This window comes from Pistacia vera, unplaced genomic scaffold, assembly GCF_008641045.1.
Source record: "Pistacia vera cultivar Batoury unplaced genomic scaffold, PisVer_v2 Contig106, whole genome shotgun sequence".
NCBI classification, from domain to species: domain Eukaryota; kingdom Viridiplantae; phylum Streptophyta; class Magnoliopsida; order Sapindales; family Anacardiaceae; genus Pistacia; species Pistacia vera.
This window is the reverse complement of record NW_022195093.1, coordinates 1,621,854-1,745,068: the sequence shown is the minus strand read 5'-3', so window position 1 is coordinate 1,745,068 and position 123,215 is coordinate 1,621,854. Positions and strand designations below refer to the sequence as shown.

Below are 123,215 nucleotides of genomic sequence, written 5' to 3'. Positions count from 1 at the left end.
AAATACATGAATGATTGGCTATAGTGCAAGTGGGAGATTGTTAGAGTAGATGCCCTAGAGCCAATCAATTATTGTAGAATTGACTCTTTGTAATAATGATCATTAATCAATATAAGGCATTTTATTCTATATCACGTAAATCATTATTATTGCAATATGTATTGATATATGTCCTTAGAATGTAGAACTGTGATGAGGGTATCAAGTGTTTCAAATCTTAATAGTGAGAACTCTATGAGCACATATGATGGCCATTCTAGAAACGTCCGTAGCCACAGTATTATTATGAAGTAAGGGCACAGATAATACGGTAAGGCTATCGTAGTGTTGAACTACCCTGTCGAAAGGTATTGACTGATCTCACTTGTCAAGGTTGTTTGGTGACAACCTGGTGCAACACATGGGTGCTTGCTGTAGGTGTAACGCCCCACTTGAGGTATGTGGCTAATTTATGTTGCATTGCTTGAATCTTTATTGTTTTGCTCTTAACTGAGTTGGTATATTGTTCATATTGTTTGGTTGGTCCTTGGTTGAATGGATATGGTGAGTTAGTTGAGTGATTGCCCTTGAATTTGTAAAGACTTGGCGAATTTCTATTTTTCAGACTTTGCCAGGGCGAAGAAGAAGCTTCGCCGTGGCAATGAAGCCTTGCAACCTACGATGTAGGTTTTGGAATTTTTCGTCTTTCTTCGCCGTGGCGAAGGGCATAACAAAAGGTTTATTAAGTTTCTAGAGAATTCTTCCTTTGGAGCACAATGACCATTCTACCCCTAATTAGCAGGAAAAGTGGGGAGTGAAATGCAAGGAAATTACATGAAGAATAGTTTAAATGGGGGTGCATTTGCAAAGAATTCAAAGTGCAAAAGTGGAATTCCTAAGAAAGATTAAGGGTAAAATGGGAATGAATGAATATATTTTGAGCTAAAAAGGGTTGAAGCTTAGTAAACCCTTCATTCATTCTTCTTCCACTGCCATTCTCTCCCACCATTTCCTCTCAAATTCTTCCTTCAATCTTTCAAGGAGTTTTGAGAGTTTTTAGTTGGATCTTGGTAGAGAATTAATCTAAGGCATCCTAAGGTAAGGATTCTTGCTTTAGATGAGAGTTTTATTATGTTTTGGTTAAAGTCTTATGTTGTGGTTGTTATTTAAAGTTGTAGAGAGAAATCAAGCTACCAAAGGAAAGGAGAAGTATTAGAGAAGCTATTTCCTCACAAGGTAAGTAAATCCCAATCCGAGTTGAGATTTGAGAAATCCATTGTGTAGAGATTTATTTATGCATAATATATGTGATGTTAGTGAGAACTTGGGTTGAGATAAGTAGTTATTATGTGGTTGTTAAATACACTTCACTTGAGAAGTGTGATGTGTGACGAGAATGTAGTTTATGATGAAATTGGAGGAGATTGAGGAATCTTTTTAGAAGTGTTATTCCTTGGCAGGATTTATAGCTATGTGAGGGTGTATTCTCCCATTTGGGATGGTTAGAGAAAGGAATAGAGCTATTGTTATAGTAAAGTCTTTATATGCACTTGAGTTGTTTGATGAAATGCCTAAGAGAGGTTTAAGTATGAGTAGCAAGCCTAAATTCTTGCAATATTGCATGTTGGCATCTCATAAGTGTATTAGGGAAAATGAACCATCCATATGCATTAATTGTTCATTAAGGAATGACTTAAGAAATAGTAGAAAACTTTGTGAATGAACTACTCAAAGAGTAGAGAGAATGAGAAGTGCTAGTGCAAGAGGAGAGTGAATGAGAAGAGCACTAAAAACGGGTAGGTGCTTTGTGATCTCCACCCGATAGGTATGAGAAACGGGTTGATGCTTTGTGATCTCCACCCGATAGGTATCAGAACGGGTTGGTGCTTTGTGATCTCCACCCGATAAGTATGAGAATGAGTTGGTGCTTTGTAATCTCCACCCGAAAGATGTGAAAAGCGGGTTGGTGCTTTGTGATCTCCACCCGAAAGTCACGAAGTCATGAAGAGTGGGATGGTCTGTGTGAACTCCACCTAGCCGTGCCTCCGGTAAGATGAGGCCGTGACATACAACAGTAGTTAAGTAAAGGGAGCTGTGTGAAAGATGAATACTATAAGGAAAGAATTAGAGAGAGAGTTACGGGGACAGTCGAGTAGAGGATTTACTTACTAAGCATTATTTCGTGCTCACCCCATTGTTTTTCTTTGTGGTTGCAGGATCTAGGTGAGAATGCAGTTGGATAGGCGTCGGCAAGCGAAGAGTAATAGCTACACTGTCCACTGTTTTAATACCCTTTTTGTAACTGATACTCTGTTTTGTATACATAATGTTTATATGTAATAAAAGAAAACTTTGGGCCCATTTACTTTTGCTACTCTACTTGATATATTTCTACAAGTATCCTTGTGTAAAACAGTCATTACAGTAGGCGAATACACTGCAGCAAGTTCACTAGACACACCCACCAAAGGATTCCATATGGATGGTAACCCCAGTGTCTATGGAACAAATCCTCTAACGAATGGTGGTGCGTGTGATCCTTAGACTTGAGATCACCAGAGCACCTTGTGCACCGATTGGTGCATTTTGAAACTAGCCTAACATAGTTCTTTCAGAGCTGTCAATACGGTAGTGATTGGCTGCATCAAGGAGTGTATCAAGACTATGGTGGATTGACAAAGGATTCATCACTCCCAGGTACAGGAGAAGTTATCTCATGGCACAATTCAGTATATGGCAATGACACTAAAACTGTGGCCACAGTAGGATTGAGTTGTTGCTCTATCTGGATTAAAATACAGGTCATTGGTCCAGAAACTGAATGCATAATATCGAGAGTAACTGAAGGTTGACACTATTTATATGCCTTCGTCTCATCGAGATAACGGATGATGAAAGGATCGAATTGTACGATAACCATATCGTTGACAGGTAGCTACTTTGCTGAATCCGAATCCATCGGGTAGCCATGATGCCTTGCTAGGGGCCAATCTTGGTCTGTGTATTAGTGAGACGATTAATTGGTGTTAATCGCGATACTATACACTACCGATATGATGAGGAGCCTATGAGTCACACACAAAGAAGATAATTTAAGACTCAGGAAGAAAGAAGGGCGTTTTTGTCTTTTTAGGTGAAAGGGTATTTTGATAATTTCACAGTGTAATTAAATTTGCTGAGGTCATAGCCTTTATTTAATTTATTAGAAAAATTAAATAAATGAAATTACATTTAAATATGTGTTCGCATATATTTAATTAAATCATCATTATTGTTAAATGTTAATATATAGATTAATATATATTAATTGATTTTAATTGAAATAATGATGAAATAAAAATAAATATCTAATTGGGAGTGTTTGGCAACATGGGGTATTTGTGTTGGAGCCCAAGCCTATTCCATATGGGAATAGGGCATTAAAATAACACTATAAAAGAAAATGTTTCTTTGTAAAATGCAAGAGATCATTCATTAGTTCATTTTTCTTTGAAAAGGCACAAACGCAGCAGCCACAAATACTCTCCCACGCCAATTTTGGTTTAGCCTAAAATCAAATCTATTTGATTTTCTTCTTTAATCTTAAGGCTAAGGAGGATCTAGCAAATCCCTCCTTGGTTCTTTGTGATTGTCTTCCTGTGGACTACGTGGGTTTGATCCTACACTTGGGTCGATAGCAAAAATGTTCATTGACAAAGTTGGAGAAACCTCCAAATGTGCGTATGTTTCTAAACCTTGAACTGATTTTTCTGCAGATTTGATTATTTTGTATAAACTGTGATTTTTGTACCCGGATCTTGGTTCTAAGGAATGATCAATGTAGTTTATGTTTTTGTTTTTCCGCTGCGTAGTTGGGTTGTTCACTAACAGAGCAGACATGACTTTTGCAAGATTCTTTTATGATGCTTGCATCCCAATTAATGCTGTAAATTCAATTTATCTTCAGCCTTTGGTGGATGCTATAGCTACAATTGGGCTTGGGTAAAAGCATCCAAATTATCATGGTTTGCGTGTCAATTTGTTAGGAGATGCTAAGAAGGAATTGTAGCTTCTTGTTGATAGTTACAGAAAGATTTGGGAAAATTTTGGATGTACCTTAATGGAAGTAAGTGGAAAGCAAATGCACAGCGCTTCTATTCACATGTCGGAACACATAAGTAATAACACAAGCGAAGACCAGAACAAAAGAAGGGACAGACGCTTTACGCATACGCCCGAGGCTGCTACGCTGTTTCTGTCCCGCGTCTTGGAGCTCTTGTCTTTGTGTGTCCTTGTATCATAGATTGCCTGTGTGCGTAGGTGCTCCTCCTTGCCGTAGTAAGCCTGGTAGTTGTAGCCTTAATTATTGTTTGCGTAGTCTCTCTTGTTGGAGAGCTAGTTTCTCTGGGTTCTTGATGGTTGGACTGATAATTCACATAGGCCATTGATCAATTTTATGGTGTATTGTCCTATGGGAGTTTGTTTTGTGAAATCAGTTGATGCTTCAGATGTTGTGAAGGATGCTGGGACATTGTTGAAGATGTTTAAGGAGGTAGCTTTATGGATTGGACCAAATAGTATTGTCCATTTTGTCTCAGACAATGGATCCAATTATAAAGCTGCTGGAAGAATGTTGTCTGAGAAATATCCGAGTATTACTTGGTCACCCAGTGCAACACATAGCATGAATTTGGTGTTAAAAGACATAGCTGAGATGGATCACATAGTTTATCTTGTGAGACGTGCTTCTAAGGTGACAAAGTTTGTATATAATCATACATTCTTGATAGCTAGGTAGAGAAAAAGACAAGTAATATACCTTTAGTTCACGTTCTTGTCAAGTTATAACATAATATGCATTTTTTATAATTGACTAACATCTATTATTTATCAATTGAACAGGGTTGGAAAGAAATTGTCCGTCCGGGCGCAACCCGTTTTGCTACAACTTTCATTGCAATGATAAGCCTTCATGAGCACAAACATGACTTGTAAGCCATGGTGACAGATAAGTCATTTGTNAGCTAATATCATAAGTATATAATATCATTTAACCTTTTTCATTCATTTGATAAGGAAATTGTCATACTAGGTTTATTAAAACATATTTACTTCAACATATACCAAAACCATTTGATGTTATTTTACAACAAAAATTCAAAACATAGCAAAAGCATTCCTTCATGCGCATGTCATTCCCCAGTAGCCTGTCCCAGTTTCAAGCTTCAATCCTTACCTGTAGAACATTTTAAAAAATTTGGTGGGGTGAGCACTAATCGCTCAGTAAGGGAATATGTTCATTTATAAACTATTAAAGTTTATTATATAAGCATATTACTCAGGACTTTACCTACCTACAAGACATGACCTTCATTTATTGACATTATCAAGTTCATAAAACATGTCATACACTTTGAATTTTCCTCATAAACATAAGTCATAACATAACTATACATAATATAACATAGAACATATATAACTTATGCAATATTCATCAACATGGCCTGCCTATTTCTTTGGCCTTTGTACTTGATGTTTTCGTTAGTCTTTATTATCCGATCAGATTCATTTAAACTATTATTTTGTTTTTAGTCGTCACCTCGAATGACTCATGATTTCCACAAAGATTCAATTCCTCTAATCTTGGTTTATACCTCAAAAGACTCATGTAATTCATTCTTTAACATTTCATAAATTTTTCCATAAGTCAACTAAATAAGCTATATGCATTACCATTATAAATGCAAACATATGGGATAACATCTCCTATGCTCAATCATACTATTCATTCATTTAACATGTACTCTTGGCCAGTTGCACAATTCATCAATCAATTTAGCAAAACTCCATGACATGAATATTTTCCTATTAAATTCATTAACTTAATTCATTCGATTTCTCATAAAACACAAGGAATTTCAACAGTAAGCTTATTCAGTGGTTTATTAGAAATTATAAAAAAAAAAAATGAGAATTTTTATTAAGGAGGTGGATACCATACAGTTCGTCACTTTTCAAGAAATTTTTTCCTTATCTTCCAATTCGAATTGATTTTTGGCTAAAACACAAAAGTTTTAGGCCTATTTCTCAACATTTTGATACTTCAAGAATCAGCTTAATCAGACTTTTATAACTTCAGCTATGACTGATGCAGTGAAGCCTGTATAGTATAAGTCTTAAAAAGCCAAATTCGAATTATATTCATTTTTAACCATGTCACATTCATTTGCACATTCATAGTATTTTCCATATCATTCTAAGTAGAAAAGGCCATAAAAACCTCCCTTTTTACAACACCAAAAAGTGCCAAAACATTGTCCAACTACAAATCTCTTAATTGGCATAATCATCCTCCATATGCACACATACAATAATCAACACACCCATTTAAACAATCTATAACCAAAGCATAGCATCACACTCAAATTAACATAAATAGATGTGAGTTTCATCAACCCTAGGTGTTATCAATTGTAGTCATGAGGGAGATTTTTTTTTTTCCTTACCTTAGTATTCAAAGCACAAAGACACTCCTCCTTAGCTCCAAAGGTTCACCCTTTCTACCTTACACACATAGCCACTTATGAATTTCTCTTTTAACTAAAAATCACAAGAAACTAGGGTTTTAAAACTCACCTTAAACCCTAAAATTGAAGTTCTTTAAGTGTGAATGATGATCTCCTTTGAAATTCAACTTAAAATCCTATGAAAATTTTGAGAGAGAAAGTTTGAATTAAAGCCTTTAATGGAGGAAAATAAGACTTGAAGAAGAGAGTTTGGTGTTCTAAGAGTGTTGGCCGACTTAACCAAGAAAAGATCTTATAAACATTCCATTTTTTTAATTCCCAAATGGGATTGGCCATCAAAAGTTAGATATATGGGTCATTTGGTATAAATTTTGCATATAAGGGCATTTTGGTCATTTCTACTACAACATAATTATTACACTCTTTTAATGCCATTTAACTTCTCTTTTCTACTTGGTGACCAAGTAATTCCATAAGATAATTAACTAATTTACCCATAATACACTTTTATGGATACTTGATTCCTATAAATTATTGTGAAAAGACCATTATACCCCTTGAGAATTGTTTATGCCGTTTAACCTGTACTAACCTCCTTCATGACCCTTTAACCGTATTTCTTATCGGTATCATCAATTCCTAACACTTTACAACATTCACATCTCATAATGCATGCAAAATGACCGTTTTACCCTTTTATTGATAAAAATCCTTTTAAGGGTAGAATTACATACCTTATAGCATCGGAACGCTGACGTGGGAGGTTTACACTCACTTTATCAAGGTGGTGAAACCTTCAATAAAATGGTCATATGTATGATTGATTTTACTATCACTATGGATAGCTACTGATCAGTGCTAGAAAATAGTTAGTGTTAAATTATTATGTCATTATATTATTAGCATTATTTGAAAACTCAGCCCGGTTGATTAAATCGATTCAACTGGGACCCGGGGTCTTCATTGGGCCGAGTTAGCAATTTTCTTTTTCACCAAAAACCTTAGAAATTGGGACGGTGATATGGGTTTTGGTCAGGAGATTGAGGAGAGTGTTTTCGTGGTGATAGGGAGTGTTGTAGTCACCGGAAATATGCCTTATTTGCTCTGGTTTGTCGATGCTGGCAATGGTATTTGGGGTGTTTTTGCAAGATTTCAAAGATGTAGGGACTTACATGATTTTTATGGGTGTTTTTGCTATATTTCAAACTTTTGGACACTAGTTTCACCTACTGATCAAACCGGTTTAAACAGTCATCCGAGACCTAGCCACTTTGTCAGGTTATTAAAACACTGATTATTAGACGATCTCATTACATTAGGAGAGTGAGACAATAAGGGTGCATTTGGTTCGGGGTAAAATAAGATAAATCCTGTAATCTTTGTTTCATTTTCAAGATTCCCTCGTTTGGTTGTCAAGTAATATAATATTATAGTAATATTTTATTGCAAATAGTGGTTACTATTGGTAATATTGGGGGTAATCATATTACCTTCCCAAGGGGTGTTAATGTTAGATTATCGGGGTAATCATAATTTTTACCCTATTTTGCCTTAATATTTTATCATTCCAGACACATTTGCCCTCATATGTCTACCAAATAACAATTAGCCCAAACCCCCTACATTTGAGAACTTAGCTAAAACATCCCCGCCACAAAAAAGTTTAAAAGTTAACAAAATACCCTCAATCATCCAAGACCACCATCGGCCACTAGCCACCATCGCTGGCCACAGGCAAAAATCGTCATATCGACACAAGACCGACAGGATCTTGCTAGTCGTGTGCTGATAAGGACATTTCCGACCATGGATTTGTGATCCATGGCTGGAAACGACCAAATCTGGCCGTTTTACAGCTAAAGATGTGGCCGTGAAATACCATAGATCTGGCCTTTTCACAGCTAGATCTATGGCCATTTCACGGCCACATCTTTGGCCGTGAAATGGCCATATTAATGGCCAGAGCTAGCCATGAAACGACCATATTCACGGCCAGATCTGGCCAGATTAGGCCTGATCGGCATACGACCAGCCAGATCCGGCTGGTCGTGTGCCATTACAGCGGCTTCCGGTGGTGGTGGCTGTCAGCGGTGGTTTGAGGTGAGGGTGACTTTGCTACAAATTAAAGTTATATATGGTTGGGGTGTTTTGGTAAAATTTCAAATATAGGGGGTTAAAAGAAATAATTTAAAAAATAATAGAAAAAAATAATAATAAAAATAATATTATATTATTATTTTAAAATGAGGGCAATTTAGTAATCTATATAACATACCCACTCATTTATCCTTCCAACCAAACATATTGTTATAACATACCCATCGATTTATTCCAACCGACCAAATACATTTTTCTAAAGATTTCCTAGTAATCTATCTTTCCAGTAATACAACATTCCTCAATAATATAATATTCTCTGAACCAAACGCTACCTCAGAGTATAAGACTATTCCATATAATTATTTTTTTAGATATTTGCAACTATACTTCAAAATATTCCTTTCTTTGGATTAGTAAAGAAAGCTAATTTAATTTCACGATCCAAGATTATTGGAAAACCACTTTCACATGATTCAATATAGCCGAAAGCTATCTCCAAAACACAATTCTTTTCAAGAAAAAAAATAAAGAATCAAAATTTTTTTTTTCGTTGCATGATACAACCATTCTAGGAGAATTTACCAATCAATTAAGTTAATTATCTGCGTTTTTTTTTTTCTTACTAGTAACTTTATTTAGATATAGTCCTATTTATAATTAATTCACTCTTGAGCGTGGGCAGGTTCTAGATCATTATTTACGTCTAAAATAGTATTATCTTTTCACAGCAAGTAAAATCAAAACTAAATAATTAATAGTAATTGGCAAATTTCTGATTTTTTTTAGTGACACTTTCATCCGGATAGACATAGATGAATCCAAGAAGGGGCAAGTAACCATATTCAAAAACTGTATTTTTTATTAATTTTCTTTAGTACTTTTCTTACTTTCAATTATAAATTTTTTATTATTTTATTTTGAATTTACCCCCTATAATATTAAATCCGGCTTTGTTTACCAAAAGAGATTGTTTTATCTAAAAAGTAAACCATGATAGTTATAATCAATAATTTCACTTTTAATTAATGTATAGCCCCATTTTCAGGCTTGCAATGTTCATTTTCTTTTTCTTTCTTTCTTTCCATTTCCTTGCCTTTGCTGAAATGTTGATCCATGCAAACAGCCCCATTTTCAGGCTTGCAATGTTCATACTACAGGGCAAACAAAGAATTTGCCCTTTATTTGTACAAGAAGTTTATATAGATCCCATAACATAAAGACATCACAAAACCCACCTACCCAACAAAGAATAGTGTCATTCTAAAGAAACCTTAACCAATTTTCTCAATATAATTAATTTATTAGCTAGAAACAATGAATTGAACTATAAAAGCACAACAGACATTCAAGAATTATATGCAGTCACAAAAACAAACTTAGGGATTATAGCAAACAGACCACAATCTGCTATGGCTGATCATACACTTATAAGTTCCGACGATTTTCAGCCCTTGGCCGATTGGAGCGAAGACACAGAAAATCATTACTTAATTGTTCATCTTCCTGGTATGTTTTTTTTCTGTTATTTTTAATTACTATTTTTTTTTACCCCTTAATACAAGATTAATTCATGCATATATATTCTAGCTAGTTGAATTTCATGCTACTGTTGAATTTCAAAACAATAGATAGGCCTGATATGTACAAGGACTCTTCGGTTTGCTTTTTGATTTAGTTTTACAAAAATAAATATAAAAATTCAATTTTAATGTCTTATAAAAATGACCATAAGTGTATAATTATTGTAATTAATGCAATAATTATCTGTCTTACATTTTTAATGATTTAAAAAAATATACATTTATAGGAATTAAAAAGTAGAACCATTAAAAATTAAAAAAAAAAAAAAAATTGGTAGCTGTCTCTAAAAATGATAATATAACTCCAAATAGTTATCTCATTCTCTTTACAAACATTTGGAAAATGATTTCTTTTTTATTTTCTCAAAACACTTAAACGAACACATTTTTCTTGTTTTCTGAGTTCTAAAAACAAAAACAAAGAAATCTCTTCTTCCCTAACAATTAAGAGAGTTTGATATGCAGAATTCAAGAAGGAGCAAATAAGTATTACGTGCGTGCGTTCAACTCGAATAATTCGACTCCAGGGACAGCGGCAACTCGCCAATTACAGATGGAGCCGATTCAATCAATCTTACACAATTCCACAAAACTGTATCCTCGATAAAATCCAAGCAAAATGGCAAAATGAAATTATATCGATCACAATGCCAAAGGAGATCGTCACCCCACCGCCAGTTTCAGCGTCTAAAGATGAAGCAAAAACTCCGCAACAAGCTCAAAAGACTAAACAAGAACAATCTCCTCCAAAAGGCGCGAGCTCAAGCTATAATACTGATGGTAAAAGGCAAGCTGACGAGCTTCTGAAAGCACAAAAACCTGAGAAAAAAGAGACCGGGGATCAAAAGGGTCAAGATAAAACTTCACCACAATTACCACAAGTTGGTTCGACGTCGAAGAAAAGTGATGACCGTGAGATGTTGAAGGCGGATCGAAGTGTTGAGCAAACAAGTAAAGATTTTACCAAGGGTACTGCGGCTGGTTCAGAGAAGGGGTTGAAAGGAAAGAAACATAAATCTGGTGATAAAAATTTGAAGGAAAGGAAGGCGGTGAAGGAAATGGCCATGGAGAATAATAAAGAAGAGAGGCAAGCGATGGTGAACATGGGCGTGGCGATTCTTGTGCTTGTGGCGTTTGGTGCTTATGTCTCGTATACCATTGCATCAAAAGCAAAAGAGAACTAGCTAGCTCTGGCTCGTTCTTGAAAAATCAAGTGCTTATCATAATTAAGTTGTAATTATATATCATTATCAACATTTTAAATGATAATAAAATAAAGTTCTCTCCATTTATAAATTACTATATAGTAAAATTGGGGGAGTTGGAAATGCTATGGGTTATTTCTTGGGAAATTTTCAGTCATTTTTACTTCATGTTAATATACAGATAAGACCCTTTGAGATGATATTGCCTTAATTTATATCTAAATTCATTAAAAATATTATCTAATATTGCCTAAGATTTTATAAAATTTATTAAAGACTAAAGCTTAGGTATGCCACAATAAACAATCCCATGAGGGGCGTATAAAACAAACTCGATCAGGAATAAAATCTACTCCTTATTAAATATATAAGATGTTAATGTTAAAAGTGTAGGGCACATTTGTTAATGAAATCTTTCTAGACAAGATTTTTTCCTTTTTTTAAAAAATCTAGCAAAAAAATTTATTCAGTTTGACAAAATTAACTACCTTGACCCATTGAAAAAGTAAAAAAAAAAATTTATATGGACTCTTACAAGTAATTGAGAGTTTCAAAAGTTACAAGATTTTAATTAGAAATCAATGCTTTTTGATATGCATTTAGAGAATAAACTTTATGGGCGTCTCTAAATTAACAGTTCCATTTAAAGGGATATTTAAACGTTCAAGTTAAAGAAAAGTATAACCAAAACGAAGAACTTTATGCCCTATTTTCCTTCCAATATTCGACTTTGTTCACATGATATGTTCACTAATCTATTTAATAGAGATTTAATTGTAGGATAAAAGTTCAATTAACCTCTAAATAAGGGTATTATAGCGTCTAAATCATTAAATTTACCTTTGATTCTTAATTTTAATTCTTGACTTCAAAATTTGTTTCAAATTTTTTTTATCTTTCATTTGAGTTCCATTAGTTCGCTGAGATTTAAAGTCAAAAAGTAATATTTTCAACTCGGTAACATCATATATAATTTATTAATTTTCTCGTAGAAGTGCGTCATTCTCCGTAAAGATAAGATAATTTATTATAGAGTAAACGACTTTGTCTGAGCTAAATAATCACTTAATGACACGTTTTTACTCGTAGACTTTTAAAATACTATTTTATTATTCCAAACACAATTCCATAGAAAATTTTGTTGTGAAGAAGGGTAAAATGATCAAAAATCTGTTATAGAAAAGGGCAAGATCGTCAACTAATGTGCCGATTTCCCACACCCACCACGTGGCCGCCATTTCGAGTTGAACTCAGCGCCATTTAGGCCTCCCACCACCACCACAACATTCCCCACCATCCTAGCAACAAAACCCCACCCTTTTTCCCCCGCCAGCAACCGCCATTCGCCAGACACAACAACCGCGTCACACAATTGTCCTTCACCAGATTGTAGCAAAATCCAGCAGCGACAACCCCTCCCACCTCCACCCTTTGACTCACTGGCTTCTCCCTTTCAAAAGCCCCATACTCCCCCACCCCAATTGAACTTTGATCATCGATGCCTCCTCCCTAGGTTTTTTTGCGATTTTCTTCAATTCCGGCAGCAACAACCCCTCCCACCTCCACCCCCTAACTCACCGACTTCTCCCCTTCAAAAGCCACATGCTCCCTCACCCCAATTGAACTCATATCGCCGCCGTCTTTTTTTTTTTTTTTTTTTTTTGCGATTTTCTTCAAATTTGGCGCAAATTTGACAGAATTACTGTATTTAATATAAATTATTGACGGAATATAATATTTGAGTAATAAAGTGGTATTTTAAAAGTTCATGATGAGAAAGTGTCATTAAGTAATTATTTAGGTGGGAAAAAAGTCATTTAATCATTTATTGAATCTAAATCTAATTGGGGTTGTTTGTCCCAAAATAATAATTTCATGCCTTTTTAAACTTTCTTTTTCTTTTTTAATAAAAAAGATTATTTAAGGGGTGTTTGTCTGAGCTTATGAAAATTAGCTTATAAGCAATATGTGTTTATAAGCTAATTTTAGCTTATAAGCATTTGAAATTTTAAGCAATTACGTATTTAGTTAAAATACTTATAAGTGACTGATAAGTAGTTGACGTGTTTGGTAAAATATGGCTTATAAGTACATTTTATTATAAAATGACTAAAAAGGGTATTACATTAAATAAGGGTGTACTATGGAATTTTAAATTAAATAAGGATAATGTGGTAATATACTTGGTCAAACTAACTTATAAGCAGAGTGCTTATAAGCCAAAAAAAAAAAGTACCTCCCCCCAACTTATTTTTTTTGGCTTATAAGCTCAAAAAAATTATAAACAAACAGGTCAGCTTAATTTTAGAGCTTATAAACTAGTTTGATCAGCTTATAAGGTTAGACAAACATCCCCTTAAAATGCGTAATTATCAAGATTCTTGGAAAACTACTTCACGTGCTTCCATCTAAAGCAAAGCTCTCCAGAATTTTCGAAAAAATAAAGTACACTATGTTTATGCATGATACATGTATGAATACGTTTCCCAGTACCCTTCTGTTTCCAAAAAGTCGTACTTCTGCTTTTTAATATTGAATTATTTAAAGAATTAAGATCTTGTTCCTCCAATTTCGTGAAAAAAAAAATAAAAATTGTTTGTAAATCAATACAGGAGCTATAGCTCAACTGGCATACAGCGATATTGTATCAGCTGCGGCTAACATTTAACCATTTATTATCATTGATGATAAATACTAAATAAAAAATTCAATTAAACTTTCTCACATAAAAAAGAAATGTGCAAAATTAGTATTTTAAGTTCAACGCTAATAAATGAACACAACTCAAAGAATGAGTAAAAGACATGGAAAGAAGTTCCTCTGGAAGAGGTAATACATGAAAGAGGATTACATGAATTTCATAAAACCAAACAAAGCAACAAAGAATAGTTTTATTTGCAAGCTTCAATTAGCCATAATACAAGGCAATGAGAAATCAGAAAAGAATAGTCTCAACAATACGACAACCGAATACAAAATTAAAACTTGTCACGTATATATATATATATATATATATATATAAAAAGCAAAACCGATCAACTCATTAATTGATATCAATTGTTTTCATAATTCAAAGTATTATCATATTTTGGTCATTGGAAATTAGTAGAAATGGCAATGAGACCTCGCGGTAGAACTGGGAACCAACCATTTCGACAACCCTTTCGTCAAACTTACGACACTATCAGGCCTAGATCAGAATGGAAATTTGAGAATGATGCTACTTTTCTTCTTGTTCATCTTCCTGGTATGTCTCCTCACTTCTCTTGAAATTAATTTACTTTTGATTCAGGTTTTGTCTTATATTTTTCACTAGTTTTCCATGCATCAAATGTTTGACGACAGAAACAGTGTCATATATTCTGAAGACATTTATACCAACGCAATAGACGTAAGAAAATAGAGCTATACCGACATCCATATATGTTTTTCATAATCATTAAAGAATAAACTTAAAAAAAAAAAAATAACTTATTTTATTTTAAAATTTTTACACACTTAATCTCTGAAAAAATCTTTTCACCTTTTCATTTAAAGAAGAAAGTGTTGTCTTCAAAAATAAGTCTCCTCCATTATTCATGCTTTTCACCTATATATTCCACTCTACTCTTTGATTTGATCTCTTCCTATTGGTTTCTCACGTTGGCGACCTTGCCTTTTTATTCCTTAGACAAACAAATTCTATCACCTTTAACTTTATATAAGTTGAGTGATCCATTGATTCTCTTGTTGTGCTCTGCAATCAATTATAATATATCAACTTAATTAGATTTAATTGATTAAACTTATAAAATTCTTAGGTTAAATGATTTTTCAACATGGTACGTGAGGGTGTATTTAATTTGAAATCTGAAAATAATTTTCAAAATTTAAAATTAGACTTAAAATTTTGAGTTGTATGTTAATGTTATTTATATTTAACAATTAATGTTTGTGATATAATATTAAAAAACAATCTTCATATTAAAAACTCTAAAAACAACTTTTAATTGTTTTCTAATTTTATACCAGCTTTTAAGGTTGTATACTAAAAACTGTTTTCGAAATCATTTTCATAAGAATTTTTTTTATATATCCCTTATTTTCGGAAACAAAAAGCTGCATTAAATCAATTTTGTATGAGTCGTGAAAAATTCGATCCAGAAATGTCAGATTTTCAGAAGTAAATTGTATCACAATGCGTCTCATATGGAAAAGTTTATATATAATGAATTGTAATGGTGCAGGTTTTGTGAGGGAGCAAATAAGAGTGATGCTCACATACATTGACGATGCATCACTTGGTATAAAAATTCAAGGGCAACGTCCACTTCCAAATGGAAGATGGAGCAAATTCGCAGAAGTTTTCAGAATTCCTGAAACCTGTGACGCCAGTAAAATCAACAGCCAGTTCGAGCGTGGAGTTCTCACTGTTGTTATGCCTAAATTAATCGCCCCAAAACCGAGTGATCAACAAATCGCAGAGCCAAAAACAACCCAAGAAAGAACAAGTCCTAGCCCTCAAAAGTCTACTTCGGAAAGAACTCCAAGCCCGAAAACAACCGAAGAGAGAACTCCAAGCCCGAAAACAACCAAAGAGAGAACTCCAAGCCCGACAACAACCGAAGAGAGAACTCCCACTCCCAGCCCTCAAACGTCTTCTCCTGAGAGTAGTTCTGGAAGTGATCAAAGTCCGCAGCGACAGAGTCCTCAGAGAGGTGACAAAAAATTAGCTGAAACCGCAACCACTCAGAAACCAACAAGTGATCAAAAAACTCATGAGGGTGAAGATAAAAGTACTTCTCCAGGAGCTGCTGTTAAGGAAAAACGTGGAGAAGAGGAACCATTAGTTGAAGAAAAGTCTCAAAAGGGAGGTGATAAAAGCATTTCTTCAAAAGGTGCTGCATTGGTTGATGACAAGAAGGAAAAGAAGGGAGCTGATGATCAAACAGAAAAGTCGACGCCGGAGAAAAATAATGTTGATGAGATTAAGGGTGTGGTGCAAGGAAAAGAATCGGCTGCAGTGTCTGAACAGAAAAAGAAAGGTCAAGATGACGATGATGATAAGAAAAGTGGAAAGAAAGGTGAGAATGGAATTGAGGAGATGAATAAACGTGAAGAAGAGGTGAAGAGTGGTAAAGGAGGAGTTAGGGAAATTGAAGAGAGGAGATTGCTGGTGAATATGGGAACTGCAGTGCTGGTGCTTATGGGAGTTGGGGCTCTAATTTCCTACAAGATTGCTTCATATGGAAAACCATGAAAATTAATTTCTTAAATTGTTAATTATATATGTTTATCATTGATTCATTTCTATTCTGTAAAAAGCAATACAGTAAATGTAATCCGAAGCTGATCCAATAAATAATTTGCTTATTTCTTTTTATGATTAATTTCTCAAATTTATCAACAAAATACGAGTATTCCTTAGTCAGCAAATCCTAATATAATTAAATTAAAAAGACGTTTTGATTAGAGAATTACCATAACAAAGTATGGCTTGGCATGTATCAAATAATTTTGTACCAAAATTGTAGAGTCGAACGTACAGACATAATTAACAAGAATAATATAGAATTAATTATGTTTAAGACTAGCTTAAAAGTAAAAAGTAAAATTGTAAGTAATAAATCATTAAGGGGGTATTTGGTTAGGGGTAATCTCTTATTACTGAAATAATGTCATCTTATATTACTATATTACCATGTTTGGTTGTCAAGTAATTAATATAAGATTCCGGTAATTTTCTAACATCAATAATCATTACTATTAGTAATATAGATGGTAATCTGATTAACTTAATTTTCTTAGTTATTTTAAGATTATTTGGCAATCTTAATTTTATTACAATTACCCCTTATTAATAAAAAATTTGGACAATAATGCTCTTATTTTTAAATTAATTTATATGAACTTGTCATTACAACTTGACCTCTAATTAATTAAGTTTTTTGACAGTAATGCCCCTGTATTTAAAACAAATTGCAGGCCACCCAAGGCCACCACCGCTGGTCGACGTGGCCGTCGTGTGCCAATCTAACTGTTTTCAGATTTGGCCAATGGTGGTGTGCCAATCTAGCCATTTCTGGATCTAGCTAGCAATGGTGGCCGACGGCCGGTAGTGGCTTGGGGTGGGTGGGGGTGATTTTGTTAGAAAATTAACTTTTATGTGGCTAGGGTGTTTTAGCAAAATCTCAAATGCAAGGAGTGTTTTAAAAAATCTCAAACTTTTATGTGGCCATATTTGTGTTTATTTTTGTAGATTTAACCCTATTCATTTGCTTTTTCCATATATATATATATATACACACACTATTGTAACACAATTTTTTAAACTTAAAATAAAACAAAAATCACCTACCCTCCATCTGAATCCAATCCAATAGTTTAGAGAAACTTGAATAAAAAGACATTATACGTTATCAACACTATTATTTCTCCTATAAAAGAAATTCAACTTAGATCTTTTACTTTCACTACTACTCAAGCTAACTTATTTACATTCTCACGGACTTTGTGTTCCTAAAATTAATATTAAATTAGAGTAAAGGATATTTACCCACCCAAGATTTGGCGAATCTACAGTTTCTGTTAGGAGAGCAACCAAAAACTCAGAGAGCTTAACAATGGAGGAAAGTTAAATGTTTCATTTCAGTGTGTATTTTCCTTCTGTACAAGGGAGAAGAACGAGAATATATACAGGGACTCTGTAACAAACTTGTAACAAAATAACAAACCCAACCTATCATATTGTGCCAGCTAGTAGACATGTGCTAAAATGAATGAAAGAATAACAAAAAAGATATGCAACAACAAAAAGGTAAAAACTAATTACAAAAAATGGCCTGTATATGTTAACATCCCCCCACAAGATGGAGAATAGAAATTGACTATTCTCATCTTGGACAAGTGCTTGAAGAAGGTAGGATGGAAGAGCTTTGGTGAATGTATCAGCCAACTGTGCTTGAGAGGAAACATGAGCTGTTGTGAGACTTCCTTCCTGAATTTTGTCGCGGATCAAGTGACAATCAAGCTCTATGTGCTTGGTTCGCTCATGAAAAATCGGATTAGTAGCTGTGTGAAGGGCTACATGTTGTCACAGTAGAGAATGGCGGCCTGCAGATGAGAAATGTCAAGATCATGGAGAAGGTATCGAAGCCAAGTAAGTTCTGAACAAGTAGTGGCCATAGACTGATACTCGCCTTCAGCAGATGATCTAAAAACAACCGTTTGCTTCTTAAACTTCCAAGAAATAAGCGATTGACCCAAGAAAACACAATATCCTATTGTAGATTGGCAGGAATCCGGGTAAGAGGCCCAATCCAAATCATAAAAAGCAGTAAGTTGAAGCTGAGATGAGGATGGCACCAAAAGACCTTGAGCAGGTGCATTTTTAATATACCGCAAGATACGGTAGGCTGTTGCTAGGTGGGAGGAAAAAAGTTGATCCATAAATTGGCTTAATAATTGGACAGCAAAGCAAATATCTGGGCGGGTGATTGTGAGGTACAATAACCTACCAATTAACCTTCGAAAGATACTTGGATCAAAAAGTGCAGTCCCTTCAGATTTGCTGATTTTGAAGTGTTGATCCATAGGAAGTCTAAGGGGTTTGCATCCACATACCCGAATCTGCCAAAATGTCTAAGGCATATTTCCTTTGACATATATGAATACCTTTGGAAGATCTAGCAATTACCAAGCCCAAGAAATAATAGAGACAGCCAAGATCTTTTATTTTGAATTTACTATTCAAAAAATTTTGTAGAGAAGCAATGGAGTCATTGGAATTGCTAGCAACCAGAAAATCATCAACATAAATGAGCAAAGCAATAAAATTGTCCCCTTCATGCTTGGAATAAGCTATAATCAGACTTTTATTGGATGAAGCCAAAAGCAATAAGAGAAGAGGTGAGTTTGAAGTTCCATTGTCTTGAAGCTTGCTTTAGGCCATAAAGGCTTTTAAGCAATTTGCAAACTTGAGTTGGTTTACCTTTGGTGTAACCCGGGGGTTTCTCCATGTAAATTTCTTCATTAATAAATGCATTATTTACATCAAATTGATGTAAATACCATCCTTTGATGGCATTAACACTAAGAAGGCATCGAACGGTGACAAGTTTAGCAACGGGTGAGAAAGTTTTAGTATAATCTATGCCTTCTTGTTGGATGTAGCCTTTAGCTACAAGTCTCGCCTTAAGTCTTTCAACATAACCATCAGACTTAAATTTAATGTGATAGACATACTTACAATTGATTGCTTCTTTTCCTGTAGGCAAACCAGTGATGGTCCAAGTATGGTTGTTTTCCAAAGTTTCAATTTCAGCATCCATAGCTTTGCATCACTCAGGATCTTTAATTGCTTGTTTATATGAGGTGGGCTCGGTTTGAATGGAAATGGATGATGAAAATGCTTGAAATGAGGAATTAAAATGCTTGTAAGATAAGCAGTCAAAGAGAGAAAAATATTTACCATTTAATTGAGAAGTTGCAGTGGAAGAGGATTGGGGAGGTGAGGCAAGCCTGACTTGTTTGCAATGGAAGTCCTTTAGATATTGAGGAGCAATCCTGTTCCGAGTAGACTTGCGAAGTGTAGGGGCAGTAGGAAGAGGAATGATGGAATTAGATGGTAGATAATTGGGAGAAGGGGAGGATGTATTAGGGCAATCAACGAAAACAGCAGGAGGGTTAAGGGATGAAGAAGAATGAGATATGGGATTTAGAAAAGTAGAAGGAGGTGCAAACGAAAGAGAGAAAATAGGGAGAGATGGGGCTGTGGAAGGAGGAGAGAGAGGAGTTTGAAAAGGAAAAAAAAAAATTTTATGAAAAATAGCATCCCTTGAAATGAAAATGGTATTAGTTTTGATAAACAAAAGCTTGTAGCCTTTAGTTCCAAAAGGGTAGCCAAGAAATGCATATGCACGACCTCTAGGGTCAAATTTTGTTCTATTATGAGCAAGTGTGATGGCAAAGCAAAGGGAACCAAATATTCTCATGTGAGCATACTCGGGTTTTTTATTAAAAAGGAGTTCATAAGGTGTTTTGTTGTGGAGAAGTGGTGATGGAAGCCTTATTGATGATATATGTGGCTGTAAGGATGGATTCATTCCAGTAAGTTAAGGGAAGACCCGCTTGAAAAAGAAGGGCATGGGTGTTGATGCTTCCTCTTAACAATGTCATTTTGTTGAGGGGTTGCAACGCAACTTTTGTGATGGATAATACCTTTTTGATTAAAAAAGTCATGCATGTTAAATTCAGCACCATTATCACTTCTTAGAATTTTAATTTTCATTTGGAATTGTGTCTCAACAAGATTGTAAAAGGCTGTAATACATTGTCTAGTTTCGGATTTGGCAGCAAGCAAGTAAATCTAGGTAGTTCTAGAAAAGTCATCAACAATGGTCAAGAAGTACTTTGAGCCATCATGTGCAATTGTGGAGCAAGGACCCCATAGGTCACAATGAATGAGCTCAAAGATTCTTGATGAAGAATGTGAACTGTTAGGAAAAGATAAACAATGAAACTTTGCTAATGGGCAAATTTTGGAAGACTTTTCATTAATAGAGGAAACTCCCTTATGTACAAGAGGATCTGAAATTAACTGTAACCTAGGAAATCATAAATGGCCTAGGCGACAATGCCATAGGTTAGTATTTGAGATAGAGTTTGTAAGGGAAGAAAAACAAGAAAACTTGGTATGGTTGTTGTATGAGTGTGTCAAGAGAAAAGTAGACAAAGCTGAGGGAAGAACTTCCTTGCAAATGAAATAGTACAAGCCATGCTTGAGCTCACCCTTCCCAATCGTTATCCATGAATGCAGGTCCTGAATAAAACAGTGAGTGGAAAAGAAGAGCAAACAACAATTAAGAGTAAAGGTTAGTTTGTTTGCTAAAATAAGGTTGAAAGAAAATGATGGCACACAGAGGACATCATGCAAAATGATGGAATTAGTTAAGTGAATTGTTCCAATGTGTGTGACAAGGGCGGAATGACCATTAGGTAGTTTCACAAAATAAGAAACAGTAGATGTAACAGTAGTAAAAAATGTGGTGCTGCAAACCATATGGTCTATAGCGCCTGTGTCAAGAATCCAAGCAACAGATGATGTATGTGGTGAATAGTGTGTGTGAGTAGATAAAGAGGTGGAAGTACCAGACATTTGGGAAGATGATACTGGATGAAGAGAGGTTTGAGGGGGGTTGTTAGAGTGGACAGCGAAAGTCGCAATGGGTAAATCCTGAGGTCTGAGCAAGGCCATCAGTTGCTGATATTGTTGCTTGGTGAAACCAAACGTGGCATCATTGTTGTCTTCAGAGTCATTGGTAAATGAAAAGGATGTCTGATTTGCAAGAAAACTAGATTGCTGCGGCTGCTGCTTGGTATGATATTTGTGACCATGTGGATATACATTGAGTTTGTAGCATTTCTCAATGGTATGGCCAGTCATGTTGCAATGTGAGCAAAGAGGAGGCTTAGCATTGCCAGCTTTGAAACAGGTACCAAAAGTGTGACCAGTTATTTTACAGTGGATGCAATAGGGACGTTCCTTTTTGGGAGGGTGGTTTGATTTAGGTGAGGATTTGAAAGGGGTGTAGGGTTGTTGGATTGCCATGGCCATAGTTTCGGGGGATGGAGTGGAGGAGGCCATTTGATAGTGTCTTTCTTGTTGTTAGATGAGGGAAAATACTTTGGAGACAGGTGGGATGAGATCTAAAATCATAATCTAGTCTCTAATGGAGGAGTAAGAGTCATTGAGACCCATCAAAAATTGTAGCACACAGTCTCTTTGATATTGATCTAGTAAGGTTTTCATAGTACCACAATTGCAAGAAGGTATGGGATCATACACAGAAAGTTCATCCCAGATGGCTTTTAACTTGCCATAGTAAATGCTTACCGGATCGTGTTCTTGAAGCAAAGCAGCCAATGCCTTCTTGAGTTGGTAAATACGGGGACCATTTTGATGTGAAAATCGTTCCTGAAAATCTGACCAGATTTCTCAAGCATCATCAACAAAGAGAACGTTGGATTGGAGAGAATAGCTGATAGAGTTTTGGAGCCAAGAAACGACCATGTCGTTACAGTGCTCCCAAAGCTCAAGCAATGGATCATTGGATTTAGATGGTTTGGTGATGGATCCAGTGATAAAACCCAGTTTATTTTTCACGCGGAGTGCACGACGCATTGAGCGAGACTAGGTGGCGTAGTTGTCGGTGGTGAGGAGATTGGCAACAAAGGTAAGGGCTAGACTGTCACCATGATCAAGCCAATAAGGGTTTGCCGGATCAAGGAGATTAAGGTATGGAGATGGGGTTTTTTATTCTAAGTTAGAGTGAGAATCGGAAGAATCAGAATCAGAGGTTGCCATTGAAGATGCTCTCGAAGGCTCTGATACCATGTTAGGAGAGCAACCAAAAACTCAGAGAGCTTAACAATGGAGGAAAGTTAAATATTTCATTTTAGTGTGTATTTTCCTTCTGTACAAGGGAGAAGAACGAGAATATATATAGAGACTCTTTAACAAACTTGTAACAAAATAACAAACCCAACCTATCATATTGTGCCAGCTGGTAGACATGTGCTAAAATGAACGAAAGAATAACAAAAAAGATATGCAACAACAAAAAGGTAAAAACTGATTACAAAACTTGGCATGTATATGTTAACAATTTCTACCTATGGTTTCATAAATTGCAAATTCCCACTCAATTTTTAACTCTGTTAAAATAAATTTTGCTTTGATCAAGTTTGACTATTTAAATACCCTTTTTACCCCTTATTATAATAATAAGTAAATTAATAAATTACTTTCTAAACCCTTAAATTAATAGAATTAGCAAAAAAATCATCTTTCTTTCAAATTTATTTCAATAACACTCTTTTCTTCCTTTTCTCAGAGACGACTAAATCTCGACAACCAGATATGGCTGTCGGGATCTTCTTCGCTTCTCTCTCTCTCTCTCTCTCTCTCTCTCTCCCCCTTATCCTCTTCTCCACAGTGGCCAAATCTCAACAGCTAGATCTGGTCGCCGCCACCTCTTTCTCTGCTTCTTTCTCTCTTCTCTTTTCTATTTTTCTTTCTCCTTTCCTCTTCTTTGTGGCAACCGATGTGTTTGCTCGTGGTGTGGTGTTGGTGTTGGTGTTGGTGGAGTTGGAGTTGGGGTTGGAGTTGGAGGTGGAGAACAAGGGTTGGGTTGTGAGAAAATTTTGAGATGTGGAGGGTTATTACGAAACTTTACTAATTTGGGGGAGTGAGACAGATTAGGATTTACTGTTGTTTGGATAAAAAGACCTAAATACCCTTCTAAGTGTTAAATTTAAAATTGGGTGGGAGTTTGCAATTTATGAAATCTACGGGTGAAAACTTGTCTGTTCACCAAACCTTGGGTGGGCAAATTTTTACTCATTAAATTATTTAACTTGTCCGTAACATTAATTCTAGGTCCATCCTTGCCTTCGACCATATAATTTAACAGTAAAAATTAAAAAGAGCAAGAAAGATATAAAAGGTATGATTTTAAATATCTGGAGTTTTGTTAATATTAGCTTAAAGGGAGTTGAAGATAATAAGCCTATATTCCTCCACTTCATCACAAGACAATTTTGATAATAAATAATTTGTCATCTTTATGAACCTAACTTTCTCCCCATGAAAGATATCCCTTCTTTCAACATCAAGTTTCCTTCCAATTGGAGAATGTGACTTCATGATCATCCTCTCCATTCTTCAAGAATCAAACCTAACTACAGTAATTAAAACATAAAAAATCTATCGTCTATTAATTTGAAAGGACTCAAATAATGGGGTCTAGTCTTATCCCAACTTTAAAAAAATATCCGTGTCTACATCGCTTTTGTTGGAATAGATATTTGCTTCATGTCATCCAAATTCCAAAAGCCCCACTCTTCTTTTTTTCTTCTTTTAATGGTAGGTAGGTGGGCACTTTCATCAAAGGTGTCGATCCCAACATTTTTCAACAACACTTTATGATTTTATAATTAACATTTTTACTGTTTTATAACTTCATAAGACGATAGATATATATATATATATATTAATAAAGTTCTTTTACATTCATTAATGTTCTAAATATACCTACCATTAAATTTTAATTACGACTTTAATCCGAAAAATCGTAAAGAAAACGTTGATCCCAGTTGGGACTTTCTTGTCCTATTAATTTTAAAAATCGTAAATTTTTTTATTATGATTTTAACGTAAGAAGCAAGAAAGATACATGTAAAAGAATATAAAATATTTAAGTAATGTAAATTACACATGCATGCGAGATATATATCTATAATTTAAAGAGTAAACGATTTTTTTCCACACCTTAATGACATTTTTTTCACCAAAAAAGTTTTAAATTATCACTTTCTTACTCAAAGTTTAAATTCTGTTAATACTCAAAATATACTTCATTTTCTTAGTCGCCGTTCGACGAGATACCAAAAGCCAGGATAAAAAGTGTTTTGTATAGTAGAGATTAGTGGATCGAATAGTGGTGATCAATTAAATATTTGCTATTAAAATTAGTTAGAAATCTACTAAAAATAGAAAACGCTAATTTTGACAGTAACTGACAATCGATGAAAAATCAAGTGTTGAAGTGAGACTGGGAGAGATTTTGTAGAGAGGAAATTGAAGATTCAAATGGTGGTGATAGATAAAATTTTTGTGGTCGAAATCAACTTTGGATAATAATGAAATAAAAACTTTATGTGAAAAAATGGTATTTTGAAACGAAAGTATTGTTAAGGCAAACCTTAGGTAGGAAAAAGTCTTTTACTCTAATTTAAATTATATTGAATTATTGAAGTCAAATTTTCTACCAACCAATAATTAAATCTCTCAAAAGCTGGACATGTACATGCGTGATACTATGACAGCACATATTCTATGTAAGACAACCCAACTTTTCAAGTAATCTTCCTCGTCTATTTTTTCAACTTTCTACAAAAATCATATTAAAAAGAAAAAAGAATTCATGAGAAACTTTTGTTACTTCACGTTCATATTTGAGGACCTAAGGCTAGTGTTCTACAAGCTAGAAGGGAGAGAAGTGGGAATCCAACTATTTTTAAAAAGCTTACTTTCTATTATGCAAGTGTTTAAGAGACAAGATTGAAATCCTAATTTTGTGAGAATATATCACAGATTTGGTCGCTCGATTAAATCTTTAATGAGTTTATCTAAACACTCGAATTTCCAACTTTAGGAGAGTAAATTATAGGTATAAAAAATCTTAATGGGTACATCTAAACACACAAACCTCAACTTCATAGAAATAAACTATAGGTCTTATTATTTGATTAATCTGTAACGGGTACATTAAACACACGAACCTCAATTTCATAAGAACATTTTTTTTTTTTTATGACCGAGGGTATTTGAACCAGTTTACGCACACTTCAACTAATCTCTCAGAACTCTAAAATTATCTATTAGATAAGAGTTTTAATGGCTATCCCTATTAACATTCAAAGAGAGATTCGAACTCAGGACTTCTTAAATAATATACTCAATAGTCCATATAGAACCACTCGATCGTCCGAGATAGTTAATTTCATAAGAACCTCAACCTTATGGAAGTAAACTATTGATTTGATCACATGATTAATACTTAATGGGTACATTTAGGCAAACAAACTTCAATTTGGTGGGAGGAGACTGTCGGTCTAACTATCATCGATCGACTAATTTTTTTTTGGATGCATCTAAGGAAATACTATCATCAATTCATCGTCTAATTTTTAATAGTCATTTGGTAAAAAAAATAATAATAATAATAAAAGAAGAGAAAACCTCTAATTGTAGAAATTACAGTCACCAAATAACGGAGTCAAAAAAAGGGGCGGTTGACAGGCAAGTCCAGAGATGATGAACAATCAATCAACATGGTCTCCACTACATCCTAAAACTCTCTCCAAATGCACGCAGCCACTCACTGTAACAAACACTTCTAAAATCATTCCACCATTTACCCATCACCACGTTCTCTTTCAAAACGCAGGGAAAAAGAAACCGCCCAGTCCTCCAGTACACCTTTTTTAACCCACCACTCTCTACTTCTCCCTCCTCATTTCACTCTCATTTTCACCTCAAATACCCACTTTATCATCTCCCTTTTGGTGCCTCATTCACCATGCTTTTGTCTCGGCTTCCGTTATGCTTCTTATTGCTTTTGTTCTTAATAACCTCCGTGAGTTCGGAGTATGTGACGTACAAGGACGCGAAGCAGCCGGTGGCTGCTCGGGTTAAAGACTTGATGAGTAGAATGACACTGGAAGAGAAGATTGGTCAGATGGTTCAGATTGATCGGACTGCTGCCACTGCCGAGATAATGAAGGATTACTCCATTGGTGAGTAACCTTCATTGATAGCTTGAGCTTTTTGGAAGGAAGTTTATTTTTTTAAGGCATTTTTGTTGAGTTTTGATGGTTTATGGAAATGAGCAATCTTTGCTTTGTGTAGGGAGTGTGCTGAGTGGTGGAGGGAGTACGCCGCTTCCTCAGGCGAGTGCTGAAGATTGGGTCAATATGGTTAACGATTTTCAAAAAGGGTCTTTGGCTAGTCGTTTGGGGATCCCAATGATCTATGGCATTGATGCCGTTCATGGCCACAACAATGTTTATAATGCTACTATTTTTCCTCATAATGTTGGCCTTGGAGCTACCAGGCAAGTATCTTTATCTGTAAATTGAGCAAATTTTTAATGGGTATGTTGAGGTGATGTGATGTTTGTTCTGTAAATTGTCTGGGTTGAACATGATGATGATGGGATTAAGTTCAAAATTGATGATTGATGAAGAAAATCTGACTGAAGCTCCCTGAAATGCAGGATCCTGATTTGGTGAAGAGGATTGGGGCTGCAACTGCTGCCGAGAGTAGAGCTACAGGGATTCCTTATGTTTTGCGCCTTGCATTGCGGTAAGAGATATGCCGTAGATCAGTTATTAAATCAGATGATTTCACACCGCATTATAAGTTGGATGTATGGACTGTGTAATTGAGTCACTTCTTTTTCATAGGTTTGTAGAGATCCAAGATGGGGTCGGTGTTATGAAAGCTACAGTGAGGATCACAAAGTTGTGCAATCAATGACAGAGATTATACTTGGATTACAAGGAGATATTCCTTCTGATTCTCGAAAAGGAGTTCCATATGTGGGTGGAAAGTAAGAACTCCATCAAAGTCAAACAAATACTTATAGGATAATATTTGCTGTTGGTTTTTTTTTTTTTATATTTTATACATATTATTGGCATATCTCATTCTTGCTTTGGCGTTATTATTTTGATGGATTAATTTTATATCAATAACTTGCCAAGTCGAGCTTTTACATTTCTTATTCTGCTGTGTTTTCCAAATAACATAAGCTTTAAAATGGTTTACATCCCAAGACTCTGATATGGTGAAATTTATGCTTCTGTCATCTCTCTCACCATCTAGGTGCATTTTTATTTGCTTCGTTGGTTATCATGGATAGTATAATATCTCATCACTCTTAAAGTTTTCATCTAAAAAGAAAGTTTTCAGCAGCTAATGTCTATACTTAATGGTGTTTTTCACTTGTTAGCTTGTGTTTCTCATTGTATCCTTTGGTTAATTGAAATTTTTTTATAGGGACAAGGTTGCAGCCTGCCTAAGCACTTTGTGGGTGATGGTGGGCAACCAAGGGCATCAATGAGAACAACACTGAGATTGACTTGCATGAATTGCTGAGCATCCACATGCCTGCTTATTCTGATTCGATTATTAAAGGTGTTTCAACAATCATGGTTCCTATTCCAGCTGGAATGGATAAAAATGCTGCAAACCGTGAGTTAGTTACAGGTTTCCTGAAGACACCCTCAAGTTTAAAGTAAGTTCACCTTGCTTTTATCATCCTCACCGTGATCGCACACCAGATGTGGCTGCATTGTTTAAATGTAGATTTGCAATCATGAATTTTCTTATTGCCTCCATGCTTTGACCATATCCCTAAATTTGATTCAAAATTTTCACCTACTCTCACATTCGTATTCCTTGCTGCGTATACTCAAACCATTGTATTGATATCTCCTACATTGTCCCCAAATGGTGTAGCCTTTAGTTGATATACACAGTCGTTTTTACCTGCTGCATATTCCTTTATTTCATTCTAGTCCTACTTGACATAAAGTATCTAAAGTTTTCATGAAAAAATTAAATATGATATTAATCATTTGCTTGGACTTTTCTTTTCTGAAGTGCTTTTAAGGACCTTATACTGGCCTGTTTGGAGTCTTTTTCTGCAACTGTAGTATTTATGTAAAAACAAGTAAAATATTTCATGCTAACTGCATTTGATGTATTGAATTAATTTTCAGGGTTTTGTTATCTCAGATTGGGAGGGGATTGATAGAATCACCTCACCACCACATGCAAACTACACTTACTCTGTCCTAGCAGGTGTTCAAGCTGGGATTGACATGGTTAGTGGCTCACTTCATGGACTAATCTCATCCGGCACTGAATTAATGATAACTGTTCTGTACAGTCATCAACGTACAGATGCAAACCCGATGACAAGTAAATGAATTTAAAATTCTCTCTTGTTTTACAGGTCATGCTCCCCTTCAACCATACTGAGTTCATTGATGATCTTACTAGCCTTGTCAAGAGCAATGTAATCTCAATGGATCGTATTGATGATGCTGTAGGGAGGATTTTGCTAGTCAAGTTCACCATGGGTCTCTTTGATAACCCTTTGGCTGATCTCAGCCTTGTGAATGAGCTTGGAAGCCAGGTTATTTAGTCTAATTTTAAGCAAGATTCCTAAATTTCAAACTGGTTTTTCAATTGCAAGTTGATGAAAATAGATGTGTGAAATTGCATTTATTCTCTATCTAGAGTCCCATTACATATTAATTTTAAAATGTTTTTGTTACATAACCAGGCACATCGTGACTTAGCAAGGGAAGCTGTGAGGAAATCACTTGTGTTGCTGAAGAATGGGAAAAATGAAAGCAATCCAGTACTACCACTTCCCAAGAAAGCTCCAAAGATCCTAGTCGCTGGTAGTCATGCTGATAATTTGGGTTATCAATGTGGTGGGTGGACAATTAACTGGCAAGGATTTAGCGGGAACAACCTGACAAGGGGTATGTCTTCCTTTGCACTGTATGAGATATTTAGTAAAATATCTCACTCTTATGATTCATGTTTGGAACTTCTGTCTTTTGTTCTTTGACTAGAAACATGATGAGAGATTTATTTACTTATCCCATTAAGGGTTCTGTTGGCAGAATATTGTTGATGTTAAGCCGAGCTAAACTACATGTTTTACTAGTGAACTGCATATTTTTATATTATTTTTTCTGCATCTTGATTACTAATTTTAAATGGCTGAAAAGAGGTGTAGTTTATAGCTTATCCCATTAGTTGGTCTTTGCTATCTAATCCAGGCAGGCACCTGAAAATTCAGGCCATTACAATAGAAGGTTTGTGTTAGCATGTGTATTCCAGACGCAGATGACTTATCCTATTACGGCTTTTGCTTGAGTATTGTCTTGGTTTATTATGTCTTCCCTGATGTGTTTTATACTGTCTTCTTTGCTAAAGACTCGAGTATCCTTTGTACATATTTCCATGATCATAACCAGTTGCAGGATATAACTGTAACAATGATTTTGATGAAGTTCTTTTCCATTTCTAGGGACCACCATCCTTAGTGCCATAAGGTCTGCTGTAGACCCAAGCACAGAAGTTGTCTACCGTGAGACTCCGGATGCCGAGTTTGTTAAGTCCAACAAATTTGATTATGCCATTGTTGCTGTTGGTGAGGCCCCTTATGCCGAGACTGCAGGGGACAGCATGACCCTCACAATGTTGGAATCTGGCCCAAATGCCATTAAAAATGTCTGTGAAGCTGTTAAGTGTGTGGTTATCATAATTTCTGGGAGACCTATAGTAATCGAACCATATGTTTCCTCCATTGATGCCTTAGTTGCAGCATGGTTACCGGGCACTGAAGGCCAAGGTGTGACTGATGTCCTCTATGGGGACTTTGGATTTAGTGGAAAGCTTCCAAGAACTTGGTTTAAAACCGTTGATCAACTTCCTATGAATGTTGGGGATCCACACTATGACCCACTGTACCCTTTTGATTTTGGACTTAAAACTGAATCAGTTCCAACCCTTGTTGCCAGGTAAATCTTCATTCATTGGTAGGCTTTTACATTCATGTACACATAGGTATCTACCTGCTTATATTTATACAGACAATGGCCATACTTTGGTTTCTATAACATTAAACTTGTTAGATTCACGAATTTTCAAAAGATTGAGTGCATGTAAATTGTGATTCTTAATGAATTGGATGCATAAATGTTAAAATACATTTCAAAAGTTGGGATCCATATATATATTTTCAACACAAAAATAAATCTATTTGTGATGTATTTTTGGTAAGTGTATAAGACCATACTTGGTTCACTCCTATCATCAATCAAACCATCCATGAGCATTCAAGTTTCACATCTACAACTTAAATAATTTTTAATGTGTTTCTCTTCAACTTGAGCACTCTGATAATAAAGTTAAGTGTTGCACTTAATACCATAATGTTCAAATAGACTGTCGTTGGAATTAAATATAATAGTTTGGTTGGATGAAGAAAGTGGTATATAGACTATCTTCAAGAAGTAATTCTGTACTTGTAAGCCATGAATGAATTTATTCATTTCTCTTTCTGTAAACTCATTATTCCAAGAGTTTGAATATCCTTTAGCTGGCACAATGATATGTTCTTTCAATACAGCATTTGGTATCGTAAGAAGAATGATTTAAATTAAAAATCATCAAACTTTTAGTGAACCGAGAAACAGCCTTACTAATATTTGCCTTTTTATTGTATTAATCTATAGCAAGTTGGTTACTTGTACAGATAATTCATTAAGTGTTTGATGTTGTCGTCTATAGGTCAACCTCGGCTGGTGTTGATAGAAGACCATACATAGTTCTCATCATGGTTTTGCTGATGATCGGTTCTTATTTCACAGGTATAATTTCTTCCTGAATAACCCCATGGATCAACATTTGCATCCTTCTTATAGTTTGATTGATATTAATGTTTGACTAACTTTGATAGGTTGAACTCAACTTATTGAAGTTCTGAGCAGCAGGCTACAAAAGAAGTAACTTTAGGGGCTCTCTTAGAGACTAGATATCTATTCACTTCTAGTAGCTTAGGAATATTAGCAAGCATTCTTGAGTGCTCAGCACAATTTTCATATTTGGTTTTGCTGTGACACTAATTTTTAGTCGTTGGTAGGTTTAGATGCAATCATTGTTGAGCTTAGTACTCTTGAGAACTGCAAGAAAATTAATTTAGTCAAATCTTTTTATTGTCTTTCAAATGCCATATGTATGCATTAATTAAGTCTCTCTCAGTCCGCATTCAATGGTGCAAAAGAGTTTCATTTTGATTTCTAGCAGGCGTTGGAGTCTTTTAATCCATTACCAAATTACTATTTTCATAAAAACCAATTTTGGAAAGACGATATTTACCATTTCACTAGTTGTTCACTGCAAACATTATGTTCAATTCAGCATGATCATCTGGCCTCTTGATTATTGAACTTATTTTCATAACAGATCAGTTTATTTGATACCGTCTCGATAGAATGGACATATCATATCATTTACACATTTATCTGTAATTGCTTGAAAAATTGGTAGTTGAATGCATATATGATAATATCTTGTCATTTGAATATATACAAATGACTTGATATATTTAACCTATGTACAATTTCATAGTTGTTTTTTTTGTCAAGTTACCCTAGAGCAAAGTCCAGAATTTAATCTCCCTTATAGGGGAGGTCTCTGTTTATTTTTAAAACTAGGTATGTCCACAGAATGTGTCAAAATTCAAGGGAGGTAAATGATAATTACACCAATTATTATAGTCAGTCGAAAAGACTTAAAGACAACTTACAATAAGATAAGAGCAGATTCATTATTTGGTACGGTTCGCGGTACCATCAATTATTCGATTTCTTGTTTTTTTTTAAATAAAAATAAATAAGGTGACTGAGAGAGAGAATAAATACATTGTCGGGTGCGTTTGGTTTATCATTTTAAATAGGATTTTGGGGATAATATTGGATTGTTGGATAAGGGAGTATTACGAGATAAACTTTAAAAATTTATGAAAAAGCTGTTAGGTTTACTAATTTAATTAAATACCCTAATACATAAAATGACAAAAACACCCCTACCACCTGCAATACCAGATTTTGGCCACCACCGTTGGAATCTGGTCGAAAAATTTCGTTACGACACAGATCCAACCAGATCCACCACAGATCTGGTCGGAAAAGGTTAGATCTATGAACTGTTGTGGCTGCGACGGTCGGAAAAGGCTTAAACGACGGCAGATCTTTGGCCATTACCGGCTATTTCCGGTGGCTGTGTGACTATTGTGATAGATTTCGGTTACCACCGGCAGTGGTTGCCGAAATCTGGCAGGCATTGGTGGGTGGGAGTGTTTTTGTTAGTTTTTAGACTTTTTTTCTGAGGAGTATTTAATGAAATTAATAAACTTATAGGGTCTCAACGTAATTAAAAAAATAGACTAATATTTTGGAAACAACGTGCCAAACAATATTTGAAAAATAAGGTTGGGAATATAGATAAAAACAATAAGTCATACGCACCCGTCAATATTACTCATCTTTTTTAATGCATAATGTCACATTTGTAACATAAAATATCTTACCACCAATATTAAATGTTACTTTGTCAACACATATAAGAATTAATTAGTGACAAATCAACAAAATCATAAATATCAAGGGGTTTAATGCTATTATATATACTTCAAGGGTTTTTAGTACAGGTATATATCTTAGGGGGTTTATAGTTATTAACCTCATATGTAAGCTATATATCAATAGAAACTTTTCTTATGTATATAGCATGAAAATTTTTAGCCTATAGATTAAAGATCAATGATTATTATCTGGGCCATGGTGGTAGATTGCTATAGGATAGTGCTAAGGATTAGTCAAGATGTGCATTGTAAACTGATTCAGACACTTCAATTACTAGAAATAAATAAATAAATAAGATCAATGATTCATAGCTATTTTTTATTTTACATTTTTGTGAATCTAATTGGCTACTAACTTATACATATTAACACTTTAAGACTTTTGTTCCAGATATTGAGTATATATACTAATTACAAGGGTAATATTTCAATTTTTTATGGTATACTTATGAAGTTACTTATCAAGAAAAAAGAAAGAAAAAAAAATTAAATAAGAAAAAAATTTTTGAGTTTTGATATTCTTTAACATATATTTAATGGTGACATTTTGGCAGCAAAGAAGAGATTCTTAGGCATGTTTAATTTTTTATAGGGACAAGGTTGCAGCCTGCGCTAGCACTTGTGGGGGATGGTGGGACAACCAAGGGCATCAATGAGAACAACACTGAGATTGACTTGCATGAATTGCTGAGCATCCACATGCCTGCTTATTCTGATGATTATTAAAGGTGTCAACAATCATGGTTCCTATTCCAGCTGGATGGGATAAAAATGCATGCAAACGTGAGTTAGTTACGGTTCCTGAAGAACACCCTCAAGTTTAAAGTAAGTTCACCTTGCTTTTATCATCCTCACCGTGATCGCACAACCAAGATGTGGCTGCATTGTTTAAATGTAGATTTGGCAACATGAATTTTCTTATTGCCTCCATGCTTTGACCATTCCCTAAATTTGATTCAAAATTTTACCTACTCTCACATGTATCTTGCTGCGTATACTCAAACCATTGTAGTTGATTTCTCCTACATTGTCCCCAAATGGTGTAGCCTTTAGTTGATATACACAGTCGTTTTTACCGCTGCATATTCCTATTTCATTCTAGTCCTACTGACATAAAGTCTCTAAAGTTTTCATGAAAAATTAAATATGATATTACTCATTTGCTTGGAATTTTCTTTTCGAAGTGCTTTTAAGGACCTTATACTGGCTGTTTGGAGTCTTTTTCTGCAACTGTAGTATTTATGTAAACACAAGTAAAATTTCATGAACTGCATTTGATGTATTGAATTAATTTTCAGGGTTTGTTATTCAGATTGGGAGGGGGTGATAGAATCACCTCACCACCACATGCAAACTACACTTACTCTGTCCTAGCGTGTTCAAGCTGGGATTGACATGGTTAGTGGCTCACTTCATGGACTACTCTCATCCGGCACTGAATTAATGATAACTGTTCTGTACAGTCATCAATGTACAGATGCAAACCTGATGACAAGTAAATGAATTTAAAATTCTTCGTTTTACAGGTCATGTCCCCTGAACCATACTGAGTTCATTGATGATCTTACTAGCCTTGTCAAGAGCAATGTAATCTCAATGGATCGTATTGATGATGCTGTAGGGAGGATTTTGCTAGTCAAGTTCACCATGGGTCTCTTTGATAACCCTTTGGCTGATCTAGCCTTGTGAATGAGCTTGGAAGCCAGGTTATTTAGCTAATTTAAGCAAGATTCCTAAATTTCAAACTGGTTTTTCAATTGCAAGTTGATGAAAATAGATGTGTGAAATTGCATTTATTCTCTATCTGAGTCCCATACTATTAATTTTAAAATGTTTTGTACATAACCAGGCACATCGGACTTAGCAAGGGAAGCTGTGAGGAAACACTTGTGTTGCTGAAGAATGGGAAAAATGAAAGCAATCCAGTACTACCACTTCCAAGAAAGCTCCAAAGATCCTAGTCGCTGGTAGTCATGCTGATAATTTGGGTTCAATGTGGTGGGTGGACAATTAACTGGCAAGGATTTAGCGGGAACAACTGACAAGGGGTATGCTTCCTTGCACTGTATGAGATATTTAGTAAAAATATCTCACTTATGATTCATGTTTGGAACTTCTGTCTTTTGTTCTTTGACTAGAAACATGATGAGAGATTTTTTACTTATCCCATTAAGGGTTCTGTTGGCAGAATATTGTTGATGTTAAGCCGAGCTAAACTACATGTTTACTAGTGAACTGCATATTTTTATATATTTTTTCTGCATCTTGATTACTAATTTTAAATGGCTGAAAAGAGTGTAGTTTATGCTTCCATTAGTTGGTCTTTGCTATCTAATCCAGGCAGGCACCTGAAAATCAGGCCATCAATAGAAGGTGGTTGTAGATGTGTATTCACGACGCAGATGACTTATCCTATTACGGCTTTTGCTTGGTATTGCTTGGTTTTTAGTCTACCTGATGTGTTTTGTATGAATTCTTTGCTAAAGACTCGAGTATCCTTTGTACGTTTTCCATGATCATAAACAGTTGCAGGATATAACTGTAACAATGATTTTGATGAAGTTCTTTTCCATTTCTAGGGACCACATCCTAGTGCCATAAGGTCGCTGTAGACCAAGCACAGAAGTTGTCTACCGTGAGACTCCGGATGCCGAGTTTGTTAAGTCCAACAAATTTGATTATGCCATTGTTGCTGTTGGTGAGGCCCCTTATGCGAGACTGCAGGGGACAGCATGACCCCACAATGTTGGAATCTGGCCCAAATGTCATTAAAAATGTCTGTGGAGCTGTTAAGTGTGTGGGTTATCATAATTTCTGGGAGACCTATAGTAATCGAACCATATGTTTCTCCATTGATGCCTTAGTTGCAGCATGGTTACCGGGCACTGAAGGCCAAGGGTGTGACTGAGTCCTCTATGGGACTTTGGATTTAGTGGAAAGCTTCCAAGAACTTGGTTTAAAACCGTTGATCAACTTCCTATGAATGTTGGGGATCACACATATGACCCGCTGTACCTTTGATTTGTTGACTTAAAACTGAATCTTCCAACCCTTGTTGCCAGGGAAATCTTCACATTGGTAGGCTTTACATTCATGTACACATAGGTATCTACCTGCTATATTTATACAGACAATGGGCATACTTTGGTTTCTATAACATTAAACTTGTTAGATTCACGATTTTCAAAAGATTGAGTGCATGTAAATGTGATGATTAATGAATTGGATGCATAAATGTTAAAATACATTTCAAAAGTTGGGATCCATATATATTTTCAACACAAAATAATATATTTGTGAGTATTTTGGTAAGTGTATAAGACCATACTTGGTTCATGCTATCATCAATCAAACCATCCATGAGCATCAAGTTTCACATCTACAACTTAAATAATTTTTAATGTGTTCTCTCAACTTGAGCACTCTGATAATAAAGTTAAGTGTTGCACTTAATACCATATGTCAAATAGACTGTGTTGGAATTAAATCTAATGGCTTGGTTGAATGAAGAAAGTGGTATATAGAATATCTCAAGAAGTAATTCTGTACTTGTAAGCCATGAATGAATTTATTCTTCTCTTTCTGTAAAGTCATTATTCCAAGAGTTTGAATATCCTTTAGCTGGCACAATGATATGTTCTTTAATACAGCATTTGGTATCGTAAGAAGAATGATTTAAATTAAAATCATCAAACTTTTAGTGAACGGAGAAACAGCCTCACTAATATTTGCCTTTTTATTGTATTAATCGTATCGCCATAGTTGTCACTTTATCATCTCCCTTTTGGTGCCTCATTCACCATGCTTTTGTCTCGGCTTCCGTTATGCTTCTTATTGCTTTTGTTCTTAATAACCTCCGTGAGTTCGGAGTATGTGACGTACAAGGACGCGAAGCAGCCGGTGGCTGCTCGGGTTAAAGACTTGATGAGTAGAATGACACTGGAAGAGAAGATTGGTCAGATGGTTCAGATTGATCGGACTGCTGCCACTGCCGAGATAATGAAGGATTACTCCATTGGTGAGTAACCTTCATTGATAGCTTGAGCTTTTTGGAAGGAAGTTTATTTTTTTAAGGCATTTTTGTTGAGTTTTGATGGTTTATGGAAATGAGCAATCTTTGTTTTGTGTAGGGAGTGTGTTGAGTGGTGGAGGGAGTACGCCGCTTCCTCAGGCGAGTGCTGAAGATTGGGTCAATATGGTTAACGATTTTCAAAAAGGGTCTTTGGCTAGTCGTTTGGGGATCCCAATGATCTATGGCATTGATGCCGTTCATGGCCACAACAATGTTTATAATGCTACTATTTTTCCTCATAATGTTGGCCTTGGAGCTACCAGGCAAGTATCTTTATCTGTAAATTGAGCAAATTTTTAATGGGTATGTTGAGGTGATGTGATGTTTGTTCTGTAAATGTGTCTGGGTTGAACATGATGATGATGGGATTATAGTTCTAAATTGATGATTGATGAAGAAAATCTGACTGGAAGCTCCCTTGAAATGCAGGGATCCTGATTTGGTGAAGAGGATTGGGGCTGCAACTGCTGCCGAGAGTAGAGCTACAGGGATTCCTTATGTTTTTGCGCCTTGCATTGCGGTAAAAGATATGCCATAGATCAGTTGATTAAAATCAGATGATTTCATCACTGCATTATTAAGTTGGATGTATGGACTGTGTAATTGATGTCACTTCTTTTTCATAGGTTTGTAGAGATCCAAGATGGGGTCGGTGTTATGAAAGCTACAGTGAGGATCACAAAGTTGTGCAATCAATGACAGAGATTATACTTGGATTACAAGGAGATATTCCTTCTGATTCTCGAAAAGGAGTTCCATATGTGGGTGGAAAGTAAGAACTCCATCAAAGTCAAACAAATACTTTATAGGATAATATTTGCTGTTGGTTTTTTTTTTTTTTAATATTTTATACATATTATTGGCATATCTCATTCTTGCTTTGGCGTTATTATTTTGATGGATTAAATTTATATCAATAAGCTTGCCAAGTCGAGCTTTTACATTTCTTATTCTGCTGTGGTTTTCCAAATAACATAAGCTTTAAAATGGTTTACATCCCAAGACTCTGATATGGTGAAATTTATTGCTTCTGTCATCTCTCTCAGCCATCTAACGGTGCATTTTTTATTTGCTTCGTTGGTTATCATGGATAGTATAATATCTCATCACTCTTAAAGTTTTCATCTAAAAAAGAAAGTTTTCAGCAGCTGAAATGTCTATACTATATGGTGTTTTTCACTTGTTAGCTTGTGTTCTTCATTGTATCCTTTGGTTAATGAAATTTTTTTATAGGGACAAGGTTGCAGCCTGCCTAAGCACTTTGTGGGTGATGGTGGGCAACCAAGGGCATCAATGAGAACAACACTGAGATTGACTTGCATGAATTGCTGAGCATCCACATGCCTGCTTATTCTGATTCGATTATTAAAGGTGTTTCAACAATCATGGTCCTATTCCAGCTGGAATGGATAAAAATGCTCAAACCGTGAGTTAGTTACAGGTTTCCTGAAGAACACCCTCAAGTTTAAAGTAAGTTCACCTTGCTTTTATCATCCTCACCGTGATCGCACACCAGATGTGGCTGCATTGTTTAAATGTAGATTTGCAATCATGAATTTTCTTATTGCCTCCATGCTTTGACCATATCCCTAAATTTGATTCAAAATTTTCACCTACTCTCACATTCGTATTCCTTGCTGCGTATACTCAAACCATTGTATTTTGATATCTCCTACATTGTCCCCAATGTGTTACCTTTAGTTTATATACACAGTCGTTTTTACCTGCTTATCCTTATTTCATTCTAGTCCTACTTGACATAGTTCTAAAGTTTCATGAAAAAATTAAATATGATATTACTCATTTGCTTGGACTTTTCTTTTCTGAAGTGCTTTTAAGGACCTTATACTGGCCTGTTTGAGTCTTTTTCTGCAACTGTAGTTTTATGTAAACACAAGTAAAATATTTCATGCTACTGCATTTGATGTATTGAATTAATTTTCAGGGTTTTGTATCTCAGATTGGGAGGGGATTGATGAATCACCTCACCACCACATGCAAACTACACTTACTCTGTCCTAGCAGGTGTTCAGCTGGGATTGACATGGTTAGTGGCTCACTTCAGGGACTAATCTCATCCGGCACTGAATTAATGATAACTGTTCTGTACAGTCATCAATGTACAGATGCAACTGATGACAAGTAAATGAATTTAAAATTCTCTCTGTTTTTACAGGTCATGCTCCCCTTGAACCATACTGAGTTCATTGATGATCTTACTAGCCTTGTCAAGAGCAATGTAATCTCAATGGATCGTATTGATGATGCTGTAGGGAGGATTTTGCTAGTCAAGTTCACCATGGGTCTCTTTGATAACCCTTTGGCTGATCTCAGCCTTGTGAATGAGCTTGGAAGCCAGTTATTTAGTCTAATTTTAACAAGATTCCTAATTTCAAACTGGTTTTTCAATTGCAAGTTATGAAAATAGATGTGTGAAATTGCATTTATTCTCTATCTAGAGTCCCATTACATATTAATTTTAAAATGTTTTTGTTACATAACCAGGCACATCGTGACTTAGCAAGGGAAGCTGTGAGGAAATCACTTGTGTTGCTGAAGAATGGGAAAAATGAAAGCAATCCAGTACTACCACTTCCCAGAAAAGCTCCAAGATCCTAGTCGCTGGTAGTCATGCTGATAATTGGGTTATCAATGTGGTGGTGGCAATTAACTGGCAAGGATTTAGCGGGAACCTGACAAGGGGTATGTCTTCCTTTGCACTGTATGAGATATTAGTAAAATATCACTCTTATGATTCATGTTTGGCTTCTGTCTTTTGTTTTTTGACTAGAAACATGATAGAGGATTTATTTACTTATCCCATTAAGGTTCTGTTGCAGAATTTGTTGATGTTAAGCCGAGCTAAACTACATGTTTTACTAGTGACTGCATATTTTTATATTATTTTTTCTGCATCTGATTACTAATTTTAAATGGCTGAAAAGAGGTGTAGTTTATAGCTTATCCCATTAGTTGGTCTTTGCTATCTAATCCAGGCAGGCACCTGAAATTCAGGCCATTACAATAGAAGGTTTGTGTTACATGTGTTCCAGACGCAGATGACTTATCCTATTACGGCTTTTGCTTGAGTATTGTCTTGGTTTATTATGTCTTACCTGTGTGTTTTGTAGTGAATTCTTTGCTAAGACCGAGTATCCTTTGTACGTATTTCCATGATCATAACCAGTTGCAGGATATAACTGTAACAATGATTTTGATGAAGTTCTTTTCCATTTCTAGGGACCACCATCCTTAGTGCCATAAGGTCTGCTGTAGACCCAAGCACAGAAGTTGTCTACCGTGGGACTCCGGATGCCGAGTTTGTTAAGTCCAACAAATTTGATTATGCCATTGTTGCTGTTGGTGAGGCCCCTTATGCCGAGACTGCAGGGGACAGCATGACCCTCACAATGTTGAATCTGGCCCAAATCATTAAAAATGTCTGTGGAGCTGTTAAGTGTGTGGTTATCATAATTTCTGGGAGACCTATAGTAATCGAACCATATGTCCTCCATTGATGCCTTAGTTGCAGCATGGTTACCGGCACTGAAGGCCAAGGTGTGACTGATGTCCTCTATGGACTTTGGATTTAGTGGAAGCTTCCAAGAACTTGGTTTAAAACCGTTGATCAACTTCCTATGAATGTTGGGGATCCACACTATGACCCGCTGTACCCTTTTGATTTGGACTTAAAACTGAATCAGTTCCAACCTTGTTGCCAGGTAAATCTTCATTCATTGGTAGCTTTACATTCATGTACACATAGGTATACCTGCTTATATTTATCAGAAAATGGGCATACTTGGTTTCTATAACATTAAACTTGTTGATTCACGAATTCAAAAGATTGAGTGCTGTAAATTGTGATTCTTAATGAATTGGATGCATAAATTGTAAAATACATTTCAAAAGTTGGGATCCTATATATATTTTCAACACAAAATAAATCTATTTGTGTGTTTTTGGTAAGTGTATAAGACCATACTTGGTTCACTGCTATCATCAATCAAACCATCCATGAGCATTCAAGTTTCACATCTACAACTTTAATTTTTAATGTGTGTTCTCTTCAACTTGAGCACTCTGATAATAAGTTAAGTGTTGCACTTAATACCATAATGTTCAAATAGACGTCGTTGGAATTAAATCTAATGGCTTGGTTGAATGAAGAAGGGGTATATAGACTATCTTCAAGAGTAATTCTGTCTTGTAAGCCATGAAGTAATTTATTCATTTCTCTTTCTGTAAAGTCATTATTCCAAGAGTTTGAATACCTTTAGCTGGCACAATGATATGTTCTTTCAATACAGCATTTGGTATCGTAAGAAGATGATTTAAATTAAAAATCATCAAACTTTTAGTGAACGGAGAAACAGCCTCACTAATATTTGCCTTTTTATTGTATTAATCTATAGCATTGGTTACTGTACGATACTTCATTAAGTGTTTGATGTTTCATCTATAGGTCAACCTCGGCTGTGTTTATAGAAGACCATACATAGTTCTCATCATGGTTTTGCTGATGATCGGTTCTTATTTCACAGGTATAATTTCTTCCTAATAACCCCATGGATCAACATTTGCATCCTTCTTATATTTTATTGATATTAATGTTTGACTAACTTTGATAGGTTGAACTCAACTTATTGAAGTTCTGAGCAGCAGCTACAAAAGAAGTAACTTAGGGCTCTCTTAGAGACTAGATATCTATTCACTTCTAGTAGCTTAGAATATTAGCAAGCATTCTTGAGTGCTCAGCACAATTTTCATATTTGGTTTTGCTGGACACTAATTTTTAGTCGTTGTAGGTTTAGATGCAATCATTGTTGAGCTTAGTACTCTGAGAACTGCAAGAAATTAATTTAGTCAAATCTTTTTATTGTCTTTCAAATGCCATATGTATGCATTAATTAAGTCTCTCTCAGTCCGCATTCAATGGTGCAAAAGAGTTTCATTTTGATTTCTAGCAGGCGTTGGAGTCTTTTAATCCATTACCAAATTACTATTTTCATAAAAACCAATTTGGAAAGACGATATTTACCATTTCACTAGTTGTTCACTGCAAACATTATGTTCAATTCAGCATGATCATCTGGCCTCTTGATATTGAACTTATTTTCATAACAGATCAGTTTATTTGATACCGTCTCGATAGAATGGACATATCATATCATTTACACATTTATCTGTAATTGCTTGAAAAATTGGTAGTTGAAGCATTATGATAATATCTTGTCATTTGAATATATACAAATGACTTGATATATTTAACCTATGTACAATTTCTAGTTGTTTTTTTTGTCAAGTTACCCTAGAGCAAAGCTAAATTTACCTCCTTATAGGAGGTCTCTTGTTATTTTTAAAACTAGGTATGTCACAGAATGGGTCAAAATTCAAGGGAGGTAAATGATAATTACACCAATTATTATATCAGTCGAAAAGACTTAAAGACAACTTACAATAAGATAAGAGCAGATTCATTATTTGGTACGGTTCGCGGTACCATCAATTTCGATTTCTTGTTTTTTTTAAATAAATAAATAAGGTGACTGAGAGAGAGAATAAATACATTGTCGGGTGCGTTTGGTTTATCATTTTAAATAGATTTTGGGGATAATATTGGATTGTTGGATAGGGGAGTATTACAGATAAACTTTAAAAATTTATGAAAAGCTGTTAGGTTTACTAATTTAATTAAATACCCTAATACATAAATGACAAAAACACCCCTACCACCTGCAATACCAGATTTTGGCCACCACCGTGGAATCTGGTCGAAAAATTTCGTTCGACACAGATCCAACCAGATCCACCACAGATCTGGTCGGAAAAGGTTAGATCTATAACTGTTGTGGCTGCGACGGTCGAAAAGGCTTAAACGACGGCAGATCTTTGGCCATTACCGGCTATTTCCGTGGCTGTGTGACTATTGTGATAGATTTCGTTACCACCGGCAGTGGTTGCCGAAATCTGGCAGGCATTGGTGGGTGGGGTGTTTTTGTTAGTTTTTAGACTTTTTTTCTGAGGAGTATTTAATGAAATTAATAAACTTATAGGGTCTCAACGAATTAAAAAAATAGACTAATATTGGAACAACGTGCCAAACAATATTGAAAAATAGGTTGGGAATATAGATAAAAACATAAGTCATACGCACCCGTCAATATTACTCATCTTTTTTAATGCATAATGTCACGTTTGTAACATAATATCTTACCACCATATTAAATGTTACTTTGTCAACACATTAAGAATTAATTAGTGACAAGTCAACAAAATCAAACTATCAAGGGTTTAATCTTTATATATACTTCAAGGTTTTTAGTACAGGTATAATCTTAGGGGGTTTATAGTTATTAACCTCATAGTAAGCTATATATCAATAGAAACTTTTCTTATGTATATAGCATGAAAATTTTTAGCCTATAGATTAAAGATCAATGATTATTATCTGGGCCATGGTGGTAGATTGCTATAGTAGTGCAAGGATTAGTCAAGATGTGCATTGTAAACTGATTCAGACACTTCAATTACTAGAAATATATAAATAAGATCAATGATTAATAGCATTTTTTATTTTACATTTTTGTGAATCTAATTGGCTACTACTTATACATATTAACACTTTAAGACTTTTGTTCAGATATTGAGTATATATACTAATACAAGGGTAATATTTCAATTTTTTATGGTATAGTTTATGAAGTTACTTATCAAGAAAAAGAAAGAAAAAATTAAATAAGAAAAAAAAATTGAGTTTTGATATTCTTTAACATATATTTAAGGTGACATTTTGGCAGCAAAGAAGAGATTCTTAGGCATGTTTTTCTGTTCAAGAGATTCCTTAATGTAGTGGTTCGATAGTGACTCTTGGGTATATTATTCAGAGATCCTGAGTTCAAGTCCTCCTTGGGTACTATAAGGGTTTCATTAGAACTTATCCGATCGATAGTTTCAGAGTTTCGAAGAATTATATAATGCACTAAGCTAGTTTGGACACTCCCGATCATCAAAAAAAAAAAAAAAAAGATTTCCTTGTGTTTTCGGTCCTGGATATGATGGTTAGATTTAAACACATTTTCTTCCCAAGTTCATTCTAATCCTCTTAGAATGGTGTTGCGTAAGATTATTATTTTTCTTTTCTTTTGTACAAATCAAAGATACAAATTATTAGGAGTAAGTCATTGTTTTAGAGACTTGGTCTATCTACGATCAAACAATTACAAGATTTGTATGTTTGTATAAATTCACATGATATCTCGTGATTGATTGATTGTATGTGTAACATATAATTTCAACAAGATTTGTATCCATTTTATTTATTTATGAATAAAATCTGCATAACCTTGAGACATTATATGCTACATCCAAAACTAGGCAAGTTCAAACTTCAAACATTTAACATCTCATATTAGTTAAAAAAACTTTTCATCCATGTCTTTTCCTGTATGGGAGTTACCTTCTTATTTTTCAAATCTTAAGATCCAATTATACCCAAGGGTGGCTAAAATTCCCTCAAAATATAACTAAAAAAAATAATGAAAAATAAAAAGGGAAGGTAACAATTCAAATCCTAATTACTAATTGGGCTTATCGAGTGCCCCCTCACCCCGAATGCGTTGACGTTAACCCGGTAAAAAGTATGAATCACATCTAACAATGCATAGACTATTGTAGATAAAGTTAAGGGTAAAATGAACATCTGAAATATAAATTATCTTTTCCTTACAAAAATAACAAAACTCCTTATTCCTCCTTTTTAAATATTTACAAACCCAATTACTAATTGGGCTTACGAAGCGCCTCCTAACCCCCGAATGCGTCAGTGTTAACCCCGTACAAAGTATGAATCAAATCTAGTTAAAGTCGATAGTAAAATAGACATTTGGAAAGTATGAACCAAATCTAGTTAAAGTCGATAGTAAAATAGACATTTGGAATACAAACCGATGGTAAAATAGACATTAAACTATCTTTTACTTACAAAAGTAACAAAACTCCTTATTCCTCCATTTTAATATTAAGAATGCTTTTTTTATAATTTTTTTTTCCTTCAAAATTAAACCAAAACGTTTGGTTTTTATTTTAGATTAATATTTGAATTAATTATTTTTAAAAAATAGTTGAAGACTTGAATCAATATAATAACCAACATTTTTAATTGGAAATTTAATTATACATTATAATATTTTAAGGATATTTTTATAAAAAAAAAACTGCTTTGAGATGATTAATTTCAAAATCACTCAAATTTCTGGATATTTTTTCTTGTTTATTTTAAATGGGTTTTGGGTCTCATTCTAGGAATCTCAACTTATTTAACTGGAAACTCTCCCAAACTTTCAGCACAAACATTTCACAAACACTCATTTCTTCTCCATCTTCGTTCATTCCCATTCTTTTCCCAACAATACTCGGCTTTTCATCAAACCCGGTACGAACAAAACTTTTCCTTACATTTAAACTTTCTTTTAATTTGCATACTGCACCCTTAACTTTTACGTGAAATATTATTTTTTTTGTTCTTGATTGTCATTTTGTTTAATTCATGAACTTGAAAGGTTCTTATTAATTGAGTGAAATTGTGCAATGCATAATAGAGAGGATAAGGATGTGAATTTATTTGACTCAACTGTAATGGGTGTGCAGAGTTTATTGGTTTAGACAATTATGGATCGTCTCAATGGTTCTGCACGTCTCATGATAGTTTCGGACCTTGACTTAACAATGGTAATTAACATTTTTGTTGATGGACTCATTACTTATTGTAATCCTTCAGTGAATTTGATTGGCGTTGTGGGTTTTATTTTTGTTTTAGGTGGATCATGATGATCAAGAGAACATTTCGCTTCTTAGGTTTAACGCGTTGTGGGAATCTTGTTACCGTCATGATTCTCTGCTTGTTTTCTCGACTGGAAGGTCACCTACAATTTATAAACAGTTGAGGAAAGAGAAACCTTTGTTGACTCCTGATATAACTATTATGTCTGTGGGAACTGAGATTGCGTATGGCGAATCGATGGTACGAGATGATGGCTGGGAGCAGTATCTGAATTACAAGTGGGACAGGGGCATAGTCTTGGAGGAAACATCCAAGTTTCATGAACTTGTCCCTCAGGTTGGTTTCTACCCGAATTGACAACTTAAGTTGATATATAACAGAATTCAAATCAGAATGGCCCTTACTTGCCAAGGTTCAATCAGATTCCAATAAGAAGCAGAAATTATATATAACTCGATCAGTGCAAAAAGGAGATTGGGACGCTAGACCACTTGGTTGGCTTGACTTGATATTACATAAGTAACTAATATACTTATATAAATAAAGGTCTTGCTATAATAGAATGCAGTGTCAGAGTGGGGTATTTTAACTATAGGAACACTTACACTTTTAGAATTAATTAGTGGCTTCGCAGTTTCAGTATCGAGAAATTTTATGAGTATTAAGAGGTGAAAGAATATGACTTTATATTCAACAAAGCTGGTGAAATGTATAAGTGCATATTGCATTTTAAGAGTTTGGACTTTCATGGGTTATTGCAGTCAGAAACGGAGCAACGACCTCACAAAGTCAGCTTCTTTATCGAAAAGTCTAAGGCCTCTGCAGTAATGAAAGCTCTGTCAGAACACCTGGAAAAACACGGGGTAAGATTGCATCCTTGACATTCCTATTCTTGCAATATCATGGGCAATTTTAAGTCAAAATGTTATTTGCATACTGAAGCATCTGCAGCAATTTCACATCATATTTTCTGCTTTTATACCATAGCCGCCTTATATTCTTCAACTGAATAAATACCTTGTCTGTGTTAATTTGTCTTTGGCCAGTTAGATGTGAAAATTATTTTTAGTAGTGGGACGGCTTTGGAAGTATTACCAAAAGGTGCTGGCAAGGGACAGGCTCTTGCATATTTGCTGAAGAAATTTAGAATCGATGGAAAAATGCCTGTTAATACTCTTGTCTGTGGTGACTCTGGGAATGATGCAGAACTATTTGGCATTCCTGAAGTATATGGTGTGATGGTTTGTATCTTATAAGCTTCTCTCTGTTCATATAATTCTTATTTTGTATCATCATCATTAGTTTGCTGCTACTGATGCCTTGAATATGCAGGTCAGCAATGCACAAGAAGAATTGTTGCAGTGGTATGAAGAAAATGCAAAGAACAATCCCAATATAATTCATGCAACTGAGAGATGTGCTGCTGGAATTATACAAGCCATTGGATATTTTGGTCTTGGCCCAAATGTATCTCCAAGAGATATAAGAGATTTCCAAACATGCAAAGTGGACATATTCAGTCCGGGTCATCAAGTTGTGAAGTTTTATTTGTTTTATGAGAGATGGCGACGTGCAGAAGTTGAGAAATCCGAGTTCTATATGCAAAACTTAAGATTGGTCTTTGTAAGTTCTTTTCCTAATTTTTCTTTTAAAAGCCTTATTTTATTTTGATATTTATATTAAATTGCATTTTATTGGGTATTGTAATGCAGGAAGCATTTTGATTTCCAGAGAGCCATTTTTTATTTTTTGGTCATAGGAAGAATTTGGCTACTCTTTTTTTTAATAAGAGAATTTTGACTACTGTTACATCTAGGTTTGGAAATTAGTAAACTAGGAGAATGACATACGTGACTTGAATTAAGTTGTGGGAATCAATGGGCTGTGTTGATTCACTTGAGTCGACAAAATAGGGTGGGCATATGATGAAACAGCATCCTTGTAATTGACCCTAACCAACTAGGTTAATTTGGATCGGATTTTTTTGTTGTTTTTCTTGCACACACCTGATCAGTTAGTTGGTAAGGGAAACTGTGAGCAATTTAACGGGGCCATGATCATGAAAGAAGAGAGTTCCGTTGAGCATAAATGTGTTCTGAAGTTAAGATCAGATGAAAATATATATAGAGAAATATGTGATTCTCCAAATGAGATAAAGATTTTACAACTTCGATTCCTGACCAGTTCATACTGGATCTTTTTGCAATGCATATTTAATTTTTTGTGGACCTCGAAACTGATCACTTTATAGCATCATATGATTTGAAGTTTGGGAGGCCTCAGTTACCTTGCAAATTTTCAGATAGTGCATCTTTTGCCAACCTTGGAGTAGTTAGTTTCAGTTTGGCCAAGCACCAGCATTTGATTGCTTAGTGTGATTTTTTATATTTTTTTCCCTCAGGATTCAATTGGCATTTTTGTCCATCCCTCTGGAATTGAACGATCATTACATCAATCCATAGATTTGATAGCAGGATTGTATGGAGATAAGCAAGGAAAGCAATATCGAGTATGGGTGGATCGAGTTTCCTCTGCACAGATTGGTTCAGATGTATGGCTTGTGAAGTTTGATAAGTGGGAGTTATCTGGTGAGATTTGCATGGTCTTATATTTTGGCTTTTTAGAGCATATGCTTTTGCAATCTCTGTACTTTATTCATCTTCTATTGTAGTCCACTCTTTACAAGTAAATGAGGAATGGGGCTTTGTGTGGTCTATGTTGCTTATTCTACAATGCTTGTAAATTGAGACCTCTTAATCACGACATCAGCCTAGTTGCTTATTCTAAATAGGGAATTTACTAATTTTCTGATCATTTTGCATCATTTTGATTCACTGGTAGTGCAAAATAAGTGTAGTTAAGAACTGGAGCTTTGTTCTGGAGTAGGCATGCATTTGTTGATCCAAATTGCTTTGTCAATCACTTACATCTATGAAAGTTAAGGAAAAGCAATAAACTTGATAGCTATTCTATAATTCAGTAATGTAATGCCTAATTTATAAGTAACACACTTTCAGTTATCAATAACATAATGATAGAAACAGATAGCTTCCATTTCATACTGGAAAATAATTAGTAATTTGTAGGATCAAAGAGCCTTCATAAGCCATGGTGTGACATTTTTTTCTTAATTGCTGTTCTGTCATAAGTAGTCCTTTAGGCTATCTGCAGGTGCATTTGAGCCCTGTTATAAAGTTGCTGCTAATTGGGAAGTTTCTTCTAGATTTATAACCATTCAAAGAATATATTTTTAACCAATTGATTTGTTAGTTTGCAAGGAGCCTTGGTCTTATTTTAAGTACTGTGATTCTTGAAGTTTCCTCAACAACATTTCCTTTTAGGTCAAAATTGAGTACATATGAACTTCTATTTATGAGTGCAGCAACAAGAAAAGTCAAATTTAGTTTCCCAGATTCATCTTATAATTACCTTTATATTTCATATTTGCATTTATAGCGTGATAGTTAGTCTGTTGACTTTCTGATTATTGAACAGCCACACAAACTAGTATTGTTGAATATTAGGAGAAATCGCCTTTCATGCCCCTTTATAGAATGTTATTATTGGGTTTTGTCGTGATTATTATAGAAGTAATGCTATACATATTGAATAGTATCGCTAATTTTTCATCTTAAGTGATGTCATCTTACAGGATACTACCATATCATTTACCACATCAACCTATAATATATACTTTTGTGCTATTTTAGAAAGATACATCACTTCGGATGAAAATTCTGGTGTATGCTTGGAATGCATAGCATTATGTTATCATATATTTCAGTTTAAACTATTTTGAATCTTTTTTTTGGCTTTTTAACATTAAAGTTGTATAAATTCTTGCAGGAGTGGAGCGGCAATGCTGTCTAACCACTGTTTTACTGAATTCAAAGGTATTTCTGAAAATTAGTTCCTTCTATTCCTTTGGATGTCATTTCCGCATGATGATGTTTCCAGAAATACATAATTTATTTATTATATTTGAGTGTCCTATCATGGATTTGGCAGGCCATGGTACCGGATGGATTCACATGGATGCATATTCATCAGACTTGGCTGGAGGGTTCAGGACCAGAAGATCAAACTACATGGATTCTATAGTTTACCAACTAGGTAAGTACATAATTTTCCAGACATGACATACAGTATTGTAAAAAGCATATACCAGTTCTCAATTTCTCTCCTTCCTTTCTTTACTCCCCTTAGCCAGGCAAGATTCTCATGTCAGTCCTCCTCATCCCCAGTCCACATCCTTGTTACCTTAGAAACAAATGATTTAAGCCTTCGGCAAGCATTATCGCCATCTATTGAGCCAATAATCTTTGCTACTGGAATTTTAAGACCAAAAATTGCAAAAGCTACAGTATGAAACAAGGTAATGTAATGTAAAGGTCTAATAAATTTAGTCATTTCTTAATAACTCTTTCAGTCTACCCTAATTAACAACAATATTCTGCAGTTCTTGTATTGATGTCTAGTTTATAAACCATGAAGTAATCATGGTGTTGCTCTTAACTTCGCTGTTCCTTGAGTTTATAAGAGACAAGTTATGTAAGTGATTGTACTTGAAATAAATAGATGAAAGCTGGATTATCTGTTTGAAAAATAACTGTTGTAATTGTATGTATTAGTTTAAACGAACGAATTGCATTCAATAATGCTTTGATTTTTCCTCTATTAGTTTTCTATCGTATCTCTTATTTGAAGTTTTTGATGAAGGAAGCAAACTCAAATCTAGTAAAAAATTAAAAACAAATATACGTAATACAAGTGTAAAATCAAATTATACATCATTTATATAACCTATACAAACAAATCTTGTTTATTTCCTAACTTAATTTCCCTCATTGTCTAAAAAACATATGGAAAGACAACTTTTACATCTTGTGGGAAATTCTCAAATTTAGAAAGGTACCATTTCCTAGTAGCATAACTCCTTCCCATCAAGTAAAAACTTACACCTAAAGCACAACATAATGCATACAAATTTTGAGAAATTAGAAAAATCCCCCAAAATGTTAATATCTCAAACAGATAATGTGGGCACACTATTCTATCAAACAAACCTCCCTTAGGAATCTTGTATTGTTTTTCACCATCTTCTCTCATTTTTGAAAGCAGGTAGTGGTGATAGAAGTTACCACTTATTCCCAATAAGAACACAACCATCCCAACATACTTCAAATCGATTCTTGGCTCTGGTAATCCTTCTGATAGGTGTTGAAAATATATCATCATTGCAGTGGCCGCGAAATACAATGCACCGATAAGAATTGCAGAATCAAGAATCACTCCACCACTGTATTTGTGAATGAAAAGCACCTAGTAGAACAATGTTTGTCGATTCCATAATGTTATCAGAAAACACATAACATATAACATCAAATGTAAACATATAATGTCGAAAGTTTATATATAACATGAAAATTATTAGTTGCATCTTGAATTTTGTTTAGGCATATGGATATTGTCATAATATCAGCCAATTTCATTCTTTTAACTAATCGAGGAAAAATTTGCATTGATAAAACCTGGTGGGCGAATTTTCCATCTCCAAGGAAGACCACTCTGATCTCCTATCAAAAAAATTCTCAATTCTCCTTTTGGGGCTTCGACTCTCACAAAAGTAGGAGAGGGTTTTTTAACTGCTAATGACTCGATCTCCAAAATCAGTTAATTATGGATTGTTTTCTCTGTCAAAGCATCTGACTTCTAAATTCTCATAGGCCCCCGGAATTCCTTCCAAAGCTTGTTGAATAAAATCTTAACATTTACATCATTCTAAACTTCGGATTTCAACTCCTTGCGAAAAGATAAGTATAAATCACAATATATACATATAGGAATATTGAAGAAATGAATGTCTGTAAAATTATTAAATATGAAGATTACCTCGAAGTCTCTTTTGAAGAAATGGAAGGTAAGAGCAGAAGTGAGCAGCAGAAACCTGAAACCCTGATGAGGGAAGATCCAGAAAGAAGCAAGACCGGCCAAAACTGCAGGTGTATAAAATATAAGCATCCCAGTTCTACTGGAAAGTTTAACCTGTGATTTCCCAGAATTATTAACATTCCAAAACTTTGAATATTTCAGGTGCTTTCCCATGATTTCTGAGCACCCCAAGAATACTAATGACACCAAACTCAACACAGACATGGCTGTGATCAAGAAAGAAGGCGGTGTGATGATTGAATTGTCCATCAGCAACATCGCTTCTGCTTCTCTATCTCTCTGAAATTCGATAGGGGCGGAAATTTTGAAGAAGAAGAGACGTTGACTTGTTTGATTTGCGTTCAAATTTGATGTTCAGTTTAAGAGGAATTATAAAATTAAAAAGATAAAATAAAGAAGATATATCCCTGACTTATTAGGGAGAAATTGCACCCCTGAAACTCGAAAAATTGATCTGTGCATCCCATAAGTACGGAAACTATCAAAAACACCCCTTATCGTTTGTCTTTTCCCATTAAAATAGATGGAAAACCATGTTTGACCATTCAAATTACAAATTTACCCATCATTTATTAATAACTTGACCATGTTACCCCTGCAAAATTATCATTTTAAAAAAAATGTTATATAAACGACTCAAACTTTTGAACGCAAATATAAAATTGGTATACTCAACGACGCTACTACACATCTTCAATATTTATATACCGCAACAATAAATATATAACATAATGAAACAGTATTATACTTAATTTATGTTAAAATATATTTAATATTGACAATAAAATAGATTTAAAATTAATAATACAGTAAATTTAAAATTCAAGTTAAACTAATTCAGAAAAAAAAAAAAATCTGTTTTTTCTTATAAAGGTGGGAGACAATTTTTTTTTTTTTTTTTTTTTTGGAAAAGATAGGAGAAAATTTTAACATAAGATAAAATTGAAATATAAAATTAAAAAAAGAAGGTGATCATACACTACGATTTCAAGAATAGCCAGATTTCTTTTTCTTCTTTTTTTTTTTTTTGTATTTTGTTAAATTTTAAATTTAAAAGTATAATATTATTTTAATAAAATTCTCTTATTGAAAATTTAAATATATTAAATTTTACAGGAACTTTAAATATATTAAATTTAATATTTTTCAAATATTGTTAAATGTAAAATTTAATATATAATAACCAACAATGGATTAACCGAGTGGCAAAGGATATGCTCCTTTGTGGTCTCAAGTTCGAATCACAAGAATAGTTATTAATATTGTTGGCCACAGACTGCAGGGTTTACCTTCTTTCAAAAGCCTTATTCAAGGTCGAAAGACTAGTTAAGGTGCACGTAAACTGATTTGGACACTCTTAGTAACCAAAAAAATTTAATATTCCAATTTTAGTCTAAATATATTAAATTTATATTAACTACAAAATAATTTCACAGAAGTTGTTAATATATTTAAATTTTAATTGATACCCTTATTCCTTCTTTATTGCTTAATTATAACATTATGTTATTAAACATTTGCATAAAATGTGTTTAGCAAAGTAGCGTACTGATTTAATTTTGTATTGTCAAAGGTTCGAACCTGTTATGTAACAATTTATTCAAAAGGCAAGTTTAACTGGAAATGTCAATCCTGCCCTTGACGCCATCCATTTTAATGGAAAAAACTAACGGCATGGGGTGTTCTTGGTAATTTTTGTAGTTATGGGAAGAAAAAGTCAGTTTTTCGAGTTTTAGGGGTGTAATGAGTATTCTCCCATGACTTATCTAGATAGAGTTAACTACATTTAGTCCCAGAGGTTTAGTCTGCTAAATTAAGTCCACTAGAAACTAAAAGTAACAGTTTGGTTCTTGCCATTATTTAATAATTTTTTTTGAAAATACTCATTATCTTGTCTTATGTAAATGACAAAAAATTTGTGAAGTATATTAAAAATTTAGAAAATTTATGTTGATTATAAGACAAATAATAATTAACGAACTAAGTGTATTTTGGACTTATACAAAAAAATATTCAAATTTTTCCTAAACTAATAAAAATCTGAGTGTTACTTATGAATTTTATTGGACCTAAAAGTACTGTGGTCGAATATAAGGACCAACATGTGCTTAACTTTCTTGTATATGTATTAAGGATCTGTACCATCCACTTAGATGTGATATGCCAGCTTAAGCTCTCTGTCTGGCATTTATTTTTAGAAGTGGGGATGGGGGATCCCCAAGAGCATAATATCAATACACACTCTTGGCCCATACTAAAAAATTCTCAAACTCTTTTTTTTTTTTTAATTGAAATATTAATTAATTGTATATATTGATAAATAACATATTTTTGCAAAGGTTAGGTTTTGTGGGTTTCCACATTTCTCCCTCCCCACCCCCAAACTTTTCTTGATTGTTCTCTCTGATTCCCTTACTCATCAATCACTGCTACATAAAATTTCAGAAAATCTGTTTGAATCAAAATTTGGTGATAAAGAGGGCTTACAAAGAAATTATTTTTCTTAGAAAAGGATTATTAAAATAAAATTAATTTATTGATAAAGAGGGCTTACATCGAAATTTTGTGAAACTTAAATAACAATTATATTTTTCTAGAAAACATATGGAAAGACAGCCTTTACATCTTGTGGGAAAATGTCAAATTTGGAGAGGTACCATTTCCTAGTAGCATAACTCCTTCCCATCAAGTAAAAACTTATACCTAAAGCACAAAATAATGCATACAAATTTTGAGAAATTAGAAAAATCCCCCAAAATGTTATTATCTCAAACAGATAATGTGGGCACACTACTTTATCAAATAAACCTCCCTTAGGAATCTTGTATTGTTTTTCTCCATCTTTTCTCATTTTTGAAAGCAGGTAATGGTGATACAAGTTACCACTTATTCCCAACAAGAACACAATAATCCCAACATACTTCAAATCGATTCTTGGCTCCGGTAATCCTTCTGATAGGTGTTGAAAATATATCATCGTCGCAGTGATCGAGAAATAAAATGTACCGATAAGAATTGCAGAATCAAGAATCACTCCACCACTGTATTTGTGAATGAAAAGCACCTAACGATGCAAAACAATGTTATCAGCTCAATAATGTTATCAAAACACATAATATATAACATAACACCAAAGCATTTAATNGTATTTTAAATATTTTTATTATTTAATAATTAATTTATGTCGACACTTAAAGGCTAGTGTCATTATAGTTCATAAGTTATTGTTAAAAATACCTTATGTTGTCAAACTAATTTTCTAAGGTGATTTTGTTGAAAGATAATTATAAATAGACATATTTTACAATTGAACAAATGGGTTCTTAATGGATCAATCCATATTTGGGTTTAGTATCTTAAAAGATAATATTAATAATTTTATATTTAAAAGAATAATTTTAATTAGACATGAGACCTGCGCATATGTTTATTCAATGTTTTTAAAATAGATTGTAAACAAATTTATTCTAACAAAATAAACTAATTAGATTAAAATATAATAATTGTTAAATAATACAAATTTTAAAGTAAATATAAATTTTATATATATACAAACTTGTGTTAAGATAAAATTAATAATTGTACCTATATAATTTGTTGAAAGTCAAGCAATTGACTGTATTTATTTGATTGTTTTGTTTCCTTATTATGTATTAGCTAGTGTATCTTGTTTTTTATTATTTTGGGAGTTTTTTATTTTCTTAATTATTCTTTTCCTTTTACAAGAATATTGAATTCCTAACTGCCAAATCTTCTTGATTTATTTTTATTTTTTCCTTTAAGAGAGATTCCTTTCTGGATTTGTCTCACACTTTTTACTTATTTATTTATGTCTTGTTTATTCAATAAAATATCACAAGAAGAAATAGAGTCTGTTTTTCCTCCTTCTTCAAGTCTTTATTTTCTACATGGTATCAGAGCAGGTTTAATCTTGTATCTTTAATCTTCATCATCGAGTTTTTCCTACTCGGTATCTTTTGGTCTTCCAAATCTTCATGCCCAAATACGGACCAGCCTCCAGTATGGTTACAGAAAGTAATTCTTCCTCAACTTCTTCGGGCATCATTGTTCCTTCATCTCCTTTTGTTCACAATATGGAGCCACCATCACCTGAAGTAAGTCCTTTTAATAAGGAACAAATGGATATGCTTAAAAAATTATTGTCTTCTCTTTTGTCTACTCAGTCACAAACCGGTTCGTCTTCAAATCATGTCATTGGTTCTGGAACCCTGGCTCACAAAGGTAATTCTATGAGCGTTTTTTCTATGTATAAGAAACAAGACAAACCCTGGATTGTGGACTCAAGAGCATCTAATCATATGACGGGGGATGCAACGGTTTTTAATACATTTAACTCATGTCCAAATAATTTAACCATTAGAATAGCAGATGGTTAACTATCAAAGGTTACTGGTACAAGTTTAGTTGTGTTATCAAAGGATATTACACTCAATTCTGTTCTTCTTGTTCCTAACTTGGACTGCAATTTGTTGTCAATTAGTAAACTTACTAAGGAAATGAGGTGTGTTACTAATTTTTTCTCCACTCATTGTGAATTTCAGGATTTGGATTTGGGGAAGACGATTGGCAATGCTGAGGAGTGCTCTGGACTCTATATCTTTAAGGAGTGCCCACTTTCACAAGAACAACCTCAAAAGGCAGTTAAAGTTAGTTGTTTTTCAGTATTTCATCAAAATAATGATAGTACTATTATGTTATGGCTCTATCATTTAGATCATCCCAATTTTATGTACCTCAAACCTTTATTTCCTTCGTTATTTAATAAAAATCCAAAATCTCTTGAATGTGAAATCTGTCAATTATCAAAACATGTTCGAAATCTGTCAATTATCCAAACATGTCTGATCTCATTTTCCTATTCAACCTTATAAAGCATCGAGACCATTCTCTATGATTCACAGCTATATCTGGGGTCCGTCAAAAATAAAAAATGTAACAAGTGCTAGGTGGTTTGTCTCATTCATAGATGATCATACTAGATTAACCTGGATGTTTCTTATGAAAGACAAATCAGAAACAAGTCAAATCTTTAAAAATTTCAAAAATATGATTCATACCCAATTCCAGTCACAAATCCAAATCCTAAAGTCTGACAATGCTAGAGATTACTTCAACGTCGTTCTAAGGGAATTCCTATTAAAAGAAGGGATAGTTCACTTCAGTTCCTGTGTAGATACCCCATAACAAAACGAAGTCGCTAAAAGGAAAAATAGACATTTGTCAGAGGTAGCTAGGTTGCTAATGTTCTCCACAAATGTACCTAAATTCTTCTGGGGGGAAGCTGTTCTTACAACAGCATATCTTATCAATAGGATGCCATCTAGGGTGCTAAAATTTCAAACACCATGTCAAACAATTCTAAAATCTTTTCTTACTACTTGTCTCATTTCCATTATTCCACCTAAAATTTTTGGATGCTCTGTCTTTGTCCATGTCCATCAACAATATAAAAGTAAACTTGATCCTAAGTCACTCAAGTGCATCTTCCGTGGGTATTCAACAAATCAAAAAGGATATAAGTGTTACTCTCCTGTCACAAGAAAATTCTACAATTCAATGGATGCCACCTTTTTTGAGAATCAGCCATACTACCCCAAAACTGATATTCAAGGGGATAACTCAGCTCAAGAATATCAATGTTGGGACTTTGAGTCATTCCTATAGTCACCCATCACCACACAGAAAATCACATTCCTCTAGAGTCATTTAGTCAACCTCAACCTACCAAAAACACCGAGTTCATTGTTGATTTGCGGGATACGGAGCACATCCAAGAGGAAACAGAGGAAAGAGCACTTTCTCAACAAAACCATGAAGCTGAACCAAGTCCTAATCCTCCCAAAATTCCAGGTAATAGTTCTGACTTAGATTGTTCTGTTGATTTTGAGTTAGAAAATAAGATTTTAAATATGCCCATAGCTTGGAGAAAAGGGGTTCGGTAATGCTCTCAACATCCCATTGGAAACTTTATTTCATATGATGGTTTGTCACCTTCTTTTCGTGCTTTCACTAGTAGTCTTATAGAGATACAAGTTTCTCGCAATATTCAGGAAGCCTTTGAGTGTCCTAAGTGGAAGGTTGCCGTTAATGAAGAGATTCAGGCACTAAGAAAGAATGGAACTTGGGAAATTACTGATCTTTTGAGGGGTAAGAAAACTATTAGGTGTAAGTGGATCTTCACAGTGAAATATAAGGCAGATGGTAGTGTGGACAGGTATAAAGCTCGTTTGGTTGCCAAATGATTCACCCAATCCTATGGCATTGACTATTAGGAAACTTTTGCTCCAGTTGCCAAGCTCAACACTGTTCGTGTACTTTTATCTTTGGCAGCTAACCTTAATTGGTATTTGCATCAACTGGATGTGAAGAATGTCTTCCTTAATGGTGATCTAGAGGAAGAAGTCTATATGGATATTCCTGATGGGCTTGAGACATCATCTAACTCCAACAAGGTTTATAGACTTCGAAAATCCTTGTATGGACTCAAGCAATCTCCACGGACATAGTTTGAGAGATTTACTAAAGCAGTAAAAGGTTATGGATATTCCCAATGTCAATCTGACCATACTTTATTTGTGAAGCACTTTCCTGAAGGGAAGATGGCCATTATTATTGTTTATGTGGATGACATCATTCTAACAGGTGACCATGAGAAAGAAATTAGACTTCTCAAACAATTCTTGGATAAAGAATTTGAGGTCAAGGACCTAGGGAATCTCAAGTACTTCTTGGGGATGGAAATTGGTAGGTCAAGGAAAGGCATCTCTGTCTCCCAACGTATGTATGTTCTGGATTTGTTGAGTGAAATAGGAATGCTTGGTTGTAAGTCTGTCGAGACCCCCATGGATCCAACAGTCAAGCTTGAAGTTAATGATGGGAGTGTTCCTATCGACAAGGGACGGTATCAATGCCTTGTGGGGAAACTCATCTATCTTTCCCATACTAGACTTGACATCGGTTTCTCCGTCAGTGTAGTCAACCAGTTCATGAATTGCCCGACTGAGAGACATATGATTGCTGTATATAGAATTATGAAATATCTCAAGATGACTCCGGGTAAGAGTCTATTATTCTCAAGAACTTCTAAGAGAAATATCGAAGTTTATTCAGATGCATATTGGGCAGGATCCATTACAGATCGACGATCAACTTCTGGATATTGTTCTTATGTGTGGGGAAACTTGGTGACTTTGAGAAGTAACAAGCAATCAGTTGTAACCCGTAGTAGCGCAGAAGCAGAATTTCAACTATGGCACAGGGAATTTGTGAAGGAATTTGGTTACAAAGATTATTATTAGAATTAAAGGTCACCTTGGAGCATCCTATGTAATTATAATGTGATAATCAAGCTGCCATCAGGATAGCCAAGAATCTGGTTCATCATGATCGAACTAAGCATGTGGAGATAGATCGACATTTTATTAAAGAAAAGATTGAAGAATGAATTTTTAAGGTTAGCTACACTCCGACAACCGATCAAACTGCATATATTCTCATAAAAACTCTTGCTCGAGCCAACTTCGAAGACTTTATAGAGAAACTTGGTATGATCAACATCTATACATCGGCTTGAGGGGGAGTGTTGAAAGTCAAGCCGTTGATTGTGTTTATTTGGTTGTTTTGTTTCCTTATTATGTATTAGCTAGTGTATCTTGTTTTTTAGGAGTTTTTTATTTTCTTAAGTATTCTTTTCCTTTTACGAGAAGATTGAATTCCTAATTGTCAAATCTTCTTGATTATTTTTATTTTTTCCTTTAAGAGATATTCCTTTCCGGAATTGTCTCACCCTTGTTACCTATTTATTTATGTCTTCCTTATTCAATAAATATCACAAGAAGAAATAGAGTATGTTTTTCCTCCTTCTTCAAGTCTTTATTTTTGACATAATTATTAATATCAATTATAGGTAGATGTCATTAAATCATTCATCAAACTTGAGAAGATCACATGAATATTATATGGTTTAATTATATTTTCAGGATCATCACCTTGTACAATTGATATTATTTTTGCAGACATGTCTTTAATATTCGATGTCAGTATTTTGTAGTAAATCGTGTATGATATTTAAGATCACCTGAATATTATCAAAATCAACTATTTAAACTTAAAATTTATACTGGCCTTCCGCAATTTCTATAACTTATATTCATTTTCAAGTTGCGTTGCACATATATGTTTATTATATATTTTTTTACATTATTATTGGTTTTTTGGTCTTTTAAATATATATTTTCTATATTGAAGTTCATTTTATATTGAATTGATAATTAAAAAAATCAATAAATAAAATATCCACAAATTGAACTCAAAGTCTATATCATCATGGTTCTTCTCAAATATGTCACCATTTGAAATCTACAACCAAAGTTTAAAACTTTGTCAAGAAAAGCAAAAAAAATTGTAGGATAACCCATTGAGTATTATTAATAAGTCTATAAATCAATCAAAGAAAGAGAAACCTTGTTGAAAAATGTGAACTTTTAAGTAAGAGACTTGCAAAGTCAAAGGAAAAAACTGATTTTGATTGTTGAAATGAGAAAATGAATTATTTTTATTTTAGAAATTAAAAAAAAAAATTGCATTTGATTTATTATTTTGGATAAGATTTTGGGAATAATATTGGGTAGTTGAATAAGGGGGTATTACGAGGTAAAATTTAAAAATTTCTAAAAAACCCCTTAGGTTTGCTAATTTAATTAAACACCCCAATATATAAAAATTGTGTAAAATAACAAAAACACCCCCATCACCCGCAATGTCAGATTCCGACCACCATCGCCAGAATCTGATCAAAAAATTGCGTTACGACACAAACCGGTCGGATCTGTGTCGTAAAGCGTCGATATGACCTTTTCCGGCCAGATCCACCACGGATCTGGCCGAAAAATGCCAGATCTACAACCAGATGTGGCCATTGACTGCCGCAAAGGTCCATCTGTTGACGACTAAATCTAGCCTTTTCCACTGTGGATTTGGCTGGAAAAGGCCAGATCAGTGAATAACCATCCATTTCAGGTCGTGGTGTAAGTCGTTGTGACAGATTCTGGCTACCACCGATGGTGGTTGCTAGAATCTGGCAAGTATGGGTGGGTGGGGGTGTTTTTACTAATTTTTAAACTTTTTTTTCTAGGGGTATTTAATGAAATTAATAAACTTAAGGGGTCTAAAAGTAATTAAAAAAATACACTAATATTTCTCAAATAATTTGCCAAACAATATTTGGGGAATATGATTGAGAATATGAGTAGAAATATTGAACCAAACGCACCCAAGAATGTTGAGAAGAGAACTCACATAGAAAGCAAAAATAACTCCAATAATATAATCTTAAGGCAACTTAATTGAAGCATTTCTGTGACAAAAATCTATTTGTTGCAATTAGAATTGACCACCAACTATAGCAAAAAAGGCATTTGATGATAGCATCCTAAAGAAAGACAATAATTGTAAAACCCACAAAACCCACAAATCAAACAACAAAATCAATCCAAAAATCAACAAAAAGAGATAGAACAAATACAATTAAAACTACATATCAATATTTGTTTTCCTTTGTCATCACTAAAATTGAATTTGTTTTATGTGTGTGATGATAAAATGAATGATTTGGCAGCAGGTCTCTAGTTATCCTAATTCATCGTATAATATATCAAATAAAAACCCTATCTTTCTAGTTTCCAAAGATTCAAACCGCTAATCAATTGGAATTTTATTGAGCAAGTTAAGGCTAATTTACTACTGACTATTCAGTGGAAATAGAGAAACAAAGGAAATCAAAATGTGTGTGATAATAAAAAGAATGGCTTCATAGTGGGGCTTCAGTTATCCAAATTAAGTATATAATATATCAAATTAAATTCATGTATATTTAGTTTCCAAAGATTCAAACCTCTTATCAATTGGAGTTTTATTGAGCAAGTTATGGTTAGTTTACTACTAACTGTTTAGTGGAAGTTGAAATATGTGTGATGATAAAAGGAATGGTTCGGCAGTGGGGCTATGGTTATCCAAATTAAGCGTATAATATATAAAATTAAAGCAATATCTGTTTAGTTTCTAAAGATTCAATTCTCTCATCAATTGGATTTTTATTGAGAAAGTTATGGTCAATTTACTACTGACTGTTAAGTGGGAATCGAAATGTATGTGAACATAAAATGAATTGTTTGACAGTGAGGCTACAGTTATTCAAATTAAGCATATAATATATCATATTAAAACCCTGTCTGTCTAGTTTCTAAAGATTCAAACCTCTTATCAATTGGAGTTTTATTGAGCAAGTTATGATCAATTTACTACTGATTGTTTAGTGGAAACCTAAATGTGTGTGATGATAAAATGAATGGTTTACTAAAGCTACATGGTTCAACATCAAACATCAGTTGATATTTAAATATTCAAACTTCTCATCAATTGGAGTTTTATTGATCAAGTTATAGTCAATTTACTACTAATTGTTCAGCGGAAACCTAAATGTGTGTGATGATAAAATGAATGGTTTACTAAAGCTACATGGTTCAACATCAAACATCAGTTGATATTTGTTAAATAAATGAAATAGTTATATTAAGCAACAACCTCTTTTCATGATATATGTATGTAATATAAAAAGATATTAACAAAAAAAAGATAGAACAATTACAATTAAAACTACGTATCAATATTTATTTTCCTTTAAGGATAATAATAATAATTCAGCATATTATAAATGGTTTACTAAAGCTACATGGTTTGGCAACAAACATCAGACAATATTTGTGATTCAAATAAAATTTGTTATATTTAGCAACAAACTGTTTTCGATATATGTATGTAACATTAAAAAAATATTAAGAAAAAGAGATAGAACTAATACAACTAAATCTGCATATCAATATTTGTTTTCCTTTGTCATCACTAAATTTGAATTAGTTTTATGTGTGTGATGATAAAATTAATGGTTCGGCTGTAGGTCTATAGTTATTCAAATTCATCATATAATATATCAAATTAAAGCTCTATCTTTCTAGTTTTCAAAGATTCAAACCGTTCATCAATTAGATTTTTATTGAGTAAGTTATGGCTAATTTACTACTGATTGTTCAGTGGAAATTAAGAAATAGGGGAAACCGAAATATGTGTAATGATAAAATGAATGGTTTGGAAGTGGGGCGACATTTATCCAAATTAAGCATATAATATATCAAATTAAAGACCTATCTGTCTAGTTTCCAAATAGTCAAACCTCTGATCAATGTGAGTTTTATTGAGCAAGTTATAGTCAATTTACTATTGACTAATTAGTAGAAACTGAAATGTGTGATGATAAAAGGAATGGTTCAGCAGTGGGGCTAAGATTATCCAAATTAAGTGTATAATATACCAAATTAAATCTTTGTATGTATAGTTTCTAAATATTCAAACCTCTTATAAATTTGAGTTTTATTGTTCAAGTTATGGTCAATTTACTACTGATTATTTAATAGAAACCAAAATGTGTGTGATGATAAAAAGAATGGTTTGGCCGTAGGTCTATAGTTATCCAAATTAAGTGTATAATATATCAAATTAAAGCCCTATCTATCTAGTTTTCAGATATTCAAACCGCTCATTAATTAGATTTGTATTGAGTAAGTTATGGCCAATTTACTACTGATCATTCAGTAGAAATCGAGAAACAGGGGAAACCGAAATGTGTGCGATGATAAAAATAATGGTTTGACAGTGAGGCTATAGTTATCCAAATTAAGTATATAATATACCAAATTAAAGACATGTATGTTTAGTTTCTAAAGATGCAAACCTCTCATCAATTGAATTTTTATTGAGCAAGTTATGGTCAATTTACTACTAACTGTTCAGTGGAAACCAAAATGTGTGTGATGATGAAATGAATGATTCGGTAGTGGGGCTACAGTTATCCAAATTAAGCGTATAATTTATCAAATTAGAACACTGTCTACCTAGTTTCTAAAGATTGAATCCTCTCATTAATTGGATTTTTATTGAGCAAGTTATGGTCAATTTACTACTAATTGTTTAGTGGAAACCAAAATGCTTGTAGTGATAAAATGAATGGTTTACTTGACCCAAATTTAAGGGATTATCATATTAAGACTGATAAGAAATATTTCAAATAACACCTATTAATTGGAAAACGGAATCAGCCAAAATTAATTCATTTAACATATATACTCACACAAAAGAAAGACATAAACAATTAATCATTCATATAACAAATTAAAATACATGAATGTTTTTATAGAAAACATATTCAACACAAATGAACTGTTTCTACTAATATAGATATGACACATACTCATAGTTCGGCTGACAATAGGATCATCCTCGATTTGATCTTAGTAAAGTACATGAACATTTCATTGAAAACAAACATAACAAAATTTAATCGATCTTTATGTTAAGATTGTTAAGGAACAATTATTCATTTGTATAATATTCATTTGTATAACATCTGTTACCTGAAAATGAAATCAACAAAAATTAATTAATCTTTATATTAAAATTGTTAAGGAATATACTTACTGTTCGACAAGACTAACACAATTAATCATTCAAATAGATTGACCAAACAAAAACAATCATTCAACCAAATAATAACCATTAAAATAGTTAGGAGATATACTTACAATTTCGTATTAAAATAGTTAGAAGATATATTTATAGTTCAGAATAACAAATCAAAATAACAACTCATTTGACAATGTCAATTAGACATCCTTCATTTATTTCATGTTAATTCATGAATCTTTGACCTGCAAACAACAATAAAAACAACAATAAATAAAAAATCATCGCTTAACGAAATCATGAAGAACAAACGTATTATTGACACAAATTAACATGACCTGTAAATAATTAACAAAAGACTAGACGTATTGTTGACACCAACTAACATATTGAGATAATACACAATTGAACATACGCTCCTTTTATAATCCCTTGTTGAGACCTTTTAAATGTCAACACAATTAAATACGAATTGAATACGAAGAAATGTTTGCAATGTCAATACAACGCACCTATATAATTATTAATAAACATGTATGTTTTTATTACCAATGCAATGCACCTATCTAATCCAATCTTTATGTCTATTTATTTAGACTTTGGAATGCCAATGTAACAATTAATATTGTCTACATCATCACCAATAAAATTCAACCACATGACAATCACAAATCCAATGTGTCATTCTGGTTAGACCTTTAGAATGTCAATGCAATGCACCTATATAATTAGTATTATTATTAATTATTAATACAACCAATGCAATGTACCTATGTATTCCAATATTTATTTACTTTGGAATACCAATGTAACAATTAATATTGTCTACATCATCATCAATAAAATTCAATCACATGACAATCACAAATCCAATGTGTCATTATGGTTAGACCTTTAGAATGTTAATGCAATGCACATGTATTATCATTATTATTATTATTAATTATTAATGTATATTCTATTTTTGAATTAATTAATCATTATAGATAAAACAATAAATATCAATCAAACGTGTCAAGATAGAGCAATTTAATTGGCTTGTCAATCCAATGTGTCAAAATGGAACAATTTTAGAGCTTCCAAAATGTTTCACATGGCGAACAACCCATATGGGTATTCATGGCGAACAACCAGCATGGGTATTCATGAATCTTAGAGCTAAAAATATCTCATTAAACCACACATCCAACGTGGCAAGAGAGAGCAAATTCTAGAGCTCCAAAATAAAACAATTTTAGAGCTAAAAAAAAAAAAAAAAAAAAGTTTCATATATGTCACTCAAATAAGTATGCTTTTACTTTCAGATTTGGAATATTAATGCAGCAATTAATATCTCTCTACATCATCACTAATAAAATTCAACCATATGACAATCACAAATCCTATGTGTCAAAATAAAACAATTTTATGAGTTTAAAAATATGTCATATGGTGAACAACCCGCATGAGTATTCAGTTATATATATATATAAAGATTAAGAGTTAAATCTGGACCTTAGATATGATATAATAATTAAAATCTTTCTGAGCTTTTGAAATAAAAAAAATTCTCGTATAAATTGAAATTTATACTATATTAATAAATTATCCTCATATTATTTTTTTTATCACCGAAAACTTAATAATTGAGACTAGAGAGTTTTTTTTTTTTCCTTACAAGCTAATTTATACGTAACTTAACTAATCCCACGAAACTCTGAAATTACCAATCAAATAAGAGTTTTAATGGTTACCTCTATTAGTAACCGAAAAGAAAACTTAAGACCTATCAAACCACTCGATATCCTGAGATAGTTGAGAGCTTTAAAAGAGATATGTGTTATTTGATTACACACGAGGGAGTAATGTGATCTACAATTGATTATAGGTAAATTTGTAAGAGTAATACAACACATATACAATTTGTAATGATTGGTTTATTATTTGAGTAATGTTATGTGCACTAATTAAATTGTACTAATCCAAGTATTAACAATTGAAATTTTGAAATTTTTTAACTTTTGAGGAGAACTGACCATGGAAATGAACTAAGTGCTCACGTTTACCTCGGTAATAAGAGAGGTCTGCCATGTCAGTTAGTACTTGGGTAAGGATGGTTTTGGTTAGTGCACGTATCATTATTCTTAAGTAGCGTTTGGTTCAGAGAATGTTATATTATTGAGGAATATTGTATTACTGGAAAGATAGATTACTAGGGAATCTTTAGAGAAATATGTTTGGTCGGTTAGAATAAATTGATGGGTATGTTATAATAATATGTTTGATTGGGAGGATAAATGAGTAGGTATGTTATGTGGATTACTAAATTGCCCTCATTTTAAAATAATAATATAATATTATTTTATTCTATTATTTTTTAAATTATTTCTTTTAACCCCCCTATATTTGAAATTTTACCAAAACACCCCAACCATATACAACTTTAATTTGTAGCAAAATCACCCCCACTCACCCCAAGCCACTGCCGGCAGCCGCCACCACCACCGGAAGCCGCTGTAATGGCGCACGACTAGCCGAATCTGGCTGGTCGTACGCCGATCAAGCCTAATCCGGCCAGATCTGGCCGTGAATATGGTGGTTTCACGGCTAGATCTGGCCGTTAATATGGCCATTTCACGGCCAAAGATGTGGCCGTGAAAAGACCAGATCTTTGGTCGTGAAACGGCGACTGTTTCACGGCTAGATCTATGGCGTTTCACGGCCACATCTTTGGCCGTGAAACGGCCAGATCTGGTCGTTTCCGGCCATGGATCATAAATCCATGGTCGAAAATTTCCTTATCAGCACACGACTGCCAAGATCCTGCCAGTCTTGTGCCAATATGACGACTTTCGCCGGTGGCCAGCGGTGGTCTTGGATGATTGGGGGTATTTTGTTAATTTTTAAACTTTTTTATGGCAGGATGTTTTAGCTAAGTTCTCAAATGTAGGGGGTCTTGGTAATTGTTATTTGGTAGATATATGAGGGCAAATGTGTCCAGAATGATAAAATATTCAGGGCAAAATAGGGTAAAAATTATGATTACCTCGGTAATCTAACATTAACACCCCTGAGAAGGTAATTTGATTACCTCCAATATTACCAATAGTAACCACTATTTATAATAAAATATTACTGTAATATTATATTACTTGAGAACCAAACGAGAGAATCTTGAAAATTAAACAAAGATTATAGGATTTATCCTATTCCACCCCGAACCAAACGCACCTTTATTATTTTAAGTCATTGATCTCATTATCTTCCTGTCAGTTCAGATCAAACCGACCCGTGCCCACCGCTTCTTTGCCCGACCCATAATTATGCTTCACCTCCGTTAAACAACATATTCTCAGTTTCTTTCACAAGTCTAAACGTACGTTAGAGATCTTGGAACCGACGGGAGACTTGTAAAACTGGCAATCGAATGGACGACACTCGGACCGCCGTACCACAAGTAATATACGAGACACGTCATCACGCCACCGGACCGTACACTCCCAATTACCCGCCACAATCCGACCAGCGGGTCCAACTTTAGATCTCTCTTAGCTAATTTTTATTTTCAATTTTATTATTTGAGTTGTAAATTTTACTTAATTCTTATTCACTCAATTCAGGCGCGTGAAGCTTCAAAACGCGGCGTGTTATCGTTTCTCTCTGTTCCAGGTTCGTTGATTTTTTATACTTACACTGGTTTGAATTAGCTTAATTAGGTTTCTTTTTACTTGTTTTGGTTATTGATGATGTGTTTTCTTGCTTTGTTCTGAAGGTGTGAGTAAACTTAAAGAGAAATGGAGTGAGTATCGGCGCTCTCCTAGAGAAATTAAGAGACTTGTATCGTTGTTTATATCGCCGAGAGGTGAACGCGTTGCTGTGGCTGCCGGAAATCAGATTACAATTTTGCAGAAGGATGATGACTACAAGGAACCGTGTGGCATTTTTACCAGTAAGATTTTTTTATCAATCTGAGAAAAGCTTAGAAATGTTGGTGCCAGCTTGCAGCATTTGTTAGAATTTGTATGCTTAGCGGATATAAGAATTTGTTGTTGAAAAATAATTAGACAATAATCTGTTTAAATTCAAATTTGATGATTTAATGTCTTAAGATTTTCCTGTTAGTTGGATTTTGGTTTGACCACTGTGAGTATGCAGATTATTTAGTTTTTAGGAATGTATTTCGGAACCTTTTTATTTTTATTGGTATTGTTGATAGTGTACTATATTATGGTTCCTGTAAAATGTGATATATTATTGATTACATGTAATATTTTCTGATGGGAACTATCAAGTGCTGCTCAATGGTCCCTCCCCAGACAGATTTGAAAAGGATATGTATTAGAATTGTTTATGCCCTTGTGACATGTTTAGATTTTAACTAGCATCCCTTTTAGGCTCCTCATTAATAGCATAGAAGGCAAATTTGGTATTTTAGTCCTATGGTTGTAGAATTTTGCATATCATTTGAAATTTTGGGCGAACATTGTATAAAAGAATAGTCTAATTACTCAGGATAAAAACAGGAGAGAATATTTATGCGAGAGTGAGCCCTGTGATATATCTGAGTATAAATTTAAATTTATGGAAGTTTGTTAGTGCAAGACATTTGATATGGATGTTGTTTCTAGTGAAAGAAAAAAATGGATGGTTGATCTGAAGTATGAACCTGGAAATAAACTTATTGTTTGTACAATAGAAAGTACTCCTCTGCTGCTTCTACGGATTTCCTTACAATTTACCTCTCTTTTGCTTGAAATTGTGTCTAACTTTTGTTCCACACATTAGGTAGTACTCCTGGTGCATTTATTTGTGGAGCTTGGTCAGAAACTCATGATATACTTGGAGTTGCTAATGGATCCGACACAGTCTATTTTATTAAAGCAAATGGTGAAGAGATAACAAGAATCACAAATAAGCATTTAAAAGGTTCTTTACCAACAATAAGCCTGATTGCACAAGATGCAACTGACGTACAAACATCTTGCTTGTAAGTGTTCTTTCCACCTCCCTTTCCTTTCTGTTCAGAGGCATCTGTATGAACTCCACAGAATATAGAGATTGTTCTTAATCAATCTTGAACATATGATTAAAGATTTGGGGTTCCTATAGTTTCTTTTAATCTATATATTATTTTCCTACATTCTCCCTTTTAATACTGCTGGAGCTATAACATCATAGTGCCTGCTTAATTTTTGGAAACCTGTTTTCAGGTGTACCTTCACTGTTCTGACAGCAGATGGATGCCTTCACAATATTGAGATCAGTCAGGAGCCAAGTGCCTCTATTTCCTCTGACTGTGCATCAAGTAGTGGATCAACTTCTAGGAGGCAGTTTCCTCAGAATGTTTTCTGTGTTGACTATTCTCCAGAACTTTCATTGTTAGTTGTTGTCAGTAGTCCTATCACTACTTCACTTACCTCTAGTGGGAATACTGGTATAGTTTCTTACCATCTATTGTCCTTTTGTTCTCTGAATGGAACTTTTTAATTGAACAAATCTTTGTAAACTAGTTTTCAATTGAATAAGCAATGACAGTGGTACAGAGTTCTATATGGTAAAGTATCAGAATTATTATATGACTTTCTAATGATTGCTTGTCTCATATTCAATGGCAGGTCTCATCTGTAAGACTCTTTTATATATAATCAAATTTTGTCAAGTATTTGTGATCCAGCATAAATTCCTCTTAGGAAACGAAAAAGGGGCTTTTAACATGTTAGTAGAATGGCAAATATTTCAAGTTTTCTTAATTAGTTATTCATTTTTCTTGCAGGGTCTTGTATTTCTATTTGGCGTAGATGTAAAAGTTTGGACCTGGAACAACTGTGCTTTACTCAGTTTGAAGGCTTATATTGCAAACCAAAAGGCTATGAAGGGAAGCCTGTACTTGTGAAAGTGCTAATTTCTCCACAAGGAAAATTCGTTGCTACCTCAGATATTACTGGATGCTTGCACATTTTTAAGATGGATAATGCTAGCTCTTCACTGTCAAAGGCATTTTGTGGAGAAAGATTGGATTCTCAAGTGACTGATAATTCATTAAACAGAGAGAAATTGTTAAGAGATGTTGTGGATTTTACTTGGTGGTCTGATCATATACTTACACTTGCAAGAAAGGATGGAATTGTCACCATGATTGAGATCCATAGTGGCTTGAAAGTTCAAGACAGTGATCCTGTACATTCAGTGCTTGTTTTAGAGAGAGTAGAGAAGCTTAAAGGTCATGTTTTTCTTTTAGAGAGTAAATCGCTTGAAGAGAGATTAAACACATCTAATTTTGACGGAGGAACGATCGACTCAAATCACATAGAGCCGGTTGCTGAAGACAGATTTAATCAGTTCGACATTTCTATATTGCGCTGGAGCTTGATATCATTGTCAGAGAGATCTGTTCCTGATATGTATAATATTTTAATTAGCAACCACAAGTATAAAAGGGCTATGGACTTTGCTAATATTCATGGATTGGATACAGATGAAATCTTTAAATCACAGTGGTTGTATTCTAGGCAAGGAATAGATGAAATAAATATGTTCTTGTCAAAGATTAAGGATCAAGCATTTGTAATTTCTGAATGTGTGGATAAAATTGGACCAACAGAAGATGCTGTGAAGGCTTTACTTGCACATGGGCTGCGCCTAACTAGCCAGTATAAATTCTCTGAAGAAGATAATGAAGATAGTCAAATTTGGGATTTTCGTCTCTGTAGACTTCAGTTGTTGCAATTTGGAGACAGGTTGGAGACGTATCTTGGGATTAACATGGGCAGGTATCATTCTGTTCTAAGCTCTATTGATTTATCGTGGATAAAGAATTTTTTTTTTTTTTTTAAATCTTAAAACTTATTGATGCTGGTTTGAGTAGATCCGCATCATGGTTGTCTTCTCCTCTTCCCCATTTTCTCATGCTTTCTGTTTTTTTGTCATAAATCATCTTATTTAAAAGACAATGTTGCCATGCAATCTATGCTGATTTTTTTTTCCAGAGTTCTTGGGTTTTTTTTGCCTAATGAAGAAAGGATGAGTTCCTAAAAACATGTAAGCAATGTTCATAATGTGAGACTACCTATAGATATTCACAAATATGCACTCTCATCACTTGCTTTCTCTGTGTCTTTTTAGTTTTACTCATTGTGTTATCATTTAAAAGTTTAAAAGCTACATGAGAGGCACTTCCACTCAAGGGATCTTAATATGCATGCAGGCCTAATCTAGACCCATATGACCTATGTGTTTCTCATGGTAATTGCTCAAAGATAGCATGAGATGACATAATGCAGCCATTCTAGTTTATCTCCAGTTCTACGTACTTTTCACCAGTATCTGGATTTAATTGTTCATCTTTTGCCAATGTTAATTTCAGATCACTGTTGCTCTTAAAAAAAAAAAAAAAAAGATTATTTGTTCATTTTTGGAGTCAATGAAAATATTGACATCTATAGAACTTGTTAAGATTTTTACCATATAGTTTGGAATTTTCCTCTTCGACAAATGTGAAGGGATTTTATTGGTTTTTTCTAATTTCTTTTCTGCAGTTGTCAGAGAGAAAGTTTCTTTGTAAACTATCTTTGTTGATATTGTGCTGAGTTGTAGGCTTGTAGCCTTTTTTGAGGTTATGCTGTTGATACTACATTTATGCTTTCTACATTATGAACCTGATACTTAGGGAGTTTTATCATTCACCAGATGGTTTCTACTGACTGATGTCTTATTGACTTAGTCTTTTGCAGGTTTTTTGTGCAGGAATACAGCAAATTTCGTGTTATGCCTATTAATGAAGCAGGAGTAAAACTTGCAGAAAGTGGAAAAATAGGGGCCTTAAATCTTCTTTTTAAGCGTCACCCTTATACACTGGCTTCTTCCATGTTGCAAATCTTAGCAGCTATTCCAGAGACAGTTCCTGTTCAAACATATGTACAGCTTCTTCCAGGAAGGTCTCCTCCTGCAAGAGTTGCTATGAGGGAAGAGGATTGGGTTGAATGTGACAAGATGGTAAGATTTATTAGAAGATTACCTGAGAATCATGAGATCCATAGCCAGATCAGAACTGAAGCAATTGTCAAGAAGTACCTGGGATCTCTTTGGCCATCAACTAATGAACTTTCGATATGGTACAAGAATAGAGCTAGAGACATTGATTGCTATAGTGGGCAGCTAGACAACTGCCTGTGCTTGGTCGACTTTGCTTGTCGCAAAGGTATAACTGAGTTGCAGCAGTTCCATGAGGATATTTTATACTTGCACCAGCTTATTTATTCTGATGAGAGCAATGGTGAAATATCCTTCAGTATGAGCCTTACTGCATGGGAACAATTATCTGACTATGAAAAATTTTGTGCAATGCTTAAGGGAGTCAAAGAGGAAAATGTGGTCGAAAGGTTACGAGACAAGGCAATTCCATTTATGCGAAATAGGTCTCATGATCTGACCTCATTTGCTCAAAAGCAGGTTACAGTTGACCGAGTTTCTGTAGATCATAAGAAGGATGAGTCGTTTCTGGTTAGATGGCTGAAGGAAATTTCTTTGGAAAATAAATTAGACTTATGCTTGACAGTCATTGAGGAAGGGTGTAGGGAGTTCCAAAGTAATAGCTTTTTCAGGGATGAGATTGAAGCTGTGGATTGTGCTCTGCAGTGCATATATTTGTGTACAGCTACAGACAGGTGGAGTACAATGGCTGCCATAATGTCAAAACTTTCACAAAACCAAGGCAAGTACTGCTTTGAGGTTTTGAATATGGTGGTTGAAGTTCTATTTTTTTTCTTTTTTTTTTTTTTCAGATATTAGATGATTTCATGTCTTGTCCTTCTTTGTGTCCGACAATGAAATAGTTGTGGATAAAATTTTTGCTTAGCTTCTGCATGAATAACTGGTACTTCAATTCTTTTTTCCTTTTTCCCACTGAATTCTGTCAACCTTTTAGATGAAATTTTTAGAATTCCTGCATGGTTCATGTTCTTTGTCAGCCATTAGTAATAGTCTACTTAATACTTCTCAGCCCTTAGATGAATGTTTCATTTGAAAGACATTCTGTAACTATACAGCAGATATACAAAGGAGAATTATCACGTATTTGCTAATTTGTAGACAATAGGAGTTTGGCTCCTGATTAAGATGCTGTCCTAATGACTGTATACCTTATGCGGCAATATTGAATTGTACAGTGCACCCATCTTAGATACAGTATAGAAGATTGCATCAAATCAGAAGGACGTGATATTTTGTATGGCTAGATATAGGAAGGTAGTGATCTGATAAGAGAGCAGAATTTTCATTTTGGTATGTCTCAGTTTTAGTTTGTTTCAATTTCTGTAAGTTGCAGTGATAGCCGCATTTTAACCATTTCATAATTCACTTGATCTATGTAAAATTTGTAGCTTTTAGCTGCTTATATTAGCTATATATTTGTGTCTGTCCGTGTATGTAACTGTGTATAGTTTTGTGTGTAAATGTGTTTGTGGACTGAAATGTTAGTTACTCATCTATTATGCTTATGTAATTAGATTTTATGTTCATTTTCTCATATTAGAGTAACTTGTTCTTGAGAATAATGGAGGTTTTCAATTTTACAGATGCTAAATTATATATTGATGGCCTTGAGAGAAGACTCAAAACAGCAGAAGGCCATATTGAAGCAGGGAGACTTTTGGCATTTTATCAGGTTTGTATTCTCATTTGAATTCCAAGCTTTTTGATGGTTAAGTGCTGAGCATGTGTTTTTTTTTTTTTTTTCATGTGCTTGATGTTCAAACATCATGATGTTTTCTTTGAGACTGGAAAGATATGGTGTTACTAAATTGGTTCCTTGGAGGCATGAAACAAGTCATGGAATTTGCTTTATGTTATATTTACATACTCATATGCAAATAGTGATAATTACTTACTGATTTTTTTAATGAAATTTTTTTATTTATAGACAGCCAAAATGGACTTCTTTTTGGTGATATTGACTCATATACTGAAAGGGAGACCTGCACCAGTTTGCATGATCCTCCATTCTGGATGTGGGCCAGCTTATTCAGGTAGGAAGATTGATCTAAATAATCAAGGATATACACACATATTAGTCTACCATTTTACACAAATCAATCTAGGAAATACTATCTCTATTTTCCTAATATATCTTAATACTACCCCTCAAGCTGGAGCAATATGTCATATGTTCCAAGCTTGTTACAAATGTCCCGATTCGAAACCTCTGAGTAGTAAGAACATCTGCTAGCTGGTCATTTGAGTTGACAAAACTGGTGACAATGCATCCGGATTCAATCTTCTGTCGGATAAAATGACAATCAACTTCTATATGCTTTGTTCTTTCGTGAAAGACTGGATTTGAGGCAATATGCAGAGCAGCTTGATTTTCGTATATTAGTTTCATTTGCTTCACTTCACTACACCCCAATTTTTGAAGAAGTTGTTTCAACCAGATGAGCTCACAAGTCGCGAGAGCCATAGCCCGATGTTTTGCCTCTGCACTTGATCTAGCTACTACATCTTGCTTCTTACTCTTCCAAGATATTAGATTACCTCCAATCGTGATACAATATCCAGAAGTAGATCGTCTAACTGATGGAGACCCTGCCCAATCAGCATCAGAATACCCAACAATTTGAGAATGACCCCTATTTTCATATAGTGAGCCTTGTCCTTGAGCTCCTTTAATATACTTGAGAATGCGAACTGTTGTGTCCCAATGACCACTACATGGGGCCTGGAGAAATTGGCTAACCACACTAATTGCAAAGGAGATATTTGGTCGGGTGATCGTGAGATAATTCAGCTTACCAACCAATTTTCGATACCTTCCAGGGTCTTCTAATGGCTCCCCCTGTCCAGGAACAAGTTTGACATTGGGATCCATAGGAGAATCTATAGGCTTATAGTCTAACATACCTGTCTCCTCAAGAATGTCCAAGGCATACTTCCTTTGTGATATAGCAATACCAGCCTTAGACCGTGCTACCTCAATCCCCAGAAAATACTTAAGCTTCCCCAAGTCCTTGGTTTGAAAGTGGCTAAACAGATGTTGCTGCAGTTGAGAAATCCCATCTTGGTCATTACCTGTTATGAAAATGTCATCAACATAGACAACCAAGTATATAAATTTACCATGATCATTACGGCGGAAAAATACTGAATAATCAGCTGTACTTTGCGACATCCCAAACTGTTGAATCACAGAACTGAACTGTCCAAACCATGCTCTAGGTGACTGCTTGAGACCATATAAAGACCGACGTAGACAACACACCAATCCTGACTCCCCCTGAGCGACAAACCCTAGCGATTGCTCCATATACACTTCCTCGGCAAGTTTACCATGCAAGAAGGCATTTTTAATATCCAACTGATGAAGAGGCTATTGATACATGGCCGCTAAAGAGATAAGGAGGCATACCGAAGTAATCTTAGCAACAGGAGAGAAGCTCTAGTTTGTTTTCCAAGTTGACATGACTTACAATTAAAAGAAGATAATGTAGACAGACTAGGTACTAATTTCTGAAATTTGGCAAGACTTGGATGACCAAGGCGGCTATGAAGAATGTCGGTAGATGCAGCGGAGGTGAAGGCAACTGGAGAATTTGGATTGGAGAGGTGGTACAGTCCATGTGATTCATGTCCTGTTCCAATCGTCTGCCTTGTGTTCCATCCTGCACACAACAGAGTCAGCAAAAAGGGGACAGAACAATAAGATATTTGGTTAACTTACTAATAGATCAGATTATATGGACATCAGGGCGAATAAGATTGATTTTAAAGAAATGGAAGGAAGTGGTCGAGCTTCTCCTATCTTTTGACCATAGTCTGTGAACCATTAGCAAGAGTAATTTTTGATAAAGTGGGAGAAGAGGTAATTGAGATAAAAGATTTTTATTACCAGAAATGTGGTCAGATGCTCCGGAATCCAAAATCCGTGGGCCAGTGGAGAGGTCCTGCTTAGATAAGCAAAGGAATTACCAATTTGGGAGGCGCCAGATGAGGATGACTGCTGCTCGACAGCTTGATATTGAAGATACTCATTGTAATCAGCCCCAGACAATGTAATGGAGTTGGGTTGTTGGTCTTTAGCATCGGTAAGGGAATTATCCATCTCCAATTGCTTGAGCCACATGAGCGGTAAATCGATTAGAAGATTGACGTGGTGCCTCCGATGCAAAGCCCACAAGTGTCTCGTTGTGGCCATTCTTGTCACAATAGGTGCAATATGGTCTAGATCCATTTCCTTTTCCCTTTCGAGAATCACTCTATCCTTGCTGATTTCCTGCCTGAACACTAATACAGATGTCCAACCTCTAGTATCGCCTAGGTTTAAAGAAAGACGCAGTAATCGAGCAGATCATCTTCCAAAGATGGTATGGTATGGCTAGCTAAATTTGATCTCGAACAGAACCAAGGTCAGATCGTAGTCCTTTAAGGCTAGGACCATAAAGAATTTGTCACGTTGTTTCTCTTGTTCAGTGGTACTCGGATACTGGCATAAGGGAATCAAATTGATCTTTTAAAGTCTCTATCTGCCCTAAATAGCTCTCCATAACTTGATTATTTTGTTGAAGGTGGACAATATCAGAAACTCTATATATTCTTTGCACATCATTCGTATACAAAGTTTTGGCTTTGGTCCAAACCTTACAGCAAGTTTTACAAGATTGAAACAAATTAAGCAGTTTAGGGTCTAAAAGTGCCAAAGGAGACTACTAACTGAGCATCAACTTTAACCCACCTAGCCCTCTCAGTAGTAGAAATATCAGTGGATGTTTTACTTAAGTGATCATCATAACCTTGCCCCGTAATCATAACTCTACTGAAGCAGCCCTGACGCATAATTACTACTACCCTGAGCTGATTGTAGTAATTGGGGGAGAACTAAATAGAAGAGAAGAATGGTTTGATATCACCTGATTTTGATGCTCTCTACCATTGTAATCTAGTGAAGTGAGAGATAAATCCAAAACAGTAAAACACCCTTTGTCAGAGTTGAATCACCAACAGAAGGAAGAACGGAGGAAACCGATCGCCTAAGAAGAACCAGAAGATGCCTACGAACAAGGAGAATCGAGAAATAAACTCCCTAAAAGCAAAGAGGAGCGCTCCTTTATAGATATGTTTTAGGGTTTCTGAAATAGATGGATTTAGAAAAGAAGAAGAAGGCTAAGAACCAACCTGACTTTTATACCATGAACAAAGTGTTTGTGAATAAGTTGCTTGATTATTCCCCCAAGCAAGATGGGAATTTATACAATGTACAAGTTACATGAATTAGGAAGGAATTGATCCTAATAATCAAGGATACACACAAATTAGTCTACCATATTTACACAAATCAATCTAGGAAATGCTATCTCTATTTTCCTAATTATCTTAACATTGACTCATATACTGAAAGGGAGACCTTGCACCAGTTTGCATGATCCTCCATTCTGGATGTGGGCCAGCTTATTCAGGTAGGAAGTATGGCAGTATGGAGCTCAGGGCTTTTATAATAGAGTATTACCAACAAATTTTTGGTTTTATGCTGCTTAGTGGGATACATTAGGGAGGATGGTGGAGCCGAATTGTAAAGAAAGTAGTGAGATAGAAAGTTAGGGCTGAAAATATGTTATGGGTTGGGTTGTGGAAGCCATTCAGAATGGATAAAATGTCTTTATTCAGATGACCATAGTGTTTGGTGCAATGGGGAACCTTGAAGTATGTGCTTTCATATGTGTGCACAATTTTAAATGATAGGAGGGCACAGGTGGAGGTACATGAGCAGTCTAGAATTTGCTGCACTAGAATATGTGGTTTACTTGAGGTTTACAATGTTTGGAGCTGGAGTGTGGACAGTATTTACTGCATGATATAATGCAAACCAAATTAAACTTGTATGATCAGCTCAATATATAAGGGGTTAGGAGATTGAGGAGAAAGTGTCCTTGCATGGAGAAGTGCATAGTTTGCTGCTGGTCCTAGTGGGATTGTGTTATGAAGAGGGAACTGTTGTTGATCTGCTTTTGCTTCCCAAAACCTATGGGTTCTCTCGTAGTCTTATTTCCTTTTTCTTTTTTTTGGGTTCAGTGGGTCATTTTTGGTCTTTGATAGAGGAATTTTGGCTTGTTGGGATTGTTTGTAGTTTTTAGGAGATAAATATCTTGGAATGCCCTTGTAAATGGGTTCACGTGTGGTCTATCATTTTGTTAGATATGCCCTTCTATCACACCTTTGTTCTTCCCGTGAAGCGTGAAACTATTGATTCTATGTTTCCATCTTATAATATGTATATGACCTCATCTCAGGAGCTTCATTGCTCTTTAACATCATGTTTCTAGAACCATGATAATGCACGTTGTTTGGTCATTATAAAGATAACTTTGGTTATTGATTTTCTTGTTCTTTGTAATCAATGATTATGCTAGTTGATAGTAGCTGATAAGATAACTACTGTATTCTATGTGTGATTCATGAATTTGATTGTGAGGGAGATTTTCGGTGATTGATTTTTTGCAGGTTCCAAAGCCAATAAACTTTTTCTTGGAAGCTCGTGCAGATGAAAAAGGTGTAAAACAGATTCTTCGTCTTATACTTTCAAAATTTATCCGACGACAGACTGGACGATCAGATAATGATTGGGCAAACATGTGGCGTGATATGCAGTACCTACGAGAGAAGGCTTTTCCTTTTTTAGACCTAGAATATATGTTAGTGGAATTCTGCAGAGGACTGCTGAAAGCTGGGAAGTTTTCTCTTGCAAGAAATTATTTAAAGGGTACAAGCGCAGTTGCTTTAGCACCAGAGAAAGCAGAAAATCTTGTTATTCAAGCTGCAAGGGAGTATTTTTTCTCAGCTTCTAGTCTTGCTTGCTCAGAAGTAAGTATGCTGATGGCTCATAAATAGGATATTGCAGAACTGTTTCATACTTCTAGGTTCTGACTTTAAACTCTTAGTTTTTCTTTCTTTTATTTGCTTTTTAAAATTCACTTTTATGTCTTTACTAGCCATTTAAATTCACTATACCTTAGTTATACCTCTTTGAAATTTTGCATCCATATTGTTTTCTACCCCTCTAAAATTTTAGATCCTAAGTATTGCATACAATTTATAGTCCCCATACAATTAACTGATTCCAAAATTCAGTTGAATGAAGCCTGAACAATAAGTAGTACCTGGGGTATAGATTGAGTTCTGCTATTGAGCTATATCCTCAATGAAATCCAAGTCATTATACTTTGATTTTCTGTACGTCAATAATTTTTTAATGTAAATTCATTTCTTTGTTCGTGCTATGTATTGCAGATCTGGAAGGCTAAAGAATGTTTGAATTTATTGCCAAGCAGCAGGAATGTTAAAGCAGAGGCTGATATCATTGAGGCAATTACTGTTAAACTTGTCAACCTTGGAGTGACACTTCTACCTATGCAATTCAAGCAAATAAAGGATCCAATGGAGGTCATTAAAACGGCAATAACGAACCAAGGTGGAGCTTATCTACATGTTGACGAACTCATTGAGGTCGCCAAACTTCTTGGATTGAATTCCCCTGAAGATATATCAGCTGTTGAGGAAGCTATTGCTAGAGAAGCTGCAGTTGCTGGTGATCTGCAATTGGCATTTGATCTCTGCCTTGTTTTGGCAAAAAAAGGACATGGTCTCATTTGGGATTTATGTGCTGCAATAGCAAGGGGTCCTGCCCTTGAAAATATGGACATAAATTCTCGAAAGCAGCTACTAGGTTTTGCTTTGAGCCATTGTGATCCAGAATCAATAGGTGAGCTGCTCCATGCCTGGAAAGATTTGGACATGCAAGGTCAGTGTGAGACTTTAATGACATTGACAGGAACAAATTCACCCAACTTCTCAGTCCAAGGTTCCTCGGTTATTTCACTTCCAGGCTACAGTGTTCAAGATATAGTTAACCTAAAAGATTGCTCTGAACTGGTTGAAGGGGTCAGCAGTGACGATCAGGAAGTTCATCTGAATAATATCAAAAATACTCTTACCATTGTTGCCAAAAACTTGCCTGTTGAGGCTGGGGTCAACTGGGAATTGCTTTTAAGGGAAAATGGAAAAATTTTGTCCTTCGCTGCTTTACAACTTCCATGGTTGCTTGAATTGAGTAGGAAAGCAGAATATAGTAAGAAAATGACTCATGGCTTATTTCCTGGAAAGCAGTATGTGAGTGTAAGAACACAATCTTTGGTAACTGTTCTATCCTGGTTGGCCAGGAATGGTTTTGCTCCCAGAGATGACCTGATTGCGGCTCTGGCAAAATCAATTTTAGAACCACCTGCTTCTGAAGAGGAAGACATTTTAGGCTGCTCCTTCCTGTTGAATCTTGTGGACACTGTTAATGGGGTAGAAGTGATAGAAGAACAGTTGAGAGTAAGGGAAAGCTACCAAGAAATTTGTAGCATAATGAATGTGGGTTTGACATATAGTTCATTACACAACTCTGGAATTGAATGTGAGGGCCCTTTTCAGAGGAGAGAGCTGCTACGGAGGAAGTTTAAAGAGAAGCACACATCACTCAATTCTGGTGATTGGTTTTAGTTATTTTCCTGACTCTTGAACTTTAGACTTCATGTTTTTTTATATGCTATCCAGAATCATCATAATCAGCATCCCTTATGTTACATAGAAATGCTAAGAGCCATGCATTATGTTTTTACACATGATGATGAGTTGATATGTTTCTTGGGTTACCTCTTGTGTTCAGGTGAACTAAACAAGATTGACAAAGTACAATCTACTTTCTGGCGGGAATGGAAACTTAAATTAGAAGAAAAAAAGTGTGTGGCAGATCGTTCTAGATTGTTAGAGCAAATAATTCCTGGAGTGGAAACTGCACGCTTTTTGTCTGGTGATATCAAATACATTGAGAGTGTTGTTTTCTCTCTGGTTGAATCAGTAAAGTTGGAGAAGAAACCCATTTTAAATAATGTATTGAAATTGGTAGAGACCTATGGCTTGAATCGCAATGAGGTCCGTGGGATCGCGTGTACTATGAAGTATAAAATTACAAATGAAAAGGATATTTGAAAGTTTGCCTGATAAATGATATAGTTTTCTTTGTTTTTCTTGCAGGTCTTGCAACACTACTTAAGTTCTATTCTTGTTTCTGAAGTTTGGACTGATGATGATATAATTGCTGAGATTGCAGGCGTCAGAGAAGAAATACTTGGTCATGCTACAGAAACTATCAACACTATAACCTTGGTTGTATACCCTGCAGTTGATGGATGCAACAAACAGCGCCTTGCTTTCATATTTGACCTTCTCTCCGATTGCTACTTGCAGTTGGAGGCAGCCAAAAAATCTTTACCAGACTTTAACCCAGATCCGGCACGTGCATCTAATTTTAAGTTGGCTAATTTCTACAGAGTCATTGAGCAGGAATGCAGAAGAGTTTCCTTTATTAAGAATTTGAATTTCAAAAACATTGCTGGATTAGGTGGTTTAAATTTGCAGGATTTCAGCAACGAAATCTATGCGCACATAAGTGAATCTTGCTTGGAAGCCTTGGCAAGTATGGTGCAAACACTGGTCAGTATTTATACTGATTCAGTGCCTGAGGGTCTCATATCATGCCAGGATGTTTACAAATATTATGCACTGAGTTTGTTGACAAATTTGGAGAGTAGTGCTAGAGCAGATTTTAATAATGAAAGACCTGAAAGTTTTCTGGGCTTAATCAATCAACTTGAGCAGACCTACGATCGTTGCAGAATGTATATGAGACTTTTGGCACCTTCAGCTTGTTTGGATACAATGAAGCGGTACTTTAATGTGATTATACCATTATATGGCTCTTCTAGGAGTATACCAGATAACTCAACATGGCAGGAGTGCCTCATCCTACTTTTGAACTTCTGGATCAGATTGACTGAAGAAGTGCAAGAAATTACGTCCAGTGAAAGTTCAGTAGAAGATCCCAGGTTTAATCCAGAGTGCTTGTTGAGCTTCTTAAAGGTTTTGATGAAATTGGTGATGGAAGACAGCATCTCACCGAGTCAGGGCTGGGGCACCATTATCAGCTATGTTACTCATGGTTTAATTGGAGACTTTGCTAGTGAAATTTTCATATTCTGCAGAGCCATGGTATTTTCTGGTTGTGGGTTTGGAGCCATTTCAGAGGTTTTTTTCAACGCAGTGTCAGAATGCAGTTTAAAAACTGCTGACTCTAAATTTCAAGATCTTCCCCATCTATATTTAGATATGTTGGAGCCCATTTTACAAGATCTGATTAATGGATCCCTTGATCACCATAATTTGTATCATTTGTTGTCTTCTCTAAGTAAATTGGAGGGTGATTTTGATGAGCTGAAGAGGGTCAGGCATGTAGTTTGGGAGAGAGTGGCCAAATTCTCTGATAATTTGCAGTTACCAAGTAATGTTCGAGTTTATGCCCTTGAACTTTTGCAATCTATCACAGGTAGAAACATCAAAGGTTTCCCTTCTGAACTACAATCCAATGTTCTTCCTTGGGAAGGGTGGGATGAGCTGCTCACTACAAGTAAAACAAGTGAAACCACTGCCAATTCGGGGTTGTCAGAGCAAACAGATACTTCTAGCAGGTTTACGAATACTTTGGTTGCCCTCAAATCTACTCAACTTGTGGCAGCTATCTCACCAAGCATAGAAATAACGCCTGATGATCTACTCAATGTCGATACAGCTGCCTCCTGCTTCTCTAAGTTGTGTGGAGCTGCCAGTATAGATCCTCATTTCGATTCTTTGGTAACCATTTTGGAAGAGTGGGAAGGACTCTTTGTAATTAGAGATGAAGTAGCTGCCGAAGAAGCATCCACTGCTGAAAACAACTGGAACAGTGATGATTGGGAAGAAGGATGGGAAAGTTTTCAGGAAGTAGAACCTGTCGAGAAGAAAAAGAAAGAAAACTCCCTTACTGTTCATCCTTTGCATGCATGTTGGGTGGAGATTTTCAAAAAATTCATAACAGTGGCACGGTGTAAAGATGTGTTGAGACTGATTGACCATTCCTTATCAACATCTAATGGAATTTTGCTGGATGAAGATGATGCCAGAAGCTTGAATGAAATTCTACTCGGTGTGGATTGTTTCTCAGCTCTGAAACTGGTGCTTTTATTGCCTTATGAAGCCATCTGGTTGCAGGCTCTAAATGTAGTTGAAGAGAAGTTGAAACAAGGAGGCATCTCCGATACAATTGGCCGAGACCACGAGTTATTAATGCTTGTGTTATCTTCTGGGGTTATATCAACTATCATCACTAAATCTTCTTATGGCACAATTTTCTCTTATCTGTGTTACTTGGTTGGAAATTTCTCTCGCCAGCTTCAAGAAGCCCAGATAATACGACAAACAAAGGGAGGAAGAAACAAAAGTGGAAACATTGCCGAAGACTTGCTTCTTTTTAGAAAAATCCTCTTTCCCTGTTTCATATCAGAGCTTGTGAAGGCAGATCAGCAGATTCTAGCCGGATTTCTTATTACAAAGTTTATGCACACAAATGCTTTTCTCAGTATCATCAATGTCGCTGAGGCCAGTCTTCATAGGTACTTGGAGCGGCATCTCCAGCAACTGCAACTTGAAGACGAGATGAGTTTTGATGAAACGTTAAAGAACACTGGTTCCAGCTTGAGAGGCAAGCTGGGAAGTCTGATCGAATCTGCATTGCACACACTTTCGGCCAATGTTAGATGAAAGCTTGTAGTAGGATTGCTATTGTGTTAGGAAACTATACATATTACATAGTTCTGTAAACACTTTTATTCAGAGGGAAGGGGATTTTTTTTTTTTTTTTTTTTTGATAGATATACAAGTTTTATATGGGTCAAAGTGACCCACTTAGAATTGAGTTGAAGCTTTTGATCTCAGTTCGGAAGCAAGATTTTTGTGGTTATAAATTAACATAAAAATGTTGGTCATACTTGATTATTCTGGTTGGTGTTCTGTTAATTTGAAGTCTGGTTTTGGATTTCATGTTAGCGTTTTTCACTCAATATCCATCTACTTAGTGGAAAGACGTAAAATTTATAAATTAAACCTGTTTGTCACTTGTAAACGATGTGAGATATAACATGTAAAATACTTTTGGATGGTTGAGTGATTCGATAGGAACTCTTGGGTGTATTATTTAAGAGGTTTTGATTTCAAGTCCCTTCTCGATTTCTAATAAAGGTAACTACTAGAGTTCTTATCCGACGCGAAAGTTGACCGGGACAGCTCCGATCGTTATATATATGATTGAATCCAAGATGAAACCATTTGAATGCAAACTTGCAATGACAAATATACTAGAAAAAATCAAACATAGAAAGGATATTGTTAATTTTTGAGTTGATGAGTTGAAATTAATAACGTATACATCATCTTTGAAGCAACCATTTGAATGCAAACTTGTAGTGACAAATACACTAGAAAAATCAAACATTAGAAAAGATATTGTAATTTTTGAGTTAAAATTAATAATGTATACATCATCTTTGAAGCATGATAAAATAAATTTTCATTTTACAACAAATATGGAAAGACTGCCTTGACATCTTTTGGGAAATTCTCAAATTTGGTAAGGTACCAATTCCTAGTGGCAAAGCTCCTTCCCATCAAGTAAAAACTTGTGCCTAGAGCAAATGAGAATGCATAAAAAGTTTGAGAAATAAAAGCAAATCCCCAGAACACTAATATCTCAAATAGATAATGTGGGCATACTACTTTGTCAAATAAACCTCCCTTGGGAATTTTGTATTGTTTTTCACCATCTATTCTCATTTTTGAGAGGAGGAAATGATGGTAGAAGTTACCAATTATTCCCAACAAGAACACAATCATCCCAAAATACTTCAAATCAATTGATGGCTCTGGTAATCCTTGTGATAAGTGTTGATTATAGATCATGGTTGAAGTTGATATGAAGTAGCTTAGAGTGATAACAATTGCAGAGTCAAGAGTCATCGCGCCACTATATTTATGAATGAACAATACCTGTACAAAAAAAAAAAAAAGTTTTTTCAACTTGGTGGGTGTGCTGAACATCAATGTCGCTGAGGCCATTCTTGTCGATGTTTGTATTCCAAAAATACTAAGAACAGTACCCTTTTATCTGAATTTGATTATGTTATCGACTCAATAACATTATCCAAACATATATCTAACTTACAATATGAAAAATCCATAGAATAAGGATTTTCTATCTCAAACATCATAATTTTATACCATTTATTGAATCTTAACTTGCAATAAAATATGAATTATAATATAGAGAACATAACAAAAGTACAAAACTCTTTTCCAGTACTCTTGTTTGGGTTCTGAGAAAATTATCACATACTGTAAATTGAATGCGAGATTAAAAACAAATAGAAATTAAACTCGTTATTAGCATTCAATTGATGACACTAAAATTAATATCAAATCGGACTCTACTTAGTTTTTCTTGAGCCAAAAATATGACTAAAATTCTCAGGTAACAATAATCAAATAAAAACTTCAAAAATATTAGTTAATTCCGACTGATCCCATCAAATTAATGTTGAAAAAAAAAAGTTATTAATTTCTACAAAAGACGAAGACCATTTTATTCATGCATGTAAAGCAAATAAAGAAGAAACCAAAAGAAGTAACAATAATGATATTAAGAAACGTTAACATGTATGCATTACCTCAAAGATTCTTTTGAAGAAATGGAAGGTGAGAGCAGACTTAAGCAAAAGAAACCTGAAGCCGTCATCAGGAAAGAGCCAGAAAGAAGAAAGACCGGCAAAAAAGGCAGGCGTATAAAGCATAAGCATCCCGTTTCTGCTCGAAACTTTAGCCTGTTTTGCCGCAGATTTCTCAGAGTTAACGTTCCAAAACTTGGAATATTGCATATGCTTTCCCACGGTTTCAGAGTAGCCTCCGTTCGCCATTGACACCACACTCACCACAGACATGGCTGTCATGAAGATGGAAGGTGGTGGTGGGAAAATAACACAACTCAGAAACATGGCTTTTCGTTAATTTTCTCTTTCTTTTTTTGAGTGAATGAAATTTGTTTTACATATGGGAAAAGCTTTAAAGAGATGAAGCGACGTACAAATGTTTGAAGAATTTAAGGAATTGTCTTTTCAAAAGTTAAAAATAAAAAATAAAATTAGCGTTTTTAGAGTAAAAGAATTCTGAAAATGAAAACACTGAATACATTTTCCATAAATTGTTTTGATTTTTGAATTTTGTTAATAATCCAGAAATCTCTCCACTTTGCTTTGCAAGCACGAGTTTGAAACTAAAGCCCGACTGAAACTTGCAATATTGGGGAAATGGGAAGAAACCAATTTTTATTTTTATTTTTTAATAATTTTAGTAAATGTTTTCTGAGGAGGTATTAAGTATTAAACATGTTTATAGTATGCTTTAGGCAGCAAACAAATTGTATTTTTAATGCGAAAAACAATTTAGACATAGTTATTTGTGGCCAAAAAGGAAATTAAAAGGAGAAGGGAGAGGCTGTTGTTTGTTTGGATCATTAATGTGTTGTGTGGACCGTGGAGATTCACATAAGGTTGTTGGTATAAAATAATGACACGTTTGGTTGTTTTAGAATGAGTCAAATAAGAGCAATCACATCATATTCATATAATTATTTGTGTAAATGGTCCATACTAACTAATTCAAAGGTTGATAAAAGAGTAACGTTAACCAGCCGACTATTATTATTATTTGTTACGTTATGTTGGCGTTATTATGAGAAGAATTTGGAAAGGATGAGCGAAGGAATCTTAGGGCAAAAGTGCTCTATGATATTGACTATCTAGCTAAGAAATCATATGTTTAATTAACTGAAAAATCTTGTTTTTGGGTATTGTGGAATTGCTGAATAAAGAATGTCCATTTGTGTTCTCTAACTTTCTCTTTTATGCAATGTTTTAAAACCCGACGCGGCCTAACCGGTTTAACCAAGACCCAGAAGCTTTAACGGATCTGGTTTATATTTTTCTTATTCATCCAAAACACTAGGATTTGGGAGGATGATCGACGAACAATTGATGGTCGAGATGTTGGGGCTTTTAAAGAGAAAGTGTCGGTGAATGCAATGCTAGTGACGACGTTGATTTCTGGTAAGTAAATAGACCGAAAATCCAACAAAACTAGCAGTGGCAACAACCGGCTTTTACTAGCGATTGGCGAGGTTAACGGGGATGGGGTGAGGTGGGTTTTGATCGGGAGGAAGAGGAGAGTACTTTCTAGGTGATGGGGAGCGTTTTCGACACCGGCGTCAATGAGATATGGCCTGGAATGCCAACGCCGGTGTCGGTGAGATCTGGTCGAAATCGAACCTATTTCGACCAGATCTTGAGTATATTTTAAGGGGAATGAACTCAATGGACGATTGGGGTTGCATCTAGGGTGTCGCCGCCGCCAACTAGTCACTAGCCTAGTTGTATTTGGAGTGTATTTGCTAAATTTTAAACCTATAGGGACTTCAAATAATTTTTAGGGGTGTATTTGCTAAATTTAAAAAGTTTTTGTCAACCAGTTTGACTGTCGGTCAACCCAGGACCCGAAAACTTTGCCAGGTTTCACCTTAGATTAGGTTTTAAAACATTGTTTTTATGCAATAACTTTTATCTTTCAACACAACCACCGACTTGTTATCATATTCATACCTAAATTATGCCATGTAACTCAGAATACTTTAAATTTAAGCCACTCTACTTAAGAACCAAAAACTTAAAAGAAAAGCTTTTATTATATAAATTTGAAGTGTTAAAATACTAAAATATCCACATATATTAAGACCCTAAGATTTTTAGCTAATGGACCTAACCTCATGCCCAACAAGGTCGATTCTATTTGGGCTTACATCAAACATAACTTGTATTAGCAAATTGAAAACACTGTTTTAAAAACCCAGCCCGGCCCGACCAATTTAACAAGGACTCAAGAGCTTCACCACACCGGTTTAACATTTTTCCTATTCACCAAAAACCCTAGAATTTGGGGTGATAATCAACGAACAACTAAAGGCCAGAATGTTGAGACTTTTAAAGGGGGTGTCAGTGAGTGCAATAATGGTAACAAAGTTGATTTCTTATGAATAAATCAACCCAAAATAAAAAAATAAAAACTAACAACGACAACAACCGACTTTTGCCAGCAATTAACAAGGCTAAGGGTGAGATAGGTTTTGATCAGAAGAAAGAGGAGAGTATTTTTCGAATGATGAAAAAGATTGTCAACGCCGATGTCAATGAGCCACTAACCTAGAATGTCGATGCCAACGTTGGTAAAATCTGATCGAAATCAAACTCATTTCACCAAATCTTGGGTAGATTTTTTGGGGAATGGGCTTGAGAGACGATTGATTTTAGATTTGGGATGTCACTATCGCCAACCAATCATTGGCTGATTTGTATTAAGGGCACTGTTTTAAAAACCGGACCGGACCGGCCAGTCCAACCGATTGAACCGGGAACCGGTCACGTATCCGGTCCGAGTCAACATTAAAACCGTCATTATACATTAAACCGCGTTAGCCCGGTCAAAACCCAGATAAAGTCAATGAACCGCTGGTCCAACCGGACCGCCGGATAAACCGGCCTGATTTCAAAACCCCCAACCCTACCCAATCGCACTACCACAACCCATTCCATCGATTTCCTTTCTCTGTTTCTCAGATTATTCTCTTTCTCAGTTTCTCTACTAAAATTTCTCAGATTTCTCAGCTTCTCTTCAAAAATTTCTCCATTAAATTTCGTTGATGATTTTTTTTTCTATAAAACGTATGCACATCTTGTCTATGTACAGGAAGAAAATGGAAAACAAAAACGAAAAGGAAGATTAGAGATAATCGATTAACAGTGTTTAGAAAAGATATTGTAATTTTTGAGTTGAAATTAATAATGTATACATCATCTTTGAAGCATGATAAAATAAATTTTCATTTTACAACAAATATGGAAAGACTGCCTTGACATCTTTTGGGAAATTCTCAAATTTGGTAAGGTACCAATTCCTAGTGGCAAAGCTCCTTCCCATCAAGTAAAAACTTGTGCCTAGAGCAAATGAGAATGCATAAAAAGTTTGAGAAATAAAAGCAAATCCCCAGAACACTAATATCTCAAATAGATAATGTGGGCATACTACTTTGTCAAATAAACCTCCCTTGGGAATTTTGTATTGTTTTTCACCATCTTTTCTCATTTTTGAGAGGAGGAAATGATGGTAGAAGTTACCAATTATTCCCAACAAGAACACAATCATCCCAAAATACTTCAAATCAATTGATGGCTCTGGTAATCCTTGTGATAAGTGTTGATTATAGATCATGGTTGAAGTTGATATGAAGTAACTTAGAGTGATAACAATTGCAGAGTCAAGAGTCATCGCGCCACTATATTTATGAATGAACAATACCTGTACAAAAAAAAAAAAAGTTTTTTCAACTTGGTGGGTGTGCTGAACATCAATGTCGCTGAGGCCATTCTTGTCGATGTTTGTATTCCAAAAATACTAAGAACAGTACCCTTTTATCTGAATTTGATTATGTTATCGACTCAATAACATTATCCAAACATATATCTAACTTACAATATGAAAAATCCATAGAATAAGGATTTTCTATCTCAAACATCATAATTTTATACCATTTATTGAATCTTAACTTGCAATAAAATATGAATTATAATATAGAGAACATAACAAAAGTACAAAACTCTTTTCCAGTACTCTTGTTTGGGTTCTGAGAAAATTATCACGTACTGTAAATTGAATGCGAGATTAAAAAAAAAAAAAAATTAAACTCATTATTATCATTCAATTTATAACACTAAAATTAATATCAAATCGGACTCTACTTAGTTTTTCTTGAGCCAAAAATATGACTAAAATTCTCAGGTAACAATAATCAAATAAAACCTTCAAAAATATTAGTTAATTCCGACTGATCCCATCAAATTAATGTTGAAAAAAAAAAGTTATTAATTTCTACAAAAAACGAAGACCATTTTAGTCATGCATGTAAAGCAAATAAAGAAGAAACCAAAAGAAGTAACAATAATGATATTAAGAAACGTTAACATGTATGCATTACCTCAAAGATTCTTTTGAAGAAATGGAAGGTGAGAGCAGACTTAAGCAAAAGAAACCTGAAACCGTCATCAGGAAAGAGCCAGAAAGAAGAAAGACCCGCAAAAAAGGCAGGCGTATAAAGCATAAGCATCCCGTTTCTGCTCGAAACTTTAGCCTGTTTTGCCGCAGATTTCTCAGAGTTAACGTTCCAAAACTTGGAATATTGCATATGCTTTCCCACGGTTTCAGAGTAGCCTCCGTTCGCCATTGACACCACACTCACCACTGACATGGCTGTCATGAAGATGGAAGGTGGTGGTGGGAAAGTAACACAACTCAGAAACATGGCTTTTCGTTAATTTTCTCTTTCTTTTTTTGAGTGAATGAAATTTATTTTACATATGGGAAAAGCTTTAAAGAGATGAAGAGACGTGCAAATGTTTGAAGAATTTAAGGAATTGTCTTGTCAAAAGTTAAAAATAAAAAATAAAATTAGCGTTTTTAGAGTAAAAGAATTCTGAAAATGAAAACACTGAATACATTTTCCATAAATTGTTTTGATTTTTGAATTTTGTTAATAATCCAGAAATCTCTCCACTTTGCTTTGCAAGCACGAGTTTGAAACTAAAGCCCGACTGAAACTTGCAATATTGGGGAAATGGGAAGAAACCAATTTTTATTTTTATTTTTTAATAATTTTAGTAAATGTTTTCTGAGGAGGTATTAAGTATTAAACATGTTTATAGTATGCTTTAGGCAGCAAACAAATTGTATTTTTAATGCGAAAAACAATTTAGACATAGTTATTTGTGGCCAAAAAGGAAATTAAAAGGAGAAGGGAGAGGCTGTTGTTTGTTTGGATCATTAATGTGTTGTGTGGACCGTGGAGATTCACATAAGGTTGTTGGTATAAAATAATGACACGTTTGGTTGTTTTAGAATGAGTCAAATAAGAGCAATCACATCATATTCATATAATTATTTGTGTAAATGGTCCATACTAACTAATTCAAAGGTTGATAAAAGAGTAACGTTAACCGGCCGACCATTATTATTTGTTACGTTAAGTTGGCGTTATTATGAGAAGAATTTGGAAAGGATGAGCGAAGGAATCTTAGGGCAAAAGTGCTCTATGATATTGACTATCCTGCTAAGAAATCATATGCTTAATTAACTGAATAATCTTTTTTTGGGTATTGTGGAATTGCTGAATAAAGAATGTCCATTTGTGTTCTCTAACTTTCTCTTTTATGCAATGTTTTAAAACCTGGCCCGGCCTAGCCGATTTAACCGGGACCTAGAAGCTTCAACAGGTCGGTTTTATATTTTTCTTATTCACCCAAAACCTTAAGATTTGGGAGGATGATCGACGAACAATTGATGGTCGGAATGTTGGGGCTTTTGAAAAGAAAGTGTCAGTGAATGCAATGGTGGTGACGGCGTTGATTTCTAGCAAGTAAATAGACCAAAAATCCAACAAAACTGGCAGCGACAACAACCGGCTTTTGCTAGCGATTGGCTAGGCTAACGGGGGTGGGGCGGGGTGAGGTGGGTTTTGGTTGGGAGGAAGAGGAGAGTAATTTTTGGGTGATAGGAAGGATTGTCGACGCCGGCGTCAATAAGATATGGCCTGGAATGTTGACACCGGTGTCGGTGAGATCTGATCGAAATCGAATCTATTTCGACCAGATCTTGGGTATATTTTAAGGGGAATGAACTCAAGGGATGAATGAGGTTGCATCTAGGGTGTCATCGCCGCCAACCAATCGCTGGCCGATTTGGATTTGGGGTGTGTTTACTAAATTTCAAACCTATAGGGACTTAAAAAACTTTTAGGGGTGTATTTGCTGAATTTAAAAAGTGTTTGTCAACCAGTTTGACTACCAGTCAACCCAGGACTCGAAAACTTTGTCGGGTTTCACCTCAGATTAGGTTTTAAAACATTGCTTTTATGCAGTAACTTTTATCTTAACCCAGCTCGACCCGGCCAATTTAACAAGGACTCTAGAGCACCGCACCGGTTTAACATTTTTCCTATTCACCAAAAACCCTAGAATTTGGAATGATAATCGACGAACAACTAAAAGCCATAATGTTGAGACTTTTAAAAAGAATGTTAATGAATGCAATGATGGTAACAAAGTTAATTTCCTATTAATGAATCAACCCAAAATAAAAAACTAACAACGACAACAACCGACTTATGCCAACAATTGACAAGGCTAACGAGGGTGAGGGTTAGATGGGTTTTGATCAAAAAAAAGAGGAGTATTTTTCAAATGATGGAAAAGATTGTCAACGTCGATGTCAGTGAGCCACTGACCTAGAATATCGACGCCAACATTGGTAAAATCTAATCGAAATCAAACTGATTTCACCAGATATTGGGTAGATTTTTGGGGGGAATGGGCTCGAGGGATGATTGATTTTGGATTTGGGGTGTCACTACCGCCAACCAATCATTGACTGATTTGTATTAAGGATGTGTTTGCTAAATTTCAAACATATAAAGACTTAACTTAATTTAGGGGGTGTATTTGCTAAATTTTAAAAGTTGTATCATCCGGTTTGACCGGTCAACCCGACCCGAGACCCGAGAGTAGGGTTGGTTAATGATTATTAAAACATTAATTAAAAATTTGCAAACAGCTTTTTTCTTTTTATCTGAATTTCATTCATAAAGTCGAGTATTATTTTGTACCCTACAAGTTTCACAATTAAGATACTAAGTTTAACCAATTTACAAAAAAAAAAAAAAAAAAAAAAAAAAAAAAAAAAAAAGACACAAATTCAGATAAAGCTGCTGCTGGATAATCTAATGCACAAATCCTGGAAAGCCCAAAAAACAGAAGACAGACAATTATACAGACCTTCTCCCCATATTCCCTCTACCAAATCTAATAAAAACCACGAAGGGAGATTCAGATTAAAAGTAAGAACAACGACCACAATTTCAACACACAACTATACCCTCTATACAACCCCCGCCACAAAATCTTATGTACTAAACTACAATTAAAATTAAACCCTTCAATGTAACCTACTACTCACCCCAGAGATGGGTGTGAGAAAGGACGTCCAACCTATATCTGCACCATCATTTAAGTTCTGGGCTCCCCCCAAACTTCTGAAAGAATCACACATGGGAATGTAATCGGTAATTGTCTTTTGCCGTGATAGACTACAAACTCCGTTCTGGTTTCTCAGCTCTTTTCACAAAGCTGAAAATGCCGCTGGGAAATAGAATCTGTCCGACGCCCTAGTTGTAAATCTTCTATCCTAATTGTAGATTTTTACTGGCTTCTCGAACGCATGACGGTTCTGCAAAATTGACGTTAAGTCAACACACAAAATCCACATAAATATATGATCTCCCACACAATTCAACTTCTTTAGTCTTTTCTTGGTTGTGGCTGTTGTCCACACCACAGAATTTTGACCATAGACCAAACCCCGCAAAAAAAAAGCTCCTAAACCTTCAATTCTATAATTAATGTTTTCTCAATGATGATTCAAACAGGAAAAGAATTCCAGCACCATATAGATAAGGAACCTAGCATGTTTACCATTGATCACAGACTCCCTGCCACAAATTATTAAATAATTAAGCAAATGATGATTCAAGTCATTTGTACCTGATTGGCTGCATATGACCTCTTAGGGGCATTGTCTGTGTGCTCTAATCCAAGATACTGCTCCCAAGCACCATAAACATCCCTTCGCTAAAATTATGATAACAAAACATGATAGTTCATATACTAGACAACAGAACAAACTGAGAAGAAAATGGTAAAGGTAACAGTAAACAAACCTGAAAACGACTGGATACAATGTCAGAGTCCTGAAGATACTCAGGTCGACCCAGTGACAAAAATGCAAACTTCCACTGAAAACAAATTAGTAAGGGAACCAAAAAGGAGAGAGTTAATGTCTGTTAAACTATGGAGAAGAGGGCATTTGGAATAAAACAGCCAGGTAACTGACACAGATAAAACAAAATTCCAGTTATGTTGGGAATACAAGTACACAACATACAGAATTCAGTTCCTCGTAATTCCTCTGCTAAGTATGAAACCAGAGTAATGCACAGAGAGAGAAAATACCTTTGAGAATTCTTCATCTGGAACCTGTAACTTCTTCTGAATCCGCACTTTAACTTCCGCTAATGTTTCACCCTCACGAATAACAAGGAAAAATGGTTCCCCAAAATTTTGAACCTGCTGTTAAAGGAATACAAGCATGAAAAAATGAACAAGAGAGGAGAGAGAAAACAGTTCACCAAGTGATCAATAATAATTATCATAGCAAACTATTACTTATAAATGAATTCAGTTCGGTCAAAACAAACAAAAATATCAATGAACTTACCACTTGGTTTTGAGCTGTGTCTTTCGTAAAATGATAAACATGAATCAGTCGATCATGAGGACCAAAGTTTTTCTCCTCTTCTGGAATCTGAGGAATAAAATAACAGTTCAAATGTCAGAGAACACAGCAAAAAAGGAAAAAAGCAATACAAAAACTTCTTAAATAATATATTTTAAAACCAAGAAAAGGCCTCAAAGCAATTTTTTTTCTACCAGTCAAGATTGTACAGTAACGCTTTTTCTAGCCCAATCAAGAAAACTAAACTCCATGTCTTTTGATGGTTAAACAAACATTGTCCACAAGATTAAAAAATTATACAAATAAAAATATTTACTCACATGCAATCCCCCACTAAGTTCAAGAATCAAGAAATTACATTGTATTAAGCCTACTAGGTCCATCATCTCTTCAACATAAGCATAACAATTATCAAATAATTTGACAGAAAAAACTGTCAAACAAGCTTGCAGATAGCCAATTGGTCAGTCCCTTGATAGAGTACAGACATGTCAACAAGGTGATCATCCTCACAGTCGCATAACAGAAAAGCCAGAAGGTACAATTATCAGCCAACATATCATCTTTACAACAAAATTTTTTGACCGTCAGATCAATGCACTTTAAAATAGCTGAGATTCAATTTCACTTCCATAAGTCATACACCTTAGAAATGTCAAGTTAATGTTCATCGCAGCCATCCAAATGAACTAATTCCATAATATAAATTCTGCATAGAACAGAAGGGGTGCAGTATATATATATATATATATATATATACACCCTAATCATCTTAACAACAAAACAAGCTATACAAGCTTTTATTTATCACAATTACTTAATTCCTGAATTTAAAACACAGCATCCCAAATATATACAACAATTAGCAAATGGAAAGAGTGTTGGATTTAAGTCAATATTAGAAAATTCATTTTAGCATAGACAACGTCAAGATCTCCATATCGTACAAACGGTCAGGTGAATTTTTAGATGTGTTACCAGCAATATAAGTTCCATATTCAAGATTTATGGACAAAATAACGATGTGCTGAACATTTTAATAACAAGAAAAACGAATTACTGAGTTCCTGCACAAATTAAACACCAGGGCAAACCACTTAGAGAAATTCAATTTCCAGCACATCAAACAAGCAGTGAAACGAGAACCCAGGTAGTTACTGATTCAGCATCAAGCTAACAATTAAGCCCAGAGATGGCAATTAAACAATCTATTAAATCAGAACATAGCAATTACAGGAGTTGAACCTTAAAATTTAGCATAAAAACAAAATCTGTAAAATCTATCAAACAGAATAGAGACTGACCTCCTCAGCACGTAATGTCCAGTATTGGTCGTTAATATTCTCAATCTTCTCATTGAGTGGGAAAATCTACAAAATGTATTTGCAGAGTTACTTTCTCTCTCCCCCCTTAAATTTTAGGTATTGAATTGCAGAATTACAAGACAACAAAAGCACATATTGCAGAACAGCAATTAAAGGAAAGCTCTAGATACTTTCTTTTTTCCATACAAGACAAGAAAATTATTTAGATAAAAGGAATTACAAAAGGGAGCAATGGAAATCCACAAAAAAGAAGTCAACAAAAGTGAACCTGTTCATAATTGCCCTAAAACCAGCCCTAAACATTAATATAGCTTTGAAGACTTATTTAGTACTGGATTAAATTTATTATTATAGATAGACATTTTCTTATTAAAAATTATAAATATATAGATAGATATAAAAGAGTATAGCAGAGTCTGTGCACATAAATCCTTGAACAAATTAACCTATTAAGATAATCAGGGTCATTAATCAGTTCAACCAAGTTTACCTCCTATCTGATGGTATCCTCGCTAAAAAATACATGGAGAAATAGAACAGACCTCATTTACCATAAATTTATTCAATACCTTGTAAATCTTGTGATAAAAAACTTCAAGCAATCTAAGTTCGGCATCAGGATGAGATAACTCGACCTGTTTCAAAAATAGGTAAATTTATTTTCCAAAGCAATAAAAACTGAATACTTTGGCTCTATACATGAAGTTTAGACTAAATTGTCAACTTCCGAATACAAGTCTATCAAGATATTTATAAATTTGAAAACCAAAGTTGCAATAGTAACCTTCGTCTTGAGGTCATTGATCACATCACCTACAGTGCTCTGTTTTGGCAATCTAATTGTATGAATCACAACCTGAGAATATAACCAAGATTCTGTGAGAGGCACAAAACTTAATAGTGTACTTATAAATGAATAATGATTAGAAAACTTAGTCTCATAATCCGCACTCACTTCATCCTTTGTAGCATGATGAAAAGCAACCTTCAACGTCTTCAGGCCTTGGAGTTCTGGCAGAGGAATATCCAGTACTTCATAATATAGAATATCTGTAGTCTATGCATATAAGATGAAAGAACAAAATAAACTTTTCAGCCACTGGGTTACATTAGAAACATAAAAAAGTAGAGGCGTAAAACCAATATCAAACAGGTACACCAAAATGATACTAACCTGATTGTAGTGGACCAGCATGTCAGACAAGCGTTCCACTCCTCGGTACTTGATAGGTTGAGGCTTAGGCTGCTGGGAGTAACAGTTATGAGATGTAAGCCTAATCTTGGATGGATCATCCAAGCCAAGATGATGAGCTACTCTTTCCACAACATCATCATAATTGTGACCCTTTGACCTAGACATATCATCATAATCAACAGACATTCATAATATAATCCTATTGAGCTGATGGTTCCAGAAACGAATATAGAATGACTTGTAAACTTACAACTCAAGGAAGAATTCATCCTCCTTTGACTTCTCCAAAGATCGAAAGCGAACAACCTATACATGATTAAGTAAAATAGAGACTTAATGTTTGATATTTAAGTCATTCAGTGAGAGGGAAAAAAATTACTGAAGAACAGGACTTGTATTAATTAAAAATGAGATACAAAACTATGGACAAGTCCACAAAGAGGACAGACTGTCCTAAGCAACAAAAACGGCTTCAAGAGACTATACAAAGAATGTAACTCTCTCCACATATAAAAAACTATAGCCCCTAAAAGACTCAAAAAAAAAAAAAAAATAAATAAAATGAAATAAAATGCCAGAATTAAGATTTGTAAGGCATCAAGATTACAAACATGCATGGCAAGATAGAATATAAAATATAACCTACCACAACTACTTTCCAAATTTCCCCAAATGTGTACAAAACAAATGAAAATTTCACTTTAACTAGACACCGGCACATTAAATCAACCACATAATACCTATAAAAATTTCACACTCTTAACATCTGAGAAAGTGCGATGCAATATGCTGACAGTTAATGAAAAATTCCATAAACTAAGATGTAACATAATAAAAAGTAAAATGCCTGCACCAACTGCAAACGTCTACTATCAGAGTGATTCATTTTCATTTCCCAGAAAGCACAGACAAGAGAGAAGAAATATTTACCACAAGGACAGAAAAAAAATCTCATCCAAAATACCCAGTCATTTTATGTTTACAAAATATAACAGAAAAACAAACAAGTAGTCCAAATAATAAGAAACTAACAATTCTCTTGTTAAAAAAATATTAAAACCCTTCAAAACTAAAAGTCATCTTTCGGTAGATCGAGCTGGCTTATCTGTATATATATGTAGAGAAAAAAGTCATGATAGCATGTACCAGCAAGTTCTAAACACAGAAAGTATCTCCAGAAAACCAGCATAACTAACTCGTGGTTACACATATTGTCAAATGGAATACATACTCCAAAAACCAGTTTAGAACTCAGCAAGTAGAAAGCCTTTCATCTTGGCAAGAATTTTCAACTAATTTCTTCCTTCATGATAGCAAGATCAATTTGACTAATAGGAGAGAACAAAGCTTAAGCTAATCTTTATCTAAAGTTTTCCCAAACCCATTAATCATATCCAAAAATCATTGAGAGCGGAAAATTATAACTATTATAAGCTGAACAGTCGCTTACAACATCACCACAGAATTTTTGACATTGTTACAACAGTCTAACCCTTTATTTGTCTTCTACTAACAGAATTCAACAATACAAAGTCAAGCTACAATGAGATGAAAGAAACTAAAATAAAATACTCAGGTTACATCCTTAAGCCTAACAGTTTGGAGAATCAAACATTTCCATGCTCCAAGTATACCTGACGGTTATGCACATAATCCAAAAATGAAGGAATATCAGGATAGCGGCATTGTTCTCCCCTAGCAGCCTGAGAAGGCTTCTGGAAGCAAATTATGTCCCCATCTTCAAGCTACAAAAAGGTTAACTGGTCAAACTATGAAAAAAACAAAGCAAGTTACTACAGATGCAAATTTTCTTATCAGACATTCCTTTTTCCTAACAGAAATAAGCCATAATAATTAAGAAGCAATTGACTGCAGAAGGAATTCTCAACACTGGTTTTCCATACCTGACTTGCACGAAATGTAAGTTTCTTGTCAATGGGTTCACACATAACATTTGGTTCAAACTTTATTTCCTGGCATTGAAAAAGATGAGTGAGATAACTATAGAAACAAGATTTGATTGTATCAAATCAAAACGAATATAATAAAACTAGCAATTGTATAACCTCATAAAGGTCAATATCTTCATCAGGTGCAAATCCAGCCATTTCATTTAGTTCTGCCAATATTTCAGCAGGCTTACCAGTACCCTTCACTAATAGCCTGCCAACATACCTGACATAGTAGAAGAAAGCATAAGTAACCATGAATGATTCAACCCACAGAAAACAGGAAAAAAGGAAAAAGCAAGTACCGGAGCTCCTCTTTCACAGGGTCATAGAGTTTAAAGAATAGAAGAATATCCTCTTTAGTTTTGTCAGGCAGAGGAATAGGCCGCAAATCCTGCTTAATTGTACAGTAAGTAATGAGACAATGACGATGTATCCCATTACAGAATGAACAATTATTATGAACCCAAAAAAAAAAAAAAAAAAAAAAAAAAAAAGAGAAATTTCATCAAAAGTTCACTTAAGCAATCACAAGAAAAAGATATAAAAAAAAGTAGGCTATATACATTACCTCCCCAAGTTCTACTTCCAGAAACAACTTTAGCTCTGCAGTACTTGCCTTATTGGAAACCTCTCTCAGTTGACCAACCTATAATAAATTGAAGGGTTAGTACAAAGATAAACATGCATGCTACACTAATCCACTACAGCCGTAATCATCAGCTTGTGTATGCAGTCATGGATCACGGATTTTAAATTCATCTTGAATATTCGTATCCAAAATTCATTTTGTACACCAACTCAATTAGGAATACTGCACATCAATAAAACCCATATCATGCCAAGGAAATCCAACTTTCAATGGAGAATGTAGGCAGGGGATCCAGGAAACAGAACTGTTACCCAGCCATAAGATTGAAAAAGGTGGAAGCACATATGCCTAGGAATCCACATGAACCCCAAATGGAACCTTAGATAGGATAACTTATCCCTCTCTACATTCTCTCTATAAACATATCACACGCAAAGCAAAGTATTTTCTTCTCAAAAAAAAAAAAAAAAAAAAAAAGGTAACTGAACTAGGATTTAGCTGAAAAACCCTTTTAATTCTATATTTTCTACCAAAAATAATATATAGAATCACTGGAGGAGACTGAGCAGTTGTGTACGCTTGATTATGCAGCCATTGACTAGAATGATTAAACTTTTCAGAATGAGAAAATTAAGGATTACTTCACAAGCAAGGCAAAGGACACAGACACAGACACCATTTACAACATCATGGTATTATTGAAATACATTAGTCAAGCGATTCTAAATAAGAAGCACTAATTCCTAACCCTTTCTCTAAGATGAGAACAATTCTAAAGATACTTTTCATATATCAGCTGTGCACAGTGACTTGCTAAATATATACATTCATTGGATCAGACAAGTAAAAAAGTGAGAAATCAAAAGTTACTTACTGACTGCGCTTCCTCCTGGGGAGTCAGTGGTCGATTTGGACGATAAGTATGGTTTTGGCGCTTTGCCCACAGCCAATAACGTTGAAATTGCACTGGTATTCCAAACTCCTTAGCAACTTCTTCCTAACAAAGACATCATAGATACGTGGATCAAGAACAGCCAAGGAAATGCAACTTTTATAATAAAGTTTTATATTGTGGATTTAGCAGTCAAGGAAGACAGCATTCAAAATGTATTTTCTGATAGTAACAAACTTATTGATGAGAAATAAATGACAAGAAAAGTTAAGTCAATGGTCTACCCTTTGAGAATAATATGTACTTCTCTACACCAAAGACATTCAACAAATACAAGAACAAAAAAATTAGCTCTACAAAAATAATCAGCACCAACAAACAACAGTGAACGTTTAATGACTTCTGAACATAAATTAACACATGATTCCCAATGACTGCTGGTTTGAAATCAATACATCAACATGATTCTGAATTTTCAAGAATAGGAAATAGTATAGAACTCCAACTGCTATATCAAAACCAAATTAACAAAATAAAATAAAGCAACTCCCCTTGCAAATGGTAAGAACTTCAAATATCATATTACATATTCAATCCAGAAATGCAAATCTTTTTCTATTGGAAAAACCAAGTTCATGTGTACAATGTTAAATACACAAAGGAACACCCACTAAAGTAAAAGAACTTATCCATAGAAAAATCATGGCTGTGTTTGGGACATTATTTCTACCCTATCCTACCCAACATACATATTTGTTTCCCTATTCTGAAAATCCAATTCTATTTCATTCATGGTTTGTTAATTTAACTAAACACCACCAAAAAAAAAAGTTTAGAAATTGACAAAAACACCCCCACCCACCCACATTTGTCAGATTCCAGCCACATTTGTCAGATCCACGGCCAAAGATCTGGCCATTGACGCCTAGATCTATGGCCATAGCTGGTCGTCAACGACGGCCAAGGTTGACGACCAAACATGGATTTGGCCGAAATAGGCCGTATCGGCACATGACCGGCCAGATCCAATTGGTCATGCCGACCACCCTCCGGCGGTGGTGGCCAGCTACCGGCATTTAATGGGTGGATGGATGAGGGTGTTTTTGTTAATTTTCAATGTTTTATTGTAGAGGTGTTTAGCTAAATTAACAAACCTAAGGGGGTGGTTTTGTTAATTTTCAAATCCTACCTCATAATAACCACCCAACTCAACTTTTTCAAAAATCCTACCCAAAATAATAAAACAAGCACACCCCATATTATTGTACTAAGTAAGTTTTTTAACATGCGTTCTAGTACTAAAGTTAACAGACGCAACAAAAATCAATTAAGCCAAATCATTCATTCAATTAAGTTGATCTGCTCCCTCACAAGCAAACAAGATTTCCAAAATGAAAATGAAAAATTAAACGAATAGTACCTTGAAAATGTTAAAAGGAATTTGTTTCTGAATACGGAAACTAGGAACTTTTTCATGATCTACAAGGTCAAAATATATATCCTTTCCAATCTGTTGAAGTAGATCCTCACTACGCGCAACCTAAAGGCATATAGTAACTATATCAGTGTGTGCTGTTTTATAGAAGATCTTCTACATTTTACTAATGAAAAACAATATTTAGATAGAGAGTGAGGAACCAAGATGAGAGAATTTGGAAAATATAACCTTTATAATAGTATACAAGTGTGCCTCTGCTTTTTCCTTTCTCTTTTGCTCCTTTTCCTCTTGTTCTTTCTTCAATCTTACCTGAAACATAATTAGAGAAGTTCAGAGAAAAACTCAGTTAGAAAGAGACAACCTCAATCTCATACAGTTAATGGATACCATGAAACACTTACCCTGAGGTGCTCAGCAATATCTTTCTCATCCACATTACAGATTATTTTGTCCTTGTCACTTTCACGTATATACACAAGCATATATGCATTTGAGTATTTTGTAAATTTAAATGGAGAATTGTTGAATCCAGGATTCGCATGTGGTAACTGCTAGATGTAAGCAGAATATTAGAAAGCAACATTCAGAAAGCTAATAAGCATGAAATTAATTCAAAAACTAACGACTAACAATCTGAACACCAGTACCTCCTCCTCACCACCGTACTGCTCCTCCAATGCCCTTTTTATATCCTCTTTTGTTACCCGTTCATCGTCAAACTTGAACCTAAATATAAGCAATACCAGTGAGATGTAGAATGTAACAAAATAGACACAGCAGCAACATGTGATAGCCATAAAATATACCAAGGTGAATATTGAATTCAGAAACACAAAGCATACATTCAAAGCACACAAGAGTATGATTGAGTAATGATATCCACAAGAATTAGAGATTAAAACAAAATCATAAACAGCCAACAAAAAAATCAATGAAGAGTAGAAATGAAAAACAACAAATCAGGCAATCAGGAAAAAAGAATATGTCAATGTTTGCATACTCGACTAAGATTGGCAACTATTTGACTGCTTACCTCAAAAAACATGTCAGAATGCATAAAACACAAAAAAGATAGGATTCATACACAGCAAAGAGAGACAGAACTAACCACTGATCTGAAAGGGTTGGCCTGATATAAGCATAGTAGTGCCCGCCATGCACTCCACCACTGTGAACCAAAACACTGCAAACAAACAACAGTTTTATTAAAACCTTCAAATGCATAAAGGCAACAAAATGCCTATCATCGATAAAAGACTTTAGTATCAACACCAGAAAGAGAAACCCACACAGAGGTTGTGAACACACACACACACACACACACAAATAAGAGGGGAAGAACGACAACCAGCAGAAAAGTGAAAATGCCAGCCAGATATAGAAATGACATAGCAATTATTCAAGAATAATAACGATGTCAATGACCAGAACCTTATGGCAGTGGTATCAACAGCACAACTATGTTCTACATGAAAACGTTAAAGCGGGCCTACAAATGACATGGATGACAACAATGCCAAAATCAGGCACACCATCAAAATGTGCTGGCTAGAATTTCGATCTCTTTGGCCTTCTGCATTGTCAAATTATTGGGAATAAAAAGTTTCTAAAAGGAGTATCTTTTTTAAAATACTTAAGTTTCTAAAAGGAGTATCTTTTTTAAAATACTTACTTTTTTGTTTCAGATATCTAATCTTTACAGAAGTGAAATACAGATGTGACATAGGAATACAAATACCGAGACACCTATGAGCCAATCACATGACAAATGGTTTCTTGACAAAGTAATTCAGGAAGATAACAGAACCTATCACAAGTCAAACAAAATGGTATCTGTTGACAATACCAAATCACAAAAGCACTATTTATTGTGAAAGAACTTGAGCTTCACTAATTATTTAAGATGATTCATATACAATTTACTATGCATTTTGTTTATCTTAAAGTAGGAATACTGAAGAAATGAATCCATCAAAAAGCTTTAGACTTTGAAATGGATTGAAAACAAATAAGGCAATCGTAATAGTCTATTCTAGGAGAAGAATAAAAGGTAACGGTAAATATCTTTAATAATATGTTATATTATTAAAATGTTATATTATTAAAGATTTTATACAATATAACATAACATAAACATACTTAAAACTAAATTTTTGCTCTATGAGGATGGGGCTTGGTCATGTCAACTAAAATCCAATTGGCGTCTAGTGAAGAGGCCAAAGCTTTTTATGGCATTCAACACAGCACTCCCAGGCAAGTTCAAAGAGTCGAGCATGTGAGTGGAGTCGTCTTGTTGCATTCCACCAACAATCACTCCCTCAAGAAGACACTCCCACAATTCTAAACCATAACCCTAGGAAGGCTAAAGCATTTTATGGCATTAGAGCACATGCATAAATGTATGTACAGACATACACAAAATTTAGAGTATGTACTTAAGTGTAGAATTTTAAATTTTCAGTCTCATAGCAAAGTTTTAAATCAGCTCCTACAGTAGTATAATGTGTACCTCTTATTCTTATAACTTTTTTATAATGGCTTTAAACAGATAAGATAAACAAAAACCAGTGAATGAATAACCAAGACAAATAATACCTGTGAAGAGTGTACAGATTACGAACACTTCTGTCTGCATCAGGGGACAAATATTTTCCATTCTCTCTATCAAGATCAAGTTGCAATGGGAACTCATATCGGTCATTTATCTGTTGCCCATCAATAATGCATGATCAGAGATACAGATTCTATGGCTAAATATTACAAATATGAAATGTAACACCAAAACTGAATAAAAAGGAATGTTAAGAGAAGAAAGATTTCATGTGAACAAGATCCTCTTGGGCTAGAAAAATTATAGAAATATGAAATGTAACACCAAAACTGAATAAAAAGGAATGTTAAGAGAAGAAAGATTTCATGTGAACAAGATCCTCTTGGGCTAGAAAAATTATAGAAAAGCACATAAAACAAAATAGTATCCCCTTGAAATGAAATATAGCTTCAACATACCACAAAATGCTATTTTATCATTCTACAAACAAAATGCCCTTGGATTTTTGGGGTACTACATGGCTTCCAGTATTAGCATGAAGTTTCAAATGTGACTAAAAACTGCAAAACCAGCTTTACAAATAAATTTAACCCGCCAACACATATTGGGACTTGATGTAAAGTATATAGACAAAGTTCTGCAATTTGGCAGATATTCTGGAACACATCTATTGGCCACAGCCAACCACTAGATTGAATATCTATAAAGGGACTTGCAAAAGATTTTTACAGATAACAGAGAAAAGAGAAAGAAAGCCATTTGTATAAAACAGCTTATGCCAAAATAATAATGAGAAAGTCCTTGGTTCTTATTTCCCTTACAAGCTTAGGATATTTCTAAGAAAATAGAACAGCAAGAGGGGAGGGCTATCCAGCTAAGATTAAAGGAAGAAATAACATTAATCCACAAGTAACTAGCATCAAAACAATGGAAAATAGCTTTTAGATTCCTTCGGCCACATATTGCAGAAACTAGGAGATTGGTCTCTTTTTTTGACAATGCCAATATACATATTTATGTTTCCAATCAAAAAGTGTAAAGTCACCTCAACTCTGAACTGACCCAAAGCCCAAGTTTGAATCAATAGAACATAAAATCAAACCATATGTAAAGCCTACTAGAATAGCAATACTAGAATAGCGGAAATTTAGCTGGCAGAAGATTATCATTCCATATAAAACAAAAACTGCAAAATATACAAAGTAACCTACAAACATGTCAAGAAGGCAAAGAATTATCTACTCAATTACTAACCTTTACCATAGTATCCCGCATAAAATCATACTCAAACCGTTTTAACTGTAGTTGAAGGACAGGAGGAAAGTCAATGAACAAGACACCCTTCCTAGCATCCTGAAAAGACCCAAAAAATAATTTCATTGAAAAATGTCTTCCAAAAGGAAAAAAAAGCAGAAGCCCTAATTCATTATCAGAGGAACAGTTATATACCACAGTTCAATAACAACGGGCAGCAAAAGATTGAAGCTAAAACCAACATATTTAAAAGAAAGAGGAGAAAACTCAGCAAAAGAAGCATCAATTAATATTCCAACCACAAACAAATTTACGATCATGTCAGATCATTCAAGATTAGTTAAAACTATACAGCTTGGTAGTTTCAGTTTGATACAAGTTATATGGAAAACTTAAAGTTCCAAGGAACTCATACCTGTAACCCATGTTGTTCAGCATGATATTTATTGTCCCCTTCAAGGCGTTCCACTTCCACATATTTGTCAAAAGAAGCGTAAACATCTCGACAACCTTTGACATCAAGCTGAAGATCTACAATTAAATATAATTAAATTCCGTAAGGCCCAAAAAAAAAACAGTGCTAACTTAGTTAATCACAGTTAATTATACCATAAAATGACTCCTTTCTTGTTGATTTATAGTCCACATTGATGCATTCAATGTAGTTCATGTGATGTCCTTCAAATAATTGCTGTATTGTGCCCTCCACAACAGTTCCCTGAGCCAGCAAGAGATTAACATGTTAAACATTATTAGAAGCCAACAGAAACAGTATAAGTCCATAACCATAAAGCTCAATACCTTCATTTTATCTTCAAGTTTCTCACAAAGAACCCTATTAAGTTCTTGAACATCATGTTGCATGAAAGAGTCATATGTATCCCATCCAAAAGATTTGGTCAACTCTTTTGTTGCTACACTTGTATCGCTGTACTGGAGCTTATAAAACAAACTCTGCAAAGCCAGAGGAATGCTTCCTGATGGCATATCATTTTCAGTTGTTGGCATATGATACACAGCCTGCAATAATAAACAAGATATTGTGCTTCCTTGATAATCATATCAATATGATAAGTTATAAAGAGCAAATTGACAAACCTTTCTAAAGTAAGGAATATGATACAGTGTTTGAAGGAGAGAGTTCATGTAGCAAGTAGCTCCTTGGTTCTTAAGCCCAACATAACCAGTCTCCTTTTTGGAGTCATGCGACCAATAATCAACAACTCTTCGAACCGCAACATCAGCTTCAACTACGCATGTGTCATTCACAAGATAACCTCTACTGGGGTCATACAATTCACCAAGAGGCATAAATGAAGTAAAACCCCAGTCACTTTCACGTGCATTAAACTGATGCTGTGTGTCTGCAACAGTAAGCATCGGAATCATCAGCAACATATATTTTATATCATACATAGTCAATGGCATACACTACAATTAAGAGGGGAATGTCCAAGTACCAAGCAACCGTAGCTGAACACAATTATATCATTAGAGAAAAAGTAAAGAACTTTCCTTTTTACAAACAAAAACATATATGCTATTGTAATGAAAAAAACAAACAGTGGACCACATATTCACAACAGAAAAAGAACCCATCCACATAAGGGTCAAAGGGATTACAAAAACCATCATGAATCTGTGTAATTCAAGCAGAAAGAAAAAACAAAAAAAATGAATATTACTACAGCCTGAGAAGCCGCAAGAACACAACCAGAGCCAAACAAATGCTCCTAACCAATGTAGATTGATAAAGAAAAAAAAAACTCTGTTAAAAATCTTTTAAAATAAAAGCTTAAAGAGATCCTAATAACATTATTTTGTCCCATAAATCACTGATCTCTTCTCCCCTACTGTCTACAAAAATCCTTTTACATCTTTCACAAAAAATCAAATAGAACCAGACACTGCCTAAGAGTCTTGGACTTTTTTCCTTTCCCAAAAATAGAAAGTTCTCCAACAGTAACTCCAAACAAGATCTAGGAGTAGCACACTAAAGATTGGTTGCTTTACAAACTTCATATCAAAAAGAATTTACGGGCTATCTTCTTTTTTATTTCCAACAAAGCAACTAAAAACGAATGACCATTATATTTTAAGGTATTCACGCAACACCACCCTGATAAACTCTCGGTGCAATTTTCCATCCCAACTTGCCTAAAATCCAGTTCTTCTGAACTAGGCTAAAGATGGATTATTAGGATCTAAAGTTTAGTATTCATTTTAGGCCATATTAAACTATCTATTTAAATCTATTTCTTACTTGTTTAAGAATGACGATTTAGCTTTCCTAATTTAGTCTTTCGCTTTGTTCATGGTATGACTGTGATAATGATATTCAATAACGGAAAATTGGTTTTCTCCACCTAATTCCTCTTGTTTTTTTCTCCACGTTAAGAGTTAAAACACTATTGTCAAGACCTTATCAATTTAACTTTTTGGTAAATGATAACATGATATCAAAAAATAGGTTGACCACCTAGACTAGGTTAAAGCTTAAAATTACTATTGGGTCTTTCCCTATCAGCTAAAGCTTTTATATCAAGTTTTCTTGATGTCTTTTCCTACTCTCCACATAGTACTTTTTCTACCCTACATGTGTACGTTAGATAATGATCAATAATCCTTGTCCAATAAGCATATTACCTTCATTACAAATGAAAGCAAGACAGAAAAGAAATTACAACGTAGTGAAAAAAAATGGACAAACATTACTCGATTTGACAAAACTAAATGCTATAAAAAGAGACAGATTAACAAAAACCAGTCCTTTTATCTAAAGAGATCTCCAAACTAGTAAAAGAAATAATTTCACTAAAACAGCGACATCATCTTTATCCTAAAACAAATACCAAAGGCATTTTACCTGATGAAGGAGACAATGAGATTTTTTATGTTATAGTAGTAATAGAGAAAGAAAGTACCTTTTCTAATTGAATATTTGCTATGAATCTGATTGACAACAGCTAAGCTGAATTGCGCATATCTACTCCACCCATATGGCAGAGTTGTTGAATCTGCAACATCTAGATACATTGACAAATGATCCACGTTGTTCCCCTTTGGAAAAATGAGAATTCGCCTGAAACGCAATTAGACAGAAATCGTGGTCATCAACCAAAATAAGAATGACAAGCTAACCACATAAGACCATATAAATTATGAGTGAAATAAAGGATGAGAGATTTGCATACCATTTGTAACCTCCAACATAGAACACATCAGAGTAAAGCTTCTTTGTATTAAGTCTTGAGAAATTCTCAATTGTCCAAGTGAACCTTGCAGATGGTGGATCATCAACTGCCTGGGCATCAACTGTACTAGCTGTTTCTGCTTGAGCTAGTAACATAAAAACCAGGAAAAATAAATCAACACACTAACGCTCCATTCACTTAATGATTAAATATTAAAAAAAAATTAAATAAATAAATAAATAGACCCCATAAGTAGCTAAGAATTCCACAGAAACCCTACCAATAGAACCATTATTCAGTAACATAACAATTTAAAGTTATTTTTTACAGTCCCCTTAAAAATCTGAAAAAACAAAGGAGAAACAAAAATCAAATCCAAACAACAACACTGATCGTGAAAAGGGAAATTGTTTAACTTACAAACAAACCAAAAACACCAATTCACTCCAGAAAAAAGATGTAAATAACAAAACCTAAAATAGCACATAAGTTCCATGTCTCTAATTTCCTTTGACATAAAGCATGAAAACAAAAACAGCTATTTAACCGACAATTCTAATTTGATTTCAATATTCCTCTGAATTTCCTCGGGAATCAAACAGAAAAAATAAAAGCAATTGGAATTGAAGTGATAAACCTTCCATTGGCTGAGGACCGTCGGCGAAGTCAGTGTGTGGAACCAACATCTCATCGTCCTCCTGACGCTAAACAAAACACAAACCAAAAATTAAAAATTAAAACAAAATCAATGTAAAAAAAAAACTCGGATCTACTAATACAAAACCTAGAAGCAAAACAAACAGAGGTCAAATTAAGACGATGTTGAACATCGATAGAGTTACTGCAACCAAAAACGGCTTCGGTTTACGGAATTCGTGAAATCGAATTGAAGTAACAAATAAAGCGGATGACGATGAATCATGATTGATTGAATGATTGATTGATTGACTGATTGATTGATGAATGAATGAGTGAGAGATAGAGGGAGATTCGGTAATTACATCTAACGGCGGAGGAGTCATCAGAGTCATGGCTGGCCGTACGATCGAGTAAATCGAAGAGAAAGAAAGAGGTCTGAAAGTGAGAAAATTTTAAGAGAGGGAAAGAGACGATTGGGTGTGGAAGAAATGGAGTCGGGGTTTTAGTGCGAGAGAGGGACAATTTGGGAATTTCGAAATTGCAGGAGAGTGTTTTTCACACGATTACATCAAGTATTTATAGTAGTAATTAAAAACATTTTTGTAATAGTTATACAGAAATAGAATTGTATACACTATTGAGGCAGCGTTACTCAATTTAAACCGTTGGATCACTTTGATTATTTTTTAAAGATCGATCTAACGATTTATACAAGTTCACATAATAAATTCATGTTTTGTTAAGGTATAAAGTTTTTTTTTTTTTTTTTTAATTTCTACTTTTGTGTAGTTCTGTTGCAAATTAAAGATAATTTATAAGATATAAGAAAATCGATTTATGTTTATTACAGAAATTTTTAAATAATTATTAATGTTACTATGATATAAAAAAAATTTATATCATAATTGAAGTTTTTTATACAATTTTTAGAGCTAAGAAACCATAAAAATAGAAATCATGATTTTTATATCATCTATAGTAAAATGATTGTGCAAAATCATATGTAAAAATAATTCAAATGTTATAAACGAGTTTTGTATTTAAAAAACTTGAATATTAATATTAAATATGATATAAAGACAGAAGTGGAGCCATGCTGGAGGCCTAGAGGACGTGAGACTGCCTTTTAAATTATTGATTATTTTTACATATTTTTACTCTAAAGATTAATTAGCAAGCATGAAGCACAATAGTTTAGATAAATTGAAAATTTCAGTTTATTTTTAAATGACAGAAAATCATTTGATCATCCATCTGTTTTAATTAAACAATTCAAAATAATGTAAAATCCAGTACAAAAAAAGAAAAAAAAGTAATTGATTGCACCAGACAGACTGAGGAACATAAAGTAATAAATATCAACAAAGATACATTTAGAGGGCCGAATATATTGAACAAGCTCAAAAGATTTAACACCAAAAGATGCATTAACAAAGAGATTTACCATCTCTAAGTTCGTACTGCATTAATCAAAAAGTTGTTTTGTACTGTGGAAGGCAGGTATACGGCGAATTTGCCGTCGACATGATAAATGATAGACGCAATCATCTTTCTGGGAAGAGGATAATTCATCTGCAAGAACAACAAAAAGTTATATTTCATTCTCAATCACCAAAATACTCAAGACTGATGGCAGCTCTATGAAGTGTGTCGAGCCGGATCCAACCATTTTGCACTGCCTTACTGATCTAATAATCTATTTTCAGATAATAATAAAAAAAATCTCTTGTTTGACCAGGAAATAAAATAATTGCACTTCATTCTAGCAAAATCTGTGAAATTTAGTCATCTTAATTTTCCCATATTGCTCGCTTCTCCCTCCTTCCAGCTAATTTTTTCTTTTGCCTCGTTGAAAATAAATTCTTCATCTCCTTCCAATTCAACATTTTCCCTTTTTTTTTTTTTTTTTTTTAAGAAAGAAGTAATTCACAAATGAACATGTTAGGTAAACCATACCTTAGGAATTTTTTCTGGCAATAATCAACATTTGCAAACATATCATCTTCCCATATTCTGAAGCTGAAACCACTGACTTATAGCTGAAAACCAACAAAAGAGAAAACGAAGAGAAATAAGGTTAATCCACAAAGACCAAAAAGAGCAGCAGACTGTTCTGTAGCTAAAAAATATAAACATATCAGAACCAAATGGTTCACCTGAAACCAAAAATTATTTTTAAAAAAAAAAAAAAAAAGATCATATTTTGCACAAATGAAGCCACGCTCAGGCCATAGGAAATTCCTGTAACCGACACACTTCAAATGACACCTCGACTCAGGGAGGAACTTGGGATCTATGCACATAAAATGTAAGTGTCCTCAAACAAAGTTTCTCTTATAATATTTTATAGAGAACTAACTGATTGTAACAAAAACAATATTTCAACTGTTATATTTTCTAAGAGGAAAGCCACAACCAATCTACCGCGCTTTTCCATCAGTCAGAGATAGTCTTTAGTCTCACTTTACAGAACTAAACTTCTGCATGATTCATGGTACGTTAACATAACCTGACTCTGCCCATTCCTATCTATGATCCAAAATTAATTGCCGTGATTATGAGGAGTTTCTTGACTCGATGGAAAAGAGGCACCATTGCCTCTTCATGCGCAATCAATTGAACCCATCACATAAAGTGCATGCTGAGCATGAAACTGATAGGCCACCTCTTACTAAAAGCTATCAGAGGCAAAGGAGAAGGGAGAAGAGCATGACTCGAAGGCATGAGAAGAGTGTGACCAAAGGCCAGGGGAATTAGTTAGGAATAAGTACACGTGTCTTGTGGGGTTGGTTACCTTGGGAAAATCTCACGTGTATATAAAGAGGGGAGGTCTGCTCAAAAAGGGAGAACATATTTTGTTGAAAGGGAATCCTGAGGGAGGCCGCTAACTCCTCGAATTGTTAGCAACTCTGTCTGTCATTACGTTCTTTATTTTGTTTCTTTTGCATTACTGATATTGTACCACCGAGAGTGAATTAATACAAATACTTATTTTCCAGTTTCTTTATCTGAATTCTGTGTTTGAGATCATTGGATTGTGGTTTATTTGTGTTGTGAATTGTTGGAGATTGAGGTTTGCATCAAATTGGTATCAGAGCCAGTTTCGTTGGGGAATGGTTAAAACGAAAATGGAAAATAGAATGGAAGGAATGGAGAAGGAAATGGGAACGATGAGAGGAGATCTGATGAGTTTGAAGGAAGACATGGGTAATCTCAAAGACTACCTACTGGAGCTCAGGGAGTGGATGAGAATCAAGGATGAAAAAGAAGCTAGTCATAGTAGTGGGAAGAGTAAGATGACGGAAGTGGAAAAATCTGATGGAGAAGGTGACAAAATCACTGACGGGGAAAATGACAAAAAAGATAAGAAGATTAAAAAGATGGACTTACCCTTCTTTAATGGAGAAGACCCATATGGATGGACATTTAGGGCTGATAGATATTTTGCCATTAACAGATATGCTGAGGAGGAGAAAGTGGAGGTTGCTGCCGTTTGTATGGAGGGACGGGCCTTGAATTGGTACCAGTGGATGGACATCCGGATGCCAGTGAAAAATTGGACAGATTTCAAATCTGCCTTGATTGAACGTTTCCGACCATCGTTTAAGGGATCTGCCTGTGAGGCCTTGATTGCATTAAAGCAAGAGGGAACCGTGACGGAGTATAGGGAACAATTTGAAGCTTACTAAGCTCCACTGACGGAGGTAGGAGAAGAAGTGTTGGTGAGCAGTTTTATCAATGGATTGAAGGAGGAAATCAAGGCAGAGCTACGCCTAAGTAAGCCCAACAAATTGAATGAGGTAATTGATCTGACCCATAGAGTGGAGGAAAAGAACTGGGTTTTAGAGAGGGCCCGGGGAAAAATTAGCAAAAGTCAAGGCTTAAAGGGGGAGAGTTGCTCTCGGGTCAGCCCAAGTCTAGAGGCCCAAACCCAAAAAAATTTTCGACCCGCGTGGGGAACAAATCTGAATCGAAATTCAGATCTGACGCACCACTCTTTCCATCGCGATTTGGGGCAACACACACCCAGTCACAGTTTTGACCGACGAGAAAGATCAACGGAATCTCCGACGGTGGGGTTTCGAGGGGACCATTTCCAACGGCTGACGAAGGCCGAAATCCAAGTAAAAAGAGAGAGAGGACTGTGTTTTAGGTGCGATGAGAAGTTCGGACCTAATCATCGTTGCAAAAGTAAGGCCCTACAGATTTTGCTTGCATGGGAAGATGATGAACCTGACGATGGAGACCCCACACTAGACGGCAAAGAAGAACCTATTCTAGAAGGTAATCCCGTGGCTCTCTCAATGAATTCCATGTGGGTATCACCTCAGATAAGACACTAAAAATTCGAAGTCACTTGGGAAAGGAGTCAGTGATTGTGTTGGTCGATAGTGGAGCGTCGCATAACTTTATATCCCACGAATTGGTGCAAAAATTAGGGATCCCCGTGGAAGGAAAGAAGGCGTTCGAAGTGATGGTGGGTAACGGAGTTACCGTGAGGGGAGAAGGGATCTGTAGAAGCGTAAACATACAGATACAGGGGGTGAAGGTTGTACAGGATTACTTTTCGTTTGATTTCGGTGGGGCTGATGTGGTGCTAGGAGTATCATGGTTGAGTTCCCTGGGTGATGTGTGAGCGAACTAGAGGAATCTGACCATGGCGTTCGAGGTTGAGGGAAAACGTGTCATGTTGCAAGGGGACCCCTCTCTGGTAAAGACAGTAGTGTCTCTCAAGGCCATGCTTAGGTTGTTACAAACAATAGGAATGGGTTATTTGGTTGAGTTATGTTCGATTGAAAATAAATCAAACGCGAGGGAGGAACCTTTGGACCCCAGGGTGGCTATTGTGTTGGAAGAATTTGCAGCCTTATTTGATCAACCATCCGGGCTACCTCCAAAAAGGGAGACTGATCATGCTATAGTACTTAAGGAAGGATCTCAACCTCCCAACATTAGACCCTATAGGTACCCGTATTACCAGAAGAATGAGATTGAGAAGCTGGTAGGAGAAATGTTAGTGGCAGGAATAATTCAACCCAATACCAGCCCCTTCGCCAGTCCCGTATTATTAGTATAGAAAAAAGATGGTAGCTGGAGGTTCTGTGTCAACTACAGAGCCCTAAATTCCATCACCATACCCGACAAATTTCCCATCCCTAACATTGATGAGCTGCTTGATGAACTAAATGGAGCAACCACCTTTTCTAAACTTGACCTAAAGTCGAGGTATCACCAAATTAGAGTCAGTGATAAGGACATACCCAAAACAGCCTTTAGGACACATGAGGGCCACTACGAGTTCCTAGTTATGCCTTTTGGCCTTACCAACGCCCCATCCACCTTCCAAGCACTTATGAACACCATTTTCAAACCCTTCCTCAGGAAATTTGTACTAGTTTTCTTTGATGACATCCTAATTTACAGTCCGGACCTGAACACCCATATCCTTCACCTTACCCAGGCCTTTAAGATCCTGCAGGAACATCAACTGGTTATTAATCGCAAAAAGTGTCTGTTTGGTCAGGCGAAATTGGAGTACTTAGGCCATTTAGTGTCGGACAAAGGGGTTGAGGCTGATCCTCAAAAGATCGAGGCCATGGTGGCCTGGCCAGTTCCAACTAGTGTGAAAAGCTTAAGGGGATTTCTAGGACTCACCGGGTACTATAGGAGATTCGTACAAGGGTATGGCACCATCGCCCAACCCTTAACTCAGCTTCTAACAAAGGACTCTTTTTGTTGGAATGAAAATGCCTAGAAGGCTTTTGAACAACTGAAGAAAGCCATGGTTACTGTCCCGGTTCTGGCCACTCCTAATTTTGCTGTTCCCTTTGAGATCCAAACAGATGCATTGGGGCAAGGTCTTGGGGCAGTGTTGGTCCAACAGTCTAGACCAATCGCATATTTGAGCAAGGTTCAGGCCAAGCAAAAATCAGTTTACGAGCAGGAGCTCATGGCCATAGTTTTCGCCGTACACAAATGGAGTCACTATCTATTGGGAAACAAGTTCATAATTAAAACTGACCAGAGGAGCCTTTAGTTTCTTCTGGACCAGCGAATGAAGATACCAGAGCAGCAAAAATGGCTATCCAAACTCATGGGATTTACCTTTGAGATTCAGTACTATCCAGGGCACTCTAATAAGGTGGCTGATGCATTGTCTCGCAGGGAAGAAGAGTTGGTTCATCAGGCTATTACCATGGTACAATTCTCAGACTACGAAGATCTCACCTCTGAATCCCAGCTTGATCCTAAGTTGCAAACCATTATCCAGGACTTACTCCTTGACCCAAGTTGCAGACCTCACTATCAGCTACGCCGCGGCTGCCTGCTGTACATAAACAGGTTGCCCAAATTTTCCAAATTTATTCCTAAGTTACTAAAGGAGTTTCATGCTAGTCCTGGAGGCGGTCATTCCGGGTTCTTTCGGACCTATAAGGTGGCAGGAATTGCTTATTGGGAAGGGATCAAACGAGATGTACAGAATTATGTTCAAGCTTGTACTGTTTGCCAAACACATAAGTATTCCTCCTTGAGACCTGGCGGTCTGCTCCAGCCCTTACCTATTCCCAACCAGATCTTTGAGGATATATCCATAGACTTTATAGGAGGATTGCCGAGATCAAAAGGGTTTGACACAATTCTGGTGGTCGTAGATAGGTTAACCAAATATGGGCATTTTATCTTACTGTCCCATCCCTTTAATGCTAGGGACGTGGCTGACATTTTTATGAAGGAGGTCGTCAAGCTACATGGGTTCCCACAATCGATATTTTCAGATTGGGACAGAATGTTTATGAGTCAGTTTTGGCAGGAATTATTCAAGGCCGCAGGCACCACTCTTAAGTTCAGTTCCGCATACCATCCGCAGACGGATGGGCAGACCGAAGTTGTGAACCGATGTGTGGAAACGTATCTCCAGTGTTTTTGTAGCTCACAGCCGCGACAGTGGTCGAAATGGCTGCCTTGGGCTAAATTCTGGTACAACTCCACCTACCACAGCTCCACCAAGATGACCCCTTTTAAAGCCCTCTATGGTCGTGACCCACCCATCCTTCTCAAGTATACTTGACAGCCCTTCCCCAGTGGAAGATGTTAACAGGCAACTGATGGAAAGAAATGTCATCCTGAATGACCTTAAAAGCAATTTATCGGCTGCCCAAGGGAGTATGAAACAGGCTGTTGATGCACACAGGCGAGACATCTCATTTCAGGTGGGGGATTTTGTTTACTTAAAGCTACAGCCTTACAAATTTCGGTCCTTGGCTAGGTAGATCAATGAGAAATTGAGTCCAAGATTCTATGGCCCGTTTGAAGTGGTAGCCAAGATTGGCCAAGTGGCCTACAAGTTGGCATTGCCATCTACGGCACGTATCCACCCAGTCTTCCACACTTCTCAACTCAAGAAGAGTCTACACAGTGTTGTGCCTACTCAACCATTGCCTTTCTTTCTTACTGAAGATTTAGAACTGATTGTGCAACCCGAAACAGTGCTCTCTTCTCGCACCTTACTGTATGGGACCAGGGAGGTCTTAATCCAATGGAAAGACCTTCCACCCTTCAAAGCCACTTGGGAGCCTTTCGAGGTTATTGTCCACCAATTCCCTCAATTCCACCTTGAGCACAAGGTGGCACTTCAAAAGAGGGGGGGGGGGGGGGGGGGGGGGGGGTATTGATAGGCCACCCCTTACTAAAAGCTATCAGAGGCAGAGGAGAAGGGAGAAGAGCATGACTCGAAGGCATGAGAAGAGTGTGACCAGAGGCCAGGGGAATTAGTTAGGAATAAGTACAAGTGTCTTGTGGGGTTGGTTACCTTGGGAAAATCTCACGTGTATATAAATAGGGGAGGTCTGCTCAAAAAGGGAGAACATATTTTGTTGAAAGGGAATCCTGAGGAAGGCCGCTAACTCCTCGAATTGTTAGCAACTCTATCTGTCATTACGTTCTTTATTTTGTTTCTTTTGCATTACTGATATTGTACCACCGAGAGTGAATTAATACAAATACTTATTGTCCAGTTTCTTTATCTGAATTCTGTGTTTGAGATCATTGGATTGTGGTTCATTTGTGTTGTGAAATGTTGGAGATTGAGGTTTGCATCAGAAACCATCACAAAAAAAGGGACGGTGGCAGGCAGCTTGAGAACAGCTGACAGGATATCAAGATCTCCCAAGTCAAATTAACATCATGAAATCCATTATCTCTCAAAATGAGCAGTAAACTAAAAATGTGACCTCAGTTTATCTTCGACCAGAAAAAAGTTCTTAAACCAACAACAAAAACAGAGGCTATAAAGTTTAGAAGCATGGAACTCAAAAAATATACAAATTCCACCAAAATAGAACAAATTTTTTTTAGAGAGAAAGAGAGAAATATACCAGCAATAAATGGCATACAATTACACATCAGAGATTGCTTTATAGCCACCCTCCTCGAGAATTTGTGCTATGGATGCATCCCCTGTCTTTACAATTCTCCCATCATCCTAAATGACCAAAAGACAAAATTTGAGTAGGCATTTAGCAAGAATGAGAACTTTTTATTATAGATCAGGTATATTGCTTCAAAAGGATCTAGCCCCATCAAGAAAATGAAAAGCTGATTGAAGGATGGCAACTAGAGAACCATATAGATGAAGGCATTATATTCTGTTTAATAATCATATTTATTGAAAGATAAACCACTGGTCCAGAATCAATCATTAAATTAAATGTGGCTGTTAAGTGCAGAATCATGACCTAAAAGCTGTGTTAGTTCAGATTACATCATCAAGTTGAACTTTGTTCCCTACCATAAACCCCAAACTATATCCACAATGAAATATTGTTGTTATTAAGCAAACAAAAAGAAATATTACTATCCAATGAAAAACCTTTTACCACCTACCTATTGCCCATGTAGTTCACAACCCTATTTTCCTCCCCTCTCCCACTCAAGCGAAAACATACATATTAAATACAGTAACAAAAAGGGTGCAACTACACAAAAAAATCCCTAATACATCAAAAAATATAGACACTATGAGTAAATATGAAAGACCACATTTTAAACTTTGACCTCCAAGAATTGAATGCTTCCATTTTGCAATTTTTGTGGTATTTGAAGATGTAAATCTACACCCGTTCCATTACTCAACTAAGTCATAACAAAGCCACAACAATTCATGATATTCCATGCGAGATCCTAAAATATAAAAGTAAGAAGCTCATTCAGTGTTATTCTAAAATCTAATTTCTACCACAAACACGAATCCAAACAGTCACTTCCTGATTTTCCAAATGACTCACCATGATATGAATAAATGCTGGTTTTATAAATTCCAAAAGCCGTCTATAATGAGTTATCATCAATACAGAATTCTTTGAAGTCAAAATCCCATTAACGGCTTGTGCTACATCTCTAAGCGCATCAACATCTAATCCAGAATCAATTTCATCTAATATAGCCAAGTCCGCTCCCAAAACCTGTAATATACAGGCACAAATACATATATCAGAAATAGGAAAATTCTAATCATATTCAACCCGGTTGCTCGTTTTGCAGTGATGCTGTCTCAAATTTCTTGAATTACAATAAATTCTTATGTAAATTGAACCACCCTTCCCAACCCACCCCTTTCTGGCCAAGGAAAATCACATTTAATAATTCCCATTTTCAAATAATTCCCAAATCTCAATACCAATAAACAGAGATCACAAGCCCAATGACCCATGGTGAGTAACACAATGGATTTGCTTTCACTGAATAATTAATATCAAAAAAAAAAAATTGGCGGAAAGGTCAGAGTTCATATTCATACCGCAAGCTGCAAAATTTCATTGCGTTTCTTTTCACCACCACTAAATCCTTCATTGACATTTCTGTTGAGGAAGTCGGTCTTCATGTTCACAAGTTCCAGTTTAGGATATATGTAAGCATAGAACTGCAAGCACAACACAGTATCATAGATAAATGAACAATATGTAAAGATGCTTCAAAGAAACAGCAAGCACAGAAACATAAATGAAATCACAACTAGCCCACTAACCTCAATGGGTCCAAGCTCCGGTTCACCAAGTTGTCTTCTTCTAGCATTGTAAGCCATCTGCAGAAAGTCAATATTGTTGACTCCTGGAATCTCAACTGGTGACTGAAAACTCATAAACAGCCCAGCAAGTGAGCGCTCTTCCGGCTCCATTTCAAGCAAATTTTCTCCTTTAAAAATGACACTACCTCCTGTCACTTCATAATCCGGATGCCCGACAAGGACCTTCACCAATCATGCCATCATTCACAAATTTTCATCTTCCATGGATAAATTTCATTAATCTCTTAACATATAGCTACAGTACATACAAACACAGACTAATTTCAACATAAGACACATAAACCCACTGCTAAAATACATATACATTTCATCAATTTCAAAATTCGCCAGACACATAAACCTCCTTAAAATCCCATAAGCCACCTTAACTTGTAGCAAATTACAGATAAATCCTACAAATTTCAAAACAACTTCAGACAAATAAACATCTCTTAAATTCGTAAACAGCTCTATGGAGCTCAGTCACTGTCTATTTCGCAATTCAAACCCTCCACTCGTACTTATGACAAATCTTCAACTTAATTAATGGATAATCTCCTTTTCTAATTAAATTTAACAAAATGAATGACATTGAAATTGAAGTTCACCTCAATTAAAATGGAAAAGATTTATTAAAAATAAATAAAAACTAAACCTTTGAAAGTGTGCTCTTCCCGGAACCGTTCTTTCCCATTATAGCATGAATCTATTGAAAAAACCAGAACCGTTAGATTGCCATAAACATGATTTAATGTCAACGGCGGAGGATTAAACAAACTACGCACCTCTCCTTCGTTGACCAAGAGATTAACTCCCTTAATAATTTCCTGTCTGGATTCAGCGATGACGGCAGTTAAATCAGTGACTTGAAGAAGCGGCTTTTTCTTCTCATCCCGGCCGTCGGTAGAAGAAGCCAACGGAGAATCGACAGTGGAGACGGAGGCTCTGATGGAGTTGAGAGATAGACGACAACGGTGGTTTAAGCGGGGACGGAGAGGGCGGAGGGCAGGGATAATAATTGCGGAGGAACTCGAGGGTAAAAATGTAAATTTGGCCGATGAAAAATGTGTGCATGGGAGAAGTGCCGCCATGATTAGCAGTCAGTTGTTGTGGGGTGAAACTGCAAGTTGTGGATAGTTTTATTGGAGATAGAATATGGTAGACCCGTATTAAATATTCGGGTTAATCCGAATAAATATATATTATACTGTATTTTACTAGGCTCACGTTTTTTATTTCATGTAAAATGTGAAAAACACTTTTTCCATAATAAAATGTGAAAAACCTGGATTTTCATATTATCATATCACTTAAAAAATATCACAAAATTATGTAAAATTATTTATTTGATTATGAATTTTTCGGAAAACCAAATAGTGTAGATAAAAGAAAGATATATATTTTGATTAAATCAGGCACAAATTTATTATAGTAATAATAATAATAATATTTTTTAATATTTAAATTGGATTTTGGTATTAATAATATTGGTTAAAATTTGATTTAACCATAATTGGTTTATGGAATGAATATGAATTGAAAAATATTCACATAATCAAACATTTATTCTGGTTATCGATGAAGTATCAAATAATTAGATTAGGTTGAGTGAATTTAAAAATGGGAAAAAGTTACCCCGCACCAAAGAAAATAATTTTTTTTACTCAAACCTAGAACATCACTCTTTTCTATTACACCAGACTTTTGAGAGTCCTAAATAAGAGATTCAAGTGGGTAAAAGTGAAGAAAATGTGATCATATAGTACTTTTTTTAAATATTTTTCTTCTAATATTCCAAGAGACTATAAAAGGAGTAAAATAAAGGTAAATGATAAATCATTTGCTTGTGTAAAAAAAACACCATGGCAAATTTATTGCTTGAAACAAATTAGTCTAAATTATGAGATTTATGCAAAACCTACAAAACTGAAAGAAAATAAATTTGTTAACATCGACAACATCAATAACTCTTTCAATATCTAAATAAAATACTTAAACAAAAGAGTAATACTACTCATTCTAAATTTGATATCCCAAATAAAATATCATTGCGTGAGCATACATACTGCATTTTTTTGGAGCATAAACGCCTTAAAAATGCTTGCTGTTGATCATGTTTAAGTTGGAATTATAGGTGATGGAGGTCAATGTTAACCTTTGAATTATTGATTAGTGAAAATAATCTTTGGAAGTAGGAGAATACGTATAGCTCTGGGAATGACAAGTGTCAGGCCACTTGTCAACACCTTGTGGGTTTCCCATTAGATGGACTTTTCGGCTATTATTTGGCCCATTAACCCTAACTAAAATGATCATTAGATGTAGACACATGTCAACTTTTCATAAACCTAGGCCCATTGCCCATTTGACACGAGTCTCCAAATTTTATCTCGGTCATTCTTCTAAAACTGTCCATAGAAGGTGGCCTTTTGTTTGAATAAGATATCTTTAGGACAACTAACAACACGAAACTTTCATGCACTTTATTTAGACAAATATAAATACTGTATATATATTTATTTTGAAGTTTAGTGGGTAATTAACTTTATCAACCCCACTGGCTCCTGTAAAGCTCAATTCCTCACAACATAATAAAACGACATTGATAGTAGTAAATTAGTATCTTGGTAGTTTGCATTATAGAATTTACTATTGCCTTTTTACCACAAAAATCAAGACATTTCCCATAGGCCTTTGGAAAGCTCAAAAGTGTAAAAATGGCTCTTTTCTACGTTTGGTTTGTATTCAAAGAATTGGAATGGAGGGAAGGGATATGAAGTAGAGGGAAACTCAATTTATTTATTTCTTCTTCTTCCAAAATTTATGTGAAGGGAGGGGGGGTCAGCTAGCTGGCTGTTCCTGTTTGTGTTTGTACCTAAAATAAAGAAAACAAATATGAAACAAAACCAAAAACACACACTCAAACAAAACAACTTGACATAAGTTAATAGACCCAAATGGGTACCCATTCACTGTTTATCTATTTTTTCTTAATTTTACAACTAATCTAAAAACAAGGAAAAAATTATATTGATTAAAAAACTTGGATTGAACCAATGAGTGTACCAACATAGAATAGAGCGACAATTGTGTTAAAATCAGGGAGTTTTTATTTTTATTTTTAATCTTTTTTAGATAACTGGTAACGGCATATTTATTTAGAAAAATGTTATCTTTACAAAGACTCATACAAAGAGGGCTACAAAGTGACATCATCAAAAAGAAAAAAAACAAAGAAAAAACGGAAAAAATAAAGAAAGATAAATCATGA

At 34.9% G+C, this 123,215-nt stretch overlaps 11 protein-coding genes and 1 pseudogene across 16 annotated transcripts; 6 read left to right on the top strand and 6 right to left on the bottom strand.

Annotated features, from left to right (window-relative positions):
* The first annotated feature begins 9,956 nt into the window (after positions 1 to 9,956).
* Positions 9,957 to 11,443, top strand: LOC116130309 (inactive protein RESTRICTED TEV MOVEMENT 2-like). The gene is made up of 2 exons (XM_031416059.1): positions 9,957 to 10,091; positions 10,631 to 11,443. The coding sequence occupies exons 1-2, from the start codon at positions 9,995 to 9,997 to the stop codon at positions 11,347 to 11,349; spliced, it is 816 nt and encodes a 271-aa protein (XP_031271919.1). The 5' UTR covers positions 9,957 to 9,994; the 3' UTR covers positions 11,350 to 11,443.
* Positions 11,444 to 14,423: 2,980 nt separating this feature from the next.
* Positions 14,424 to 16,622, top strand: LOC116130300 (inactive protein RESTRICTED TEV MOVEMENT 2-like). The gene is made up of 2 exons (XM_031416047.1): positions 14,424 to 14,617; positions 15,597 to 16,622. Exons 1-2 carry the CDS (start codon positions 14,482 to 14,484, stop codon positions 16,607 to 16,609), a joined length of 1,149 nt encoding a protein of 382 aa, XP_031271907.1. The 5' UTR covers positions 14,424 to 14,481; the 3' UTR covers positions 16,610 to 16,622.
* A 9,838-nt stretch (positions 16,623 to 26,460) lies between these two features.
* LOC116130359 lies at positions 26,461 to 31,721 on the top strand (annotated as a pseudogene).
* Positions 31,722 to 36,947: 5,226 nt separating this feature from the next.
* LOC116129808 lies at positions 36,948 to 41,854 on the top strand. The gene is made up of 12 exons (XM_031415540.1): positions 36,948 to 37,164; positions 37,277 to 37,481; positions 37,648 to 37,738; positions 37,845 to 37,990; positions 38,590 to 38,644; positions 39,164 to 39,265; positions 39,395 to 39,576; positions 40,215 to 40,249; positions 40,459 to 40,709; positions 40,812 to 40,940; positions 41,684 to 41,762; positions 41,850 to 41,854. Exons 1-12 carry the CDS (start codon positions 36,948 to 36,950, stop codon positions 41,852 to 41,854), a joined length of 1,497 nt encoding a protein of 498 aa, XP_031271400.1.
* Positions 41,855 to 45,540: 3,686 nt separating this feature from the next.
* On the top strand, positions 45,541 to 51,243 carry LOC116129816 (sucrose-phosphatase 2-like). Of its 5 annotated transcripts, none has more exons than XR_004127951.1 (10): positions 45,541 to 45,652; positions 45,868 to 45,948; positions 46,037 to 46,336; positions 46,762 to 46,863; positions 47,047 to 47,241; positions 47,333 to 47,623; positions 48,402 to 48,588; positions 49,847 to 49,893; positions 50,009 to 50,375; positions 50,460 to 50,636. XR_004127951.1 is itself a non-coding variant. In XM_031415566.1 (10 exons), the coding sequence occupies exons 2-9, from the start codon at positions 45,889 to 45,891 to the stop codon at positions 50,099 to 50,101; spliced, it is 1,275 nt and encodes a 424-aa protein (XP_031271426.1). In that variant the 5' UTR covers positions 45,541 to 45,652; positions 45,868 to 45,888; the 3' UTR covers positions 50,102 to 50,117; positions 51,126 to 51,243. The 5 variants fall into 5 exon arrangements, 4 of the variants coding, with proteins under 4 accessions (XP_031271426.1, XP_031271419.1, XP_031271413.1 ...); XM_031415566.1 differs by lacking the exon at positions 50,460 to 50,636 and adding an exon at positions 51,126 to 51,243 and having other exon boundaries at positions 50,009 to 50,117; XM_031415559.1 differs by having other exon boundaries at positions 50,009 to 50,113; positions 50,211 to 50,636.
* LOC116129843 (very-long-chain enoyl-CoA reductase-like) lies at positions 50,763 to 52,305 on the bottom strand. Of its 2 annotated transcripts, none has more exons than XM_031415574.1 (2): positions 51,893 to 52,305; positions 50,763 to 51,322 (listed from the first exon to the last, which is right to left on the bottom strand). In XM_031415574.1, exons 1-2 carry the CDS (start codon positions 52,208 to 52,210, stop codon positions 50,852 to 50,854), a joined length of 789 nt encoding a protein of 262 aa, XP_031271434.1. In that variant the 5' UTR covers positions 52,211 to 52,305; the 3' UTR covers positions 50,763 to 50,851. The 2 variants fall into 2 exon arrangements, 1 of the variants encoding a protein (XP_031271434.1); XR_004127962.1 differs by lacking the exon at positions 50,763 to 51,322 and adding an exon at positions 51,672 to 51,802 and having other exon boundaries at positions 51,893 to 52,032.
* Positions 52,306 to 54,504: 2,199 nt separating this feature from the next.
* Positions 54,505 to 56,018, bottom strand: LOC116129801 (steroid 5-alpha-reductase DET2-like). Its single transcript, XM_031415532.1, has 2 exons — positions 55,920 to 56,018; positions 54,505 to 55,016 (listed from the first exon to the last, which is right to left on the bottom strand). The coding sequence occupies exons 1-2, from the start codon at positions 56,016 to 56,018 to the stop codon at positions 54,546 to 54,548; spliced, it is 570 nt and encodes a 189-aa protein (XP_031271392.1). The 3' UTR covers positions 54,505 to 54,545.
* An 11,874-nt stretch (positions 56,019 to 67,892) lies between these two features.
* Positions 67,893 to 84,158, top strand: LOC116129795 (MAG2-interacting protein 2). The gene is made up of 12 exons (XM_031415529.1): positions 67,893 to 67,922; positions 68,086 to 68,134; positions 68,238 to 68,414; positions 69,251 to 69,452; positions 69,676 to 69,899; positions 70,239 to 71,235; positions 72,196 to 73,175; positions 74,038 to 74,126; positions 78,950 to 79,309; positions 79,736 to 80,975; positions 81,156 to 81,421; positions 81,524 to 84,158. Exons 1-12 carry the CDS (start codon positions 67,893 to 67,895, stop codon positions 84,119 to 84,121), a joined length of 7,212 nt encoding a protein of 2,403 aa, XP_031271389.1. The 3' UTR covers positions 84,122 to 84,158.
* Positions 84,159 to 84,872: 714 nt separating this feature from the next.
* Positions 84,873 to 86,474, bottom strand: LOC116130366 (steroid 5-alpha-reductase DET2-like). The gene is made up of 2 exons (XM_031416114.1): positions 86,080 to 86,474; positions 84,873 to 85,402 (listed from the first exon to the last, which is right to left on the bottom strand). Exons 1-2 carry the CDS (start codon positions 86,401 to 86,403, stop codon positions 84,932 to 84,934), a joined length of 795 nt encoding a protein of 264 aa, XP_031271974.1. The 5' UTR covers positions 86,404 to 86,474; the 3' UTR covers positions 84,873 to 84,931.
* A 2,807-nt stretch (positions 86,475 to 89,281) lies between these two features.
* On the bottom strand, positions 89,282 to 91,114 carry LOC116129360 (steroid 5-alpha-reductase DET2-like). The gene is made up of 2 exons (XM_031415106.1): positions 90,489 to 91,114; positions 89,282 to 89,812 (listed from the first exon to the last, which is right to left on the bottom strand). Exons 1-2 carry the CDS (start codon positions 90,810 to 90,812, stop codon positions 89,342 to 89,344), a joined length of 795 nt encoding a protein of 264 aa, XP_031270966.1. The 5' UTR covers positions 90,813 to 91,114; the 3' UTR covers positions 89,282 to 89,341.
* A 2,123-nt stretch (positions 91,115 to 93,237) lies between these two features.
* LOC116129350 (ubiquitin carboxyl-terminal hydrolase 12-like) lies at positions 93,238 to 110,430 on the bottom strand. The gene is made up of 32 exons (XM_031415095.1): positions 110,244 to 110,430; positions 109,880 to 109,946; positions 109,243 to 109,387; positions 108,973 to 109,130; positions 107,147 to 107,412; positions 106,850 to 107,068; positions 106,658 to 106,766; positions 106,464 to 106,579; positions 106,049 to 106,147; positions 104,839 to 104,948; positions 103,352 to 103,426; positions 102,891 to 102,969; positions 102,645 to 102,791; positions 102,472 to 102,552; positions 102,226 to 102,345; positions 100,788 to 100,910; positions 99,893 to 99,970; positions 99,627 to 99,715; positions 99,439 to 99,547; positions 99,277 to 99,345; positions 99,007 to 99,117; positions 97,623 to 97,678; positions 97,352 to 97,529; positions 97,133 to 97,234; positions 96,962 to 97,033; positions 96,747 to 96,812; positions 96,157 to 96,222; positions 94,835 to 94,921; positions 94,570 to 94,686; positions 94,278 to 94,352; positions 94,102 to 94,188; positions 93,238 to 93,787 (listed from the first exon to the last, which is right to left on the bottom strand). The coding sequence occupies exons 1-32, from the start codon at positions 110,271 to 110,273 to the stop codon at positions 93,746 to 93,748; spliced, it is 3,348 nt and encodes a 1,115-aa protein (XP_031270955.1). The 5' UTR covers positions 110,274 to 110,430; the 3' UTR covers positions 93,238 to 93,745.
* A 1,363-nt stretch (positions 110,431 to 111,793) lies between these two features.
* LOC116130341 (ABC transporter I family member 6, chloroplastic) lies at positions 111,794 to 121,075 on the bottom strand. The gene is made up of 7 exons (XM_031416091.1): positions 120,730 to 121,075; positions 120,600 to 120,650; positions 119,906 to 120,127; positions 119,678 to 119,800; positions 119,166 to 119,342; positions 118,257 to 118,363; positions 111,794 to 111,920 (listed from the first exon to the last, which is right to left on the bottom strand). The coding sequence occupies exons 1-6, from the start codon at positions 121,033 to 121,035 to the stop codon at positions 118,277 to 118,279; spliced, it is 966 nt and encodes a 321-aa protein (XP_031271951.1). The 5' UTR covers positions 121,036 to 121,075; the 3' UTR covers positions 111,794 to 111,920; positions 118,257 to 118,276.
* Between the last annotated feature and the right edge of the window lie 2,140 nt (positions 121,076 to 123,215).

Coding starts and splice junctions, on each gene's coding strand:
- LOC116129843 (XM_031415574.1), bottom strand. CDS start 52,210: ATGTTGCTGATGGACAATTCAATCATCACACCGCCTTCTTTCTTGATC. Junction 51,323..51,892: donor TCTTCAAAAGAGACTTCGAG/GTAATCTTCATA, acceptor TTGTTCTACTAG/GTGCTTTTCATTCACAAATA.
- LOC116130341 (XM_031416091.1), bottom strand. CDS start 121,035: ATGGCGGCACTTCTCCCATGCACACATTTTTCATCGGCCAAATTTACA. Junction 120,128..120,599: donor GGAAGAGCACACTTTCAAAG/GTTTAGTTTTTA, acceptor TGATTGGTGAAG/GTCCTTGTCGGGCATCCGGA. Junction 118,364..119,165: donor CAGCATTTATTCATATCATG/GTGAGTCATTTG, acceptor TTGGTCATTTAG/GATGATGGGAGAATTGTAAA.
- LOC116130300 (XM_031416047.1), top strand. CDS start 14,482: ATGGCAATGAGACCTCGCGGTAGAACTGGGAACCAACCATTTCGACAA. Junction 14,618..15,596: donor TCTTCTTGTTCATCTTCCTG/GTATGTCTCCTC, acceptor GTAATGGTGCAG/GTTTTGTGAGGGAGCAAATA.
- LOC116129816 (XM_031415566.1), top strand. CDS start 45,889: ATGGATCGTCTCAATGGTTCTGCACGTCTCATGATAGTTTCGGACCTT. Junction 45,949..46,036: donor CGGACCTTGACTTAACAATG/GTAATTAACATT, acceptor TTTTTGTTTTAG/GTGGATCATGATGATCAAGA. Junction 46,337..46,761: donor TTCATGAACTTGTCCCTCAG/GTTGGTTTCTAC, acceptor GGGTTATTGCAG/TCAGAAACGGAGCAACGACC.
- LOC116129795 (XM_031415529.1), top strand. CDS start 67,893: ATGGACGACACTCGGACCGCCGTACCACAA. Junction 68,135..68,237: donor ATCGTTTCTCTCTGTTCCAG/GTTCGTTGATTT, acceptor TTTGTTCTGAAG/GTGTGAGTAAACTTAAAGAG. Junction 79,310..79,735: donor CTAGTCTTGCTTGCTCAGAA/GTAAGTATGCTG, acceptor TATGTATTGCAG/ATCTGGAAGGCTAAAGAATG.
- LOC116130309 (XM_031416059.1), top strand. CDS start 9,995: ATGGCTGATCATACACTTATAAGTTCCGACGATTTTCAGCCCTTGGCC. Junction 10,092..10,630: donor CTTAATTGTTCATCTTCCTG/GTATGTTTTTTT, acceptor TTTGATATGCAG/AATTCAAGAAGGAGCAAATA.
- LOC116129808 (XM_031415540.1), top strand. CDS start 36,948: ATGCTTTTGTCTCGGCTTCCGTTATGCTTCTTATTGCTTTTGTTCTTA. Junction 40,250..40,458: donor TCAGGCCATTACAATAGAAG/GTTTGTGTTACA, acceptor TTCCATTTCTAG/GGACCACCATCCTTAGTGCC. Junction 40,710..40,811: donor TAATTTCTGGGAGACCTATA/GTAATCGAACCA, acceptor CTTTGGATTTAG/TGGAAGCTTCCAAGAACTTG.
- LOC116129350 (XM_031415095.1), bottom strand. CDS start 110,273: ATGACTCTGATGACTCCTCCGCCGTTAGAT. Junction 109,388..109,879: donor CGGTCCTCAGCCAATGGAAG/GTTTATCACTTC, acceptor TTATGTTACTAG/CTCAAGCAGAAACAGCTAGT. Junction 99,716..99,892: donor TGGAAGTAGAACTTGGGGAG/GTAATGTATATA, acceptor ACAATTAAGCAG/GATTTGCGGCCTATTCCTCT.
- LOC116129801 (XM_031415532.1), bottom strand. CDS start 56,018: ATGATGCCCGAAGAAGTTGAGGAAGAATTACTTTCTGTAACCATACTG. Junction 55,017..55,919: donor GGAAGACCAAAAGATACCGA/GTAGGAAAAACT, acceptor TTGCATCGTTAG/GTGCTTTTCATTCACAAATA.
- LOC116129360 (XM_031415106.1), bottom strand. CDS start 90,812: ATGTTTCTGAGTTGTGTTACTTTCCCACCACCACCTTCCATCTTCATG. Junction 89,813..90,488: donor TCTTCAAAAGAATCTTTGAG/GTAATGCATACA, acceptor TTTTTTGTACAG/GTATTGTTCATTCATAAATA.
- LOC116130366 (XM_031416114.1), bottom strand. CDS start 86,403: ATGTTTCTGAGTTGTGTTATTTTCCCACCACCACCTTCCATCTTCATG. Junction 85,403..86,079: donor TCTTCAAAAGAATCTTTGAG/GTAATGCATACA, acceptor TTTTTTGTACAG/GTATTGTTCATTCATAAATA.